The 144,179-nt window shown below is 40.8% G+C and overlaps 1 protein-coding gene across 1 annotated transcript; it reads right to left on the bottom strand.

Moving 5' to 3' along the window:
- Positions 1-38,440: 38,440 nt before the first annotated feature.
- On the bottom strand, positions 38,441-129,036 carry adgrb1a (adhesion G protein-coupled receptor B1a; the record flags this gene model as incomplete). The annotated part of the gene is made up of 32 exons (XM_083891155.1): positions 38,441-38,635; positions 40,855-41,013; positions 41,181-41,216; positions 43,280-43,941; positions 45,069-45,108; positions 45,233-45,328; positions 46,289-46,460; positions 49,927-50,025; positions 55,888-55,947; positions 57,408-57,493; positions 58,778-58,844; positions 59,111-59,180; positions 59,271-59,421; positions 59,501-59,603; positions 62,985-63,088; positions 73,915-74,041; positions 83,774-83,817; positions 83,937-84,039; positions 87,715-87,790; positions 92,625-92,768; positions 96,160-96,268; positions 97,882-97,950; positions 98,456-98,650; positions 99,287-99,393; positions 99,485-99,586; positions 100,189-100,353; positions 100,487-100,651; positions 101,311-101,475; positions 101,908-102,075; positions 103,877-103,981; positions 104,717-104,875; positions 128,310-129,036. 32 exons carry the CDS (start codon positions 129,034-129,036, stop codon positions 38,441-38,443), a joined length of 4,830 nt encoding a protein of 1,609 aa, XP_083747281.1.
- Between the last annotated feature and the right edge of the window lie 15,143 nt (positions 129,037-144,179).

Raw genomic sequence — 144,179 nt, 5'->3', positions numbered from 1 at the left:
TGAAGGTGTTGCTTACCGATTGTAATTATATACAATCCACACATATCTATGTTTGTTTATCGCTATCAAAACCTCAGTCAACACATGGAATTGTGGTAAGAAGACTATGTGGAGTCTTTTAACCTTCCTTCTTTTGTTATTTTTTTCCTCCTACCATAAGCCATGGGGGAGCCTTCTGCCCTGTATTCTTTTGTACAATAATTTGAAAACTATAGAATAAAGTTTTAAAAAAAGACCACATCCTCAGCTCTTATGTTCTGATATCAACACTGACTGAAATTAGTCTACAATAGTAAAAATCTCATTGAACATTAGCTTTTCTAGACACCCAAAGCGCTTTACAAATTATCCATTTTTAATGAACACATTCTCACTGGTGGTGGTAAGCCCTCCGACCACCACCATCATTCATATATACATTCATCGCATGTTTTTTCGAACTGTGGGAAGAACCCGTAGAACCCGGAGAAAACCCACGCACACACGGGGAGAACATACAAACTCCTTGCAGAAAGGCTTGTTCCATCTGGGGCTCGAAGTTGTTCCAACCTGGGTTTGAACCCAGGAACTCGGGCCTTCTTGCTGCAAAGGAGTGAGGGCTAACCAACCGTGGTTTACTCAACTACTTCTTATCTATGAGTCATTGTTTCTCCATATGTGAAAGGGAACTCACTCACCATCTTAGGACACCACGGACTGTTAAAAGTGTTTAAAAAAAAGGACTAAAATGTTGATGTTTTGATCTTACTTGCATTTACTCCTTGTTTTTTTATTGTTACTGTGCGCACTTTAAGAACATTTTGTGACATTAAGAACCATATAAATAAAATGTATTACTATTAGTAGTACTATAATAAAAAAAGAAAGAACACACAAAAATACGGTTACTGAGTAGTCACCGCACCATCACAAGCCGTTCCTGCAGTAGGCAACGAGCAGATCATTCATCATCACACATCCAAAACATGACTTTCATTGCCTTTATGTTTCATACAGATGAGGAAATATGTGATGTTTGATCCAATAAGCAAGTTGACAATCTAAGAAAGGTCCAAGTGTTTTGTTTTTCTTGTTTTGAACATTGGGAGGTAAAAAAAAAGGAAAGAAAAGCAGCTATATTTAAGCTCATTATCATGCATTGTACATTTGTTTCCGTCCTTCCGTCTCTAACACCTATTATAAAGTGTATTTGTGGGAGTACAAAGTGCCTCGTGATCTAACTATAAAATAACAAAAATGTCAAGGAAATAAATATCCCTCCATTTGTTGTCCTTATTAAAATAGACACATGCAAAGTTTCTCTCAGTCACCAAACCAGGATAAATGAAGCCAACCTTTATCATAAAACACACACAGACACTCGCAGACACTAGAAAAGGGTTTAAGTAAACAAAGCCATATTTTATCCACAGTTACCAGTGTTGATTTCTGGCTGCTGTGAAATGTGACCAGGTTGTGTCTCTTCAGAACTTTGTTTCCATCTGCTATTTTGCCGATAGAGTATGCATTGTGTGTTACATGTTAGTATCTCAATCACTGCGTTATTTAGTATCTGCCTTGGAAGAGCACAACACAGCTAATTTTTATTGTTGTATGTGCTGTTATGAGGTTGGGAAGACGTGCAGTACGCTGAAAATGCAATCTGGAAGCCGTCATTCTGGCAGGACCAAAGAAGTTGAGTACACACACATATGAAATTAAACAGAATCCAAATAAAACCTACACTCTTAGAAATAAGGGTTCCAGAAGTGTTCTTTTACAAGGGCTGAGGTTCTAAAGGGTTCTTGGTAATACTAATGGTTCCAGTAAGAACCATTTTGATCCAGAGAACCCTTAAAAACACCTTTCCTGAATAAAGGGTTTTAAAAGGGTTCTTGGTAGCACTAAGGGTTCCAGTACTTTTATTTGTAAGAGTGTATAATAAAGGGACACTTGGATCTGATAGGAGAGACCCGAGGTGTTTCCTGTTTTCTGGAAAGCCTAGGATATGAAGACCAGGAGCTTCCGGAACTGGAGCGAGCAATGACCAATTTTGATCAGAGGGTTGGCTTTATATTTTACTGTAAAATAGGATAAATAACATGTATGAAATTGATGTCAAGCAGGCTTTAAAATGTGTGGTTATTGGAAAACAAGAGCAGAGTTGTTCTAGATTTGGCTGAAACTCTTTCGCTCTTTCTCAAGCCAACTGCAGAGCTTGAACCTGATGTTTGGCTTGTGATAAATAAAGTTCTCTTTGTTCTATACAAGACACCATCATCTCACCACTTGTCGTTATTTAAAGGACAGTTATTAAAAAAATTTTCTTAAGCTACAACTCTTTATTATCACTTAACATCATGTTTTAACGCAGTTTGGATTCGTTTAAAGGTGAAGTAAATAGTTTATAGTGCCATCTAGAGGAGAGGCTGAAATTTACAACATAGAACTGCTTCTCTGCTCACCCCCTCCCTTCCAAAGAAACAAAGATTATACAGCGACTAGACAATGCAGGAGCACATAATATGTATACAAAAGTGGATTTTGGGTAATATAAACCCATAAATACTACACAGTGTCCCTTTAAACTTAAAAAAATAGTTTAATGCATTTTTTTTTTTTTTTTTTTACCAAAAGCACATCTTCATTGTGCTGCTGAGTCATGTTAAGTCCTTATTGCAAAAAAAATGTAACCTTTGTAAAAAGGTAGAAAAGCCCCATGTTGAATATGACTTAACCTTTAAGAGCTATTTCACCATCAGCCTTCTTCCCCCTGCAAGTTTCCTCTACACTCCCTCTGTGACATTTTCAAAAAAAAATAACAATAGTGATAATATGCTCTTGTATCCGTTTCAGACTTGAACCTCTTACTCAACACATATCTCATTTTATTTTTCCAGGCCTCAGCTCCGGAGTCAACTGTTCCACAATTTATATTGTGTCGTCTTTGAATATATTCCATTAAAATGAGTCGCAACTGCCAGTGGGGAAAAAAAAGTTTCCTGTCCCTGTGAGATGCATATTGCATCCAGATTTCATTATTTCTCCTCGCTATAGTTTAGCTATTTTAGATGTTATGTACATGTGTGATACAAGGACGGTAATTTAAGGACTCGAGATAGATACAACACGGTGTATAATTGTATTCAGCTGTAGTAAAATACTTGGTGTTGGTCATGTGGCTCATGTATTGTGCGAGGTGTGAAAGGATACACATGCAGTCATTAGGCTGCAGAGAACACATATCATTTATTGAGGTCAAATTAAGTTCTGGTCTTAGAATTAAGGCTATAGGTTATAGACTGTGTATAAAACAATGGACCGGATAATGAAGTGTCAGAGTTGTCATGAGGAGGGAACTCGCGAGTTGGAAAAACAAGTCAGTTTGTGTGTGAGAAATAAGTAAAAGATAATTTTCATGAGAAGTTTATGGTCTTGATCACACTCTGCAGGTGTATAATATAGTGAGATGTCCATTTTGTAAATCAGGGTCCCAGTGTTTGACTAAAAACACACCCATCTTCTTCACACATGTTATGCATAACTTAATATAATAATCCCGGCTCTACTCGTCTACATGCTGATGTGTCCTTGGGCAAGACACTTAAGCCCACATTGCTCCTGATGTATACTGGCAAAACTGAGGTGTAAATGTGCTATACAAATACAGTCCATTTACCATTATTATGACAAGTAATAGGTTCAAACTGCAACAATCAGCCAAAAATCAGTTGCCATTGTCAGTTTTTGTAAACCACAGACACAGTCTTGACCGAGTTAAGTTACAACAAGAATGATTTAGGCATACACATCACTTGGTTCAGGCGGGGGAAAATATGTTTTTTCCCTCATCCTGTCACAACATTCTCTTAAAAAAAACCACATGATTTCCTGCAAAACTGGCCCCACAATCCTTGTGATCCATGTTAAGTTACACTGATAAGACAATAAAACAGGTGAAACTTTTTTCCTTTACCAATGTCATGTTTCCCATGGTTTTGTTAAAGCAACATTTCACTGGGAGACCGGCCTGAACCCTTTCAGCAGATCTCTTATCAAAGATGTTTTGTTTTTTTTGCCAGCTCTTTGACAATGGATGTGTTTCCATACTTCATTAGTTTCCATGAAAAGAGCTTAAGTGCCACTCTAACTCACCATATCTGGGAAGTTTCCATTTTTTTCCGTCTGTCATTTATGTACATGAATTACTCGGTGCTTCCAGTGGCTTCTTCTTCTATCACCCAATGATTATCAGGCCAACTCATCGAGAATGAATCTTAAGAAAGAGTGGCACATTCAAGAGTTTTAATGGACTTTCTTCTGTGAGATGGCCTGCAATCTTAAATATGACTGAATTAATTAAACTAACTATTCTTGTACATGAAAGATTTCAATAATTCCCAATGTCATAAGGGAAGTGCAACATATAGTCACATTGCATGAGCAGAAATATAATTAACACATTGTTATACTGGCTGCATCACTGAGCTTATAAAATCTTTGTCCTTATCACAGCTATAGTGCTGACTCACCCTTTCTTAAACACACATTTTTAAAAAAACTAAACAAAAATGTGCTTTATAGCAATACATGATCAGGTAAAAAAAAGAAAAGAAAGAAACTGCAATAATTTGAAGAGTAATGGCAGCAGAGTTCAAAGAGACTCTGTAAACTAAAGTTTATATTGCTTTGGAAACAGCTCACTTCCTCCAAATTCTATAAAGAAATTCAGCAAGTTTACATAATGGCACCAAGGAAATGTTTATTATTTTGTGACATCTTGTTTAAAATCCATCATTCAGATTCCCCTGTGACTCAAACTTTATTATGGCAGCATTAGGCCAATAGCTAAAAATGTGAATTTTCTCTATGGACACTCAATGGTGTGAGTGGATCACTGTCTAATTGCAAGGTAAACCTAGTAGCAGCCATGTTTTCAGTGCGAGTGAACCTCTGTTTCCAATTAAAAGGGGTATAATACCTTATAAAACCAAAACTATCTATTTGAACAAATACGAGTAATGAGGATTCATTATGGGCCACGCAATTGGTAGAAGACCCAGGTTCCCGACCCGGTCGAAACAGGGGCCTTTCTGCATGGAGTTTGCAGGTTCTTCAGTCTCCAGGTTGTTTTTCACTATGTGGCCCTGTGATGGAAGTGTGAATTGTCCAAGGTGTACCCCACCTTTTGCCGTATGCCAGCTGGGATTAGCACCAGTGACCCTCATGTGGAGAATAAAGCAGTAGAAGATGAGTGAGTTTACATATTTCCATAAATATCAATAGACATAAAGACACATTACGTGCTTTCACCACTGTTTCCAAGATTTTCCCTCTGTGATGGACATGGGCAGAGTCTAAAACTTCCAAACAAAACTGTGCAGGAATAAAGAATCCACAGTCAGTAAAAGCACGTCATCATGCCCCACTTGGTTCTAGGCTTTTAAACTGTCATTTTTCCAGGTGAAGAGAGTCTCTACAATTTTTACACACAACTTGGTTCAATCAGAGGAGAGGAAACCTTCAGGGACCATTCACACTAAACGGTATTGTTATTCTAGGTTGCAGTCGCTTCGACATCTTGCTCGGGATAAACTTTGGATGAACTGACGGACCGTCCAACAGGCCCAGCAGTGTGTGCGACACGAATCTCAGCCAGACTGTTCATTTCGCTGTTTTATAAAGAAACTAATATATGATAGCATTTAATTTTAAGTCAAGACTAGCTCAACTGTGAAGCCGCAGCAAATCTGTGAAATTAAATAAATGTCTTGTTCTCTATTGTCAGGAGAAATATGTTCCCCGCGTGCAGCAACATTTCTCAAAGCCACTGAGGGGGAATATGTGCGATATGGAGCCAGATTACAGCCTGTCGTGTTCAAACGGGAGCTGAAATTATTTTCAAATAGCTCTTCATTGCTGTTCTTAGGCAGTTAATTTGGCTTTGTCTGACTCTCCTTGACTCGTGCAGTTACTCTTCACAACCTTTGTGTGGTAATTAGTCAGGAGGAGGACCAGCAAAGTGCTCGCCGGGAACCTTGGAATGATTTCATTCTTCATTCATTGTTCAAGCAACATGAAAGAGAACCGGCAAACAGGGCATGGCTGATTCTCATTGAGAAAAGGAATGATTTCTGTAAATGTAATTTGATTTTCTTAATCTAATTTTACTTTAAAAGAAACTAAACCAGGTGTTACTGGATGATTATTAAATATTACCTCATGGGCAAATGGTGCACTCCAAACCACCAACTCTACAGTTTTGCTATCAGTCCATAGTTGTGCATCTACTTAACCCATTAAGGCCTGAAGCTCCTGGAAAAAAATGTCTCTAAAACCTGAGCTTCAATGCCGACTAAATGACTGATTTCTCAGCCTCTGTAGCAGATATAGGAACACAATTCAAAAAGTATTTGAGAGCTTACACCTGTGGCTTTCCTGTGAAATTTAGTTTATTTAGATACAAAAATGTAAAATTAAAGTGAATAACTATTTTCAATTAAAAAACAGTAAGTAAATAAAGTAATATCAACTTGTGTTAGTGCCTTGATTTAGTCCTGATGGAGTGTGAAGAACAAGAACAGCATGCAATGACTGTAATCCACTGTCACCCCTGGTGCGCGGTTGTAAACACGCCGTCGATTATGGTGGTATTTATCGTCGTTATTGCCGACCTCGTCGTCTTCAAACATAATTTTGTCTTAACCATAAATCCCGGTCGATTTGTTTAGCGTGTTCGAAGTTATCAGTGATGACGTGAAACTCCTCCAAATCACTGCCTTCAGAAATCTCTCCGCTGTCAAAGTCCTCCATGTTCGCGCGAAGTAATTTCAAAACAATGTCGTGAGGAACCCTTGTACCCCCCCAAAAATTTATGTATCCGCTTTACCGGCATCTATGGTAGAATAAAACGCGCAGCCGATCTCCCGTCTCTAATGGTAGAAATGCGGCAATGCTTTCCCAGCGTCAATGGGTTAACATGTAATGTCATTTACCATCACACATCATTCATGCCATTCACACAACGTTGGCACAGCTGTCAGGAGTCCTTTGAGAATCCGTGTCATGCCCAAGGACAAAAGTCAGGGTCCAAACATGCAACCATTACCTCCTGAGCCATAATATCATCCCCCTTCAGTGGCAGCTTAATCAATATTTTTAATACAGTGTAATGTACATAAGAGAAAGGTATCATGAATTACCATCTGTGGAGCATAACTGCACCTTTCAGCTCATTTCTTTGGTTTTATAGCCAGCACTGTCAGTCTCATAGCTCTCATTAAACCTTTCCCCAACAGCAGTGAAAAGGTTCTGCCAAAACCACTGTACCAAGTACCATCCCAGCACAGAATATAGACGAGACAAGTTTAGTATGATGGTAGGGATGTCACGGTTAATGGTGTAACGGTAAACCGCGATAAAATTTTTGACGATAATATTTACCGTCTTCATTCCAAAAAATAATATTATCTCGGTGAATAACCGCGCCCGCGGTGTAGGCACCGTGAGCCTTTCCAGCATCTCCGTCAAACTTTATCGAAGCTGGAATCATGGCCGAAGGAGGAGACGACAGCCCTCAGGACATATACGTATATGAAAACTCACCCATAACAGTATAGCGCAGTGCTGGCGTCACATCATCATCTCAGACAACTACCGTGTGTGTCCTGCTCTCTTTCAGTCGCTTAATAATCCATCTGTTTGTTGATTTTGTGACGATGTAGTCTGCTAACAAGTTAGCATAAAGATCGCTAGCTTAAAATGCTAACAGTCCACACACCAGCAGTCTCTGTGCTTTCTCTGTCCATGTGAAGATGTTCAGCCACAGACAATAAGTGTCATGTTCTCCTTGTCTTCCTTTGTCAAACAAAGCTTTTGTTGATGACTGCTTTGATGACAATCACGCTTTAATTTCGCACTGCACACACACACACACACACACTGCACACATAAGCACAGGAAAGTTCTAGGCACTATCTCTCTCCTCTCTCTCGCTCTATCTGCGTGCATATTAATTAGCCATGTGTATTCTCTGTGATCGTCAGCTGATTGGCTGAAAAAGCAACAAAAGCTCTGGAATGTGAGATAACCACACCCAAACTAGTGATTCACAGCGATAAAACAACCTTAATTCAAACACAAAGTTTATGGTTTTAAGACCCACAATACTGTGTCAATAATGTTAACATGATAGTACAGCTGCAGCGCCCACCGCCAGCATATTAAAAATGCATAGCTTTTAGGACTATCAATGCTTTCTGAACATATTCACACACTTTTTAAAAAATACCGCGATAATACCGAAAACTGCGATAATTTTGGTCACAATAACCGTGAGGTTCAATTTTCATACCGTGACACCCCTATATGATGGTGGTATTATGTCTGCTGGATGTGCAAACAGGCAATATGTTCAGAATTGTATACTCAAAAGTGTGTGAGGTTCAGCCTGCTCTGCCAACGTAAAGTCAACAACATCCCCTGTAACATTTTTGGTTAGAGAAGCGAGGATTAAAATGCAGGAGCAGGACACCGGTGAATTGCAGATACAATGATTCAAAGCATGTTTAGGACACAACAGGCAGAGTCATGCATGGACGCTTACTAAAGAACAATAGCGGAACTGAAATGGACACAACAAACTGGCACTCGCAATGGAGAGACAGGCGCTAAATACTGAAGAGAGGGTAGATAACGAGGCACAGGTGGAAACAGTCAGGAGCAGTTGTGGGAAATCAAGGAACACACAAGGGCAGGAAGTAAAACAAGACATGATGCACATGAGGCAGAGATCCTTCAAAGTAAAAGAGCAGGTAAAGCTACACAGTACTAGTACATTCAGTACCTGAATTCATTTGAAAGAAGTAAATCATTACGCACACCAATATGACGCATGATGATGTTAAGATGAAGCATATGTGTATATGCGTGTGTGTTATTATTATGCAAATATGCAGCTGCTGCTAGGAGATGTGAGGAGATATCATTTTTGACAAATGTTTTCCCTAATTTCATGCAATTTGTATTTGTCCATTTTAATGAAATGCCTTCATGTTTTGTAGTTTTTGTCTTGCAGAGAAGACTAGAAGAAGAGCAGGGGGAAGACTGTTTTAGGTTGGCTATAAGATCCTGTATTATAATATAACTATATATTAACATAGTGAATTTTATTTCCATCAGTGACTGGCGTGAAAATAAAAAATAAAAGTCAGCCTCATTGCCGTTGTCGCGCATATTTTGTTAAGTTCACATAAATTTTCCCACCTTGTGTTTTAATTGGGAATTTTATGTCACATGCAGGTGACAGGAGGCTTATTATCCCCCCCCCCCCCCCCCCCCCAACACCTGTCGTCCATCCAAGGTCACCCTCAATAAGACCCTGCACGTGGGATAACAGGGCTACCTGATTTGCATGCAATATACGACATCTTTGTGTTAAATGCCTCGTCAAAAGAGAACACTGTGTCCAGGAAAAGAAAATGTGTTCAGTTTCACTGGAGCGGCTGTTTATGTTCTCCCTATATATATATATATATATATATACACATATATAAGTTTCGAAGTGGCTCACCTCCTGGCTTGTAATTTTACTGCGACACAAGCAGCGGCAGCCTTTTCCTTGGCAGTAAGGGATGGCTAGAAGCTCAAGTTTGAATATTAATAAAGGGCTAAACTTTGAACAATATTACTTGAAATATTAAAAGACCACCGTTCCAAGAATTAAATTGAAAGTGTTGTTTGCTCCAGGCAGCATATGGGAAATGAAGCCTGGTCACTGTGGTGGAGTAGTGCAGGGAATGAAATGCCATTTTACCCGGTTGAACGTGACACTTTCTTCCATCTGACTCCCTGTACTTCTCAGAGAGGAAGTCGGAAGCGTGACCTTTTCTACTTTCCTCGAGGCTTTGCTGGAGCAAAAATGCCCTTCGATATTTTGCGGCGTATCTGAGCTAATTGAATCTAAAAGATTGGGTGTGAACCCAGGGCTGTGGTAATGAGAGCAGAGCTGCCTGCTCACAAAAGGTCTGTAAATTGATAGAAAAGGTGGGCGATCTTTCTGACAGAACACCTCAAACAGAGCCTCCAAAGGGCAGTCTCCCACTCTGCTTGGTCCTCAGCCTGAGCCAAAAGGGCACAGTGGGATGAGTGTCAAGTTATAGCCTATAACCTGCCGATCCACCCATCTATACAGCACTTTATCAGTCTCTCTCCTTTAAGCCTGACTGTCACTGGAGGGTTTTCAAAGTCTGACTTGATGATGGGAGACCACAGACGCAGCAAACTTTGAAACCAATTTTCAATGTTTTAATCCTGAGAAAGCACGGACTCAGCGATCCAGTCAGGACGAAGGACCACACACTTGGCGTTTAATCCAAAGATTTCAAAGTAGAGATGGCAGGGATATGGGATCTCACAATTTGCGTGATTTAACATGACTTCGCCATACAATATAAACAGCCATGGAGGCAGACTGTCTGTGTCACGGTTCTACATAAAAGTACTCAACATCCCGGTCAACTTGCATATGTTCAACACTTGATGCGTCTGACGATGTTAAAATGGCATCTGTTAACTCCTCAAATCAGGAAGACATCCACGATTGTCAGAAGGCCAATAGCGGGACCAAAATCTGGCCAATTATCCTCTAGTGTGGGGCAGGCTTTACTTACTATAGACTGACTGTGATGGAAACCAAATGGCAACTCGACCTATCCAAGTTCCTGTTTTAACTCTTCAAGATTCGTGATTTCACCAGCGCCATGTTGAGGTTTTGCAAAAGGGATATTGACACCTGCATTCTCATGACTCATATGTGCAAAGATGCATTTTCAGCCATTGTTCCTCTCCATGTGAAAATAATTTACAAAACTGACATCATGTGCTGTTGCGGAAGACCTGAAACTTGTGATTGAAACAGTTAACTCCTCTGGAATATTTAATATTTACTTACTTTGCACTGATGAAGTAAGTGGGAAGTATCGGCTAATTTTCCTAAAGACTTCCATTTAAGCAGAATTAGAGCCACTCTCCCTGTTGACTATTTAATACTTTAACTTGCATTTTGACATCCTCAGGCAAACCAGAAGACTACATCCATTTTTAATATACGTCTGTGGTAGAAATAGGAACTGTTGGGGGCGTTTTGGACGATTGCGTCCAGCAAATAATCCTGTTGGTAATGAATCAGGAAGACGTATATGGCACAAGGTACTGATTTAAATCAAATTTCAAAACTTAACAATAAGGTCCATTTATTTCAGCAGCATATAAACCATTTGTGTGAATTTATATACTTTAAAAAAAATCAAAATAGCGTTGTTGGCCATATTGTAAAGCACATAATCTTTCTATATTTCTTTTTGAAGGAGATCATAAATAGCATCATATAATTTGTATTTTGTTTGTTGCCCGAAACACGATAAATGGCCACATTACATGCTGTCAGCTTTTATCTCTGCAGGATGTCACTTGAAGAAATGCAGTACAACCAATGACCTACTCTTTAGCGTGTGCTAAATTTACATGCACCATATTAACTACAGCTTTGTAGAGAGCAGAGTTTCCTCTTAAACATGATGCACCGAGGCCTAATCATGTGTGATTATGTAGGTAAGTAGGCAGTCCATTTATAAGTATAATGTATGCTTCCTCTCTCTGTCTCTTTCTCTGGACTGAGCATTTTCATCAGCACACAACAGTAACCTGTAACACTGACCTCAATAACACGGACTGACCATAAACCAGCGCTGCTGACCGTGTCCCTCAGTTATTAGACTGTTTTTCCAGTGACAGTGACATGACAAACAGTTTAAACAGAACCTACAGCCACTTGCTCCAAAGTGTTTTAACGGCACAAAAGGACAAGGTTATGATACACTGTGGAAGAACATATGTCCCTTGGGTGTAGTAGGTAAGTAATGAAGTGACTTTGGAGAAGCTGGGCCTGTTCCCGACTGAACGCATAAAAAAGTGCCATTAACGGCCGACTGTTCTTACATACAATAAGGTCTGTAATCAGGTGGAACATCAGTGACGGTCAGCAGACCTGACCTGAGAGCGGGAAAACACACTGAAATCATTCTAAAGGTTTTCTACATGATGGTCAGATTCTGCTAAATGATGCTGTTTCTCAGATTCTCCATTATAATCACTCCGCCTACTGTATGTTCCTTTAATTTAACATTTTATGTTACAGTACAGTAATAGTGACAGTAGGATCATCATATAATGATATGGAAAACATTGTGGTAATTCTATGTTATATAGCACAATATAAGGTGATCTAATTATAATGCAATTTAACCTTGTAATAATGTGATGATAACTTGACGGTGACAGGTTATTTCCAAAATATCCATGTTTCGCATGAATGTTACCATAATATTATGAAGTTGAAATTCATCCTCCCCTCACCTGCTCTGCTGTTGACCAATCTAATAGTGACGACTCCAGATATGAAGGTATTACCAATTGTTGTTCAAAACAATAATAATTTCAGGTTCCACCCATCCACAATATCCCAAGAACATCTTAAGAGAAGGTCACAAAGCATAGTTTTGGCCTCTTGAAACAGTGGTGCAATACAACTACTGGGTGTAAATCCTGTTTTTTTTATTATTATTATTTTACCTTTCTGCTCAATATTAATTTGGAACCACATTTAATCCCTAATCGTGTACATTTTATTTTTAAAAAGTGACATATTTCCACCTGAAACGTTGATACAAGCCACAGGTAATTTTCATATTAGAATAAATACATGAATTAACCAGTGGTTGCCAGGTAAATAAGCTAAAACATGCAAAATACCCTATAATCTTCCTCCCTCTGAGTGTATACCTGCTTCTGGTGATTCAACAAGAAGAGAAGCTCCTCACCGCACCCACACACACACACAGGGACAATAAAAGCTAACTGCAGCGACCCTGCTGCTGTCTGGACCAGCCCAGAGAAAGACATTTGAGAGCTGCTCAGAGCTTGTAACCGGCAGCTATGTGAGCAGGCAGCAGTGATTAAAATGACATCAGCACCATGGAAACTGAGCATCGTGCCATTCCCTCAAGGAAAATCACAGGCCTGTTCCCAGCTTTATTTCTCTCCAGATAATTTAGTGTGAATTTTAGTGCCACAATTAAGAGCTGAAATGTGTTCTACTGAAGAGCAAAGGAGAGCTTTTATAGGGAAAAATATTGCAAAACAGAACAAGAAGGCCACAGGTGGGACTTCTGGGCAGGTTTTTCTGCTGCAGTCATTGCATTAAGCGCCAACCTTCACCAACTGACCAGACAACGGAGCCGAAAAAGAACCATTTGTATCGTCAACTAGACAAGAACTTTAGAGTCATTATACGAACGCTCATGCAACAGGATCTCCTTTTAGAAGAAACAAATAAATGCAAGGTGCAATATCAATGAAAGTGATGTGATGAGGATAGGAACCAATAAAACAGGCAAAGAAAATACAACAATTATGGAATAGACATGAAAAAGCTGGCTTTGGTGAGTAAAAAACTGTCTGGATCTGATTCAGTTTCAAATGTGAGTGCTTACGTTTGCATGAATCACAACTGTTATGTTATCTATGAGTGTTTATTTGTCCAGGGAGAAATAAACACATAGATGGAAACAGATAGGTCTAGTACACAACTATGATTTTGTTCTCTCTTTTTTTTATGCAAGTCTCTGACAACACAAAAAGTAGTCAATTAAACAAAGAACACTACTTGCATCCACTGTGGTCCAGGTGTTACAGTTACAAGCAAAACGGTGGCTTCAGTAAACACATATTTATAGGTAGCACACTCAATTCATGTCAGTGGACATTCTCCTAAATGTGACACACTCCCTGCAGGACAATACTTTCCAAATACTTTATGATTTGGTGAAAAAGAGACACAAAAAAAGACGCTTACCATGGAAACTTGCTTGTGTGGCATTCACTGGGAGACAGATGACTCAGATGTCCAATTTAAAATTCAAATGCTTGTATCCAGAGGGCAGGCAAGGTCATACACAGTAAATCCAAGTCAGGTATAAGGGCAAAGTAAAAAATCCCCCCAAAAACAGCAGAAATAACCAAGTCGAAGATTAACAGGCAAACACGACAAAAATCACGAGAGGGCTACGCACACGAATGAAACCAACATATTATGGTGAATGAGGGACTATATATACACAGGTTGACCAGGTGAAAATTACAGGGACAGGAAGTGGGTGTGGTCAGGTAAATAGCAGGGAAAATAATACAAAAACCAGGAACAGGAATTACCAAAATAAAACAGGAACTGAGAAAACACACACACACATGATTAAGGCAAGAGTCCTGACAGCTTGTTTTGTGAGGACGTCCACTGGTGCCACCACATTTTACATTTACATTTAAGCATTTAGCAGACGCTAATGCAAGGACATACAATGAGGGTGAACTCAACTAAAATGGAATATGAGCTTGAGTACCCAGGTGTGGAATGCTAGACTGACATTCCCTCTTTTAAGTTTGAATGGACCCACAGGCTGGTGTATGTACATGTATGTGTGTATGTACATGCGAGTGTGAAACACTAAAGTATGACTCAGCCCTAACTCATATAGACGATATGTATCTATTGTACATATGTATCTTCTGCTACTAAATTCTGAGCTGTCACTTTTTGGGGAAGCTCCAGCTGACAGGCAGTGATGCTTTTAAAGAACCATATTTTAACTACTGTGTTTAGATCTTAGCACAGACACAGCATGGGGACTGACGTTTTTTACATCTCGGTAGACTGCGTCTGACACCGCTCCACATCTTCATCCTGACTTTGCATTGACTCATAATCAGATTCAGGCTGCTTCTACTCTACCTGGATCCACCTGTCTCCACGGGGGAGGGTATCGTGTTTGATTCAGTTCAGTTATGTCATGTGTAACATCCGCATCACACCAGCTGACCTGTCATTGTGTTTCCCATCACTGTCAGCTGCAGCATCGCTCCTCTTCACATCGTCACGAAAGCATCTTGTCCCTGCTGTCAGGTCCACCACACTGAAGCTTATAGAACACTTTGGTCATCCCTGGTTGTTTTTAAATGTGCTTTTGAAATAATGTTAACTGAATGTGTTAAGCATTGTTGTAGGTGTCCACTGGTTTGGATATCGATATAGTGTCACGCATTGATCTCTTTGTCTATGTTCTGTGACTTTATCTTTCCTCAGAGAACCACAGGGATACAGTGACCAGGAGGCAGGAAGACTCATTATTTCACTTTACAGCTTGTCACAACACTAAGTGCCTCAGGGATCATACCTGACAGTTGTGCAGGAAGGGAATCATGTAAGTAGTTTGACAAAAACTAGATTATATCTCACAGGTTTGGTTTTGGATGGCAGTTCGGGGTGATAAAGCAACAGCTAGTGTATCCACAGTTCGGCACATTCTCACAGAGCAATTACAGAAGCTTTACTAAAGCTACTTTAGAAAAAAAAAAAAACACAGTCTGGCAAATAAAGAGCTAGTTGTGAGAGTGGTTGGATGGCTTTCTGATGTCCTTCGCCTGTGAGGAAAGCAGAGTGATTATCCTGGTGGAGAGAAGCATGAAAGTCAGTGAAATACCAATCTGAAGGTCACAACCTTTGCTGATCTGAGCAGATGGACTGGTTTATGATGTGAACCTTTCAAATGGAGGGTCGATGAGCCTGAGTGATGCTGCGCTGCGTAGCCAGACAAGGGGAATTCAAAGACGGGAAATGTTCCTTGTGTAGAAAACAACAGAGTAACAAATAGGCCTCATTATCTCATTACACAACTCAACCTTTGAGATACCGCGTTGACCGATGCTGACCAACACAGACGCCCGTGAAACCTTTAAAACTGGCATGTTTGTTCCAAATAGCACAAAGAAAGAGATGTATAACTTTAAAACAACTCCTAATGAGATATTTGACTTATATTGTTGTCTTGGTAGAGTTTGACCTATTTGTACATTTCAGTATAGTTTTACTTTTTAAAGCATATATTTAGGAAAAAAGGCAAACCAATGCTCAGTTTCATGCATTGTCTTAGAGTAAGTGGTTCCCAACATTTTTCCTTGTGTCCAAGACAAACCAGGCCGCCCAACCCAAACCCCTGTCCACTCACACACACCAAAACAATAAAGTGAATAATTATAAATGTTTATATGCAAATATAAACAGTAGTCGTAGTTTTTTTGTTCCTATTCTTCAGTGTATATGGATAAAAACTGTCCTGTGCTTCCATAAAATCCAAACCGAGGTAATTCTTGAGATATTGCCTTGTTTTATTTTTTGACCATGTTCTGATGATCCAAACCCAGCAGACAAAGCTCTGTCATCTCTAGCGCCCCCCTGAGGGAGGCTTGGACCCCATGACTGATGATTTGGCAGTATTTTTGATTTGATGTCCAGGTGGACAAATCAACCAGTAAGATGTATCTAACAGAGAAGCAGACACTATCGAACACTAGAGAAAGACATGCTGACAAGTTACTTTGCCTTTGGATTTTTACAACAGTTAGCATCGTTTAATTTGCATTAGTGACTCCGTCTGCCTTCAATAGTCCATGAGTTCCATCCTACTACAGTTTTGTAATTAATTTGCTCTCTTCCATAAACTTAAGTGTCCACTTTTTAACGTCCGTGTTCCTGCAAACAAACATTCCTCCCAGTCTTTGTAACCTTCTGTGGTCCTTCTTTCCTCTACATTATTTCTATACAAATCAGGAAATGTAGAGGATCAATAAAGGGGATTAATAAAGTAACCTTAACCAGTTTATTATTACTTTCTCTTTCCAGCTGTTTACATAAGTTCTTACTACTTTAGTTTGACATTTAATGTGTGAAATAACTAGACTTTAAAGTCTCTCTTCTGACTTTGTCACCACTTTACCAAATGTGAGTGTAGTGTGTGTTTACTACAAGAGAGGCATTTTCAGTTTTAACTCCATAATAATTTACTCTCCAAAATCCACATGTTTTCAGCCATTCTTTTCTAACATATATAACGTGTGAAGTCAAAAGAAATGCTGAATTTGCTTCACAGGATCTTTAAAGGCGCTGGTAAAGTCAGACCAAGGTTGCAGTAAATAGCGGTGATGTGTTGTGTTGCATTACAGTAAACAGGGCAACAAACTGAAGCCAATAAAATGTCTGAGCTACCCCTTCCCACTGATGGAGTCAGCTCAATGGATCTCATTTCTGCCCATACCATTACATGGTGTCGCAGCTCTGACAAAACTTTTAATTGCATTCCTCGGAGCTTTTTCAGATGCCTGTGACAAATTGACTTTGGGGTAGAAGTCAGATGGTATCAGAGATTTTTTAGTGCAGTCTCCAGCAAATAATCCTTTGTAAATTTGATCAGCACCCCCACAAATAGCAAGTATAGCACATACAGATGAGCAGATTTACCCTTTCCTTCACCTGCAGCCCTTTATTTATACCTTTTTTTTATATTGTATGTAGTGAGAGACCTCGAGGAGGAACTGCAACTATGTTTGTGGTTACTTTGAGCCACATAAGGAAATACGTTAACCAACCTTAATAGACATAAATGGCAAACAAAACAGCGGCGCTCAAACAGCAAAAACAATGCAAGGGAACGTTCAAGGGCGCCGCGGCAGTAAAAGGGATGAGATTTATAGTTCAAAATGCTGCACTCAATAAAGACAATAAAGACGACAACTTTTTTTATAATAAACCTATTTTTGTTTGAGTTGTTTTTCTATACTCCTTCCTAGTTTTTTATTGGAAGAAAGAACACAGTGAATCACTATATTGCTATATCATTTTTAAATGCCATAATTGTAAATAAATCACATGTTGTAGCAGGGGTTATATATAATAGTCCTAATTCAACTTAGAGATACTTGCAGGTCTTTGTTGGTGCAGTTGAATTCAACTTTAAGTAGCTAGTTGAAATTGCTGTAACTTCGATGACAATGATGTATTGTTTGTTAAGAGAATACATGAATTTTAATCCAAATCCATGACATTTAAATACCTTAAGAAATCTGGGTTTGTGCCTGTAACGACCCCAATATTCACAAACAGGCTGCATTATTAATACTGAGTCAGGTTAAGGACAAAAGAAGCTGGGTTTTTTTCCAAAAGTAAAAACATGTAATTTTAATCAACTTTAACTAATAAAAGTATCTAAGGCCAAGGGACCAGAAATAATGAACAAAAACAAAAAGCCAAATGGACCATTGCATAAAAAGCCACTGGATCTGCTGTCTTCCCTCTATACCTACATCCCCAAAGTAAACCTAACACAAACAAAGGCATGGATATAGAACTACTGGACCCATTAACAGAAATCCCAACCTGTAACAAAACATAATTATAACATTTTTCACAACTCCTGGTGCTGCTTCTGCTGCTGGGACGTGAGATGAGATAGAGTTCCTGTCCTCTCTTTATCAGTTTCTGCTCCATTAGGCAGAACAGAATTCACCCAAGGAAAAACTTAAAATCATCAGATCGGTTTGCATTACCAGCAGGGGGCAGAATGTAGCAGTTGTAAGGTTCAAACAAACATTAACTCCACCTTTGTAAAAGTAATATTTCTGTGAAGGACACTGACAGACGCTGTTCTGCCAGGAATGCTTGTATGTGTGGTTCTGGAGCCTAGTTCTGACATCAAGTTCAGTCATCCAATTTGTATTTGCCATCCTTGTGAGTTTTGTGATGGACTGGTGCCCACTGAGGACCCTGAACTATAGTCTGTATAAAGGTATTGATTTGACAAGAGAAAACAAACATGTCCTGGATCGGGAATTGCTTATTGACATAGAGTTTGATTTGATTGAGCAGCTGAAATAATTACCTCTTGTACCAAGCTCACACCACATGCTGTACTGTGCTGTTGGTCCAGAACAAGTTTGCCAAAATCTTGGGGCTACCAACATCAAGCCAAAGTTCTTCTATGGCACATATCTGGCAAACTACCAGTCAGCTCCCAATCCCTCTCCAAGTAGCTCTCCAAAGGTTTCACTAATCAAACATAAACCTGCTTATATTTTTATACAATCAAACTCATTATCCTCCTTCTAACACATTTTTATTTACCAATCAGTTGTCAGTCAGACAGTTCTGCTGCTGTCAGTGAACGGTGTTGTGAGATGGGCTCATACCAGTTTTAGTTGTGGACACCATCATTTCCTAAATGTGCAGGTTAATCAAGCTTAGTTTCAGTTTGGGTTGAAATAAACTATGAGAAGAAATGTTAAAAAACACAAAGTAGTTCTCAGAATGCAAATGCAAATGAATATGTTTCCTTGAAACTCTTTAATGGCTCAATCCAGAGATGTCTAGACTCTGGTTCCCTCTTTTTTTTCATTTTTATTCAAAGAAAGTCTGGTCACTAATTGCAAATCCAGTGAAACTGCTGTGAACCCTTAAGTGCAATTGTCGGGGAACGTATACGTCACAGAACTCACAGTTTGAGGAACTCTGGACATCACATGACTCAGATTTCTCACACTGCCATATTGGCAGGAAAAGCTCCTGAAAAATGAGTGTGGTACCAGTGCCAGTTTAAATGTTTAAGTGTGTCTCTGTGCACTTTAAATCCATGGAGATTGAGTAAGAACCTGACAGACTGAACCTTACAATTCACCCAGGCACTTTTCACAAATATGGAAACAGCTGGAGGAAAGAAACATGATCCCAGACCTGCAGGATTACAACTTTCTGATTAAAGTTTCCTCATTCTACTCCGGAGGATGCTTGAACATTGCAATACAAGCAGCTAAAAAAAAGTAAGATATAAGCAGTTTGTTGCTGAGTAGTTGTAGCAAAATAACCTATCGGCATGCTCTGTCTCTCTGAACTGTCCTGTGATTGGTCAGAGTCTCATGTGATGAGACCAAAGGTTCTCTCAGATCACTTGATTTACACTATGCTGAATGACTTTACCACACAGAGTGATGTAAGTTTGTCTCCTCTCTATATCGTCTCTCTCCAATTCCGTCCCACCTGCAGCAGCATTAATCAGCTCATTCAGACAAGACAGATTTTAGTTTTGTATTATATATGTGTTCTCTTGGGTTCCGAGTAAGGCACATTATATAAGATGTACCAGCTGGGAATGGGCACTTTAAAACTTTAATTCTCCAATTTGAGTCTAAAAATGTCCATATCATAAAGTATAACTCAGTGGCAGGAGTTCCATTAGATCCAAGATATTATTCGAGGCTGACATTCTAAGAGGGTTTTCCACATTGCTGGACGTAGCAGCAGAGTGGATGCTGTGGGTGTTTTCAACGCTAAAAGTTAACGTAATGGTGTAAGTGACTCTTTGTAGTCATCCAGCAGGGACAGCATTTAATTGCAGTGACATAATTCATCTTGTCGTATTGGGCTTACCACGTTTGCCACTGTGACATTCAGATTTAAGTATCACATCCTCGGGGACGTGTAAAATAAAAAAAAAAAAGGTATTTTTCACACACCACTAAGAATGCACACATACGGGGCATAACATAACATCACATGAAAAGTTTCCCATCTTTGAAGCAATCTGAAAGTTTGAAGTCATGATCTTAAATTACAAAAAAGAAAAAAAAAACTGGGAAGCATTGAGATGAATGATAGCACAGTGAATAGAATTATAGTAATTCAATTAAAGTCAATGGTTCATATTGTTCCAGGAAACGTCCTCCTACTCCCCGGTTAAAAATAGAGTGATGCTCTCGTTTACTAGTGTTTGACAACCTGTTGTGACAGTTTATGTCAAATTATATTCTCAAATGACTGTGTAGCATTATAAAAAAAAAAAGCTGTTCAATGAATCACAGGGCTGACTGACTATCATTAAACTGCCCTCTGAATAAAAAGAATATGCTGGGGATTGTTGCGGGATCCAGGCTGTATTCAACAGCTAAAGACAATGAAACGTCATCTGTTGATATTTCTTCTGTACACTTAAAATGAAATACTTAAATCTTGGCAGGTAGAATTGTACAATTATTCGCATATTGTCATATGTCAAACCAGGAAGACTGCAACATTTGCTGCCAGATACAAAATGGTTGTACAAGCTTTGTTTTGCCTGATTTTACCCACAATTCACAGGTGGGCAGGTGAGTCTGCACCAGTCAGCACTAGTTGGGGACAGTCGGCATGGCCAGTTGGCACCTTAGTTGTAGTTAATTTAACATGTTAGAATTTTTTGAGCCGACTCCTGACGCAATCAAGAGGTGCTTATAGTGATTAGAGACCCAACCACAAACAAACTTTGCCAACAGCCAATGAAAAAGAGTCGGTGGGTCACATGGTCGTAGATATGGTCGCTCTTGCAAGAGTTCGATGTAGCCTGTGATCCCTCATCAGACAGAGTCGTTACATGTGTGATCCCTAGTCTTTCGACTTTTCAAAATTGATAACAACTGGGAAAGTTGTCTAGTGTGTCCCCAGCTTTAGGAGGGAACCATCTAATCCTTTACTTCCTTTCTTTCCTCAGGGAAATGCACAAACATTTGGTCACGAGTTGTCACAAGTCTGACGTTCTCTTATGGGTTTTCAACACCTGAGAGAAGCATATTTGGCTCTTGATGCTACATGCCCCAGAATCACCAGCTAATATCTTGGCATCTCTTGGTTTTAAATACCCGGCAACACCAAGTAACTTGACAAATTAACTCAGTCGCGAGGTAAACATGGAGTTGTTGCTTGGTGTAAAATGTGGTATTTGAGCTGCGTGGGTCTCCAGGCTATAAATCACTCAATGTTGACAAAGCTGGGCTCAAAAGGCTTGACTGACAAACTCCGGCTTAAGGTGGTTTGTAAAAGGAGGCAGGTTTAAGTACACAAGATGGCAGTCCAACAGTCAAAGGCACATAAGGTAAATCTCTAGACAACGAAGAAGCGTCTAAAGCAAATGAAACACAAAGAGACACAAGGAGAAGAGAAGGCTGGGATGTACGACAAAGAGGTTTGACACAAACTGAAGAAGTGAGACAAACAAGGATGGAGAGAAAATACACAACAGGGGCAATTATACACAGAGGAATCAAATCAGGGGGCGAAGGAGGCTGAAATATACAAGAGCAGGAAGTAAAGATGTCTGAAATGAAAGAAAACACAAATAAAATGGAACATGAAAAGAGCAAGATGACCAGGCTGAAAGCTCACCTGGAAATGGCACTCGCATGTTACACAAAAATACAGCACTTTCACAAATTTTTCAGTGACTTGCAGTTCCAGGTGAAGGTTATTTTGGGGGAGGAGTCATGGCCAGTGCGAGCAGACAGGCTGAGGGATTTGACTTTTAGAGATGCAACAAGCTGCCAAGCATGTGTGATTCATTGTAGTCGCTCTCCCAAGTAGAGATGCTCCACTTTGTACTCCACATACTGTCAATGTATAATTCAGCACTTCATGGTGAGTGCTTGCTCTCTGAATGGCACTGGGAGGTCAACGGCTCATGGAGCAGCATTAGCATCTCAACCCAGTGCTGGCTGTGTGTGCATATTATGTCTGAAAAAGAGAAGGGGGGGGGGAGAAACACACAAACATGGAGAGAGAGAGAGAGACCTTTGCCACAGTCAAATGTAAACATTTTTCAGTCTTTCCAGTGGGAGATTTATTCCATCTCTTCAGTTTCACCTTTATCTCCAGTGTAACTCCCTGGAGGACCGCTCTCTTTCCCATGAGTGAAAACAAACACACAAGGTGAAAGAGGCACTCTGTGTTGCTCACAAACACAAATGTAAACAAAACCAAAGGTCTCAAAAACCACAGCTGCAGCATCGATAGTCTGCATTTTCACTGCATCAAAGTGTTGAAGCAGTTGTGTACGCTCTTAGAAATAAGGGTTCCAAAGGGTCGTTCTGCAAGGGCTGAGGCTCTACATGGAACCATTTGCTTCCCGAAGAAAAGGTTTTCAAGGGTTCTTGGTAACACTTGGTTCCAGTAAGAACCATTTTGATCAAGAGAACCCTTTGAAACCCCTTTCCTGAATAGGGTTTTAAAAGGGTTCTTCACCTGGAACCCTTTTGGAGGGTTCTAGGTGGAACATTATAAAAAGGTTCTACCAGGAGTCAAAAAGTGTTCTCCTATGAGGACAAGCCGAAGAACCTTACCACGAAGTTAAAGTCCCAATATTAACTGTTCTTGAGAATGAAAGTATGATGTTCTGAAATGAAAATAAAAATAGGAACTATTTGATCATTTACAGAAGTGAAGCATACATTTTAAACATAAACAAGGTCTTAGAGCACCATATCAAAACCAAATCTGTATTTTCCTTCCCTTGTCCATCCTTTTCCTCCTTCCTTCCCTTGCACCCACATTTTCTTCCTCCTCCCCTCACGTGTGCTAATTTATAATTCTCAAACGTCGCTTGTTATCAGTACATGCTGCACACCTCATGCTCAAACCTGAGAAATTATCCTAATCGCCACTTGTACAGTGGATCAAATGGAAGTTCATTGTCTCATCTCCAGCAAACACCCACAAGCTAAAGTGTCACAGCTACTGTATACAGAGGAATAACAACAGAGAAGAATATCATATTACAGCTTTACTGACTGAATCCAATCAGGCATTTACTGCAGCACACGGACACTCTTTCCTCCAAGGGACGTTACATCGACTTATAGTCATTTCTCTTGTTTTAATCACACTTACCTAAACCTTAACCTGAAATGCTCTGCATTGTGGTGTCCCCATTAGGATGTAATATTACAGATTTGTCCCCACAAGTCGAGTAATAACCAAACCATGCACACACACAAACACCCTGCAGCGGGAAACTGAGAGATTATCTCCTTTACCAACCACCCACATCAGTACTGACCTCTACAGAGTCCCCGAGGGAGGATTCTGCCATGCCTGTCATTGATCTCCCAACACACACACACACACACACACACGCCATGGGTGTGATTGCAGGTTAGGGAGGGGACATCCAATCAATACGCCACAGTTATCTGCAGCACACTGATATCACAGCTAATCGTGTGTTGGGAATCGTCAATGTTGAGGTTTCATTATTTGTAGAAAGTTGCTGTAAAAATCACACATGTTTTTTTTCCCCTTCTATAATAAACTGTTCAAGGTATGAACGATATGTAAATCATGTACAACAGGGTTTTATAGTAGTATTGTATTTTCGTCTTCAGCATAAGCACTCTTCTTAAGGCGAGGAGCCAAGAGCAGGGTGAGGATTTATTGATGAATGGGTTTTACAGATGAGTTGGACTAATGCAGGAGGCAAGAGGTGAATCCTGATCCAGACGGCGGGCGAAGGAAAGCGCCAGTGGCAGGATGAAGTTCTGAGAGCAGAGGGGTAAACGAAGCAGAAGACAAACAAATAACTAAGCACTAGAGAACTAGATATCATCAGGAGAGCCATGATGTACAGAGGGTCTGGATCAATCTGGCGACGAGTGAGTGGAGAACCAGGAAGTAAGTAGTGGTGCTTGATGAACGGATTGGGAGCAGGCAGAGGTGGAAAGTAACGAAATACATTTACTCAAGTTACTGTATTGAATACTTTTTTTTGTGCATTTTGTATTTTTTAAGTACAATTTAAAATCAGGATTTTGTATTTTACTTGAGTATGTATTTACTCAAGTATTGTACTTAGTTACTTTATAAATCCTATCCGTTACTGAGTAAAAATAAAAATTCAGCACAATGAAGACCTACAGGGGGAAAATAAACATCAGAACAAATGATGATGTGATTTGCACCAGCACTGGTGCGTGAACATAGAGGACTCGGGCGCGTGAGCTCCAAAATAGTTTTGGATTTCTGAGCCCTTGTCACATTTCTACTACCCTCACACCCCATGCAAAGTAACTAAGTAACTTTTACTTAAAGTACATTTCAAATGAACTGCTTTTTACTTCTACTTGAGTACATTTTCAGATGACTACTTTTACTTCTACTTGAGTAATATTTCATCAAAGTATTGGTACTTTTACTTGAGTACAATATTTAAGTACCTTTTCCACTTCTGGGAGCAGGTGTGCTCCTGCCGCAGGTGAACTGATTGCAGGGATACTTACAAGAGGAACTAAAAGGGGATTTTATGATTTGTATTCTTAAAAATAGCAGCAAAAAAAGGTCCCACAATCACCACCGTACCATATTGGGATGATATGCCAACGGATGTGCTGATACTGAACAATCAGTCCTACTACTACTACAACTACTACTACTATTCCATGCATGCATGCACGCACAAAACATACATACAGCACATAATAAAGGCAGTAAGAGACATTTTCCTTGCAAAGTCATAATCAGCAAATAAACAGCCGTAGCTTACTCAAACACTGTAAAACAAAAAAGTTTTTCATCATGCAGCTGTGCGTAACACACACACACACACACACACACACACACACAAATGCCTTTAGTGTCTCTATTAAGACTAATGACGGTCCAAGCTGCTATCATTTGTAACTTCTGAAGTCGCTTGACTGCGATTAAAAATTATGGCATGCTGCAGGAGTTAATAGACATTAAAATATCTAATACTTGTGACTTTAATGTATTATGGCTCAGTTTAGGCCATATTGCTCAGTGAGACCTCAGTTTTTCTCAGAATCTATTACCTGTCGTATTTGTTATAGCAGGTAACCATAAGCAATTAATAACGACGGCACGCCGCGTGGTGATTAATTCGTGTCGGTGATGGGGAATTGTATTTTGTAGGGGAAAACAATATTTCACAACCAACCAAGACATGTTCGTCCCTACAGGACCACGAGGCGAAAAACTGGAAAAGAGCGAGCTAACCATGGCAGAACCCTTTTCATTATTTCTTTTCTTTTTTCTGTTATTAAAAGACAGACTCTTTCTTTTTTTTAACTCTTACATTAATATCTCCTGTCAGACTTTCCAATTGCGAAATGCACAGCACTTACATCATTCTAAACATCCACTGTAGAAATAGATGGACTACAGAGAGATTTGTGTACAATATACACAATTTTAGCTCATTGTTGTTTATGTTGCATTATGTTTGGCTGCTGTCCCCCTAGTGGGCCATGAAGGTATGGCAGTTGCAAGATAAAGTTTGCACCTAAACTCAAATAACCATGGAATATTTCTGATGAACATCAAAAATCAGCAGTTATCGGATATAAAGTAAGTGTCTTTCTTTTATCTTACACAATAGTGAGCTCTCGAAGTAACACCATTATACCAACGTTAAAATACAGTGGTGTAAATAATCCGAGCAAAGTCAGCTACGGACATTAGATCAGATTAGATTAAGAATAAGATAAGGTGATTCTAATTATTATTATTTCATTTATATCCTTTTTTCTACAGACTCCTTCAAGTACCGCCTGAGGAAGCACGCGTACCACTGGTGGTACACACACCACAGTTTGAGAACCGTGGAGCTAACCTATTTATATGTAGTTTGTCGACTGTAACGGGCGTCCCCAGATTTGTGGATCCCTCAGATTCAGATTGAGACGTTCGCAATGGAACATACAGTAACTATTGTTATCTCGGGTGAGGTAATAGTGAGTGATGGTACGCTTCATTATTTGCTCATGGAGCAGCTGCTTTCAGGTGGGAAAAAAAGGGATCGTGTTGGCGTTAAATAGAGTTGTGATTAAATTGTGGTTTTCACGCCACAGCTTTCTGAAGTTTGTTGGGTCCTTTAGGGATAAGAAGATATAAGTAAACTTGTGGTGATTTCAAACCCAGATCAAAAGCATGTGCTCTCCTTCAACCCTGAAATTGCATGGTCTTCTCCCACTGTGCATTTGTTTGAAGCAAGGAGTTGCCCTCAAGCAAAAACTGCATGGACTCAAATCACAGAAACCTATAGTAGATTAGATACAACCACGGGTGCCACCTTCAGGGGGGCATTGGGAAGCCGAATTTCTACTTAGCAGTTGTTTTTTCAAAGTTACAGGTAACAGTGAATTACTGTATATTTGGCAACGTCTTTGAAAGTTTCTGCCTGGTCGACACTAAAGTGGCGCCCAAGAGTTTTCAAACTAAAACGGAGCTTTCAAACTTTCTCTGTTTTGGAGGCTTAAGAAGAGAACATCAGTATAGTTTACCTTCATCAGAAATGTCCACAGTAAGGTCAATTTGTCGCGGTCTCAGCTGTGGTCCTGCATATTCCCCCCACCAACTCTAGCATGTGCCTTTTCCAGTTTCCTCCTTTAACCCATTTCATTACTCCATAAATATTGTAGCTAGGGGACAAGAAATGACATCAGCTACAGAGGCTACTGGGAGCTAACAGCAGTTAGCATTCGGAAAAGTGATCATTTGCAGTCTCTAGCAGGCACATTGCAGTCATATATAACATGTATCCACTGGACAGGATAATCCTCTGAGGCTGGAAGTTTGTGTAGGACTCTGTGCTGCACTATGGAGCCAAGATTAGAACTTTTCGCGGACTTCCAGTTTTCGGACATCGCTGCCCTCGCCAGCACTCTCGCGTGATTAACAGACAAAGCGGAGCTCCACGAGACAACAATTCCAGGAATTTAGTGCGTTTTGGGACGTCCCAGTGAGCGCGGAAGTCAACATTGTGTGTTTTATCTCCTGTACTTAGACTGAGGAGGACCACAACAACATGAGTGAGTCATCTTTTACACTTTGCCGAATGATAGGACCTCCAGAGTCGCAAATATAAGGATTTAAATTATTAAAAGGCATAATAGCATTTACCATTTAGCATACTATGGGACCTTTAAGTACACTTTGTTCTGAACGTAAAGTTTTAGTTTAATCTTAAAGTTTTTATTAAAAAATAAAAAATAAAAAATTCTCTGCAGCCATCATATCTCAAACGAACAAGCAGTTGATGGCTGAGCAGTTATGACTCAGTAGAGCTGAGCGCTATTGTTGATTTATTTTTAATGAATTTTCCAATTAGGCATGCAATAATACTCCATTAGAAGTTTGACAAAAGGACGCTGGCGTGGAGCCGACCTGCTCTGTACAATATTTCTCCGTTCAGCTGCAGCACAGCGGGAATTTAATGTTGGATGGAGAGTCTTGACTGAATGAATAAATACAACAGGATCCAGGTGTATCGTAAAAAACACACAATTCTCTTTGTGTTTAGTGGAAAAACAAAAAAGAGTCCGTCTCACTTCCAGGAATGCAACCGAAGCAAAGCTGCATGTGTGTTTGTGTCAGTTGATTCTTGACGGACACATTAATCATTGACTGTGAGCAGACTCAGATCGATGCAGAAAGGGTTTGCGTCCACAGTCCCTGCTGGAGACGATCTTCAGTCAGTCAGAGTGTCGGAGTGACAGGCGCTAAATCAGAGTTTGTTTGTCGGATCAGTGGCAGGTTTTAGCAGCGGTTGGCGACGTAAATGTGAAGGAACAAATACAGAAAATGTACACGTTTTTTTTCTCATTTTACTCATCACTGAGTATACGGGGAATGGCAATATTTTAGAATTAGTATTTTTTGCACATACACCAATTAGTGATAGTGAATTCAACCTCTGTATTTAACCTATCCTTATTGCACACCAAGAGAGAACACACACACACTCACACAAACCGAGTGCAGGAGCAGTGGGCGCTCCACGGAAAAATGAGCCTGGCCATGGACTGCAATTTAGGCAAAATACAACGATCACTGACAGCATTCTTATTTTCAATAATTGAATTTTATATTCTTCTTTATATCTCACTGAAAAATATACACACACACTATTGTATATATAAAAAGTCAGCGATCTGTGTCATTGTGAACATACGTTACACAATATTATTAACCTTTAATTTGGGGAGCCACAATAAACTTTATATATCACAATGCTTCTAAAACCACTGTTATAAGTTATACAAAGACTGTAGTACTATTATAGTAGTAGAAGATGAGGCCTTTAGACATTTTATATATGTATATATTCATACCTTATTATTATTATTACTATCTCTTTTTATACGTCAGTACCAGAGAACTAGAAGACCCAGAATGTACAAATAAGTGTATGACTTGCACAGTACTACTACTGTCTGACCAATTCAAGATACAAGTGATGCTTTTTTTTAATAAAAGGAAGCTACATCATAGAGCACTGTAATCTCTGTGATGTCTTGACCCGAGGATACGCTCTCAGCCTGCCTCTAATCCTCTACAACAAATATTTGTTGATTTCCTATTTTTCATTATTTTTCTGTGTTTGAATACAGAGTCCGGCAGAGGAGAGGAATGAGCAGGATCGGCAAAGACAGACGCTGCTATTTTTCAATGAGATCTTATTGATTCCGTTTGTTGAGCACGTATGCGAGTAGCGCTGCGCGCCTGGGGGAAAAGAAATGCACATGCAGAGATGTATGGGGAGAAACAACGAGAGCTTAGATCGTCCAATCATATACAATCAGACTAATAGCACAGCAGAAACACATGGAGCTCTTATTACTATGTAATTGGATATGGGCCTCTCCTGCAGATTAGAGTTACAGTAATTAGTTTGGTTGTGTGGAGTGAAAACAGCCAGTGTCTCTATGTGTTGCACACTCCCCCTTATTAACACAGGGTAAACCACAACAAACACACAACGACATTCACTTCTCACCAGCAATTCTTTCTCGGAAGCAGTGGAATCACAGGCTTCAGGTGTTGGTTGCACAATGGAAGAGCTGGTGTTGAGGAAATGAAAGGCGGACTTATGTAGTAGCAGGGTTTGCTTTACAGGTCTGAACTGTTCTCTGTCAGTGGTGGTGTTGTACAGATAAGCCAGTGGCTACTATAGCACAGGCCACCTTCCCCCTGTCTGAAGGCCTTATCTTCTACTACTATAATAACCCAACCACGCCACCAGAGCCTGGTCATTGATAAGGGTGTCAATTTGTGTGTGTGTATCGCTGTGTGTGTGAACTACAAAACACTTAAAGATCTATCTTTGTGGGGACATTAAATGTAAAAATCCCTTTAAAGTTCTGGGGCCCATTTTTTTCAGGCTTAAGCCTTGGCTTTAGGGTTAGGGTTTGAATTGGGTTAAGGTTAGGCACTTGTGACTGACAGTTGACATTGACAGTTGTGATGGTTAAAGTTAAGGTAAGGGGTGTGTGTATTACACCATTTTCCTGTATAAATACTAACTTTTTCAGGACCAGTATGGCGACTAAAGCCTGGTCTTAATGAGGAAGAGCCTCATTTCTGAGGAACTGGTTATGTTACAGACTAAAATTTTACCTGTGGTTAGGTGAATGCATTATGGTTACGGTTGGGTATAAGGCTTTTGTACAAATTAATGGAAGTCAAAGGGTTGGGTTAGGGTTAGGGTTAGGGTGCCTTCTACTAGGGTCAGGGTTTCATGTGTCTTTTTGTGAAAAGTTGCTTTGATGTTTTTTTCAGTGGACAAATCCAGATGGTAGGAAGCCGTCATTATTGTGGTGGAGCTCCACGAAGTTTGAATGCCTTTACTTGATTTAATGTCGAGCGTTAATTTTTACTAAGCAATCAGTAAGAACCTGCATTGTAAGTAAGTCATAAAATTCAACTTTCTAAAGACATTACCTTACTTCATGAAGTTTCTGTTTATATGGCCATACACTTTCCTCATGGTTTTCCTATATAGTTCTCTCTCTCTCATCTCATGTTATTCCTTCGTTGCAAACCAAGAATTTGATTTAACCCATTGTTCTGACTTTTTATGGACCAAACATCCATCCATCCATTATCTACCTCTTTATCCTTGCGGGGGTGCAGTGAGTGACTATCTTCGCTGACATAGGGCGATAGGTGAGGTACACCATGGACAGTTCGCCAATCCATCGCAGGGCCACATATTACAACCTTTCACTCACACTCTCACACCTACAGTCAATTTAGAGAGTGACCAATTCACCTAATCCCCAAAACAGCATGTTTTTGGACTGTGGGAGGAAGCCGGAGAACCCGGAGAAAACCCACGCACACACAGGGAGAACATGCTAACTCAAACATTCAGAAAGACCGGGGCTCAAACCCGGGTCTTCTTGCTGCAAAGGCAAGAGCGCTAACCACTACGCCAACTGTGTGGTAAAATCAGTCAGGAAAACCATCATCCGTATGTATTCAGTGATTGTGTGACCTTTCTTGTAGCACTACTGTAATGACACGTTGCTGGTAAACCTCTGACCAACATATTCTTTATTGTGCACTTTATGAGGCTGTTGGAGGCTACAGGTGGAGAACTAGCCAGCCTTAAACTTTAGATTTTGCACTTAACAGTGACACACGAACATATGCCAGCATGCGTCTTTGCTGCGTTTGTGTTTCCTCATGCCGAGTTTCAGAAGTCCCATCTAATCAGTTTGCAGCAGAAGTTGCTCATAACTGCGGAACACGGGACTCGTAAAATGGAAGCTGCAAAAACAGATGTCCTCATGAATTAGTGAGGCACCCATGAAAAATTAACTGATGACCTAGGACATAAAGCTAGGGGGCATATGCTCATTTAATTCTTCTTTCAACACGCAACAATGATGATGCCTCCAGCCATTGTTTTCACTCTCTGTCCCTGTCCAGCTGCAGCACGCCTGGTTTTAGATGTGCCAAATTAATAGTGACGGAAATGATCTCCGTCAAATATAAAATATCACAACAAAGGCTCTGGGATAACTGGCTTCATTAGATGTATTACTAAAAAAGAGAATGTAGAATGTTTTGACACACAATTCAAAATAACATATCAGGTTAAAAAAAGAAAAAGCCTCATTGAGAAAGGCAGCACAGCATGGTCACATACAACAAATTCATTAAACACAGCTTCCTACCAGTGTAATACAGGATCAAGGTCAAAACCAGTTATGATAGAGGAGCAGTTTCTAAGATGATCTTGCAAAGAATTTAGAAACAGTCAAAAACTCCTCCACAGATGAATCTGAGTGAGCTTCAGAAACATCAAGGCTAAAGTGGTGGCAGATTTTGGCATGATGTAACACACAGTTGGGCTCCTGTTGCCTTCAGACATTGAGTAGTTCTGGGTGTCTTAATATTCTATCTATCAATGTCAAAACAGGACAAATCAACATTATAAGTAAGTGCATTCAAAAAATGTATCATGTTAACCTGGTTCTATGCATAAAAGAGGTTTTTGTGCAATGTCATAGGAGAAAATTAACTTAATTAATTAAGGACATTTATTTACAGAATAAAAAGCCATTCTTAAAGTGCATGATTACTTCAAGGCTCCGAAGTGTTAGAAATCTAAGCTACCTGTGAAGTGTTCAACAAGAGAAAAGAGACAAGGTCTGAAGAAAAATAAATAAATAAATAAATAAATACAACGAACTTCCACTAGTGAAAAGAAAAGCGTGCACAGACTAAAACACAAATCAAACAAAGTCGCAACACCCAACACAAGGTCTCAACCTTGGACAGATAAAATAACATTGAGAACTGCACAGCAATTACCAGAGCATTTGATTTCCAAATAACAACTATTTTGATTTAGAAATTGAGTTAAGTAAAATGGAAGATGTCGCTGCACATGGCTGTCGTGATGAACGCACCCGCTCCTGAACTCTTGACTCATGGTGAAATAACCGTGAACTGACCGACTTCACTCGATTTTTCATACCTCAGAGGCTCATACTGGGCCGCAGTGCCGTCAGTGGTGCAGCGATGCAGCGTGAGGAGGTACTGGACTGCAGCATCATCATTATCCATCCAAACACATTAACCTCATGTCGTTAATTAGACAATTAACAGGCATTAGCCTCGCTAGTACCAGGTCCCACAAAGGCCTGACAATGGCCATTAATGGACTGGCACACTGGCTACACACCCTGACACTTGTCTCTGATCTTTACAGCTGTCATCGAGTCTGGTTGTGCTTCTGCAGCTGCAGGCCGACGAGGAGGCAGAGAAGCTCTGGCTGCTGATGACCAGCAGCTGCTGCACAGTCCTCCAACCTGAACCTTCACACATGCTGCCACCATCCAAATGCCAAATGAGCTCTCTGAAGAGGCATTTAAGTGCTTGTAACTTCAGCTGGGTGGGAGCGCGACTTTCTATTTGATGACTGGCAGATTAAAAATGGAACAGTATTTGCGAGGTATATAAACGTGTAGACTCGCTCCGTTAATTAGGTCAAGTACAGTGAGTCGAAGAGCTCAGTTTGAGGTCCTTTTATAATACTTGGCATTCTATTTAATGGCACGGCTTTGATTTAGTCACTATTCCTGATGTACTACTTTACTATTTATTTAAAAAGCTGCTCCAGAAATAGTTTCTCCGCTAGGAAATCATTCTGCCTCTACATTTGTGACATGAAAGTGAAGGAAGATTTAAATACAACTCAATAATGTCATGTGGCAGCAGGTTTCTTAAGTTTCCAAGTACTTTGTTTTCTGCCTTCACCAAATACAACACAGATATGCACGTCATCACATTACATCTGCTTCCTGACAAGACCAAGGGCCAATTCCAATTCCTATCTTAACCCTCAAGCTCAACCCTTAATCTTAACTGGCCCTCAAAACCAAGTGGCGAGGGTTATTTTGTCACTTAGAAATGGGACACCCCTTAAATGCAGATACGTCTTCAGACTGTGGGGGGCAGAATAACGCGAAAGCTGCGTCCAGTCTGTCAACTCCAAAAAAGAAGAAGAAGAACACATTTACGTCACGATTATTTATTACGATCCGTTTGTCAGTCAAGTTATTAGGTTGTCAGTGAGTTATAAGATGATACTCATACAAATACCACAACCACGGACACATTCAGCTGACAGTTACCACACACCACGGCTTATTGAAAAGTAAACCATAGCAAATGACCGCTTGTCCGCACCGGCCGGCTATTGACAAAAGATCGTAAAATAAAAATAAATGTTACGCAAAACAATGATGTCAGTAATAACATCATACTAAACTAAGATAATACAATGGTTTTCATAATTTTTATATCTCTATTAACAAAGAAAATACTTAATTTGTAGCGTACTTGTTTCGCTGCTTTCGGCGCCATCTTTGTTCTGTCAAAACACGCAATGCATTCTGGGTAGCCCTTGCTCCCAAGGGTGGTCTCGGAAAATCTCAATATTGAGGGCGATACAGCCCTTAAACTTGCCCCTCAACTTAAATTTTCTGACAATCAGGACAGCACTTGCACTAGAGGGAGCGCACATTTTTGAGATTGAGGGTTAAGCAAGGAATTGGAATTCACCCCAAGACTGACCGATATTTCAGCAGATTTGACACAATTTGCATCTGGTACTAAAAGACTCTCACCATTGTGTTGTCTAGATTGGGATCCAGTTGAGAAATGCAAGTAATTATATAACATCTTTTATAATTCCTATGTCTACACAAGAGAGGAAAAAAGAAGGGGGAAGTAAAAACTCATCAACAACTATCTGGAGAAGATAAGAAACACGGTGACAAATCAAGAGGGACTTTTCTAGAAAACCCAGCATCCTGTTTTAATCACATGTGCAAGAAAAACCCAAAAGAACAAAAAAACTAATTTAGCAGATTAGACTGGGAGCACATGGGGGGTGCAGGGCAGGTTTAACGACACACAGGTGAAACACATCAGGGCGGGGCTGATAATTACAGGGATGGGGCGGGAGATGACAGGAAGTAAATCAAGACAAGACACAGGAAGAACAACACAATAAAACAAGGAACGAACAAGAGACAAGGTAAACAGAAACCCAGGGACAAAAATAGACCAACAGGAAGTTTAACAAAGCACCTGGAAGTGCTAAGGCCCAGTCTTGATAGTCTTAAGCTTAAATGAATAATATCAAGTTGATTAATCATCCTGTTGATCGACTCTTTCCATCACTGGCTTTGTGCACACATTTTCTCTTTTCTTTGTGTGAATTTTTGAAGTGTGAGAAAGTATTTCACTCATTTGTATTTCGAATGAAGTCTGAAGCAGTAGAGATAATTTCGCACAGAACCACTTGTGCTCCTCTTCCCCCTGGAGCCTATTATATTAAGACTTGGTATGGAGGATTTGGATTCCCTGTTGACCTTCACTTGTTATGCGTATATGACATAACAAAATACTAAATATCAGGAATACAGAATGTAGAAAATTCATTCATTCATTCACTCACTGAACTCACCATTTGTCTAGTCCATAGCTCAGGTTTGAACTCAGCTGAGGAAACTGATAAACTGCCTGCTATTGTTATTCTCAGCATCAACCCCCCCCCACCACCACCACCACACACACACTCCCTGATTTGTGTGTCCAGATGGTGTGCGTCGACATTCATGGAATTTCGTTCCAATCATTTGGACAAATAATGAATAATTAACGCCCAGCTTCCAGTAATAAAGAAGATTAATAAAAGCATAATCCCATTGTATTAGTAAATTATAAAGTTCTACAGCAGAGCTGTGGAGGACCCACATTAAGAGCAGGAGAATAAGCAGGGTTTTCACCCAGTGCAGACGACCTCCAGGAACACATTTAGACCACACTCTTAAAGCTTAAAAATCAATGCTGCTGAACAGACTTTGACTCGATACGAGCCGTTTATATCAATGGCTACAACATTTCATCGATTAGGGATTGAGCAGCTAATTGTTCTGTCGAATATTTTGATCAATTAATTTGATGAAAAAGGGCTATTTTCATTTGAATGAGCACCAAAAAATGACAAATTGTGTTTTAAAGGAACATATTGTGCTGCCGTCGCTGAACACAGGCTGCTCAGCTATTCAGTTATGCTAAACAGCAAACAGGTGCATTACTATACAAGCTGAGTAAGTTAGCTAATAAGTTAACACCATGACTACACTCTTGGAAATAAGGGTTCCAAAAAGGTCCTTCTACAAGTGCTGAGGTTCTACCTGGAACCATTTGCTTCTGAAAAACCCTTTCCCGATGAAAGGGTTTTTCAACCTTATATGGTTCTACTTCACACTTTTATTTCTAAGAGTGTAGCATACTGACACATTGGGCACATTGTGGCTAACATGTGGATAACATAATTAAGTTGCTATATCTAGTATGCTGGCAAGCGAACAAATAATTACTATTTTTAACATGCTGCGGTAATAATAAATACTTAATACATAAAACAAAGTACTGCAACAAACGACTTACAGGCAGTGTCGAGCTTTGACAGAGACAAGGATGGAATGGTATGGTCTGAACTGAACTGCAGAGGTAAAGGAGAATTAAAAAAAAGGATGGCCCACCAAAACCTTTAAGAGTCTTAACTAGATGGTCAACATAAAGGTTTCACAGAAAACCACTAGGTGGCCAACTAAAGTCCAGGAGGTCCGTGACATAATATGCAATATCAGTTTTTTTGCAAATGTGTGACTTTTTAGGTGAAATATGTTCCCACTGTAATTGAGAGTGTAATTAAAATGTGAAAGAACCCAGCATTGGTCATGTTTCTATCTTGGTTTGTTACTAAATGTGAGAAATCAAGAAGACTAAGGTTTTATTATATAGATATGTTTTTATTAGAAATAAAACACATTCATTTTGTGCTCAGAAAACTGTACATTAACAAAGAGTCAACCCCAATAAGAAAAAAAAAAAAAGATCTTAGTGAGGAAGAGGAGAAGGTGGGGTGTGTGTCACACGTGGGGGGGCGGGGGGATTTCTGAGGTTGGAGGTCGGAGGGGCCAGAGTGGGCGGGGTTTTGACTAATACAGATCTGAGGGACTGGTGGTCATATCAACACACAGTTACATTGCGATACAGAACACTCTTATAGTCCAGTAACCTGAAGGGATGGGGGGGGGGGGGGGGGGGGGTGGTGAGTGTGGGCAGGGCGAGTATCAGAATATTTATGTTCATATTTATAATCATGATAACAACTATCCCCAAGCACAGTAAGAAAGATATTTATAGGCTAAAATCCATTCTGTAGAACTCTGAAATAATTACAATGCTGTACATCAGGACTCCAAATGAGCCTTGTGCTTTCTCCGTGTGCAACCACCATCCCTCCCATGAACTCAGCCGTGTATATAACATCTTCTTTAATCATCATATTCCATATTTATATATTCATAAAATCTAGTCATTTGTGGACAGGTGGACAAATTTAAGGAAAAACCTGAAAAAAAATGACAATGCCTCTGTCCTTGGGGCGTGAGGTGTCACTGAATTCTTTGATTATTAAAATGATGTGACTCATATATTACGGACTTACTAATCACTAGATCTCAGCCTCAGTGATTTATTAAGGCCAATTCCTTATTATTGGGTCAGCAAGTCCACCTATAATATACATATTATTATCCATCTATGTCTGCAACTGCAGGCAAGGACAGTAAGTGGATGTCCACATGGAACCAGGTGCTCATGCATGGCGCAGACAACCTAAGGAAGTAAGGGGAAGCCAAACATCAATCATCAAATTGTGCAACAACAGCACATTTGTACACTTTTTTTCTACAACAAGTTTTTGTTGGTGTTTTTAACCCTTTAATTTGCCACCTGCATGTATTCTTATTACTCAGCATACACACACACACAGACACACAAGTATCGTTTCCCTTTACGTCTTCGAAACACCATCATGGTTTGCCTTTCCTGTTCGAATCCTGCTTATACATCAAAAAACTCACCCAAACAGCATGTTTTTTGTTGAATGTGGCTCCTTCAGGTTGCACTGATGTCCATGTTGTCCTTCCGTGGTTGACAGAGGTCGAGGTCCAAGGCCAATTAGAGCACACAACGCAGTGGCCTGCTCTCTGGTGTCTCTGAGGTGTCTGTTGATGGATAGGCAACCTGCCATTTTGGCTCAAGTTGATGCCTTTGATTTTTCTTTTTTTTAACCCTGTTGCTCCAGGGCCGACCTGGCCTTGCAGGGATCGAGGCGATAAAGTTTTCGAGCCAAAAGCATTGGGATGAGTTGTCGGAGAAGGGGGACAAAAGCATTGAGGGGGCACGTAGATGTTTGTTTGGCAGTCTGCCTCCTCAATCCCTTGTTAATTTTTCCCTTTTTAGATTGATGGCGACAAAGAAATACATCCAGATGCAACTCGAGCCAAGTACGACGAAAGCATTCATCAGGAGAGCAGAAGCAACAATACTCGTAACAGTGGAAAAAATGAGACATAATCATGATTATTACATTGTAACCATTTAGTACAGGGGGGTAAACAATACATGATTACCTTTGCTGTGCTGTTTCTTACATGATGCAGATATAGCAGCTCAATCAGCTACTTTGGCAATCTGTCTCCCACGTAAGCCAGCATGGTATCTGAGACCTTACACAAGAAGATGACGGGTATTTTTTGGACAAAAACACAGTCCAAACATCAAATGAAACAACAGAGAAAAACACTGTGTTTCTGTTCTCTCTCTCTGATTGATTCAATTGTTATTTTTTTTTGATATTGTGATGCTTCTCTTTCCTGCGCACTCTCCTCTCCTCCCCTCGTGTTCTCTCAGTGGACTTAATCGAGCCGTGGTGTATAAGTACAGAGCAGGGCAGTGTATATGATGTGTCTGCTTGTTTGTCTGAGAAGACTGGAGAAAAAAAACAACCCAAATAAAAGAGGTGTACGAATGAGGTCAGTATCTGGGTCACACCTCTGTCTGCAGGTCCATGATCTCCTGGCCCACCAGAGGAATGGTGGCGCTGGTCTTCTCCCATTCCACTGTCTGCAGCTCCAGAGGAGAGGCTGCCACTGTCTCCAGGTCCTTCCTCACCCAGGATGGAGGGGAGTGGGTCTTCCGAATACCCTCCCATGCCCTCTTACTTGGGGTCTGCTGCTTGTCCTGATGGAAAACAGAGTCAGAATACATGTTTGAATATGATTAAAAATCTGTGCTTTTTAGTTATTTTAGTGGAGCTGTACAATGTCATGCTGGCTTCCTTAGAAAATAAAATGCAGTGCATATTCAGTTTCTTGCCAAGAGTAAACAATAATATCACTCCCACTGTGTGTCTTAACAAGGCTGCAGATCTGGACCTTGCTTTAGTATGAGGAATGAAAACATTATTGGGAAGTAGCCGAACTCTGTTTGAAACACAAAAAGAGACATCTGCAAGTTCTTCTAAAGTGCATTAATTAACACAATAGATCTCATTTAGTTTAATATAAAATCAATTGCAAGCTAAAACACTCATTTATTACAGGAATGTATAACCTGGGATCTGAAAACACAGAGACTATGGCTTTAGATGCTGTATTTAAAGCTGCTGTCAGTTTGAGTGTTTGCTCTGTGACCACGATCTAGGCCTTGTTTAGAGTGCAGCCCAAATCTGATTTTTACACATATCCAGATTGTACTGATATGTATTGATTGGATTTTGTGGACAGCTAAAAAAAACATGATTCTTCCAAATCTGACTCAAACCACATATGGAAGTGTTTTTTTTAAGATCCACTTAATTTGGAACGTCCTAGTCCCTCAGATAGGATTTGAAAGTGTCTTCAAAAAAACAGAAAAAGTTTGTCTTGTTTAGACTAATTTGGCACTTTTACACTATACAGCTCTAGCACTACTCGGCTCTCTACTCTACTCAGTTTGGTATCAGCCACAAACTTCTTTTTGGTGTAACTGAATCATTACAATCAGTTAATGTAAGGAGATTAGTTCAGTACTTCCTGCATGGACGGCGCACAGCAGACTCCACCAGACACAGTCGCTGAGCTGAAATACGGTGGAATGTGTCAGCAGTGCTGTCGCTAAATACACCAGACTCCTCTGATAATTGAGATTTTAGAAATTGCCATGCTAAATGTTGGAGATCAATGGCTCATGACTCAGCTCTAGAGTCAAACCGAGCCGTGCTAGAACTGTATAATGTATAAAGCGCCACTTGTCTTTCCAGGTCGTGGAATACTAGATTGGACAATGTCAATATGGACACACCCAGATCGGATCTGATCACTTGGAATATATTTAATATAAACAGTTGGTCAGGAAGATCTGATTCTGATAAGATATGCTTACAAATCCGATTTGGCCTGCAGTCTAAACACGGCCATAGTCTTGAGGATCAAATGGCAAATCTGTGAGATATTTACAAAGAGGCAGCCCTTCCAGAATTGTTCCTGAATTGATGAAGGGAGGAGAATATGAGCATAGACAGCTGAGAGACAAAAGCAGCTTTAAATGAACCACCTCTCAAGTGATGTGTCATCTTACACTCGGCAAGAAAGTGAATACACAGTCTGTAACAGACAACATCTTTGAAGGCCTTAGGCAAACCTATACAATATACACATGGACTTGTTAATTCATGTCTATAGGCGAGTATAGCATATGCACAACAAGGTAGCATGCAAATAATGATTGGGATACAAATATGATATTGGCTGATGAGCACACCTTCAAAACACATCTCGTACTGAGTGTGGAGAAGTCAATCTCTCTGCCTCTTGTATGATTTTTATGTCACATGTTTCTGGCAAGAACTTAATGATGAGTGATTAAAAAAAGAACCAAAAAAAAATATACCATCACAAATATGTGACTGTCTTTTGAAATGTGATGCCAAACAGCTGTAGGCTTGATATGTAGGAGGTGAAGTTGGACTTAAGCCAGAGTAAAGTGAAACAAACGGAGCTCAGGGGGGGATTCACAGCAGAAGGAAATAGAAACTGCTGCAATGGGATGACTGCAACTACTAGCCAATATGTGCCACCTTGCAGTTGGTAACTATCGCCCAAAAAAATTATAATCCAATCCCAGCCTAGTTGTGGGGAAAATAAGCACAAATCATTATTGTGTAGGCTAAAAGCCATGCCAAGCCAGAAAAATGCTCATATCCACACGGTTTTAAATTAATATTTGGAGAGGCTCTGAAGTAAACAAACAACAAAAAACCCTAATTAAAATGTGGCCATAGGACAACCAGTTACTACCTGGGTCATTTGATTGGGACAACCTACTCCACTCGTGGTGGTTTTTGCTAATACTCAGAGAAAAGGAGAACAATATTAAGGGGAGTGGGGGGGGGCAGGACAGAATAAAGTTAAACTCGTTACACTCATGTTGGTCTTGTCACTGCTGGCAGAGGACACACTCCATCTTTTGGCAGCTTTGGCATCAACAGGTGGAGATTCTCTATCCTTGTCTGCATTGTGAATCTTCCTGTTCAGGTCCTGAAACATGTCCTGGTGGCGTTTCCGGGTGTGCATTATTTTCTACACAGGAACATTGGACGTTACGTACAAGGCAAACAGCACAGGCTACCATTAATCCTGTTATGCTATTATGTCTTTTATCTCAACACTACAGTCACACCCAAAATTTAGAGTGACAAAAGTATCGGTCTTAAATGCTCTAGAGGAATCAAAAAAACTAAAATTACCTCAAAGTCAAGCTCTGCATAGCGTGATTTTCGTCTCTGGGGGGGAGATGAGACAGAGAGATTAAAGATTTGTCTTGAGTTCCTTATTTCTTATGTATTTTAGTGTGCGTCTCCACATCAGCCAGTCAAGGAATTGTGTTTGTGAGACTATCTGGGAGGAGAGGAACAAGTCATGTGGGTGGACACACGCACGGTTTGCTGCTGGTCATTCGGACTCTGTTGGCACGAGTTTGCAGTTAACAGATTGCGACCAAATGACCTTTAAGTGCTCTGTCACAGAGTGATGAAGGAAAACCTGACCTTCAAGCTGCTTGGGAGCTGTGTCAGCTGCTGCCTCACATGGCATTATGGGACTTTGTTTTGCCCCGAAGTGAAAAGACACCAGCAGGCAGATGTCCACACCACTGTGTGTGTCATCCCAACTTGCCACTGCTGTCGGGGCTTGGTGCTGAGTGAAAACTATATCCTTTTTAAAAGGAAAGTTGCTGTCTTTGAATGGGGCCAGACAATGCTAGGGGTGCTACACGGGATGGAGTCATTCTCAGGACAGAGATAAGCTGGGCTGTTGTTATAACTGATAACTATTCAGTTTATCAATATCTCAGCTGATCTATCCGCTTGTGGCACAATACAGATACTAGTTGACACGTTTGTACGTAGTTAATAGGGGTGTAACGGTACATGAAACAAGAATTTTAGGTATAGGCTGGATACAGACATGACCCAAATGACATTGGAACAACTTTGGAAATATGACTGTCACATTCAAAAGTTTTTAGTTTTTTTTACTCCTTCTGTCCTCCCTCACTAATATTTCTTCCTCGAGTTCTTCCATAAGTGTATAACTGCCTGTAAAGCTTTGATAACTTTCACAATTGTGTTTGAGTTTTTTGACACCTGACAAAGGGACAGCGGTTGCCAGTAGCTTAAGCTAAATGCTTGGCTAGGATTATCACCTGTGTGTTAGCAAACAACGCAACACCAGTAAAACAGGAAGTTACACAATATATTTCTGTAGCACGTCAATTCATCTTTCACTTATGCCAAAGCACCCATTTAACCATGAGTAAAGTTACCATTGTTAATCTAAACTGGTTTGAATACAAGACAATGTCAAACATTTCAAGGGACAAGTTTAGCTAAAGGACCAGGTGCTGATGGTTCAGTTAGTGCAGATTGAGTCCAGCAAGCTAGTGCTAATGGTGACCGAAGACATGGAAGACCTTTTCTCTTCGCTATTCTGTTGTAGAACACTTTTGTTTCACAGTCTAAACTACAGAAAAACTGATCATACAAAAGCTAATATATGACGACACCATGAAACTACAAACAGATATGTAGCGCGTAGCCCATTTCACACTCAAAATGGCTTCTGCTGAACCAACATCGGACCAAACTATGACCTGAATAACGAGGTACGTACCAAATCAATAATTTTTGTGTCACGTTACACCCCTTGTTTCTATAGTTTACTGTATGAATGGCTGTAGTCCATGCAAACTCATAGATGAGAAAAATAAAACTTTTATGTCTCCGTTTTGAGAAGGTGACAATAATGAGACATAATGAGACCGTGTTGTCCATGATGCTGCTGTAAATTATCAACAAAAGCAAGTTAAAAAGGACATAAAATATCTAATTACCTCCAGTATATATTACCTTTGTGTAATGTATCACATTTTATTTTCTAGTTGTTGTTTTTTTACTAATTTATTCCAATTAGTTTTGTATTTTCTTTGAAGCCTCAAGTTTATTTTGGCCAGCACCAACTAACAAAATTTGAAAGGAAAGACTTGGGCCTGTTGTTGTACTGATGTGACTGGTGCTGTATAAATATTATATATATATATATATATATATATTATATTAAAGTTAACAAAAAAATTAGTTTGTCATTAACAGCAAAATGCATCAATAGCCAGTTCTAACAGGAGCAGATCAGAAAACATGGTGATTGCTCAGTTTTTGAGAATGTATGGCAAGTAGTAGCAGTAAAAAACAAAATGTTACATATGCAAATCATATTTTAAATGTGAAGTATGAAGCTGACAATGCATTGTTGTGACAAACGTATGCTAACTACTTTAGTGGTGACGTACCTCCAATGAGCTCATGGACAGTGTGGAGACGGTCTCACTCTTGGACATCACACCAAAATTTGCAGAGTCTCCTCCATCACACATGCTGTTGACCACCTTTGAGTCTCTGGGCATGTTCTGAAGATTGTGTGCAGGTGAGTCTCTGTCAGAGCATGACACACTGACCTGGTCAGCAGGCAGGGTCTTCAGCCCAAAGCCAGGCACCGGCTCTCCACTGACAGGGTTGGCCAGGTGGATGAGCCTGGTTTGTGGCAGTTGATCGATGCTGATGTTGTATTTGGCTGCCTGCTCGTCTTTCCCCTTGGCTGGCCTCAGAGTGGCAGTGTTGTTGGTTGGTAGAATCATGTATCCTGGACCTTTGCCAGTGCCCTCTGAGCTGCTGCCCTCACCATTCCCTCTCGACACGTCTCCATCCAGCTGCTTGAAGAGATCGCCGTCGCAGATGTAGATGGATTTGGCACCCGGCAGCTCCGTGCTGATTCCCTTTGCAGCGCCTTTCTCCCTGCGCAGCGTCAGAGTGTGACAGTTGTAGTCGGCAACATTCTGGAGATGCACCTTAGCCATGCTGGCTGGCATGGTGTTAAAGTTAGAACCCTTCTGAAGGGTGAGGGTCCCTGCAGAGGCCTTCTCCTCCCCCTGAAGTGATGAGCGTTTCATGGTGCCTGGTGAGAACAGAGGGACAGAAAACCCAGTAGACATCAATAGCTTGCATTTTCTCAAATGTTCAGATTAGTAAATCAACTGATACACTGAGAACTCAAGGTTTCAGTTGTCATATTGGTCTGTGGGGTCCTTGGACTACTTTCCAGCTCTGCCATGGCCTGGTTTACATGTGCAAGCCACAGGTTTTCCCTATTTTGGGATCTGTTGTGTTGACCAATATGTGAACTTGACAAGAAGCCATAGCATTTTACTAACTCTGAGATCTTCAGAAGCATGCTGTGCATCATCCACAGGTAGTCCTCTCGTAATCTAAAGTTATAGTTTACGTCATGCAGAGTATAATGTATGTGCACAAGCACCAGAGGACCCCCAACTCCCAAGTTCCCTGACACACACATCATGTTTAGGCCTAAATGAGCAGCATGAGCTATGAAATAGCCGGTTAAAAACTTATTTACGAATGAAAAATAATGCATGGCACAGCACTGACTGTGCCTACTTCCCATGGTATGCATATCCGATACCATGTAGATATACCGGGACTCCTCCTTCTATTGACATAAATGGAAAAAGAACATCAACAAAACAATCATGGTTCTTTGTTCTTTTCTCAATCGGGCCTGTTTGCGTCTCAATAGCTTTTCTGCTCCAGATGCTTTCCTTGATATCCTGTCTCAAGAGATAATCAGATTTTCACTCCCAGCAGATATCAGAGCAGAGCCAGTATCTGATGTGGCACTGTCGGGAGGGACTTAATTATACAGCTGCAGTGTAGTAGAGACTCTGACAGCCCTATTTATCTGCATATAACTGTTCAGCACACGTTCATCCCACTCCCATCAGCCCAGACTAAACTGTGTTATGTAGCAGTAATGTGCTGTATCTCTTGTCAAAACAACTCCTTGGTGAAAGGAGACTGCGGTGATGCTGATTGTAAGACACAAGTGCAGAACTGAGGGGGAATACGGCTCGCATCTGTTACGGCAATGCTGAGGAATCTGAAGCCGTGGAAGTACAGAGACGAGGCACAAAATAGGCATCTGTAACGGTTTTAGCTGCCGTCCCAAAAGTCACATCAACAGCATGCACGGGCAACAAAATTTAACTCACTCAACCTGGAGCTTACCTGATTTGCAAGCCATGTCGACGTCCTTTTCAAAGTCAGTCTGAGGACAGAAAATGGGAAATATAATATCACCTGTGCAGACCCTTCCAAAATCCGTCTATTACTCTTTTACTAATAATGCCATTACTACTACCCTAAACAACAACAAACATGCATTTCCACACCATTAACTGAGCATGGCCATTCTGGAACGATCCTCCTGAATCTCCATTTGTGTCCTCCTGGCGATCGACAACACGACACTTCACTGCTTCTTGAACCTGCAACAAACCATACAAACTTAAAAACTTCAAAACATGTTAGAGAATCAAAAACTTACACATCAGCTCCACTCCAAGATCTGTACGATGCAGACTATGCATTTTTGGCTCATCTGTATACAGTAAGTTGTTTGTGTAAGCAACATACAGTATAATAGAGGCCTACAGGTCATTGGGCTGTGGATAGTTCTGTGGAAATACAATGGTTTTGGTCAGGTCATTAAAATAAAAAACGCTTCAACCCATTTGGAGTCCTGATGGTTCAAGAAGCACCATGGCCAGATCTCAGACCACATACCGTCATAACTTATGAGAGAGTTAGAGTAACAATACCAGGCAGGTAGGGTTTTGATGTAGAACATCTTCAGCATGTGTAGGAGTTTTGTTCAAAGTAAGGACAAAGTACTGTAATACATGAGCACATACCTCAAACAACTGGAATTATTAAACAAACAAAAAGTTCATAACATTGGGAAAATTAATGTGCTCAAGTAACACCACAGCCTTGGGAGGTGGTGATAGAGCAGAACTTTCCAAAACACAACAATCATTGTCTCGGAAGGATGAATGTCCTCACTAATAAACATTATGTGCTTTTGATCTTGTGATCGAGGGACTCTATTGGCTAATTAGACTTCTGGCAACAAGATAGATAAGGTTTTCCCAAAAAAACAATAGGGTGCTTTTTCTAAGGACATCCTGGGAAATAGCACATCATGACGGCAATTATTACCAGATTATTTGAGCTGTTATTGAAATGTCTAGTGTACACTATAATCCTTAATATCTTCCTATAAGGATTCTACACTATCATGTGGACACAGAGAACTGTGTCAACTGGTCCATATGGACATGGATTTGAAGTAAACCCAAACAAAATTCCAAGATGAAACTGCGTTCACAATGTCAAACAAAACCAGGAAGAACAGACAGTAAATGGCTGGTGGTGCCATGTGGTACCTCTCTTCGTAGGATGCAGTGCACCATTACAATGACGAAGCCTTCCAGCGAATCAAAGACGGCAAAGAGGATCTGGAAAAGGGCGGAACGCCGATCGGTAATTGCCAGGACAGCTGACATCCACGTGAGGGCCAGGAGGGGCAAAACCACACAGGAGCTCCACAGTGACGCCCTGTTGGATGGGAGGGGAATAGCGGTCAAGAAGAGCAGAAGCAAAACGGTGTGAACATGACAGAGAGGAAAAAAAACTATGCTTATTTTTAACAATTATGCTGTAAAACTTTACATATTTTCTGACATTTTCTAACTATGAACAAACAGAAATAAAAACAGATTTTTTTTTCTTTCATTAAAAAGTGAACCAATCTCCTACATGCCCTTCACTATTGGCATAGTGTTACTAGACTTCAACTAGCATGAATTATTGTGTTACTATCACATACAAAAACATACATACATTATCTGCAGATATATATATATATATGCTCATAAATCACATATATTACATGCATGTATGTTTAAGATGGTTCAGTCAAACAATAAAGAGAGGAGGGTGAACAGTGGGGGAAAAACAAGTGTAATGAGGCTGAAAAAGAATACACAGACAAACGGAAGAGGCAGAGCGGGGAGGGACAGAGACAGAGAGAGAGAGAGAGATAATCTGGAGAAATGTCATTCCCCTTGCCCATGTTGTCCTTTTTTTAGCCTTTTTTCTCTGATTTATTATATTTTTTCATTTACAACGTGGGAATAAGCTGATAAAAGTGATGAATTTATGTTTGGATTCTCCGAGAAAACCTATTGAAAGGGTGTTACATTTTATTTCCAGAGGTGGAAAATGTACAGAAGGCAAAGTGACATTGGAAAAAATACTTTATTTTCTATAGGTTATTGCTATTTGCCTTTTCCATTACATCAGCATAGTGCTAGGCTGCTGTTTTGGAAGGAGGGTTTATGGATCTTGAGCTACTGCAATGGTTTTATTGTCAAAGATCAGCGTGTCTTTGTGATTCTTACGGCTTTACACAAAACAAAATGTAACAGAAAACCGCTAGAAATGAACTGGAATGAAAATATGCATCGATGTGATGTTTATGTATTAAACAAACACACCTGAAGCGACCAAACAAATACCCACTTTGAATATTTTAGCGAACAACAGATTTGTAAATCTGTTTTTCACCCAGAAGCAAATAAACATCTTTAATTATCTCATATTCAATGTCATAATTATCAATATCAACTTATGTGGTTACCGTTTAGGCCATTTCACCCAGCCTTATAGGCTCACTAATTCAGTAATAAAGAATGTAGTTTACCCTGAATCCTGCATTAATTATTAAGATATTCACCTGGGAAACCTGTCTCTAATACGTCTCCCTCAATAAAGGATTTATTAATCCTGTAATAACTTCTCGTGAGCATTTATTGTCTCAGTGTTTCATAACGCTTTAATAACAAGTGCTGTTCTCGTGCACAGAGACACACGAATGGTGCACTCACTGACCCTGGCTGACGTATGAGGCACAAGTTGTCATCGGGACAAATGATTCACTAATGACGAGTTAATGGTGTGAAATAATTTAAAATCACATCACAAATAACAATTACTGTTATCGAGATAGTATCGTTGCCGGACAGACGAGGTGTCTTTTGCAAACATAGATCATAACGTTCCAGAGAGTCTGTCTCGTTTGAACTGAATGCATTACTCAATAAAGTAAAAATGCAAAACACGAGATAAATGCAATGAGGTACAGACGTATTATGTTCCCACTAAATGTAGTTGATGTCCACAAACCAGCAGCTGCATTAGAGTACTTGGTTACTCTCCACCTCTGGTAATAAATTGGACAAAAGGCAATTCTACAGTTAATGGGCTTGCTTATGCTGGCTGAATATGTGCCTTGACCTCATTTGAAATTTGATATATTGATACGAATGCTTTGTTTATAGGCTAATGGCCCTGCCTACTCTACAGTGGATAAAAGATCCTAGTTTCAGTGTGTACCTGGTCACGGATGAAGATTCTGATAATCAGCACAGCAAACAACAACCAGAAATGTCAGTTATTTTCAATCTGGGCTTCTTTTTTTTTTTCAAATCATTTATAACCAAGTATTTGACTGTATGCCCACAATTGCAGGAAGTACTGCTCTCTAAAAATAATCCACTGGTGACAGGAAACAACCTAAATCCACAAGCAATCACACGGTAATGAACATGCTAGTGTGAAGCACTAACTAACTATCTAACTGTCATGGCTAACTGCTTTCCCTTGCCACCACAAACTTGAAATATAAATCGACAAAACATAACACAAGAGGCTAACACGGGGCAGGTAACCCACTGATATTGACGTGGCTGCATATGACAGATCATTTCAGAATTAAAGGAACACTGTACAGGATTTTGTGGTATTGTGTGTAGGGCTAACTATGTTGGTTGTCGGGCAACATAAAAGGAAAAAAAGCCCTCCATATAGCCACTGTCTGATTTGTCCATTTTGGGCTACTGTACTGGTCAGACTCCAGAAATGGACCTAACATTTTATATGAAAGTGTTTCCTATTGTATTTACTAGGGATGGGCACCACTTCATTTCATCCAATTCCAGTGTTTTATGCGTCTCCCCTATGCCTTAAGAACAGCCTCTCAGAGAGGAGAGTGTGCACACCTTTGTCTGCACAGCACTTTTAAAGGTAACGCTCAGGTGTTTGTGCCTCAGATTCAGGAAGAACGCAACGCACGCAACTTCATGTGCACTGTCCACAGTGGCAGGTGCAAGACGCTGCTCCAGCTCCAGCGTTTTGAGCTGAAGTGAATGTTACTCTGGGGAAAAAGATGAATGGAATAGGTTTGTGCTGTATATAAGGCTTATTTAAATTATGGTTGCATTAACTGATATGCTTTTCTTTGACCAATCAAATTGGATAATCAAAAAATGTTGCCCATTCCTTTTAGATGTATCCACTTCATTTAGAAACAGAAAATACATGTACATGCATGATGCATATGACCAGTATTATAATAACCACACAACCAAAGTCTGAAATGTCTGTCGAACCCCACGTTGCACATTAGGGAAGTCTCTTTGCACAATATGAGGATTAATTAATAATTATTGTCAATATAAATATGCATGTGGTGTCGTGATGGTGTGCAGAGGACAACTCCACAATTAACCTCGGAACAGATTACTTTAGTACAAAAGCTAGACATAGAAAGTAAAGTCCTGGGCTGAACCTAGAATTCATAGATCACGGCAACGCACACACACACACACACACACACACACACACACACACACACACACACACACACACACACACACACACACACACACACACTGAAAGTGCCACCAACCCCCAGCACACACAGACATACGGTGCACTCTTCATTCGATTCAACGATCGGTCACATTTGCATTATTAAATATATACATTCAGTAATCACATTTTGTTTTAGCTTAAGTAAGTCTCATATTAAGCAAGGGCATGAGAGAAAGAGAGGAAAGAGTGACAGGGAAATAAATAAAGGGACAGAGAACCAATCAAGAAACAGAGAAGGAGGGCGGAGTGTAGTAAAGGAGAGAACAGAGGTAAGAAGAGTTAAGGAAAAATAATTAGCGTGACTAACATGGCGTTACTGGTAGCTGTGGTGGAAACGTCAGCCGAAGAGATAACTCCGCACTTGGCACATTTGAGCGTCATATTGTACAGTGGCACTGTCATCTGACTGCAAAGTCAAATTAACACGCTGTAACATACACAAACAGATACAAATGCACCTATACACAGACTCGCAGAGATGCGCGTGCGCGCGCGTGTGCACGCACAAAACAGTCACACAAACACTGAGTCACAGTGGTCTCGCACAATCTCTCTCTCAGGGCTACAGTTCAGCTCCAAGTTTGATGGAATATATTTTTTTTGGGTTTGCCTGTGTGAGTGATTCAGGGAACAGGACATAATATAAGGTTAAGATATGGCCATTGGTGGATGTTTCACGACAAATGACGTCTGATTCCCTTCACAGATGACTGCTGTGTTGGCCTAACCAAGTGTTTTTTTTTTATCCAAATGCCTTATTATAGGAGACTACCTCTTGTAAGCAAAAGCTAAGACAACATTCAATGATTTACACACATACACACAGATTTTCGCCCCACATTTTTGAAAGGTAAGCTGCTGTAAATGATGTTATCTTTTGGCTAACTTCCATTCAATTGCTTCATATAAATTTGAGGCAAGCTTTCACATCAGCGAAGACATTTCACAACATGAGCTGCTTATGAACTTCCTCAAATCTTCAAAATCTCCAAAAGACATCCTTCAATATGTCGAAATTGTGAAATTGTAGTTTACTCTGCGCTCTTCTTCAGAAGTGGGGATATCCAGATATTGAAATCAAACTCCAGCTTACCTTAACCCCTAATATTAACCAGTTGTAAACAGATCATTTAAGTTAACATTAACACGTCATCACGAAAGAAAGAAGTTTTAATCTACTGATGAAATGACAATTACTCTGTGTTTCTGCTGCTACAAATGAAACCCTTAGCATTGACTTATTTATTCAATGTAATGCAATTTCATCCACCACTGACTCATTTTAATCTGTATCTCCGAGCCAGATTATCTGAAATGTTGCATCGCTTTTGGCAACAAACGAGTAGTGGGGGGGGCATTCCAACCATGGTGTTTGTTGTCTCCTGTGCATAAATGATGAGTGAATTTAACATAATCAGGAAAATCCCCTCCTTTCCCTAACACCGATGTGACAACCCTGCCAAACAACAATGGCGTGGAACCAAAATTTGCCGTCACAAAGATTGCAAAAAAGTGGATACACAAACACAGACACACACACACAAACACACACACACACACACACTCATAAGTTCCAGGAAGAAACAGTCAGTGTCCACAAAGGAAAAAATATTCCCAAGTAGTGTAGTTAAAGTGTTACATAACACTATAGCACTTTATAACACTCTAACAGCCATTTTCTCTCCCGTAGAGCTAGGGAAATCTTTTTAGATTAAAACACTTAATCACCCAGTTTATATTCAGCTGCGAGCACTACTTACAATGAGTGCAAGTTTGGTTCACCATTACACGCTCATTACCTTACAATAACCCTTTGGACTCGGTGGCTATGGTGTTGAGGTTGATTTCAAACTATAATTTGACACTTTTCTCCAATCATTTTCAAGTTTGACTACAGCATTTGTGTTTTAATTCAATTGGGACTTGGGCCATAGAACAAAAAAACAAAAAAATCCCCTGAAACAAGCACTTCTCTAACTTTGTAACCAAAGTGTGTCCATTTGGGAAGATCAGTGTGGTTGCGGTCAGTGTAGTGACACCAACATCTGATGTTTGGTATTGATTTTCCTGGAACACTACAGCAAAATTCCATTATAGCTTCAGCACCTGCAATATCTCAGTGTGATACCTACAATAGTAGCCGCTGGCCAGTTCTTTTCAAAAATGACACTCAACTACAAAACTATCACCCTGTGGTGATAGCTGTTGGGTAAAGTAGTCGTTTAAGGATTTCATTGGTTGATATTGACTCTCTACTTCGTTTTTTATTGGTATATATGGAAGATTATTCAAGGTTTGTCCCCGATCCAACACCCAGTTCTCCTAAAATGTAATTCCTCCATTCTTTGCTGAATCAACAGGGTTCCATTTCTAATTCTACAGACTCTCAACAGTTTTCGCTCCTCGCAGAAGACTGACTAGAAGGTGTGAGATAGTGACAAGTAATGAACTAATCTGTTACCGTATGGCCTTGTGCTCGACAACAAATGCAGCCAAAGAGCTGAAGGAATCAATTTTTTTAGCCTCTGGATGCCAGGATTAAAAGAAAAATACACCACATAATAGAAGGAATTCAATTTGAAGTAAAAGGCCAATGCAGCTGCTAAATGTGCACTGTAGGCAATGATATTAAAAAGCAATCAACACTTCTGATGTACAACACTATTTTCTCAAACGTAAAGATCAGGAGGAAAAGGTGGTTAGATTCTTGGCAGAGAAGGAATATCTATGTATATTAGTGCTGGGCGCGTTAACAAGATAGCGGCGGTTAACATGTTTACGCGACTCCCGATTGTTAAAATGAGACTCTAAAGTCACGCTAAACTTTAAAAACAGAGACACACATACGCAGTACACAGGTACGCTGGTTATTTGTAGCGCTGCTCTTTTCGTTTAATAAACAGACCACACCAGATCGACTGTAGGCGCGCTAACGGCGCTAAAGGAGCTAATGCAGCTAACTGGTAAACGGTGCCTGGACTCGGTGTCGCGGCACATAAACATGACGTCATGCACTTCTTTTTTCGGTCAGTCATCATGGAAACATGTCGTGTGTTAGCGTGCATTAACCTAGTGCCCACCACTAATATATATATATATATATAGCAGAATGAATAAATACATAAACCAACAATTACATTGATAAGGTGGAATCTAGCTCAAAACAAGCCTTGTTTTGCACAATTTACTATAACGCGTTGCAGCAATTGGAATGAAAACGTCTAATTAACCTCCTGTTACAAGCAGTTAATACACGACTCAACGAATGTTTACAAGTTTTTTATGAGGGAAACAAACTTGCTTTACTTCTCTCTCTCTCTCGACTGTTAAGAGACTAATCTTGAGAGGGGGGCTAAGGAGCAGGGAGCCTCGTCTCAGGGATGCGAGCCGAACTGGCTGCTGCAGATGTGGCCGCATTTTAAAGGAGATGTTGAATAAATTGATTAGCGTCATTAGGCGCGTTTTGCATTTGAAACACGAGCAAACAGAGGTGAACGGGCCGAGTTTGAGCGGACGTCACCAAAACAGACACAATTCATTCTTCTTCTTTTCTTCAGCGACACCAGCACAAGGTCAACACAAGAACAAAACCTAATTTCAAACCAGCGAAATCCCATTAGATAATCAACAACCACCGAGCCAGAGCCAACTGCAACATATTGCTTCCTCCAATTTGGATTTGCATTCTTAACATGCCATGACCCATATGGAAATGCTTGAGAGAGATTGTGGCTCAGTGCAATATTACGTAGATTGAAATATTAGAAGATCCAAGGTCACATAGAAGTGGATCTCTAAAAGGTTATACCACACGCTAGGTGAGGAAAGCACAAATTAATTCATAATGCGGTTACAGTTTTAACCTGTTTTGATCTTGATTTTTTTTGTCTTCAAGGAGACCTTTTTCTTTAAAATTGTCTTCATATTTTACATACAGCCGTGTTTCCACCCAGTGGAACAGTTAGGTTTGGTACGTGAATATAGAAATCGTACCGATTTTGGCACCCTTCTCCTGGTGTAGAGTAAAATGGTACGGTATGGTCCAGCAACCGTCTTTTTGACAATACGTGAGAAAAAAACCAAGCTGCTCACATCCTCCATTGTTGTCTGCTGTGTTGCGTTTATTGGTGTCACACCGACATCACACTACGCATCTTGGCGATGTGGCCATCGGGAACAGCCTAACCCCCTGCCTACACTCTTAGAAATAAAAGTGCGAAGTAGAACCATATAAGGTTCTTTGGCTTGTCCTCATAGGAGAACCATTTTTGGCTCCAGGTAGAACCTTTTTATAAACCCTTTTGGAGGGTTCCACCAAGAAACCTTTTAAAATCCTTTATTACCCTTTAAGACCCTTTCTTCGGGAAGGGTTTTTCAGAAGCAAATGGTTGAAGGTAGAACCTCAGCCGTTGTAGAAGGACACTTTTGGAACCCTTATTTCTAAGAGTGTACCAAGTACTATTCTTAGTTGAATCGCATCCCTGGCCCAGGGTTTTACCATTCCAGAACGTTCTTTACCATAATTGGAACATGGCACAGTAAGATTTGAAGGAAATTAAATAATTTCCACACACCAGTTATTGGGGAGTCCTACCATGCTTGAAAACTGTGGCATTTGAAAGCCTTTCTGGTTCCAAAGAAAGCTTTGCACTAATAGTTGTGCAAAGCTATTAGTGCAACTAGTAACTAGTTTTCCAGGCAGAGCAAGTAAGTAATTGTGCGGTAAAGACATAAATGAGTTTGAGAGACCCGTCTGAAGACAATTTCCTAGTTTTTTCTTCCAAAGAAAGCTTGATGAATGACTTAACACGCCATGAAAGAAAGTGTTCCACCATGACTCTAGCTGGTCTTTTGACTACAACTTCTAGCGGCACTCAAGCTTTACATGTAGGACCTTCAGGCAAACATCATATTTCAGAGTCAAGTCGCTGTTCAGGCAGCTTGTCAGATTTTACAGTGCACCGCTCTCCTTGAACATGTCAAATCTAAACCTTGACTGAAAGATAAGTAAATCATTATCATGTTATAAAACTATTTTTGTCTAAAAAAAACAAACAAACAAAAAAACTACCATCACACCCACACATTGACTGATCTGGTCCCATAGAGGAGTTTCAGTTGACTCAACCCAAGCATGTAGTTCATAAATGTTTACAACTGACGTTGTTTATCAAACACAATAAACCGTTGTATTCCCTCTCACTTATGGACGTTACAGCACAGAGCCATTAAGTGGCCCGGCAAAGACATCAAGGTTAGCAAGACACACAGACTAGAGACGGACGGACAGACATCCACTTCACATTACTGTTATTTAGCTGACGTCACGATCTGGAGGACAATTAGTTCTGCTTCATCCTCTCATTGAAAGTGTACACATAACATGGAGTAGTAATATTTGGAGACCAGCACAAGCAATGCAGTATGCCTCATGGCCGCTTTTTGTCAGAAAAGACATTGACTGTTCCATCTTCCATCTGCTTTTTTTGTTGCTGTTGTTGTTGTATAGTTTCACCAGACAGACACCAAATCATTCTTGTTTTAATCTACAAACTGACAGAAATCTGTCTCTATGAAGCCTGAATTTGAGATTTCAGCATACCATGACCAAATTAAACTGTCCTGTTAATATCCACCATTCATACAAATGTAAGTACACAAGGCAACAGTCGCACCAGATTCCCCAAATTTACCATCAGACAATCTGACATAAGTACAGACTACGCCATCAGAAACACAGATACTACCTACCATGCACACACACAACATTCCCACACAATTCATCCATCTTCAACCACTTTATCCTCCACATGAGGATCACGTGGGGTCGCTGTGCCAATCTCAGCTAACATAGGGCGATAGGCGGGGTCACACCCTGGACAGGTCGCCAGTCCATCTCAGGGCCACACATAGAGACAAACAACATCATCTCATTCCCACACAATTAAAAATAATAATAACAAATATACTATTACAGCAACTACCATTTGTTAGTGTTAAAAAAGGTGGGTTTTCTTTCTAAAAGCATACTAGAAATGGAGGCAGTAATGTGTTATTGTCTATCCATTTTAGGAAGTAGTAAAGATCGCAAGGTCAATAGTGAGATAGTGAGGTAAAGGCAGGAAATAAGAGAAAGCCAATCAGAGGTGATTGCTGAAGCGTCGGCAGCTTTGGTGATGGGCAGGGCTGGGTAGCCATACATTAAGAAGAGGGTGGGATGGGCAGGTATTATCATTTTTATTTAATTTTTGTTGTTTATTTTTTTTACCCAATCACTGATGACATGGGAGGGGGCTTCTGAGACTGATGTTTTCCTGATTGGAGAGCCCTGAGTGAGAGAGAGGGGATTCTGTGCAAACTCAAACGTGACATTTCAGACAGCAAAAACAAGTACAGTTGAACAGAGAAATCATTGGAGAAAGCAAACATTTTTTTTTTCACAGGGAGGGAGAGAGAGAGAGAGAAAGAAAATAACATTTGAATGTACCAACTATGCCAATGGAGACAAAACAGCCCAAGGGTAAAGGGGAGCAGGGTGCACGAGTGTAACTATTTTCTGAAAGCTGACAATGATGACATTTTTGGGGCTCAAGTCACTATTTAGCAGTCATGAGGCCAAAAATGTCTTTGGGATAGGGTTTCATATAATGTGCAAAATAAAACTTTCCGCAGCATTGCAGCGATATGCTGGGAAAATGTGCTTGATATTACATCACGTAGGAGTGATGTATTAAGTGCAACCAGCCTTCCTCTGTGGGAGTTGTCCCATAAATGAGCACATAGCTTTTATCCATACTGTAATCAGGCATGAGCTCATAACCTGTTTCAATATATACCACAGTGTTACAAACGTCAAGGTATCACATTTTAGAGCTGGATTCACTTTTCTGCTTAAGGTTATCATACCATCAGGATCTCATATTTAGTTTATAGTTACAAGGTGTCTTTGAATGTCCACACTTTGGCTTGTGTTTGATTTGCCCTGGTAGAGCGCATTAACCACACAACACGACATCACCGACTACCACAAGTGTATCATTTACACTGCATTTAACAATGTTTCTACTTATACACTGTCCGGTTTGGATAACCTACAACTTTTACCTCAATCTCCATTTCCTGACTCCAATCTCTAAATAAGACAGCAATTTCCATATTGTTGGGTCAAATGGTTGTATCGGTTATGACAGCACCGCGCCGGTTTCCTTTGGATCAGGTTTTAGACAAGTCTCCTACCCTGCTTCCCTTTACTAGAAACAACCAAACAGGATTCAAAAAAAAGAAAAGAAACAAAAAGAGACAGATGGATTCACAGAGCTCTACATCGATAGCAACACCTGCAAACAAAGAACAGCAGGAGGAAAATGCAACACATTGGAAACTTAAAAGAAAGCAATGAGATGAGTCATCTTGCTCAGTCTGTGAAGGACCAATAACCAGACACCCTTCCTCACATATTCTTGCCACCCTTCATTTACCCCTAATTCAGAGGCATCGATCATAGTCTCGGCTATATGAAAAAACACATTGTCTTATGGTCTTTTATCTTATTCTTGATTAATTCAGTCACATTCCTCTTTCTTATCTTTTCCCTTTTTTCCCTTTGCTCCTCATTATTCTCCTGGAGTTAGAAATTAAATGTCATCTTTAGCCAATTTGCCAAAGTCTAGAATAATGCCCGAGGGTAGTTTCAAGTAATGAGCCAATAACGGCACTTGTTCCTCCCCCCTAAGACGTCAGCCTGGTTATAGGTCACTGTGTAAAATGGATGTGCGGTATAAGGCATACCCCGCCCTCTCCTTTAGTTTCATATCAGTAATGCCGTCTTTGGACACCAGTTTGTTAAAAACGAGAATCCCAATAACCATGTTAACCTGCGAAAAAGAGAAGAGGCACAGGATTAAAGCAGAGCAAACAACAGTTTCATTACTTCAGAACATGCGAGCGCTACTCTTGAGGATGATGGATGATGACGTGCATCGAGATGATGGACACATGCGTGTTTATCATCTAAAATGTTTGCTATCAGACACCCGATGAAGCATGAGAAGTATAAATTGGATGAAAAGATGTGTTTCTAGCATACATGCTGCAAAAAACTAAATCATTCATAAAATATGAGCAGTGTGAAATCAAAGGCACCGGGGGGGTTGTGGGATACCCTGAACTGCAGCAATCTCACACAATTTTAGTTCTTTGAGGGTTCTGATGCTCGGGCTTCCAACATGGCTGACAACTGAAGAAGTAGCTGTTTATGTGAGAGGCAGCTTGTGGAAAAAAAACATCCACACCAAGCTGGTGGGTTGGAGGTGGGAACAGAGCACTGGGACATGAATCATCAAGTTCTGTGGACAGATTTGATTGGGAAACAAGGGCACGCTGTGATTACGGTGAGGCTCCTGTAGGCATTATATGCCACTGCTTTACCGTTAGATGCAGGTTGAATGCGAGGGGAGCTGAAGTGACGATTATACAGTAGTAAGCGAAGGTTTGTTACATAATTTTTTTTGAATTTGTTTGAAGAGAGGGGACGCGGAAATTCAAAAGCGAGCTTCAAAATGCTGATGCGCCGCCGCATTTTATTTTAAGAACATAAAAAGTGGAAGAGAAAATCAACTATGAGGAGTAGATGGAAAGGAAAATGCGGGCAAAGCAAATCGAAGGTATATCCAATAGGAAAAGAAGGCAAGAGACAAAGGAACTTAAATAAAGGGAATGGATAAGGAAAGCAAAAGAGGGCTTAAAATAAAAGTAGCAGGGAACCAACAGAAGAAGTGAATGAGGAAAGGGGAAGAAGATAGAGAGGTATATGGAAGAAAGAGAAGAGGGATAAAACAACTTATAGAACAGCCAGGGAAGGAAGAAATACACCTATTTGTTCAGAGTCTACATGCCATTTAAAATAACTGTGTCTCTTTTTCACACTATTTTTTCTCGCATTAAATACTTTTATTATCGCCTTTATGAATATAAAGTTGGTAACCTGAAATTTTACTTATAAAAGTCTGTAAATACATGCACATGCAGATTAGACGTGTTTTTAAGTGGCAAACTTAAGTGCAAACACTTTTACATGCGGCGCCGGTAATTGGTCTCATTGGGTTTAGTGCAGAGGTGTTAACATGACGGACTAAAGATGACAAAAAAGGGGGAAATACCAAGACAACAGCTGCAGCAGGTCCAACAAATGCATAAAGAAGACCTCCTTCCAGAGAGAGCCAGCAGCTACAAGAGAGGAGCAAGGGAAATACAGACAAGAGTGATATGGTTAGAGGAGAAGATGTTGATGGGAGTTGCAAAGAGGAGGCAGAGAATGAGGTGAAAGGTACAGGACCATAATGTTTGACAAGAGTGGGGATTTAAAAGATAGATGAGACAATGAAAGAAAGAGGTTAATTATTCTGCAAACATAAACCCCCATCCATGCATAATAACCCTGCATTAATACTTAAAGAAGCAGATGTATAGAACCTATAGTAAAGCATGCTTACTAGCTTGGTGTTCCATATCCCTTTGCCTTGGTGAAGCCGACCGAGATCGCCACGACAAGTGCAGGCAGACCTAAAATATGAATATAAAGGACATTAATGCAGGATAAATAAGACAAAGACCATGTGGAGGACACAGAAGACGAGCAGACAGGACACCCACCCCAACCAAGACACAGGAAACGCTTCCGTATGATGCGATTCCTGAGGCGGCCAGTCACTGCCATGTACGACTGCCACGCCTCCGTCAGAACCCAGCAGAATGAGGACAAGAAGAAGAAATGGAGGAACGCTGCAATCAGGGTGCACAAGACCTGGAACAACAACAACAAATAATAAGTCAATGACCATTAAGTCAATACTGATTGTACCGTGACTCTGATCGGCGCGTACCTTATTCCGCGTCTGTGTCTGTCCGATGAGAATAAGGGCGTTGGATGATATGATGGAGAGGCAGAAATTGATGAGGATGACTGAACGCTCGGACCGAATGTACCTGCACAGAAACACAAGAGACAAGAGAAGACCGGCGTGTTACCTGTGGCCAAGATCAGGCTTTCAGCGATGCACTTTTCACCGTATGCTACCACCGCTTCATTTCGTTTGTTGTTTTTCATTTATCGCACATCTATTTTAATTATTTACTTTATATTTTTAGAATTTACACCAACGCTAACATCATTCAGCTGGAGCATGAAAACTCGCCTGACAAATGTGCACGTTTCTCCTCCAGGGTATCTGCACACTTTGTGAAAAGGGCTCAAAATAGTGTGTGTATATATATATATATATATATATATATATATATATATATATATATATATATATATGATGTAGTATTTTACAACATGGTAATTCTTTTAATGCCAATGTTTTTTTTCAGTTAAAGCTAAATTGTCTCATCTCCAGAGAACAAAAAAACAAAACAAAAACAAACATCTGTTGTGGTTCCAATAGTGGCATTTGCAAAAAAAGAACAAACTTTCACATCAACGATAACAGCTGTCTGTAGATTATAAGCACAAACGAGTTAGTGGGCATAGTTTATTTATTTTATATTTGTACTCTGGATACTCTGCATTTAGTTAAACAGTAACATCTGCTAGTGCGAGTCACTTCAGGGCTGGATAACCTTTCTCAATTCCAATTTTCATAAAATCCATTCAACTGGTCATACTTAAATGTATATATATATATATATATATATATATATACACATATATATATATATATATAACTATATATATACACACATATACATATATATACATTCTATCACACCTTTTTAATGTGATGGCCAGAAGTGTGAGGCATCTGCTTTCAGATGGTTGTGATGCTGCAGTGCACACATCGCTTTCAGCCAAATCAATCTGCTGTAAGTTTCCCCTTACTTTGGTAGAGAAATCACAATGAATTCTGAATGAATGAATGAAAAGTATAGAAGGTGATACTCGCATGGACGTATGTGCCTGCTTCATACAGAAATATCTCTAAAATATGACTATTTTATCCCCTCAAAAATCTAGATACCAATGAATTTGTCAACTCCAGGTTACACCACTGCTCAGAGACAACATTCTAAAGGGAGGGGAGATAACAAGACACAGATGAAACCCACAAAATAACTTTAAAGTCCAGAAATACTAAAAGAAGCCCATCTTCAAAGTCTGCAGCAGATCCTAAGACACCTAATTACAGATAACTACACTCACAACACACATCAATGAATGATTAGGAGACTTGTAGAAACGTTCCAAACCGTCAAAGACGGATTTGAATGTTCCCTGAAAGCACCTAAAGCCAGTGAAATCATTAATACAGCGCTCATTTCATGAAAGCTGCATCTTGGGTGTCAACTTTATCCAAGATCACATGTCCTTGCAACACACTCCGTTTTTATCTGCACGTCTCCAGCCGTAATGATGCTAGTGATCACTTTGAACACATCCCTACAAACTACACACACTCTGGCCTGTCATTTACTCAAAAAAAAAAAAATCATTTGTCACGAGGGGAATGTGCGACACTGCTGTGATGCTTGTCAGCAGTGATACATAACGGCTACGAGCATTTCATTTCCCCTGACTTTGACCTGACAGGCATACAGGGAGAAGGACAGCGAAGTGTATTTAATGTAATTTTCCTATATTTAAATGTACAAGTATATTTATTTCTTTATATTCTTAAATATGAATGTCCTTGCTGGTGGAATACAGCTCTGAGGCTGGTGGTTTCCCCACTCCTGCTTTATGGGACAGCAGACATAATAGTGATGTCCTTGCAAGTGGTGCACTTTTTTATTTTTTATTTTATTGTTCGCTTAAATGTTCTGCACATACAGTATATACCCAAGAAATATAGATGTGTGAATGTGTTCTTTTGTACTTGCCAAGGACAATAAATCCTTTGTCTACAGTTTTATAACCAGACTATGTGCCTAAAATGGCACCTGCAAAAAAGAGCATCAAAAATCCTTTATTGATATTGGAAATTGGGTAAAGGCACTTATTAAACTGAAAAGTACGTGGACGTGCATTTCCACTTCCAGCTTCTTATCAGTGGAACAGCTTGCCACTTAATGTGAGTTCAGCTTACTCCATTGTAGCTTTTTAATGACTTCTAGAAAACTTTATTTTTCCTATTGCATTTGTTGAGTATCATTTGCTATCCTCTGATACACAGAACACAGGGGATGTGTTGTTTTTCAGTCTTATTTTCACTGTGCACTTCAGTACGAGGAGTGAACAGCTCACAAAGTGATGCAAACTTTAGTTAAAAGCCATTGAATGGTGACATAAAGTTTCATAGAGAATATATTCTCCATAAGATATCTTATATTTAACTAGGCACAGATTTTAATGTGAACAAATTTTCAGTGAGAGGGTGGTTCTTGTGTGTACAACCCAACCTAAAAAAAACAATAAACTATCACTTTTCCTTGTCATTTTTTGCATATTTAGATGGTATCTCATGTGGTCATTTTGCATCAATTTAAAGGCCCCATATAATGCAAAATCAAGTTTTTAATGATTTAAATCCTTATATTTGGGACTCTGGAGGTCCTATCAGTCGGCAAAGTGTGAAAAAAGATGACGTCACTCATGTTTTTGTGGTTCTCCTCAGTCTAAGGAGATACAGGAGATAAAACACGCAATGTTGACTTCCGCACTCATTGGGATGTCACAATGCGCTAAATTCCTGGAATTGTTGTCTCGCGGAGCTCCGCTTTGTCCGTAAATCAAAAAAAAAGTCCGCGAAAAGTTCTATTCTTGGCTCCACAGTGCAGCACAGAGTTCTACACAAACTTCCAGCCTCACAGGATTTATCTGTCCAGTGGATACATGTTATATATGATGGCAATGTGCCTGCTAGAGCCTGCAAATGATCACTTTTCCAAATGCTAACTGCTGTTAGCTTCAGTAGCCTCTGTGGCTGATGTCATTTACTGTCCCTTAAGTTTTTTTTTTTGTTTTTTTTAAGAGATACTACTAAAATCAATCGTAAATCATTTGTCATTGTTTCAAACAGAATGCTTCAATGAAAATGTAGATTCTTCACTGTTACAAAGGTGCACTCAGTTGTAAAAGTCCATGCTTCTTGGCTCGCTGCTCTATTCACAATCTCCATGAACTTTCTTAAGATTTTTGTTGTTCACAATTGGTGGTGACAAGCACATGTAAACAAAAATCTTACACCGTATATCATAAGAGAAGGGTCGATGGATTCAAGTGCGCTCACAACAAGAGGCAAACGTTTTGTCAAGAGTCTGCTATCGAGATAATGTTTCCCTTTTTTGTTCTTGTTAAATGCCGAAGCGTCCGCGTTTGTATTGCACACTCGCAACACTGTTTTTGATGAATTTCATTGTGTCTCTCACCTCCAGACAGACATATAGATGATGATGAGCAGCAACAATGTCAGTGAGGACACTCCACAGCCCACAATCAGCGTCACGGACGGGAGTTGTGTCTTATCCATGTTCTAGAAAACAAAAAGAAGACAGAGGAAGAATGTTAAAAAAAAAAACTTTATCATGGTCACATTTCCAAAACATCATGACACAGGCAAGGTTCCATCATGTATACAACAATCTTTTGAAGGTTGCAGGGGGAGTTGGAGCCAAAACCCAGTTATGATTGACCACTGAACCACGCTCAATTTAGAGTATCCAATGAACATAAGCCAAATTCCCTGGATTATAGGAGGGAGCAGGAGAACCCAGAGAGAACATGTGGAGAACATAATAATGACACACAGATATAACTTGCTATATAAAAAAAACATCACTAACCATAATAGGAAACACAGCAGCTACTTTACCTGAGCTTCAACTAAGAGCATACAGATGTCAGAATCACCATATTAGCAATATGTTGAGCTCAATGCAGATTTATAACCATCATAACCAGAGTATGTGCTCTAGGTGTGGTCTCTTCACACTGAAATGTGTCCTGGATGTGTCTCATGTGATCATATATGACTGGAACTGAAGAGCCTGACCTTCCTTCATCATAAAAGCAAGAACAAAATTAAATTTCTAACAAATACAGATGTGGTCCACTGTCAACATGTCTGTGTGTCTGTCTGTGAGTGACAGGTAGAGTGCTAGAGAAGAGCTCGGGTGAATTAAAGTTCTCCTTGTGCCGAAAACACGTTTCAATGATTAGAAAAGGGAAATTATACGGTGATCAGTATTAATATTGCAGTGGTGGTGGTGCAAATAAATAACATGCGAGTACTGATTAGTGGGAAACTTCCGCTGACCAGATGAGGAGGCGGTCTCTAATCTATTCTGAGGATGGATTGTGTTCACGTAGCTTGTCAATGTGGACAAAATGTGTCCTCAAACCACCTCCCAATGTGGTTTCTGCGATTAGTTCACATTAGGACACATTTAGGAAGCCTTGGGAGGAATCAGAAAAATGACAATGTCAGGTCTACGTAGCTGCAAACAGTCTCACGTATAGATCTATGTGTGCAGACAATGTCAGGAGCTGTCAGCCAGTGAATGCAAAACAGTGAAACTCCCTGTTGGCCTGATTTGCTGAGGGCTCACCTCATAACTGGGTCATCTGCGGTTCACATGCAGCGGACTTCATTTTCTTTAACATTGTCTCAGTCTCTCTGAAGCTATTCAGTGGACAAATATTAAAAAAAAGCATCCAATCCTACAGGTTACAGCTATAGCCTGATAACACACGTGATTCTAGGTGGAGAAAAGTCATCGAGGCATGATTCTACCTCAAAAGATTTACAAGTGTCTTCACACCGCAGTGAAAAACCTGTGCTCCTCTGCTCTGCTTCATACGTGTTCAACATCTGACCACAGCCAGCACTGATGAGTGTGAACGGATTTATTTAGAGGTGTGATCAGCCGCACCTGAAATCACACCCAGCACCCATGTCATGGTGATCTGTTACTCCTCAGAGTTCACATGTTTGTCCCTGCAACCCAAGTGAGAAGCTACTGAGGGTGAGTCAACAGCTCAGCTGGTACACACTGGACTTCTTGCTCATTATGTGTCATCACTTCATGCTTTTATCATGTGTCCTTCCACCAAAGCCCATATCAAGTGGATGTATTCTTCCGGTTTGCTAGATGAAGCCAAACAGGAAGTCGTGGTATAATCTACCCCTAAAGTTTTCATTACAGTAGCCACTTGTAGCTGTTTGCAAAATGGACTCTGTTTGAACGGGAGTTTATGGGAAAATCTACCCATGTCTTACTTGATTTACAATGTTTATATGATCCCAATCATGAGTTTTCAGTCTTCTCGTTCCCGTTAAGAGGAAGGTGATAAAGCATGGCATTTAAGAGAGGACGTCAGAGTGACTGACGGCTGGTATTGTCCGATATGAGCCGGGTTGCAGATGACTGAACATTTTGTAAAACCTCAACATGACAATAGCCATAACATCACAAATCTCAAACCGTTTTCGTTGGGTGACATCACTACCAGTGGCCAGGTGACTTAGTGGGACTCTGGAGGTCCCACGAAGTAAGAAACGTTGAGTGTTGAGTTATAGCCCCAGGTCGTAAAATGCTAATGCTTTGAAATCAAAGCATTAGCATGTACTACACTGACGCGAAAGAACTGGCTGAGGATGCTGAGATGCATCTCATGAGGGCAAAATGTATGTAAACTGGTAATTTCACCATTCATTATGGTGGATTGATGGTTGGATGGATGGATGTCTACATGAGTTAAAAAAATGGTAGCTGTGACTGGGATGTGCTTGAGATCGATTGCAATCGTTAACAAAATGACTCCATTTACGCACACGCACGCACACACACACACACACACAGACACACAGCATCAATTTTTAAAGTTAGCATTTAGGTAGCTGGAATGTCGACATCGAAATGGCAAGACAGCTTTTTGGACGTCAGCTGCAGAGCAAGGTGACTTCAAGGTGATTTATGAATAAACCGGAATAACTCAAATAAATAGAATCTCACACATGAACACACACACGCGCACACACACCAAACATGCTGAGGTAGTGATGTGTGCCAAGTCAAGGTCAGGAAGAGAGCACACACACGATAGGAGACAGACTTGCTTTCCTGTCCTGACAAGCGATAGCTTAGCACCATCCCAAAGCATCGAGCAGCAGACATTGTCTCGGTTGCCGTGGTAACACGTTATTATGGCCTCAGCAGCTGCAGCAGGGTGCTCGGTGTGTTGTGTAAAGGCTTTGTGGCTCATGTGTGTGCGGCTTGTGATTCTCAGGTCTGCCAATATTAATGTTCGAATAAAAGGCATTCAAGAATTCAAGAGTATGATAATTACTATGATTAGAAGTTGTAGTAGTAGGTTTGCCTTATAATGAACGTAGAGTTTGCGAGAAAACACGAATAACTTTCTCCAGATCTAATGAGAATAGTGTCACTGAAGATGCGATGTAATGTAGAATCAAACCACAATTGGTCACAATAACACGCAAGAGAAGTGAAACAAAAATAATGCACACAACTATCCCCTGTGCAAAAATGTATTGCCTACCTCTCTGATTGGCTGGAGCTGTCGCTGACTCAGCTTTATTGAATTGTGACATTTGAGCAAACCCTGCTATTTGCATCTCTATAGAGTTTTATTGGAGACTGATGATTAAACATAGATTGAGATAGCCGAACTTGTGAGAAACTACTTTTTCAGAATAAGGATGACTATGTGTGCACGTTGCAACGATTCATACGAGCCAGCACAGCACTGTGTCTCTTTCTCTGTCTGTCTTGCTCAAAAAAACACATATTTAGTCCTCGAGTCAAGGATCAGCAAGATTCTAGATTAATGCAAAATGTACGTCGCTGTACAGAGAAATTCTGATTCCACAGAAATACACCTTCACATTTACAAGTTTCTTTTCCAACAAAGACACAGCAACACCTAAATGTCAATCATCTCCTCCATCTTTCCATGAGTTGCTTTTGCAACAGTCAATAAAGAACAGTATATGCCATGTTATCCGACCCTTCTGTTGATCTTCTACACAGCAGAATGAACCTTGACCAGCATCCCTTTCAGTTCACAGACTTCCTGCTTCAGTCTACAGCCCCAAAAAACCCAACATTACCATACACAACCATCCATTCTTAATGTGTTTGGTGTCATATGAAGAGAGTTAGGGTGTGGTGAAGGGATGGGGGAAAAAATAAGCTACACAGTTGGTTTGGGTGAAAGGTTAGTGGACCTAAGGGGGTCCCCCTCCCCCCTCTCCATAGGAGATAATTGGCTGAGTTTATAGCCTTGTCTTGTCTCCAGGTTTGATGTGTGCCAGGGCCAAGTTAATTAAATCTCTCTGATTAATCTGCACTGCAGCAAGTTCCTTCTCTTAAAAGCAAAGGAGGAGAGGGTGGGGGAGAGAAAAAGATTAGGTGGGTAGTGGAATGGAAAGACGTCTGCTGAGATGGACAAATTTTTACTTCCTTCTCAGCCAATGACTGGAAGTCTCATGCAGTGTCCAAACAAGAACACCGCTATCTCGAACGGAGTCACCAGACTGCATTATTACACGTGAGTAGAGGCAACAAACGCTCCGTCTACCACCACAGAGGAGCTGCACAGGATGTCATTTCCTGCAGAAATCTATCACACGAAGCCGCTGCCAATATTAGCAGTAAACAAATATGACAACAATCTACAGTGGAATCAGCTATAAACCAGATGAATAGGCGGTAAAAAGAACTCATCCAAATAGCAATCAAACACAGTGTCATGTATATACAGCATTTATGTCCACAGTTGCAACTCGTTAGCTAATCAGTCAAATAAAGCAATAATAAATGATAGTAAAAAAAATATGAAATATGTGATTGTGCTTTGGGTGTAACTGCTTATTGATAAATTCACTGTGGAAGACGATCTGATATTACAGTGGAAATGAACAGATGAATCATTGACATTAATCACTTTCTTGCTGATTTTTCGATTAAAATATGCCACTTATTAATCAGTAATAACAACAAACAAACATAAATGACTTGGCTAACAAGCGACACCTGCAGATTTGAGATAAACCCATATATGAAGGAGTTATTACAGAAATTCCACATACTTTTATTCATACTTTCTGTAAGTGGGTCAGACTCAAATTGAGAAACAAGGGGCCTGGCTCTGTTAGAAGGTCATAAACACATGTACATTTAGTAGTACATTTCTGTACACTACACCCTAGATAGTTAACGACAACTAGACCCATGTTTATTTAAGACTTCATGCATATTAAGAACTAGGGAAACAGAACATGCGGACTGAGTATATTTCACCCTAATCGACTTCCAGAGATGTAGTGGTACCATGACGTGTGATGATGTGTGGTATAAAAAGGGAGTGCAATTGTTTTGAGTTTGCATTAAACATATGACTTGGAATGGGAGGCAAACTGTGAAGAGTAATGGCTTTGGTGCTGGTAGGAGATTCTCTGGCTTCAGTCCATCAGACTGCCCCCTTTCCAGTCTTTTTCCTAAGCCAGGAGTGTCCACATTTTTTTTCAAAGAGGGGCCAGATTTGACAGTGAAGTGAAGATTCCCAGGGGCCCAATGGTCCCTTCAGACCGTTTTGTGTCACAGTAAAACTGGACCCTGGAACCCAGGACTCTGGTTTCAAATCACAACTCCTTACCAGCTGAGCAAGTGGGGAGGACTTTATGTCCCTTGAGCCAGTCCGTCAGTCCGTCCCTGGCCATAAGTAATACAAAGCTGTGGGCCGTACAAAATCGGACTGTGGACTGACTTATGGACATGCCTGTCCTAAGCTACTACGACATGTACATTTCAAATGACTGTCCCCTGAAGATGACAGTATTGAATTTCCAAACTCCCCCGCTTTATCCTACAACGGAGGGTCGCTGGGTTGCTGTGCCTATCTCAGCTGACATTGGGCGATAGGCGGGGTACACCCTGGACAGTTCGCCAGTCCATCACAAGGTCACACATAGAGACCATTCACTCACACTTTCACACCTACGGTCAATTTAGAGTCACCAATTCACCTAATCCCCATATCGCATGTTTTGGGACTGTGGGAGGAAGCCGGAGAACCCGGAGAAAAACCAAGCACATACGGGGGGGAACAATGCAAACTCCTTGCAGAAAGGCCCTTGTTCTGAAGTTGTTCCAAACAGGGCTTGAACCCAGGAACCTGTGTCTTCTTGCTGCAAAGGCAAGAGTGCTAACCACTACACCAACCGTGAGCAAATGAAACAAACAAAAAGTTTCATAAAATAAATAATGATCACTATAATACAGGTGAAATGACGTGAAATGACATGAAATGACACAGCAGGTCTTTGAATTTGAAGATCAGACAAAACTAGCACTATTGCACTTCACATATCTCCATAAGGGACACTTACTAATGCTATCTTTAAACATATGTGCAACTGTGAAATCCTCACACAACATTAAAAGCGGTACGGTAAGAAGAAGCATTCTCTGTTATCTGCTCTGCCTTCAGCAGACACAGGTGTAGCAGTGACAGCAAACTGAGCTAAGGTTTTTGTGCATGTGTGTGCATGTGCATGTGTGTGTGTGTGTGTGTGTGTGTGTGGGGGGGGGGGGGTCGTTTTGCCTGCTGTGTGTTTTTCTCCTTTTTCCCGTGAAAGCCTGCAGCAAAAGTTGGACTGAGCAAAATGGAGGTGGCAGCAAGGGAGTAAATGTAGTAAGAACGAAAGGACAGAGGGAGAGCTCAAATATAATGCAGTCTCGGAGCATGAAAAATGGCGTGATGAAATGACTGGGGAATGGGGAATAGAGAGATGGGAGGAGGAGAGGAGGGATCGCGGAAGATAGAGGAAAAAGGAGGCTGGGGGTGTTTGTCATGCTGGGGCTGTATGAGGCAGGATGCAGACAGAGCGGTCGAGCTATTTAGAGGCTTCTGTTTGTTGCGGTAGGTGTAATTAGCATGGTAGCCATGGCTGTCTCACAAAATAATGGAATGTGGGGGATGGGATGGCAGCATGAGGAGGAGTGAATTGCCTTTTCATCCATTTCTGGCAAAAGAAGCCATCACAATTTAGCTTCCCTCAGGATGCGTGGATCTGCCAGGCTGCAACAGTGCTGTGAACAGGTGGAGGACGGCGAACTGAGGGGAGCACCGGTGTCGCTTCAGCAGCTATGTTAGCAGCTAAAAAAGTCTGTAGCCTTGGATACGTGCACGACAGTGTTTTGAGCTAAATGCCAATGCTAGCAGCATGCTCACAACCAGTAGACTTACATGACATTAGACACAAAATTGTGCTAGTCTCACTAAAACCGCAGCACTCTCGAACGGCATGTTCTCTCCGGGTTCTCTGGTTTCCTCCCACAGTCCAAAAACATGGGGATTAGACAAATTGGACATTCACCATTGACCATAAATGTGAGTTTGAGAGTCAAGTACCCCACCTTTTGCCCCATGACAGCTGGGATTGCCACCACCCTCATGTGGAAGATAAAAGTGGATGGATGGATGGGCCTAACACACCTAAATAATTTGATTGGGAATTGAACTACTCCTGCAGACAGTCAGACCAGAGTTGGACTCAAGCTGGCCTGGGCACTTTGCACATACATCACAGTTCCCATACTGGGCTAATACTTAGGAAGATAAATAGAGGTAGAAGCTGGAAAACACAAGACTAAGGCAACAGGGACAAAAACATGGTGAAAGTCAATAAAATCAACATTTTCAACCTGCAGATGGACAACCAAAGTCACCAAGAGTCATCCTTACAGTTAGCCGAGCCGAGATTTATGACAATTCATCCAAGAGCAGTCCAGTCATGTCTCTAAAAAGAGAAATGTCACTTAACATTAAGAGAAGAAAAGTAGGATTCATCCCATGAGGACCATGGATGTCAAAATGACCAACACTGCCATCCCTTGAGCCATGCCTCTAAAAATGTAGCTGCTAGGACAAAAGGTAGAGTATATGAAGGACAGTGAAACATGCCCTTAATGTATGGAGTGTTTTGCTTCACGTTTGCAGGGTTGTTGCAATAAGCAAGGCAACACATCCCCGTGCATCGATGTGTTAGTTTCAATATTCATTTCCCATATTTTCTCAAATAATGTGATGATTATGTGAAATGTCAACAATCCAAAACATATGCTATGCTAAATGTGCTCTACACTGACAATATTTGCTGTGTTCTGTCGCTGATGTTGGTGAAGCTGCTGTGACACACTGGCCAGGCCCTGCTGAGGTAACTGGGCTGAGCATCACGTCTGGAATGGAGCAGAGCTATCATGTTTCCATTTTTGATTCATCTGTCCGATTAATAAATAATTCAACACTATGCTACAGCCACAGTAACAGTCGTAGTTTAAAAACACCAGACACCACTTTAGGGAGATCTTAAAGCAGCAACCTGACTGAGCAAACTACTGTCCTGGTTTTTGAGTTCCCCAATAATTTGTGAATTGACTGTTAAATGAAAACCCCCGTTATTGTGTCTGTGCATGATGCATGAAGCTGAAGAGAAATAACATGGTGAACCATGAAACACCAGCCAATTGCCACGACATCTGAACCAGAACCAGACCAAAGGTAAAGACCTAGACCTCAAACAGAGACGTGAAAACAGTTATTTGTGGTTTCTATAATAATACAGGGGTGTGATTGGCAAAGGACAAAAAAAAGGAAAATATACGGTGCACCTATCATGAGGCGGCGGCATTGTATTTTTTTCAAAAATTAAAATAGTGCAGTAGCCTACATGGAAAAGAGTTAAACCACGTTTAAAATAAATGTAAATGCTCTTTCACTACTCACAGAGACTATCATCTTGGTAGAGATGGCCTCAGTGCCACAATTTCCATCTTGAAGTGAAAGTGTTGTCAAAGCAACAATGCTAGAGATATACTGTTTAGTTTTAGAATCAATCTGTCAATTATTTTCTAGATTAATAAAATATTTTTTTGTCCCATAAATATAGTAAAAATGTTGATTAGTGTTTATCAAACCTGGAACCTAGTTTTAATTATTTTTTTCATCAAATCGAGCAAAGAAACATGACAATATTCACATTTAAGAAAAATCACAAAGCTTGTATTACTTGCTGAAAAAAAACAAAAAAAAAAAACTCTCAAAAATCTATTAATTCATCGTTGCAGCCCTACTGGTTACCTAAATGTTTCACCGATATTACATGATAACAAAAAAATCATACAAAAATATATTTCGAATATATACTGCTGGGCGGCGTTAACGTTAACGCATGACACGTTTCCATGACGACTGACCGGAAAAAGACGCATGTGACGTCATGTTTACGTGACTCCCGATTGTTAAAATGAGTGTCTAAAGTAACGCTAAACTTTAAAAACAGAGGCACACACGCGCAGTACACGGGTACGCTGGTTATTTGTGGCGCTGCTCTTTTCGTTTAATAAACACACTGCTGCAGTTCCACTGTAGGCGCGCTGAACGACACAAGGAGCTAATGCAGCTAACGGAGCTAACTGGGAAACGTTGCCTGGACTCAAGTGCCGCCACTAAAAACTCATTTTAATAATCAAGAGTCACGGTTTCCGGTCAGTCGTCATGGAAACGCATCATGTGTTATAATGCCGTTAACGTACCCAGCATTAATAATATACATTTTAAATCATATGACAGCCCCGGACCGGCACAAAAACACGCAGTTTACCCCCCCCCCCAAAAAAAAGAAAAACTCTGTGGATCTGCATGATTCACATGAGGCTCATTTTCAGGCCGAAAAAAAACGGAAAAATCACACCCCTGATAAAATAATATATGATAATTCCAGCAGAGAAACTCACGCCAATTCCTTACACTGATATTTTTACAAACCTTAGCTTTTGTGCTTCGTCGTGCTAAGCATTATTTACACAAATCCAAAATGAATTTGCTCAAAAGAGAAAGGGAAGGTTCAGTACACCAGTGGATTAGTGATTGCAGGAAACTGTGAGACGTGTGCATGCAGAGTGTGAATGTGCAGAGACACAGACACAGACTTGCTAGCTCGACTGTATACACTTGGGCCAATCGGCTGAGTGCGACCATGTGGCTGAGGCCCTTCCAGCTCCTGCCATGGATGACCTGCACAGACACTCAGGAAGGTCATCACAGTCACAGACCGACGCTCTGTCAGACATCTAATTAACCAATGAACTCCTATTTCGGCGCCGAGAGCACAAAGCACGAATGCAACACAACATGGCAGCCGTTCGACACGACGACTGCTGGTGCTGAAGCCATTAAAAACGGCACGATTACGGAAAAAGCACAGCTCATCGTGAGCAAACAGAATCACGAGGCTCTACTCACAGTTAAGGCATTTCATCAACAGCATCCCCTGGCACAGCCTTCCTTCTAGGCCACGCAGGCAGCAGGAAGAACAGCCCACTGCTTCCTATGTCTTTAAGAAAACCTCGGTGCCCATGCTGTTACCAGGGCAACTGGTGAACAAATTGCTTCCAAGGCAATTTCCAGTCTAATAACTAATCGCTCTGAATGAAAATTCCCCACAAAGACACTGCCCTTTTCCTGGAGAAACTGGGGCAACCTTGAGTCACTGGGGTTCTTCTGTGATTAATGTATATAGAAAGAAATTATCATGCACCCACAGACACACACACACATGCACTGTTGGCTTGCTGTGTCCACTTGCGGCCACAACGCATAAAGGAAGTGTGTCCTGTACTCGGATGTGGCACCGAGCCGCCATCAAAACGTGGCGTTCTTTCCCTCTTTCTGTACTGAATCGCCATTCACCATGTTCTCTGTGGGGGCCTGGTTGCCATGGAGACGCGGGTGACAGTCTAATATGTTAAAATATGCTAATGTGAGCATTAATTGTTGGGTGTTCACAGTGAAATTACGAGAAAGGGGGGAGCTTGGGGATGGGGGGGGGGTTGCATGCAGGTGACCATGATCTTGATTTTTTTTTACAGCATCATCTTTAAATCCCACTCACAATGGCTTGTGTGAGGCTTCACGCACAGGTTAGCAGAGCAGCGATGTGCTGTCCTCCCCTGAGTGCATTGCTGAACATAGATGTATATATATAGATAGAGAATATACAGTATGGAACGTGTAATAAGTCTTTAAATCCCATAATAGCCTTTGTCATCATGGTTTTGGCATGTGGAGACAGAAAGAGGAAGAGGGGGAGGAGGAGAGGGGGAGGATCTGTTGATATGTAATGACAATGACGCCCTATGGTGGAAAAAAAGAAACAGCTGATGCATTCACGGAGAAAAAAAGAGCCTAACCAAAAAAAAAAAGAAAAAAGAAACACCCACAGCGTCTCGGATACCTTTAACACCAAGTGAAGGGAGGTTTAGTCGCACTTACCATTTCGAGATTTAGCCGTGCTAAAATGGCGAAGGTGGACAGTCTGTCACACACGCATTTGGTTCTGAATGAGTCGACCAGCACGGTTTTGCAGCCCCTGGCAGACCAGGATCCCAGCAGAGAGGAGCTGCACAGGAGGAGACACACACACACACACACGCGCACGCACACACACACACACACACACGGAGAGAGAGAGACAGACAGACACACGCACGCACGCACGCACACCCAGAGAGAGAAAAGAAGCAATGCGGTGAATAAAGAGACAGTTCCCGGCAACAGAAATGAGAAAGCGGGTTCAAATCCCACCGCGTGACACCGGCTATTTCATCCACTTCACATCTCCGCCGGGTGCAGGCGAAAGCGCACGGAGCGAAGTGAACGCGCGGTGCCGAGGAGGACGAGGCGGCGGCGAGCAGCTACTACCACTGCTGCTGCTGCTGCTGCTGCCGCTGCTGCAGGTCCCTGCCTGGACACACTATATACCAACATTATAGATCACCCCCACTGTATACTATGTATTATTATAATAATATTAATGGTAATAATTATAATAATAATAAGTGTTATTATTATTGTTATTATTATAATAATACCGAACACCTTAATGTTTACCATTAATTTAACGTAAATAGTTGTGCCATTGTGCAGTTTTCTTTGAACATACTTAAAAAAACGCCTTAATTATAATTATTATTTTTATTTTATTTAAATAAATTTTTATAATATATTAAATCACCCGTCTTAATAATGACGATACAGTACACATTATAGGACTTACTTCCAAACAACACCAGACAGAATTAAAAAAAAAAAAAAGAAGAAGAAGAAAAGGGGCAGACTAGTTTCACTTTCCATATCAGAAAGAGCTGTAGAGTTATGAAGAGCAGCAACCACAACATCTACTACTCAGATGAACTGTGAAACCTCTACGTTTATTTACCCATAAAGGACAGAACATGGTAAACTGGACCAAAGCCAATCAGTGTTTCTGCTTTCCTTTAACTGCTATGATGTTTCAAAATGTCTGCTGGAAGAAAAAGAAGCTCTTTCAAAGACGATGATGGGAGAACCTCCTCAAGCTGTTGGAGAAAATCTGTCTGCTCAACACGTTTATGTGATATGTGTTCTAATACTGTGGAGACTCATTACTGGCCAAAGTCTACACGTACAGTACATACAAAGTCATAACTACAAGGCTGTATGATTATTGTTTTATCATTGTTTAAATAGGACATGTCAAAGGCAATGAAACTTTTAACACCATATAAATATTTAAGAAGCAAAATGTTGCACATTAGAAGATGAAATCGAGGTCTTTAACTCAACTATGGTGAAAGCTAAAGAGAAGAAGTGAGTGTTTCTGTGGTGTGGATGGTTCAGCTATGCACAGACACTGTTCCATAAAGACAGGGGTGTTTCAAGGCATTTTGGGGGCTCATGGCAGGGGGGAACTCGTGGGTCATGCCATGACCACGGAGCCTTGTAAGGTTGTTTCTGAGCATAGTGCAGTCTCCTGTAGTTGATAATAGAACATAACCATTCCATGTACCTCCTCTCGACTTGGGAGCACCGGGGGAATTGCCCACTTTCCCTGCTCAGTAGCAACACTCTTTCCCCATAGACGTGCCACCTCCATGTACGAGTGCGTGTAAATATTGTCCGACAAGGCTCTAATTTCCTGCTAAAGCCCTCTCACACAGAGCTGTTGTATCAAACGCCTGGCTCTTTCCCGCATATCGCGCACTAACACTCACAGACACAGCCCCAAAAATCCTTGGAACGCATGTATCTGGCATGTAACATATGATCATGTGTTTTGACCCTTCTGCTTTACTGTGTACATAGAAAACCCTGCAGTCCATTCAGGATGTAAAGATGGTGCATCTAAGCCGCATAGGACATTGTTCCTGTCGTGTTTGCTAATTTTACATCGCTGGCAGACTGCGAAACTCCATTTGACTCAGCAACTGACACAAGCTGGACCATACATTAGTCTGACTCGGTGCACAGAGAAATTAAGCAAATAAGTCAAAGTGATGAAAAAGCAGAATCACGGGTGGTTATGAATTAAACGACAGGCAGCAGCAGAGCGCTCCTTGCACAAGTTTTCATCAACTTGACTTGACCTGAATTTACATGGACTTGATTGAGCAGTGTGCAGTTGTTTGACTCAAAATTGCCATCTGGCCATGGAATCCACATTAATTTGTCAGGCACTGACAATAGCAGGCACTTGAGACGTCAATCACGCTGCTTTTTGAAAGACGCTCTGGGAAATCTATAGACTTGAACACAGGCCTCACATAAATAAAGGGAAGAGCAAGGAGCCAATTATTTATGTAAATGTTGATGTATGGGTCCGAGTTACAGAATGTTTTCTCGTTTTAACTTCAGCAATATACAAATCGGGGGAACTCGTTTCAGACAAACTGTGAACAGATTCCGCATTGATAAGATCGCAATCTTTTTGCGATGATAATAGTTTCTTGCTGCTGTTTGTTTATCATTTCCTCATTCTGTCTCATTCAGACTTTCTATTTGTTCTATTCAGGAATTCAGGAATGAGACTGTCATTATGTTGCTATGGAAACGGGGGGGAAATTAGTGTTGTCGTACGTGCACTCACTGATGAAGTGCTCACACAGATCAACAACAGATAAGGCAAGAAAGTAAGTGTGGGAGTTGTGTGTGTTACTGGAGTCAATCTGTTGCTTGCACTTTACTATAAATATAGTTTGATGTAATTAAACACGCAATTAAACACATGCATAAACCACAGTTGATTTGTTTACCTGAGACAGTACGTATACCTAATTGTGTCATCGACACCAGGGATTGGGAATCCTTGTCTACGTTGGAACTGGAGGACTCATTACTAGGCCACGTTTGAGGATCCTCTGAAATGGGACAAACTAATCATGTTGCTGTGACACTTCAATCTAAGCCTGCAAAGGATTCCAGGTTTCATGAACCTGCATAGGGACACCGCAGTTACAGTTCTGTTCTTTTGGCATCAAATTATATTGTACATCACCATCACAAATCCAGTTAGCCCCCAAGGTCCAGTAGACACAGGTGTGTCTCTTCTTCTTCCCAGTACCACTGTAGTCACTCTATTGCACTGATAATCAATGTCAACCATAACACCAAGAAGAGTATCTTACAGCAGGGGGTTAAAGCATTTCTCTGCAATATTTATGTTCACAGTCTTTGTTTCTAATGGTATCAAAAGGCTAAAAATAGCAATTATTACGGCATCATTACTGCAACATTATTAAGACACTTTTAGAAATGACTGTAGATTAATGAGTCCGTGCCACTCCGCCATAGGTGGCTCCTTAGAATGAGAAAGCCACATTAAAGGAGACAAAACTGAAAGTGTTAGCCCCAGGAGGTGCCTTGGTGTTGACACTTTAGCACATCACCTTTAGCACAAATCCAATATATTAAAAGCTGCTGCGGTTTCTCTGTGCGGCTGACGTGATTAGGCCTCTCCGTGAGCCACACACTGGCCTGCAGACAGACTAACTGGATAATTTAGGTGCTGGTGTAGCAGCGCCGCATGGAAGAATGTCCCTTGCCAACAAACAGGCCACATGGATGAAAAGGGAGTGTGTCAGCACAGATGAAACATACAACAGGGTCTCGTAAAAATGACGATACAAATGCTTTAACTTAACAACTTAATTTTTTGATAAAAAAAAAAAAGAAATTACATTCTCCCATCCTTCTTTTTTTTTTGTTTAAATAATGAGTCTGTCAAGTCTTGATTAAAATCTGATTGCTTTTCTCTTCTCAGATCACGTCATGGGAAGTTACTTTTCTAACTTCTCAATGATTACGAGTCTGCTCTTCCTCCTCTCGTCTCGTCTGCACCTCGCTCACTGCCTCAGTTTATTTTTTTAAAACGCTCGTTGGAAATCACTGATTTGACAAGGCTGAGTGGAATCGTGCCATGATTTACTACACACGCCACGACTAGAGAAACTACGCCGGTTTAAATCCAAACAGGCTGTCACCACGTGGCAACCATCAATTATTTATTGATTATAGATTCGGGTCCAGATAGGACAGTGTCTGGAACCTGATCCAGACCATGAACCACCTATTAGTGGCCTCTGCTATAGAGCATTTTAGCATCATTCAGCTCATTGGTTTGGTTTTCTCATTTGCAGCCTCACTGATTTCACCCACTACACAAATACACCTCCAAATGAAAGATAAAGGTGGTTATGATTAAGGCTTTACTTTTTTCCCCATGACTTTCTGAACATTCTATTGTAGAGTTAACACTTTCAGGGGTATTCATTCACAAAGAGCGGTTTAATTCACTGGCATATGAGCAAGAATGGATTAGCATGCTCTGAATATAATCACCGGGGATTTGAGTGCAGCCTGTTCCCTGCAATGCAGCCTCTGTCTGCTCATATGCACTTGTAAACAAACATGACCTCTGCTCAGTGACCTTCACCCTCTCTCCTATAACTACATTGCAATAAATGACGACAAGACCACAGCGGCTCGCTCCAACACTTTCTGATTAACCCCTGAAGGTCAAATTGAAGATCCAAAGCGAGACAGGTAAGTAGCCGGAGTCTGATAAAAATAACTTTTTTACCTCGTAGTGACCTAGAGAAGATTCCTGCAAGGTCTCCTCTCCTGCACCTGCACAAGTCAACGCTGCTTTAATTTATGTAAACATGGAATATCTAAATCCGTGATCAGGTGTGTTAACGTGAAGAGGCACTGACCAGGAACATCTGTAGCCCACGTATGGCAAGGGACCTACATTTGCATGTTGTTCGCCATCTGTCTCCCCCCATTTCCTGTCAAGTCTCTAATAACAGTATCTAATCCCTCTAAAATGATTATGAAAAGTCCGGATAATGAACTACCACATAGACTAATTGCATTTCTTGTAGTGTGTTTTTGACTTATCAGATTCTCTGAGCGAGACAAAAGCGCATGCACGCCAAATCACATCGAGTGCATGTATTTATAGTACATCAGTTAAGAGAGACTGCAAACAAAAACTAAGCAATAACGTCAGAGTGAGCGAGAGTGAAGTGGCTGATGGTCATGTTATTGATTTCGGGAGATTGAAGCATAGGCCAATGAACGCTCAGACTGCTTCACAGCTCTTATCTGCACGACAAGGACGCCTCCTCTGATAACAATTTCTCTCTCAAATATTAACTCATTAATCACAGCTGCTGTCCAAGATGGATTTTAATTTTGCATAGAGCATGTCTCCCCCGCAGCCCCAACCCCCCCCCCGGACTTTAACATGCCAAATTAGATTCTTTGTCCTTGTTTTGCCTCGGTCATCGTCTCTCCCACAGTGTCACATGTCAGTGGACAGTGGTGATGTCTGAGAGGTGACCGAGGTCAGCATACACACCAGACTGCATTTCTGCAAAACCACAGAAACATGTAAGACGTGTTACTTTTATGTGAGAACAAAAGCTAGTCGCCTTTATCCGAACTCGTGAAGATGCAATGACTCTGCATGACTGAGAACCTTCACGGATGTTTTCGAGGAATTAGATATAAGTGAGAATTCGCTAATGGTTTAATCCGTGTCGTGTCATAATATCATTATCAATCTCATGTCTCAATAAGATGTCTGCCACCCTGAGTCTGCTGGTAAATGGAATATTGAATTTAATGTGGGTTGTGATGAGATAACAATGTTGAGACAATTATGTTGATGTAGTTTGTCTCATGGAGAGGATTTAGCAGCCCTAGCCCTAACCAGGTTTATATGCCTAAACAAAGGGTTACTCATTGTACCTAAACCCAACCACAACAATTCACATGTAATTCAAAGTGTCTACCACTTTATCCTCACATGAGGGTCGCGAGGCTGCTAAGGCCAATCCCAGCTGACATAAGACAAAAGTCAGTCTACACCCTGGACAGGTCGCCAGTCCAAAATCGTCATCATCACCCTCATCATAAACATGAGCTCACATGTCTGGTTTACAGAAACATGCCACTGGTTTTAACATGTGTTTTATTAACACGTTAAACCAGGGTTCTTCAATCCTGGTCCTGGAGACCCACTGCCCTCCATGTTTTAGAGGTTTCCTTTCTTAAACACAGCTGATTATTCAAATTATCAGGCTTCTGCAGAGCTTGTTGATGAGCTGAACATCAACAAGCATGTGTGTTGGAGGAAGGAAACTTCTAAAACATGCAGGGCAATGGGTCCCCAGGACCAGGATTGAAGAACCATACGTTAAACCTTTCATTCAAGGTCCAGTATGTAAAACTTCGCACTTCACACAGATACTGTAGATAAATTGCTAGATTCAAATCCAATGATACCAGAACTTCGGTAGCATTGCACAAACACATCTAAGCTGTTGGAGTGTGAAACCGCAATGAGTGAGTGCGAACTACAACAAAGTCCATCAGTGCATCATGAGCCGTGTCCTACTCATCACTTGCCGGCTGCCCAGAATTTGTTTTCATTATTGTTCTCAGCCACTCATGATTCATAATCTCTTTGCCGACTATTACGGCTCTTTTGTTTTCTTGTTTTCATTAGTGTTGACCTTCAGTGGATGAAACCCAATACTTTTCGAGGCTGAACATAGAAATGAGAGATTAATTACAGGGGCTCATTTAAGCTGCCTTTATCAAAAGCAATACGTCCGTTCCAAACAATGCAACTGTCACTGCCCACATACTCCTATCAGACCTTTACATAGATATTTTAGCTAAGCATAGGATGCATAGTTTATGACAACAACAAACATGATAATGGCAGAGAAGGACGCAATAATGTCCCTTTTCAGAATGACGTAAAAGCCGCTGTACTGTCATTATTTTCTTAGGCTCTCAAAAAGTTGTTATTAATCATAATCATCTGATCATCTGAACTTTCAGCTGCACTGCCCCCCTTTGATCTCCAGTGGTACTGCTCTGTTTCATCTGTATATCTTTAAAGGGGACATATTATGCAAAATCAACTTTTTAATCATTTAAATCCTTACATTTGGGACTCTGGAGGACCTATCAGTCGGCAAAGTGTTACAAAAGATGACGCACTCATGTTTTTGTGGTCCTTCTCAGTCTAAGTACAGGGGATAAAACGTGATGTTGACTTCCACGCTCATTGGGACATCACAATGCGCTAAATTCCTGGAATTGTTGTCTCCCAGAGCTCGGCTTTGCCCGTAAAAAGCGTGAGAGTGTTGACGAGGGCAACGGAATCCAAAAAACGGACTCCGCGAAAAGTTCTATTTTTGGCTCCACAGTGCAGCACAGAGTCCTACACAAACTTTTAGATTTATCTGTCCAGCGGATACATGTTATATATGACGGCAATGTGCCTGCTAGAGCCTGCAAATGATCACTTTTCCAAATGCTAACTGCTGTTAGCTTCCAGCACCCTCTGTGGCTGATGTCATTTCCTGTCCCTTGAGTTTATTTTTTTTAAAGAGATAGGCTTGACTAAACAGAGCGTTCTGAACAAGGCTGTTTTGGCAGGGTGATTGAACTGCCGTGGTGCTTCAGCCTTAAGGTATTTTGACCAAAGCATGTCACAGACATGTTCATTAGGACACCAGGGAACTAGGTTAACTTGGAGACATAGGGTATAATATGACTCCTTAAGCTTTCTGAAGACATACAAGTGTAAATAAATGCACGGCACAAGTTAAAGCCTTTGTGCGTTTGCATTGATGAGTCTCAAGGGTGTGTCTGATGAATGAAGGCCTGATTGTCTCTGACGTGGATTAAATAAAACCTCTATTCAAGAGTTTATGGTAGTTTTGGATGACACAGTACAGCCCAAGCGGCAATTGCGATTGTCTCAGCTATAATGTTAAAGCCGTTTGTAATGTTTTATTGTTAGAGAACGCTGCCGTCTTAACATCTGCTGAATTATTCTATATTTACTCCAGTTTTTTTATTTATTTCCAATTTATTTCTCCATGTTTCACTTGTTGTTGTTGCGACAGGTCAATATGTGCCATAACCAACTTCAGTTCGTCTGAGTCTACGAATGTTCCTCTCTCTGTCTCAGTAACACAAGTGTATGCATCCATCTAAATGCAAATCCGTGTCTGCATTGCAATAAGGCAGCAAAATGCGCTCCTCTTTCTCTTTCCCCCTCACTTCCTGGTCATGCTCTAACTGCTCACACTATTTTCTTGTGTTAAACAAATGGGGGCACTTAAGAACAATGAGCATACAAGAAGTGCTTTGTATGAGGCAGCAGAAGATGTTTATATACTTCAGTCTTTCTTTAGCCCGCCCGCTCACTGCTCTCTCTTTCTCTACTTCAAACTACTCCCCGTACACATTGATGCGCGTGCGTGCGCCGTGGAAGGAGGAAAAGCTGTGAGCGACACTTTTAATTTTCCACACGCTGCATCAGTGTCGTATCAATGATAGCGCGGGGTTAGCATCGTCCCAGACAAGAGCTGCCAAGCTGTCCAACATACTCCACAGTGCATTGACTGTGTCAAGATTAAAAACACTGCAGCGAGGCAGGGAACTTTCAGTGGGAACATGGCGTCTCTAAAACACCCACTTGTGAGTTGTAGGGAATTCCCACAAGTGTAGACTACAAATGGCCTTCCCAGTGTTCATGATGTTGATACTGGAGTAAACAATAATTAGGACCACGCGATGTCAGCCAAGCTTGTTGCATTGGTGTATAGTTTGACAGGTCTGTCATGGCTGTGGGTGGAATTGATTTAATGCGATAAAAAGAAGCCCTTAAAATGTTCATAAAACATCTGAATATTCATAATAAACACATGACAAAAGAAAATGTGTGAGTTCCATCCACCATTGTCATTTACATCAAGATAAACACTCATTGGTACTAATTCTCCTGCTGGATGCTCAGAAATTCTCTCAAAATTTTTTTTAAACAGTAGTCATTTTTCCCAAATACATTTAGGTGGAAATTAATCTATTTCTTCGAGCTTTGGCAGTAGATAGTGGACTCTCCCAGCTACTATCCCTGGGATAGTGGAACTGTTAGTTACTGTTAATACTTCAGGAGCCTGAAAAAGGTGCAGTTGGAAAGATTTTGTCCTCCATGTCATCTCAGGAGCAGGACTGTTCCCAGCAAATCTCATCTGGCAATCTGCCCAGTTAAAAGTGATATTACATGTGTACAAGTGGATCCTTTGGTTGGATATAGTAATGTGAATAGAAAAATGGGATTGGTCTTAAAAATCCGAACAGTGGTTTCTCACAATACCTCAGTTCCGACCAAAGTTTTTAACTAACGCATTGATGGCTGGATTAGTAATATAGCTTAATATGAGCGTCTGACAGCAGCTAAGTATGTAATAAAGTTTAATTTACACTGATATAGATCTGTGGTTGTCAAAGTTTTTATACCACCTGAGAAAATATTGAGCTCTGCAGAGTAACACCATTATCACCAAAGTTAACAAACCCTGGTACAAACTGTACAACAGCATTTCAGCTTTTCCTCCAAGTACCACCAGAGCGTACTTGGCGGTACACGTACCACAGTTTGAGACAGACACCACACTTCTGTGTATATTGTACAAGCTCCAAAAAATGCAGTATTTCATATTTTCCTAAATATAATCAATCACATTGTCATCCACGCTGATATTTAACAACACTCTTACCGGTGGATCGTGTAAACATCATCTCACTCGCATGAAAACACTCACTTTTATTCTGAAATCCACCCAATCCATGTATCAATAATGTGCTCACAGTTTTAACTGCAACCCTTAGCATTTCTAGCAGCTTTCAAAGCGTCATATCAGTCCAGTTTTACACATAAAAATGTAAGGCATGCACATAATCAGATGTCACATTGATCACACAATAAAATGAGCCTGATTACCTTTCGCTCTCATCCCAAGATATACATGTCTGGTTGTTGGTTTGCTGTAGAGAACAGAGAAAACCACACAGTCACCATCACAGAGTCCAGCGGTAAAGCATGTCCAAATAGACTGGAATTTTGGTTTAAAAATAAATAATAAAATAAACGTAAAGTCACTTACGTTATACCGGTGAGAGAATTCCACGACAACCGGAGCAGAGAGAGATGCGGGCGTAGGTTTGATTGTCACTGACAGAACCTTGGAGTTCAGAACTGTGCTGTTCCTGGAGTGGAAAATTAGAAACATCAGTGTCATGTGCGATTTTCCAGAACATGGTGTTAAGGGCTCGAAAGACGTCCGGATCATTATGATTTCTGTGAATAATATGCATCCATCAATCCGTCATCCATTATCTGTACTGCTTATCCTTTGGGTGCAGAAACAGGAGCTGGAGCTAATCCCAGCTGACACTGGCTGAGAGGAATCAGGAGGACGAGCCAACGCTGGGAACCATGGTCTCAAGTTATCATTTTAACACATTATATTTTGTGGTTGGTTAAGATCAATGACCAACTGTTAAATAGAATTAAAAATAGACTATATGTCTTGTTTTTCCAGTTTATTTTGTCTAAATTCACCTGTTAGAATACATTTATTGGTCTCATTCACTTGGTTTTATGGGAAAGTCCCTTTACTTAGTGCTTTTATTCCAAAAACCCTCAAAATCCAACCCTGGTTTAAATACACAGTTCATTTATATTTTACCTTTGCTCGTTGGCTTTGATTTAAGTCTTGAGTTTGGGTGATTGTAACATTTTTGGCCCCTGGTTCCTCTTTGTTTTAGATTTTATAGACATTGTGAAAACGAGACACACTCTTTTCTCATCCTCTGGTTTTACTATTAATAGTGTAGTTGTCTCTGAGGATGTCTGAGGCCATTTTTAACTGGCGCTCCTATAATTCCCACTTATTATTTCACAAATGCATGTACAAAAAAGCAATAAGCAAAATAACAGATATACAAAATCTCTACAGGAAAGCAATTACCTGTAAAGTCATGATAACTTACACCACACCCAGACTAAGTACGGAGAGCAGGATCTCAAACTTTGCACTGACACAACTGCCAAACCCATAACATTCTTCAAGTGTTCTCGATCCAGTGTAAACATTATCTCTATCTCTATCTCTGTACTCGCTTGGCCCAGTCATGCCCCCACCTCTAAAAATGTATAAATAAATCTAATAACCTTGTGCCCTGACTTGAATAAATCATCATACGATAAAAGTGGATCTGCAACCATAAAGTTACTGCCTGATGCATAACTGTGTGCTGACGCTTCTAAATCTCAGCTCAGTTCTTGACACATGATTTTTCATTAGGTCCGCGAGAAAAGTCGTCTGGAATCAAGGATATTGCTGAAGTACACCTCTCTTCAACGACTACCAGTCACTTTAAATAGGATGATAAGATTTTCCTAATTACCTTTCAAGAACGTAATGGTTAAGCTCACTTATATATGGCTGTTGAGGAGACGTTTCTCCTCTATAAGCCAGAGAGGAGCCCCAGACTGATGGGCAGGGATTTCTCTTTGACTCAACAGGTGACTAGACTTTGGGCTGTGTGATTTGCATGCAACTTCAATCAATCAATCAATCTGTCAAACTGATTTTGGGATAAAGACTGCGTTGACAGAAGGACACACGTCCATTGTGACAAAGAAGTCGGATTTTCCTATAGACTGAAATGGTTCACATTGTTTCTCAACAGCTTATCTTCTATCATTTTTGGGCTTTCTTTACTTTGCATTCATGCCTGCTTAGTATGCATTGCAATTTCCGCTTTTCATAGGTGCTATCAATCATGTGCAATGAGACAATCAGAAGAAAGTGAATTGCTGATAGAAGTACTGGCAACATGTTCAACAGCCCATGCTCTGTTTTTTGCCATTCCTCACATCATCATCGCGACATCCTCCATGCACAATAGCACTCTCGCCATTCTAAAACACAATCAGTCAACTTAAACTTTTGTGTCATCCAGTCTCTTGCCTCAAACTCGTCTCATTTTTCCTGAGAGCGGAATCAAATTCGGTGAAAGACAATAGAGGAGTATGCAAAGGAAAAAAAACACAAGAGTGAAACAGTAGCAGTTCTGAGTGGGAGGACTGGAGAGAGTGAGGCTCTGCTTCATTTCCCTGCCTCCATATGCTGCGGTTCATTATGTGCTTTAACAACATTATCATATCGGAGAGCTCCTCACCACTGTAACCACAGCTGTGAATAATAGACTGTTTCTCACAGAAGGCTCTGTGCCTTCCTGTGTACATAACACACAGAGCTACACAGTGCTGTGTTCTCATGTATGTCGGTCATCGCGGAAGCAGCTACTTGCTCCAGATTCCCTTTATTCACAAAGATACGAGGCCAAACGCTGTATGAGAGTGTCTTATTCCTGCATTTAAATCCTTGTTTTCATTTAGCTGGGAGCATTCAGCCCAGCATGTATGTAAAATGCCCTGACTGTGCTGTGACGATCCATAAAGAAGGGCAAAATATTGCAGAGGCTCCTGGAGCTTGGTCCAACTGTTTCTGCAACATTAATTCCTACAGTGCAAAGCTGGTTTAATAAAGGGCGCCATCGGTGTTGCAATATTGTATATTCATTGCTGTTAACTCAGGTGATATGACACTGACTAGAACACTGTGCAAGTTTTATTATTAAAGAGAAAGTTCAGCTTTTTTTTTTTTTCAATTGTATGAAGTGATGACACATTATCAAGGGTGTATGCAGTCATTTCCGTGGACCTGCCTTGAGGCTGTTTCGTCGCTGTGATAACACGGCTGTCAGCACAGACAGCAGGAAGAACAGATTTTAGGCTCAACTAATAACATCTATGATATCTTAATCATATAACTGCTACTTTCTCTTAAGACAGAGTTTTCCAGACAGAAACCGATCGAGTAAAACAATCAAATTTTACATCACAGATGTGTAATCCTGTAACTTTATTATGTGGTTCAGTTTTACCTTAATGGCATTTAGCAAATTTAGCAAACAAGACCGGCAGCTATTGTGATGATTCTCTGATGTTCCCTGTAGACACTGCAGGAGAGCGAGCCAATTTAGAAGTGACACATAACACTACTGAACCATTTCATGGTCATTTCTTGCAGCAGCAAGTCAGTGGAGAGTCCATCATCGGTGCTCTGTCAAAGCGTCACCTTATACAGACACACAAGTTATCTGAAAGAGACACACAACAGTCTTTCAATCGACTCCACTGTAAACCTACGCATTTAGACACTAAAACGGGGTCAAATAAAAGTCAGAGTTTGAGGTAAGGATTATTGGCCAGGATAGGACTTAAGGTTAAGGTGAGGGAGATATCCGAGTTAGACTAAGTGGATATCCACTGTTGGCTCACACGCTGATCTGAGCGTCTAAATGCCCCACATGAGGCAGAATACCTTGTGTGCCTGTAAGGCGACGTTGAGGGACAGTGAAAGAGCGGCATTATGTTATCTCGGAATGAGAACTGGTTGTTGAACCAGTCAAATACTGTATAGCTCTATATCGACCCTTCAAAAAAACATTTGATCCTAATTTAAAAATGATATATGTTGACAAATGCTACTGTTACAGAGAGGCTGCTGAGTCACCTGATGTGTTGATCAGTTGATTCAATATTCAAGGTATGCCATAATGCATGGCAATATGAAAAAAATAATACATGGGTGAAGACCTGAGAGCTCCATAAATCTGAGTTTTTAAGCTTTTCGATTCAATGCATTCGGCAAATTTGATTTTCAACTTATCCAACTCGTAGTTCTTGTAAAAAACCTAATATTTTGGTCATATTTATTATGTAAGCTTAATTTATAACATGAGCCGGCTTCCTTGTCTGAAACTCACACCCATTCAGTCGTTGGTTGTAAAAGCAGCGAGGAGTCTTACCTCTGCAGATTTAGGATGTTGCCCAGGTTTCTGAACAGAGCGACGCCGGTCACAAACGTCGACGTGTCATCTGCATCTACAGGAGGAAACAGAGGTACACACACACACACACGCACAGTGAACAAGGAGGTCAGAGTCAAATAAGACAGGAGTGTGTGTAGAGACCAAGTGGCTCAGCGTGTGTTCGCGCAGCGGCCTGCTACAGGAAAATGCAGGTCAGCCATGCTGTCTGCACTTCCACCGCTCCCAGAGCTCTTTACACTGGAGCTGGCCTACATGACTAGTCAGCTATAAACGCCGTTTCTCACACTGCTTCGTCGTCACACACGTGCACAAGTGTGCACACACTCACAGCTTAATGCAGCCTCGCGCTGACAGTAACAGACAGATAAAAACATGCTTTTTATACACACAAACAACACACACACACACATGCTACCCATCCACACGTACACACAGTATTGTGTATAATTTTTATCGGTTTTGACACGGCTAATTTCCATAATAATGTCAGATAGTGGCAGCCGAGCCTGACACCGTCCTCACGCATGGGGAAAAAACAGCAATGTTAACAAAATTTCACGTCGGCGTTGGTGGAGTACAAAAACACTGGCGCAGCTGAAAATACACGGGCAGCGTCTATACACGGGAAGTACTTCTCAAAGTTTCGTACAAGTGCATTAAAGGAGTACAGAAAATATATCATTTTAAATTTTCATAATAATTATTTTCTTGATTTTATTTTAATATAGATGTGCACTTTTATGTGTGCAGCAATTTCCACAGACCGCAGATAAGGGTATCATCCAAATACTCCAAATGTGTGATATTGGCTAATATGCCAATCAGAAAACAGAGTGTGAACAGTGGGACATCTGTTGGCTGATATCAATCTATCCATGAGGCTGCAGCTCACCCTGCTGCAGTTAGCGGGAGAACAAAGTAAAGTCAGTATGGAAAGGAATTAGTAAAAACTTGACCGCTGGACTACATAGAGGCACAGACAGGCCCGGGGGGGTCGAGGAGAAGCCTTCTCTTTTCGACTGCCGTGTCAAAGGCAAAATAAAAAAATAAAGAAAAAACACACAAGCCCATCTGCCGGGGCCATCTGAAAACATCCAGCTCTTCTGCTCCAGCGCACCACATGGCTGGCTGAGAGTATGCCAGGCAGCAGGCAGAGGCTGGAGCTCCCGGGCAACAGCTGAGCACCCATGAGCATCGGGGGGTAACCAAGGAAGCAATGTACATGTTTGTGTGTGTGTGTGCGTGTGTGCATGTGTGAGGGCAATGAAGTATTATATATCCTGATCATCCACTTTTTGGCTGGACCCTCAAATGTTCTTGCCCAACCTCATTGGCCTGGAGGGACTTTAACCAGTGAGTCAATAACTTACATATGCACATGTCCATGGATGTGTATGTGGTGAAACATAATGGCACATAATCTGGACTGACTAACAAAACAGGCATGCAGATTAGTTTTTTGTTTTTTACTCAGATAACCTCTAATAGAAACTAGGAAGATGCAGCGAAGTGGACTTTAACATGAGCGTCCTCCTGTGTTTACAGAATTCATAATCGACATTCAATTATAATCTACTTTGTCAAGTTTTATTTTGTAAATGCACGTGAATCTGTCTGATGTGTCCATGTAACACAACCTTTTAACCCTTTACTGCAATTGGGTGACGGTTTGTGCTATTGGAAAAATTCCATTGGTGATTTTTCCTTAATTTTAAATTGTTAATACACCATTTTAACATGCAGTAAATTGTAAATAACTGCCAGATGTTGGAAGTTACTCTGGAAAAATAGCCCTCACTCACAGGGCATTTTATGGCCCGATTTTGAGGCTTAGGTGTTAAATGGTTGAACAGGCTTTGTGAGGTGACGTTAAAACTGGATGTATAGGGAAAATACCACTGTGTCTCTTAATGAATGTGACTTGTATCATTACATCTTCAATCTTAAAGAACAGTCTTTGAACTATAGCACACATTGCAATAAATCTGTAAACCAGATGTTTGTCATTCACAAGACACAAGATTCACCTATTTAGAAACACTTCAGGTTCAGCTGGTGTTGTGTTTGGGAAACGTGAAAGAGTTAGAAGCGAGGATCATTTTGTCAAAGTGCATGAGAAAAAAGGTGAGAGCTCACTTGTGTGATATGTGATATTGTGGCTGCTCCTACATGAGAACATGGTGCTTAAATGAAAACCAAACCAATGCAGATATGCTGGTTGTCCCTGGCCTTACACCGGATATTTACATGGTTTATAATTATGTTATTGCACTGGTTGTCAAAGGTAATTCAGGATTCCATAATAATCTTCCAGTATGGTGTAAATCAAAAGATCTTCCAATGAGTTGGAATTAAAAGAAATGGGTCAATCTCCACAGGAGATGGCCCCTGAATGGAGACACAGCTTGCACACACATGTGTACAGATGATGGCTGAATGAACACAAATCGCAAATATGAAAATTGATTAAATGCGTGACTGATCACAGCTTTACGCAACATTTTAGCTGACGTCAAGTCGTTGTTAAACATCTGACGTGAGCATGCCACCAGAAAATGTGTGTGTTGTTCCCTGGCCTGTGGTCATATATTGCGCTCTCACTCAGGTCGTTTAACGACGACTTCTCCACACCGCACGTCGAAAAAACGGTTGATTTGTGGCTCATGCTCGGAGAGACGTTTGAGATTGTTAACGTCTTGGAAATTGATTAGCACGTATCAAATGCAATTGTGCGTTAAATGTGTTGTCGTTTTTCGCGTGTGTGCAGATTGAGGAGGTAAATCAAATTCTGCCTGTCGCCACATAAATACAGATATAAACACCTGGACTAAAAAAAATAAAAAAAAATCTCTGTTCTCAGAAAACACCATTTCTTGTAAAAGAAAAAAACCAATGACTCATTCCCACAGATGTGAGAGCTCACCAATCAATCAGAGAAAACAAGACATCAGAGAGCCGTTTTAATTCAACGAAGCAGGTCCAAGCTGGATGCATAAAGAAGGCAGGCTGCTGGTGTGACATTACCTCCGTGGAGACAGATCTCCCAGCTGGGCTAGAAATTGTTTCTAATTGCTCCTGATTGGCTCCTGTTGTCTCCCGATCAGGAGTGACAGCCTCATTAGCATGCTAGCAGTACACGGATCTTAAATGGCCAAAAAAAAATTACCCCTGTGGTCCTCGCAGCTGCCTGCAGCGAGCGCAATGTGCATCAAGTGACCATGAGAGAGGACTTCACTTTTGCACTACACATTATTTTCCAGTCTGAGGAAAGTCTGACTCATGCTGGGACACAGTTTCAACAACCAAAATAAAGAAAAAAGAATGTGCTGTAATAAAACACATCAAGGTGGAGCCTTTCACATATAAAGAGCTTTCTTTGGGTCATCTGTCAAGTATGAAACACCTGAGTCTGTCCTTGCTCATTTGGAGTGAAAGACTTGATACTTTAACAACCTGGAGATATGACTCATCAATCATCTGATTTTTTTTTTATATCGATGTTGGATGACGCTGAGAAGTTGCTGACTGGATTTTATGACAATATTTAGTATAAAGAGCCATTTGAATTCCAATACGATGCTGAAAATGGGAGTCAGAGCACTACATTTCTAAAGTTAAGCCACAGGATATGAACCCTTTTACCTGCATGAAAGATAAAATTATTATTATAATGTCCTGATCCACCCGCACCTCCTCAGTCAAGGCTCCACTCACAGCACACTGCTGAGTCACTAGAACAGTGTCGAGCTCCAGCTTTATCTGTTTTCCTTAATAAATAACCAAATCACAAATCTATTTTGTAAGCTCTGGTAATATTTAGTACGGTTCTGAGATACATCATTAGTCCAATGCAATTGAATAGTAATGGAATCTGATTGCATTGCTCAGAGCACTGAGGATGAATGTCCAAGCCCCTTCTCCCTCTAGACTTGCAAGTAACTCGATGCATACAGAATGTTGCATGGCTGATTTAATGGTCTGTTTTCCTGTTATTTTGGCACCTTTAGTACTCATTTTTTTAAAGCTATATCTGGGGCATTTTGCCTTTAATTGACAGGACAGGTTAAGCATGAAAGAGGTAAACACACGGCAAAGAGCCGCGAGCCAGAACTGATCTTGGATTGCTACACAAGGCCACAGCCTCAGGGGTGCCAGCTTTTCCAGGTAAGCTATCCAGCAACCAAAACAATTCAAATTAATAACAAATGCCACTCAGACAGGACTAGAGGCAACAAAGTAAAGATGTTATTTTGTCTCACTTGGCAATGAATAGCCTGGCTGTGGGGACGGTCACACACACTCTCCATCTGTTTTACCAAATTGTACGGCCACATTCCAAAACTCAGCGAGTTCTTTAAAAAGATATTCCATTTTAATGTTATTAGGTTCCATATCATTTGTTTTAGATACAGTGCTGCATGTTATAGCTTACACGTCTAAAAAGTAGCATCTGCCATTTAGTGGACATCGCCTCATAATGCCCCAAATCAAAACAATCTACAAAGCTTGAGTTGAAATGTTGGAAAGCAGAGATTGACATTTGCATCACGGTCTCGTCCCAGCTTTAAGACCCACAGAGTTGCACTGTTTATATCTGATAGACAGCAAATACTGCACCGTGTCAATGTGTGTGCGACGCACAGCCATCAAGTTGTGGGAAACAGATGGGCGTCATATTAACATTTTATGAAACATTCTGGTCTTATTGAAGACAACATGCCGTCTTTGTTGTACAGCTGCTGAACAGCGGGTGACGTCAAATTATTTTGTTATTCAACACGTTTTATTTGCAACATTAAATACAGTAATTTCTGTGTGAGCTTGCCCAAGTGCAACGGCAGTAAACACAGTTTTATGCTTGTAACAAGTTGTGTCGCTGCTCTCACCTGGTTTCCCCATAGACAGGATGTTCTTAGGGATGGTGACTCTGTCCTCAGAGCTGCGGGCCCAGTCCACCATGCCCCTCCAGCCCTTCATTGGGAAATTGATGTCTGCATGACCGGTCACTGGACGTTTGTGGATGCTCAAAACTATAACAGAAAATGACATACTCTTTAACACAAACATGTCACCACAGCCTTAAATTACAGCTCTCATGAATATGCACGACTATGGTATCACGCTTTTTCCCCACAAAACTGATTAATTACTTCATTTTAATTCAGAAAATAACATAACACTATAAATAAGGCATTTAATCGTGAATATTTTCCATAAATATATTTATTTTAATGGCTCCTAAGTCCCATTGTTTCAGTACACTTAACATAATCATATACTAAGTATATTATAAGGAACACATAATTATTCATATCTGTTAATCAGACAGACGTGCAGTCACACAAGCAAAGTCCTTGAGTTAATGGTCACATCTGACACCAGAATGATCTCTTTGGCTTTCATCATGGCAGACTGTCAGAGCCAGATGGGCTGGTATGGAAAAAACAGGGCACTACAGAGAGTGTAAGCGCCCCCAAAAACTGGACTTCTGTTCAGGCTGCAGATGGTCAGGTCAGAGTTCATGGATCTATCGTCCCAACCAGTCCAGACTTGTGGTGGTGGTGGTGGTGGTGGTGGTGGTGGTGGTATAATGGAGTTTGTGTGGTCACATGGCACATGGTCACCATCTTCTGATCGCTACTAGGGTTAGGGGTGAATTGTGGTGTTACAGTAGAAATCTTCCTCCCTTTCAGCACTGAGCAAGCATTCCAACAGCTGTTAGTTAGCCAGCAAGTGTACACTTTACTGTCAATTGCACCAAATTATTAAATTCCTAAATTAATCCAGTGACTGTGCTAATGGCTTCCGTATTTAAGGTCAATAAAACAATTAAAAAATGGCTGATGGGACCATCCTCTCAGGCTGTTGATCTAATTCCAGTAAAATGGCTTTGGGATGTTGTAGAATGTGAAATTGGCAGCATGAACGATGGTGCCAGTAGATGTAAAAGGCCCGAAATGTGTAGTTTTGACATCTTTAAATTAGTGCTGGGCACTAGGTTAACGCACGTTAATGCATGACGCGTTTCCATGACGACTGACTGGAAAAAGACGCACGTGACGTCATGTTTACTTGCCGCGACACTGGAGTCCAGGCACCGTTTACCAGTGAGCTCCTTTAGCTGTAGTAGCTCGTTTAGCACCGTTAGTGCGCCTACAGTCGAACTGGAGCGGTCTGTTTATTAAACGAAAAGCCCTGCCTCTGTTTAGTAAGTTTAGCGTTACTTTAGAGACTAATTTTAACAATCCGGAGTGACGTAAACATGACGTCACGCACGTCCTTTTGAGGTCCAGTCATGGAAGCGCGTCGTGCATTAACGCCGTTAACGTGCGTTAACGTTGACACCGTTAACATGTTAACGCGCCCAGCACTACTTGAAATTCAGTTGATCCTGACAAGATCTGCAGTACACACACAAATAAAAGCAGTGTAATATATATTAATAGAAGATGTCAACCAGTTACAACAACAACATGGCTGAATTAACCGAGAGCAGCGTCCCATTAAATTCTTATTTTCGTCACTTTCCCTGTATAGCTTTGCTCACTTTCCTCCTTCTTTAAGGTGCAAATTACATATAACCACCCAGCAGCTGAAGTTCATCTTAGGTGAATCCCCAGCCCGCCCCATTCTATAGCTAACTTGACTACATGGATGAGCTCAGAGGAACAAAGAGAAGCGAGAGAAGTGTTCCTCCTGTGCTTATGTTGGAGGTGGAGGAATGAGGAGGTCAGCCACACCAGCGGAGGTATGTGCTGCTGGTGTGGGCGGCTATTTGGCACCAGACAGCGAGGTGGCATGGCTATAAACAGGCCCTCTCTTCTGGCCTCGATTCCCACATATTCTTTCATCACTCAACTCAAACCACGAAGTGTTTTTTATCTGCAGGTCACAGACGGCAGCAGAGACTCTGCGATGACTACATTATATCCCCCTCTTAATACAAAGACCATTTACAGTTACCAGGCGATGGAAGGATGCAGAGAGTGTTTAACATATGGATTTAGAAGCTCAAGAGACACATCTTAAGACCTGTGGCTCTGCAGAGCATTAGTGTTTACCATGGGATTTTCCATTGATGTAAAAACAGGGGAATAGGAATAGAGTGCAACACACATTATGCCATGCAACAATTCAATATTATTCACAAATATATGAGACAGAGGGAGAGCTGAAAATTCCCAAAATGAGTAAATCCAGGTCATGGATGCAGACTTTTCCAACACAGCATTCACTGACTCCTGGTCAGCTCAAAGTTTCAAACAAATGAACAGAATTGTAAAGGGCTGCAAGTAATGACTTTCTATAATTATGGATTTGCCAATTATTTACTTGATTAATTGATGTTTTTGGTCCATAAAATGTAAGAATATTGTCACAGAAAACCATTAATTTCCCAACTTATAATTATGACATCCTTTTAAGGAACAGAAATCGAGGAAGTTGTTTTCATTATAAAGAAAGAAAGAAAAAACTCAAACTGATTAAATTGATGATCTATGTAGGTGTTGATTAATTAAGTAGTATTTTAGAATTCATTGTTAATAAGCAGCCCTGAATCTTGATTTGATTTATTTATCACCATTCGCCACATAAATGGTAACTTTGGCATACACTGGGTTTCTATCCAACATTTTAGGTGCTACCTATTTAGTTTTCACACTCTGCCTATGATTTACAATCCAGTGTCGGACTCTATTGTCATATCATCTAATGAAAACATTTGCCTTTGAGGCAAGGGCCAATATTTTGGGGGTTTTCTGGTGTACACGGCAGATAAGCTGGGTTATCTGTTTGATGCCACAAATGTAAATGCCAATGTGTTGTGAGATGAAATGGTTGCTATAGCAACCCAATCCTGACCACCTAATACCTGGCAGTGCAGGGAATGTAAGCAGTAATTCATGTGCATTTGGGTTCAGCATTTTTAATTGTCCAGAGCCACTTTTGAAGAGTTATGTGCCGTGATCGGGCCACGCGCCATTGAGTTATTGACCTGCTTTGTCAACTCTTCAGTGCATTGCCACTAAACCTGATACTTGAAATGTGGAGTTAATGTGATTATCGTGTGCTTCTATCCAGGATTTATGCTGTGCATATTCAAAAGTCACATAAATCCAGTCAGGGAAAAACCAATGGTATACAACAATATTAATAAATAAAATCACAAACAAGCCTTGAAATGGATACGTAGCTGATGATACTGGATGTAAAAGGGCTTGTTTGAATTTAAATCTGAGACTGTAGGGCACATTAAATATCTGCTTAACCATCAGGTCACCATTCCCATCCCCATCAGGATAATATGTGGCTATTGAAGTTATAAAGGATCAATCTTGAGAGACTGGAACGCTTTGATTACAGAGTTTTGTTGATAAGCAGAATAGCTGTGCAGATGCCAGGGATAGAGATAAGACTGACCTAGGTTATCGGTGACTTCATACATGTCTTGGAAGTCTTTCATTCTCAGACCGATGACGTCCACAAAGTCCTCCACCAGACGGAACAGCTCTTTGACGTTTGGCCCCAGCTGAGAAAACAGCGACGCGTGTCGAGGTAGAATGAAAAGAGAATGATTATGGGAACTTTCTGAACAGCTGTGAAAACAAAAAAGGCATTTTCATACAAAAGCTGTGTTTGTGGCAAATATCGTCACACTGTTCTTTGACAATGCAATTCCTTTGTGCTGGAAATCCAGAAAAAAAACTACACAAAGGAAGTCCTGAGCCAAACTGGGATTCAAACCAAAAACATACTTTTTTTTAAATCAGTGAAGGCACGAGTACTAAACACGGTGTAGTGGTTAGAATTAGTGCTGCCCTTTGTCGTTGCTGAATTACCCAGCTGTCTTCATGATTGATGCATTTAGCCGTTTCATATTTCTATTCCAATTGTAAGCATGATATAAAACACAAAAAGCCTTAATCTATGTTTGAAATCTGGGCTCATCTACAAGTTGGAGCCTAAAATTAAATATGATCTCCCTGCAGTGCCTTATCGTTTCAGTTAATAATGAGCTGTAGTGGCGTACAGAGTATTAACAAACAAATACGAGATTAATTAAATCACCACAGGCTGCCGTAATTTCCACATACTTAAGCGAGACTTGGTAGTGCCCAGGTGGCAGCTTGACTTGGTTTCGACTGAATCTTTGGCTCAGTTCTGAAGACTGAAGATAGTGTGGCGTCTAAAATAACTTTCCCTTTTCTTTTCTTCCAATTTTACCTTTAAAAGAAGACACTGTGTCCATTGTGATAAATTCCTTGACCCAACTTTCAAGTGCCTGCAAGTTACTATCGATTTTACCATCAAGTAAATAAAAGGACACCTCTGGCTGCTCAGAAAGCTGTGACATAAACATTCAATAACATCAAATGTTACAGCCATGCTGGAAACAGTGGACGGTAGTGTATTTTTTTAGCAAATTATGGTCATTTTATCCATGGATAATCAAAAAAAAATGCATCCACTGATACTTTTAAAGATGTATACAACTTGTTGACTTAACATACACATGGAAATGTAATGTTTAAGAGACCACAGTGACCACCCAGATCTAATCAGTTCAACAAGGATTCCCTTTGGACATTTCTTGAGATATCAAAATACCCAACAATGGGACGTACAGACGAAATGGAAAACCTGTAAACATAATTCCTCCAATTACGGCTGTCGCTGGCACAGAGGCGTAGAAGATAACAGAAATTGTAATCATTATAAGTGATCCTGTCATGGCGGAGTCACACACATCCACCTTCTTCAATTAAGTTATTTTTCGTCTTGCTCGTTTAAGCTGTTTTATTATGACGCCTGCACGGTTACAATCCTGAGAACAGGAGGGACGGCTGGATGGAAGCGCAGCAGATGGATGAGTAGGTGTTTGCGTTCACTTGGTTACTCATTAGCTATAGCTATTTCTGTAATGCAGCACCTGCAGCTCCTCTCCGTCTGCCTCTGTCAGTCTGAAAAGACCCAGGTGGGCTTGTCTGTCCACCTGTGTCTCTGTCACAGCGTCTTACTTGTCTACTCCCACAGCCTCAGGGTTTTTTTTTTTTTTTTTTATTACTGCACTCTGACAAAAAAGATGTCATTACAGTTGTGACAATGCCGCTGGATTGATTTAAGAAAGATGGCATGACTAACCAGTTGTGCTTCCTCCCATCGCTCCCTGTTCTCTTCCATCAACAGATTGCTCAGTGACTGCACAAAGTTCTGAAAAATAGAAAATGTCACAACATTTTAAAGTCTGGTTCCATACATATGCTATTAAATGATATAGATTTGCTTCATGTTACACAGAGACATGTCACGTCCAATTCAAAAACACATGTGTTTTTGAATTGGACACATGTGTCCAATTCACACCAATTCCAATTCCTGTAAACAACAGGAACAACATAGATTCAAGCAGATACTGAACTATGCCCATTATTTTTTTTGAAAAGCAGAAGTTGGGGGTTGTGACTCTGCACCTGCGTGACACAAAAACCCTATCATAAAAAGAAAAGTCACATGTTTGTCTGTCTGGCCTCTAAAGATACCACACGGACAAATTGCGTGTCCAACGTGAGATGCATCGTATTATCTTTTTCATAAAGTTCCACTGCTACAAACTCATCTGTGAGTCACAGTGACACACAGGGCCAAGTGTGGGTGGAAAACAGAAAAACAGCAGTGCAAAACACTACAGGCATCTCCACACAGTGCATCAATTCACCCTCATATCTGCACTGCTGGGGCTGTAGTAAGCCCTCCTGAAGATTTCAGTCATGTTTTTCAACACGTCCACAATCGCCAACAGGTCACCGCTGTAGCTGGTCCCGTCACTGGACGTCACCCTCAGCTTCGTCATCACCTCCGAAACGCCATCTCCTACAAGGCCACGTTGTGCTTTGGACAAATGTTCCCGAGTCTAAGGGAGGAAGTGGCAACCAAAAAAAAAGTGAGACCAAAACATCACCTTTCTTTATGGGGACAGTTCGAGATATTTGTAGAGATTTTGTTTGTAGAATCAATTGTTTCTATTATTTCCTTGTCCGTCTCTGCCTGCATGCTGACTCAATATTATATTCTGTCGCAAAATATACAAGCCACAGATTTGGAGAAAGATCTAATCAGGTTGTTGGTTTCCACTTGGTTTTGCTGGAGAAGACCATGTGAATGTGAGTGGAGCCTGTGTTTATGCATTTTAAGTTGTGTCTCAATCACTGTACCTTGATTTGATCTATTCTTTGAACTCAAATCAGGCCGGAAGCTGGACGTGCTTTGGGGTAAATATATTGCCAATTTTGTGATCTGTGTCACCGCAATGCAGAGTGACATTTCCGGCGAGGTGCACACCAATTTTGTGGAGATTTGGATGGCTTTGCAGAGAGCACTTATTGAACTGACATGAACCATAAAGCAGAGTTAAAACTTAGCACAGATGAGACATAATGGCCAACAACAACACCCCACCCACCTCCTTGAGACTATTATTACATGTAATGCTTTCATCCACACAAAATATGGCCAGAAATGAAGCAGTAATAGCATTTTTTTTTCTCACCAGAGTTTGAATACTGCGATAATCATTGGAAATGCATTTCATATAGGTGGGATTCTCCCAGAAGGCAATGCCCTCTTCATCCAGTGTGCAGCGGCGCAGGATGAGCCCTGTAGGGGGCCATATAAAATAAGTTGTGATCTGATCCGATGATATTTATGGTAAACAGTGCATATGTATATATATAATGTGTGAGCTCACCCATGGCGTTGGGAGGACAGCGCACTGCTGCTGTATCCCCAGCTGGAGTCATCTTCCACATGACATTGGAAAAGTTGTCCTCACCACATATTTCATGAGGTTCTGTTTGCAGAGAAGTACACAGTAAATTACTGTAGCATGTACACAGTAGGGATGCAACGGTAGTTTTCCCACGGTCCGGTATGTATCGCAGTTTTTGGGCCACAGTATCGGTACGGTTTCGATATGTTAATATAAAACTACTCAGACTAGCAAAGGCAATATTACATTGTGAAAATAATTAAAAGCACATAAATAATCACACCACAAACTTTATTTTAACAATAGTGCACTATAAGATCAAATGAAGCAAACAAACATAAAACCACACAAATTAAAAATAAATAAACTTTAATGCTATCCAATAAAAATAAACAACATTTTAACCCACTCACAGAAACTACAACTACAAATACACCATGCTGCTCTAAGTGAAAGAGACGGTGATGATGCTTGCGCTGGGTGGCGCTGTAGAGCGAGTGTCTGTCCAATATCCAACTGCAAAGTGCTGCATAACAGATGCTTGCAAACCGTGGTTTGTTTGTTATTGAACCGATCAGGGTGTACCGAACGGTTCGGTAAAATAACAAATAATGTTGCATCCCTAGTACACAGTGGTATATGTACACAGGGGGTGTCACGATGTCACGCTGCCATTAACTGACCTGGACATTTCTTCTCATTACATGTCCGGTCCTCCTCTCGATCTCCAGGACAAGGCTGCCCCCCAAAGAAGGGCCCAAAACAAACCCTGTTTCTCTGCTGGCTGCCCCCTCCACAGGTTTTCGAACATCCCGTCCACAAAGACCACGGCTGCCACTTGCCTTCCACTGACATGATGAAACACAAATAAGACACATTGTTTTTGGTAGTTCATGGCCTTTTTAGTATGTGCTGTAAGCAATTGATTCAGGGACCACAGTAAATCATTTTCATAAGGCTATGGCCCTTTCTTTTTCATACCCGGGCACTCCCCAAGGAAGCAGTCAACAGTCTCGAGCCACTCTCCTCTGCATTCAGAGCCTCCATACGAAGGACCATTACACTCCCGGGTTCTCTGCATGGTCCCATTAGAGCAGGAAGTAGAGCAGGAGCTCCAGCCCGACCACTCATTCCATACTCCATCCACTGAGGATGGTCAGGATCACCCAAAGCAAACGGGAAAACAGTGACTATTATTCCACTTGGACACATCAAATCGTCTCATGCTTTTGTAGCACCGAGTGACAAATTAATGAAATAATTATGCCCTTGATACAAGTGATGATGTACGTTAGACACGAGTGATGTGTGAGTTGTGCTGGACACACACAGCAGATCTGCAAATATGTCTCAATTAAAGCCTTAAAACAAATACATGGAGAGTGATTTTTACTAAGTTCTAAGTACAAAAAGGCTTTTATGCATGTTTGTTACTTAATACAGATGTATAGACACGGGAACCAGGTGAACACTTTTTTTTATTGCCTACTTTGTGAACCAGTGGGCAGAATGCTGAGACAATTGGTATGAGCAGTGCAGGAAATTGGCATTATTAGCTCACTCATATGAGAAACAGTCATGCATCCTGCTCACACATCCAGTTTGACACCTATACACAAGGTATTATAGATGGCCAATAATGGAACTGATCTTAAAACCATTCCTGCTTACTCACATCGTTCAAGTGTAAAATGTTACATTGAAGATTGCTGGATTGTGGCTCAAGAGATACTGCTTTATGCTTTGTTTTATGGGGAAATAAAGTGAGCCACTTCATGGACACTGTGTGTAATTATCTTACTCACCTGGACAAACAGCTATGTTGCAGAATTTAGTCTGTGACCCTGGCCCATCACAGGCATCTCCCCCAAACTGAGGGGGGGCACACGTTCGTGTTCGGGACCTGAAACCTCGGCCGCACGTTGAAGAACACAAACTCCACGGTGACCATTCGTCCCAAGCACCGTGCACTGCAATCAGAGCAGCTAGGGTATGATTTATAGAAAGACAAACACAGGCCCTTTTATCAAACCAGAACAACACATTAAAACTTTACTGAGGCTGAACTGCATGAAGAATTATTAGTCACACTGCTGTTTGGTTTTTATGCCCTCATGAGTACTTTTCCATTCTCCTGTGCAAACATTGTTTTCTAAAATGAGGAGTCTCCCTTCCTGTCTGGATAGCCTGACATCACCATGAAACCTCTCCCATAACAGTCTAAATCAATTTGAAGCTGCAGGCAAAGTCCTTCCTGTAAGGTGAGGGAAGAAATTATCCCTGGAGCCAAAGGAAGTGCCTGAGGAAGGTAGGTGTTTAAAATGGGTGGGGCAGGGGTCCAGGAGAGGGCTGGGTAAGTGCAGGATGGTGGCACTAGAGGGGGTCGAGAGGGGCGGGCTTACCTGGACACACAGCAGAGTTGTTGCAAGGTCTCTGCTCTCGCAGTGGCCCACTACATTGGGTGCTGTAAGAGGAGGACACGCAGAAACGAGTGCGACTCTGCCAACCCTCCCCACACGTGGCAGAACACACACTCCACGCTGACCATTCCTCACCTGAGGTTGAATCTACTGAGGAGGAAGGGGTTGGGGAAAGGATAGGTGGAGAAAGAGGAGGAAAAGGGAAGGAAAGGGCCACAACTAATTACCATGCAGGATGCAGCCACTGTGGCCAAAATGAGGAAGGGTTGCGGTGTGATTTAAGGGGCGGCCTCCTCTATAGACCTTATATTTTCTAACTGGTAGACTCAGTCTTTTGCCACAGGATCTTTCAAATGTGGCTAATTAGTGAACCAAATCTATTGGTCCTTCATGGTCCTCAACATTCCAATCCACTGCACTCTGTTACTTGAATACAATGAATGGAACTTCATTAGAAGAAGAAGACCTTAATCCTTGGCCAATTTTGTAAAGGAGACTCGGCCCAGCCCTGTGATGCTTAACACAGCATGTCCATCAGAGAAGGTGGCCCCTAAAATGGACCTCGGCCTCTGTTCTATCTGTTGGGCTATGATGTCATATCCTCTGCATTGACTTCCAGGAAGTGAATGCCACTGGCTTAGGATATGTCAGTCATCGTGTCAGTGGTCATGACTGCTGAGTCTGTTGACCACTGAGGGAACAAAGGTTGTCAGAAGAAGACAGGAGGAGGGGGGAGGGAACTAAAATAGGAAGTGAGGAATTGAAATTAGCAACTCAAATGTAATACTTCACCCAAACTCTAGTTGTCGTACCAAACTTCCATCCCTCTTAGCTTGAAAAATGTATACTTTCTTATAGGGACATTGGCTGTAGTCACTTTAGATTCATGGCAATGTACATCACCATCATCATGTACTGCGACATGATCTACTTGTCTTTAACTGTAACTGTAACTTCTCAGTGTGCCGTTAGTGGCACATTTGCCTTACATGAAGACATGCAAGTAAAAGCAACTAGTTAACATCCTATCTAAGTTTGGTCTCAAACTGGTCTTTGTCTGAATATCTCCCACTCCCACACAACTTCCAATTGACTAAAACGTTTCACTTAGACAAAATAAAAATGTAAAAATGGCTTCAAATATTGCTGTCAGCTATCTCACATCTAATATCACAAATGATTCAAGTAAAACAGACATGAATCTAGGGTGATCACAGCCGTATATCTCTGTCAAGAGGCGATTCAAAGGTCACACAGCCACCCTATGAAGTAATAAATCAACATTTTGGGGAATGCACTTGTTCACCTTTTTTCCCAAGATGGAAACTTTTACTTTTCTGTTCATTTAGCATGGAGCTGGAGCCAAGCGACGAGTTAAAAATAAAATAAAAATGACCTTCCGCATGGTACCATGCTTTTTGGTAGGTGTATTTTTGGACTTTAGGAACCAGGATTGTTGCTATGTTTAAGCTTTTTCTTAAGCAAGGCAGAGGTCATCTTGTCAACAGCTCCATACTTGCCATACAGATATGAAACTTTGTTTTTCCAGAGACTTTTGTCAAGTCTGGAAAAATAAAGAAGCAAACAATCATTGTCCCAATTTGTCGAAAAAAACCAAACATTTTCTTTCAGCTTCCAAAGGGTTGAGTGCTTGCTACCACTGGTTCTGGGTGGAGTATCAGTACAACAGAGAGGGAGGACTCCATTAGATATAATGTTTCCAGACAGGGCACAGTATCCTGTTATGACCTCACATAAAATATGACTTTACTATGTTCAGTCAGCGTCCATGTTGGAATTAGTCCATTGCAGACAAGGTACTACACATTGGGAGAGTTTGATAGATGTGTGTGTTGTATAAGTCATTTTGTTTATACTGCACAAGTGTTGTGGTCACCCAAGCTATTTCTGTGACTGATGCATGGGATCCCGCTGCGTCCTGTTGTCTTACCTGTCTGAGGGCTCTGCTGTCCGGCCCGGGGCTTGTCTACATCATCGCGCTTGCGGCTGTCCACTGACCGAAGCGACTGGCTGCGAGAGAGATGGCGACCTTTGCCTAAATGGGGTAAGGCAAGGCCAGGAGGTGAAGGGGTGGGGGGGTTAGGGGTTGGGGATGGGGGGTTGGGTTAGCAACCAGAGCTCCTTAATCATTGGCTTATAGTTGGGACACAACCGTGACGTGATTGGTCACCCAAAACAGCATCAGCCAAACTTGGGACTTCTGATGTGCCATTGGTGTTGATGTGCTACAAGTGTTGTGTTACTACTGTGAATGTTGACCAGCTTTAAGTTTGTACTTAAAAAACTAGTGACAATCTGTAGTTTGAGCTATTTAACACACCGAGTTCTACAAAAATAGAAAGAGTTATCCTGTGAAATATTTTAATGGAACCATTGCGTCAACATTATAGTGTTCAAATGTTGATTGTCTGTGTCCCTTGAGCCATTTGTGGGTGTTTGGATTTGGACATACTGTTCATGCATGGTCTTAAAAATGGCTGACCATGCCATTGTTATTTTCCATCAATCAAAGTCCCTTTTCCAACATGCACTTTTTAAGTCAGAACACTGACTTACAGAGAGGATGGATACACAAGCAGATGACTCCGATGTCAGAAAGGAAAGATTAAAGAAACAAACATAGCCGCGTTAACTTGAAAACACACCACGCGCTCAAAGCACTCTCCGACAGAAATGGATGTATTGTAAGCACAAATGCACACAAACACCCACCCACGCACACACACACACACACACACACACACACACACACAGAGAACATGCAGCTCACCAGTGCAGGCCTGCGAGTTGCACGGTCGGCCCTCCTCCACCACACCCTCACATAAGTACGACTCCTCCGGAGGCGATTGGCAGGTCCTGGTCCTGGTTTGAATACCGCCTCCGCAATCGCTGCTACACTCTGCCCACAGACCCCACACACTCCAGCCACCTATGGACACACATAATGCACACAATATCAGAGCGGTTCAAACCACATGACATCAAGGGGGTTGAGGTGAACTGAAAAGAATCGCAGAGAAGTTTTTATATGCATCCAGAACAAACGGCTGGCTCCTACAATTTATTGGTCTCATGAACTCCACAAAAATATTGTAGTGTTAGCATTAGACTGTGGGCTGCCAACCAAACTTTCTCACTTTATAGCACATTCTAGCTCTCTGTTTGGTTGTATAGTATGTCCTTCTACCCGTATTAGGTAATACTAGGAGTTCTTCTTTTTTAGCAGGCAATAAAGCAGCATGGCTAAAAAACAGAGAGAAGTTGTTCTCTACAAAAATTGAGCATCCGATAAGCCTTTTTCTAAAAAACACCCTGAGACAGAAACAGTCAGAGCATAGGGAAACACTATTTGAATTTGGATGGACATGGAAATCCTTCTTATCCAACTCAGACTGAGAGGGATTCTCACACAAGTACAGCAGCTACAACTCAGTCAGAGAGTACAAAGCCAAACTAAACAACGCTCACAAAAGTATCTTAGAAAGGCACAATTGATTGATAACATAGTTATCAATTTATTTAGTGTGCAGTTAATATTAACTGTAATTAATCACTTAATTGCTGCAGTCCGAAAACTTCTGAACGACTGTTTTCCTTTGGTTTCTGTTGACTGATTAATACCTTTCAAATATAGTATTAAAAACTAAACTATAATAATCAAATGCAACACACCCCTCACCCCCACCACTGCTACTACACCATGAGCTGTTGAAAAGCATGCAAATACTGCTTTAATACAGGGAAAGTTCTTATGAAACAAAACAGTGCCATATACATAAGCACATTACAGGCTCGAGGAAGCCAGGAAATGTGTAATTGCATGGCTGTGCACCAAGTCTGCACGAACGACAAAAGTCAGTCAAGGGAAACACGGATACACATGTGAATGCTTTGATTTGTCAAAGAAGACATAGACACAGGAAGTCCCTATTTGCAGATGCACAGTGTAACAGAGGTAAAAAAAAAAAAAAAAGACAACAACGAGTAAACACCAAAACGTACGCTGCCACACAACTCGCACAACAGGCTGTTTCAAAGAAAGAAAGAGGATCCGAGGGGAGATTTATCCTTTAAAACAGGTGTGATGAATGCCACTGTCACTGCCAAAATTCCCTGTTTGACCATTCTGATTTAATGCGCTCCATTAAGATGTGTGCTGATATGAAGAGCGAGTAAAGAGCCGCTCAATGGCTCTTTCTCCCTGCATCCTGCACACTCATGAATGTTTAATGGCACAGACAGCTGCCTTTCAGCCCCCACAGGCGACGACAAATATGTATTAATCTGCATGAATAGAACATGAAGTTGGCCAACATCCAGACACACACGTCGTTAATTACTCGCAAATCAATTTCCTTTGGGGTGATTGCTGAGATGAGGGAGGGCACTGTCAAGAGGAGTCCACTTAAACGTAGGTCGCCACAGCTTTTACATGGTCCCTATGGAGTGTTCACTGTTGACCTTTTGCACTTCACCCCTCTTGTTTACCCTTTGTTCATTTTCCAGTGTGGTCTCCACACATTTCTGCCCTAATGTAACAGTTTCAGAGTCACCGTGTTGGCTAAATGTCTTGGAGAGATTGGGAGCTGTCTTCACTCATGCTGCCAGCCTTGCAAATTTACAGCACTACACACACTCTCTAAGAACATACCGACTATAAGATCAAGACAACAATTGGTCCACACATGGAACCGGCATTTTCCGAATGGTGAGAATAGAAAAACACAGAAGCATGCAAACTGGATACTGACTGACTGGATTCTTGATGTTTGCTATTGTTGTAAAGGCGTTCGCTCGACCGTTTTTATGAACGATGTCCGTTAATGGTTGGTTTTCGGTGGGTGATTCGGCATGGACATGGCTCCATGGCGTTGTGAGTTTTTTATGACAGTGAGGATAAACACAAGGGGGAGCTCTGTCGAGAAAAAGGCAGAAAACAAGCCAGACGTGCACATCCATTATTTATCGATTTATCCTGCTGTGCTGTGCCTATCTCAGCTGACATAGGTTGATAGGCGGGGCACACCCTGGAAAGTTCCTGTGCACAGTTGAGTGCAACACATAATTCGGTGGAAACAGGCTAAACACCTACAATCAATGCTAGAATGATCAAATAAAATATTAATAAAGTCAATTAAAATGATTCAACCGCATGGTGGTGAAGTGACTAGCACCCATGTATATAAACTATAAGTCTGTAAGTTGTTCATTGCCGCTTGTCTCTTACAACGACACATGAAATGCTTCTATTCTTACAATATATATTGAAAATCGCTACATGGAAGCAACTTTGCATGTTCTCCAAATGTGGGCTTGGGTTTTCTTGGGTTCACACAGTTGTTTCTCTCCATGTGGCCCTGTGAATGACTGGCCGCCTGTCCAAGATGCACCCTGCCTTTAGCCCTATATCTGCTGTGATCGGCACAAGCGCCGGAGTATTAACCGGAAGTAGATGGACTACATGGAAGCAATAGACTAAATAGGTGGATCTTGAACATTCAAAAAACTACTTTTTTGTTTTGACCAAAGAGTCTGTGTGGCCTTCCTGGTTATTTTCTTATACACATGTAGGGCAGTGTCCTTGTCTTGCATAGTTTTAATTTAATTATGGATGACATTTGTGGGACAAAACAAATGGAGGTCATGTGTTCAGATTGCATCCATGGAGCCATTAAAACAACATGAATGAGCTTGGAAAGGTGTTTAATGATCATGATGAGGTGATCATGCAAACTTGGCTGTATATAAAAATCAAAATCGCTTTAGCAAAGAAAAAGAGAGTGAAAGAGGGGACGTACATTGATGTTTTCCCATTACTTAAGCTGAGTTACATGTGTAATAGAGACAACTGTGAATGAAAAAAACCTGTGTCAGAGAAATCAGGATGACTTCTCAGTGCCTCCAGTATCTACCTTGACCTTCAAGTCACACTCTTCTACACAGGAAGTCACTCAGAAAGCAAACCAAACGCATCTCTGTCTTCCACGTCTCTGTTTTGGGGTCTAAACTGAACCAGGTCCCACAGAATAACCTTCAGCCACTACTCTGAATCATGCAGGGTTTATTGTGAACAAATATGCTTTTTTCCAATACAGAGGTAGATTAACTGCAGTTTGGAGCAAAGGACAGAAGCTCCTGTCAAATGAATGCAGTGGCAAAGGGGGTAGGAAAGAGAGGGGGGAGGGTCCATTTACAGATAAGATTAATTCTTTTACAGGGGAAATAAAAGGACTACTTCTTTTTTTCCCCTTTCCTGCCCAATCATCAGACTTAGAGTGGAGGGGAGAAGTGGGAGGAGTGTGACACAGTGTTGTCTTCCTCCCTCTGCAAGGACATTTCATTATGTTCTCAATAATTCAGAGGGGGTCTTTTGTCAGAGCACCCTCTGTAGCAGGTTCTGCTGCAGACTTCAAGTCACCTCGGTAATCCTTAAACTCATCATCTCTCCACCTTCCAAAATCCCTGTTTCACACTGACCTTCACACACACACACAGTCACACTCTTCAATTACTTTGGGTACATGTGAATCTTTATTGTATTGTGTGTGTGTGTGATTCTGAGAAACTGGAGTTGTAATAGGAGACGCCCATCCACTCAACTCGCTGCTCCAAATGGGAGAAGAGGCAAAGGTGACTTTCAGGAAGTTTATTTTACACACACACACCATTATAGATAGAGTTACTGCAGAATGATTGAATAACATGAGCGTGTGTGTGTGTGTGTGTGCATGTGTACAGGATCAGTAGTCCTCATGGAGAACCTGGTCCTACTGAGGCAGAACCTCTCTTCTGAGATTTCTCTGGTTTTGGTTGAGGTCAGGGTTTAACTGGTTATGGTCAGTGTAAGTCCTCTCCCTCTCTATCTGTGAATGTGTGTTTGGGGGGGGAGCATAAAATGCAGACAGTAATGGGGCGACTGCCTCATACATGGCCGTGTATGGCTGAATGAAGGATAAGGCAAGTGCTGACACCCAGAGGACAGAAGCAGTCAACTGCAGAGTGGAGATAACAGGCAGTGAAAAGAGAGAGGAGAGTCGAGGGGGGGAGGAGGACAGAGGCAGATGAAGGGAGACGGAAACAGAAAGAGGGAGAAAAAAAATAATGTTGGGTCAGATAAGAGGAGAGTGGAAAATGAAAAGAGTGGTGACAAAACACAGGCTTATGGCAAAGCGTGCATATCGCTCATAAGAGACTATTGCATTTTCTTTTTCTTTTTTTTTTTCCTTTTTATTTCCACTTGTCGCAGAAAATAGTCACAGTGGCGTGTTTGGTTTGAATGTGCTGTTGAATACATCAAACAGGAAATAAATGTACTGCCAATTTAACATATTATGGGTTTGTGTTAACAGTACAAATGTAGCATATTCCTCACAGCGTGTATTCAGCTCATGGACGGATAAACAGATAAACAAACTGACAAACAGACAAGAAATAAGACGGCAATTCAAAGCGACTGCATCGCATTGATCATTTCTTTTTTGAAGTGGAATCGCAGAGCAGTTAACCAGCTCCCCTACATGTACCAGGTCATTTGCAATATTAAAAAAAAGCATTCAACAACACTAAGCTACCACCACTAAATAATTGTTGCATGGATCAGTTTAGCCAACTTTATATTTCCCATAGGTTTTGTTCAAACTTTTTTAATTTTATTATTTTCATTTTTCACATTCAAGAAGTTGCATGGTATACATTTACCTGAGCTAACGACCTAAATGTCAATCGAATAATTGATTAACTGTTTCAACAACTCTAAAGAACATGGAGTTCTGCTGCCTGGTTTTATACAGTCCATTACCATTACAGTCCTCTATTTGTTTGCATGCTCTATAGTTTGCACAATAATCTATAAGTCATTCAGGGAGTCCTCACTTCTCTGGGTCTGCTGCATCCACAGTAACAAGAGTGGTCAAGGACTGCTGTGAGGGCTATGGACGGATATCTTTGATCGTCAAAAGCTATGAAAATATAATAAATCATGTCAGAGTTTGCTTTGTACATATAGGTATCTGTGCTCAGTAAAGTATGCAAAGTAAAAAGGCAAGGGCTACACATGGTATATTCTGTTTTTCTGGTGCTGAAGAGGTTGATATTTTCCTCATTTTTTGTTGTACTTCATGATGATCGTGCAAACCCTGGACCATTGTGGCGACATCCATAGTTCAATGTTTTATCTTAAAAATTGTCTCCACTACAGTACTAATACGCCTAAAAAAACATACGTCACATGACCATTCAGGCGAACTGTGAATGCCTGTGTTGCCATAAACAGGAAGTATTACTCATGAAAACCCACAATAGTGAAAAGAACAAGAATTATTTTTACCAGGCTGAATGTACATGTTATCGCGGAGCTTTTTTGTGTTCACAGTTCAGTCACGGCTGATGAGAACCAATCAGGTAACTGAATGAGGCCATCTGCGTCATCTTTTCTGAACGTCTCCATATCTGCCCATGTCTACTTCAATACAGTTGTAAAACAAATGTGGAGCATCAGCATTTTTCAACTTCTCTGTTTTGAGGGCACCCAAAAAAAATCTGGGGGAGTGTGGTTGACGGGCATATTCTATAGGAGTAGGATTGATGCATTTTTAAACATAGCCTGTGCGGACACTTAACATCAAAGTAGCAACACGACCCTGCGTATGTATTCTTACATTTGCTGGATATATGAAGTGGTTTCATTTGAATGGTTTGCCAATGCCTCTGCATGTCCTTCTGTACATGCCATTTGATGGTTTACATGAGACAAACAATTACAGGAGAACAGTGACTCACAACATTAACAGCCAAACATCAAAACGCAACATAATCAATACATACAACCCCACAGACCTTCAGCAGTTCTATACTAGCAGGAACAAATGATCTATAGAGGCCTGCTTGCTTTGGAAGAATGGCAGCCTACTCACAAATGTCCATATGACACACAGTGATTCTGTGATATCAATACATTGCAAGACGATAATATAAAATCAGTATGTAGCGTTTGGCAGGGGAAATGTGGTGTTTAAATTAAGATATTTATATTGGGCACCGACGTATTAGCAGCCTCTTAAAAAAATTATGCTTTTCCCACACAACTGTGGGAAGTTTCTTTCTTAATTATGTTACATAAGATAACACATTCTCTGAAACAAAACCACATTATTATTTCTATACGTCTACAAAGGTGCATGTCGGTGCAGTCGTTTAACAGTTTTGCGATACCGAAATGAGGAAATGAGGGTGATGATAATAATTTATTTTTCCTGGTTATGAATGTAATTAAGATTCGGCACAAAAGGGCAAAGAAAAGATAATTGTTTTCCTCACATAGCATTAACAACTTCTCCATAAAAAAAAACCTAGTACCGAAATTTAAAACACAATGGACGTCCTTGTAGAAACAATTAAAGACACAATGTCAAATTGCAAGTGCATTGTATGACCATAAAGACACTTGGCGGATGTCTCATCTCACTCAGTACGCTTGCACAATATAACACAGTCCCCACATTTCAAAGGCTTATGATATGCACCACTATTACTAGTAGATTTTAGAATTAATTTTAAAATTTTAGTCTTTGTTTTTAAGTGCTTGAATGGCTTGGCCTCGATGGCACTGTCTACAGATCAGCTTCTCCTTGTCCAACAGGCCGTCATCCTGGAAACGTTTAAATCTCACTTTTAAAAACCCAAGTTTACTCCTTGGCTTTTAACCCAGCATGAGGATTGTGTGGTCTTTGTCTATCTATTTGCTTATTTGTCCGTCTATTTCCATGATCGCGTCATATTATAGTATTAATATGTTGTCCCACCCATAATTATATTTGTGCCAAGTATCAAGTAAAACTGTTTCATTTAAACATCTGCAACAACTTTCAGTCGAAATAATGTTGCAAAAAAAAATAAAAATCCAAAGCGAAATTTAACACACTAGCAGATTGTGAAAGTGGTGTAATTCTGTCTTTAACCTTATCAGGCATGGCACACAAACCATTACACCCTTCACCTTCCACAGCAGCACCATCTCTAAAAGTCTGCCTGAATCCATTGTCTATAAATACACATCATGTGGGCAGCTCCTTGGTTTCAGGTGTGGGTCAGCCAACGAGACATTTCAATTCCGAAGATGGATGCTCCATTTCAGAGGGAACGATAAGAGAAGACTCAAAAGGTCTTTTAGCTCAGGAATCAGATGTTTTTCTTACTTTTCTCTCCAGATTGACAGGCAGCTCACCGAAATAAGGATTTTTTTTTTTCTCTCTTTGCTTTGTCCTCCTTGACACTCATCCATCTTCAGTGGGGATGACTTGTTGATACAGCGCACGCTCAGACAGCAATCGCGTGTGTGGCCGCACAACTCCAAATGCTTGTTTGTATTGTTAAACAACTCAGTGAAGTTATATTTGAAAGTCTCCCCACACAGGCTGCGAGTTGAGCCTCAGTTTTTTGCTTTCCTCTGTTGATTTCCACTGCAGTTACAGAGCCTCAGAGAGCTGCTGAGAAGTACTTTAACTTCAGCTGGATGTTGTTTACAGGTTTACTTCCTCCTGGTGCCCCTGATGTGGGCATCGTGCTGGAATTGTTCCTATGGGAACTGCCGGAGCCTCCGCGTCTATTTCCTCCATGGACTTGAGTGGATTCCCCACCCCCTCACCCTTCTCCCACATGGCTATTAAGTCTGAAACTCGCCCCCGCTGTGCTCTGGTGTGTCCCTAGCTCTCTGCAGCTTCTTCATTCACTCGGTAGCTGCTGAATGCGTCATTGTTTTTCTTCCCGAGTTCCTCCAAGTTACTTTGGGAGTGCATTTAACGGCTCCATTTAAACCCATGCACCATGCTAATGTATATGAAATATATTCAGAGGTGTACAGGGATCACTAACCTCAGATCCGTTGGCTCGCATACAAAAAGCGGGCATGCAAACAGACACACACAAACACACACACACACACACACACACACACACACACACACACACACACACACACACACACACACACACACACACACACACACACACACACACACACACACACACACACAAACACACTGAGATCTCTAAGCAATGTGGTTTACTCTTCCTACGCTTTATAACACTCTCGTACATCAAAAGCCCTTATCTCCCCACACAGTGTGGGATGGTGACTACGTTGTGACTCACACGGAGACACGGAGTGAGAGAAAGAGAGAAAAAGAGAGGAGGATGTGGAGGGTTTCATCCTCGTCGGCCACGGAGGAAGAGCCTCGTAGGTCAGCGTGGATGAATTACATACGGCTGTACATACGGAGATCAGCGTTCTCTATTCCCACCTCCACCCTGGTGGGCACGTCTATAAATACGCTTGCAAAATTAATTTTGTGCATCGTCAGATATTATTTACACATGCCTGTATGCGCATGGCCACATGCGTCCGTGTCCCACAGATGTGGACGGATGACATTGATGTCGCAATGTTGGTACACACTTAGAAATAAGGGTTCCAAAAGGGTCCTTTCACAAAGGCTGATGTTCTACCTGGAACCATTTGCTTCTGAAAAACCCTTTCCCGAAGAAATGGTTTTTCAAGGGTTCTTGGTAACACTAATGGTTCCAGTTAGAACCATTTTGATCCACAAAACCCTTTGAAACCACTTTCCTGAATAAAGGGTTTTAAAAGGGTCCTGGTGGAACCTTTATAATAAGGTTCTACCTGGAGCCAAAAAGGGTTCTCCTATGAGGACAAGCTGAAGAACCTCATATGGTTCTACTTAACACTTTATATATTAAGAGTGTAGCTGCTGTATGTAAAGGAAACTTTCCACAGAGTGGGAACTCTTTTCTTGCCGCATTTCTGTGCATCTTTGATTTTCTTTTACTTTGCTTACTTCTCTTCCAGCCATTTAAATGCTAATGACATTGTGCAATTATTATAATGAACATTTTAAACTTTCATCCTGTTGCTTTGCAGCGTTTTTATTTGTTCCGAATCATTCTTCACTGACTTTTTTATGCTCTTAGACTCTTTAAATTTTAATTTTTATGTGCGATTCTTTGCGCTCCTTTATTTCTGTGCATCTCTGTTTAAAAATAATGAGCTCGACCGATGAATTTGCCTTTGCCTTTTCCTACACTTTCACACAAAGGTTGATTGACAAATGAAGCTTAAGTGAAGGCCCATAAATGCCTCCTAAGTAACAAGAACATGGTTGCTGCAAGTGAGCTCCACCAACTCATTCTTGGTCTCAGCTAATTAGAACCTGACACACTCACGTTGAGCTAATCATTCACGCAATGTCAGATTTGAAAATGCTTTCTCTTTGTAAGGAATCAGCCGTCAGTGCAGCACATTGTGAGCATTGTGTGACCCACTTCCACCTTCAACATCATTACCACAAATGGCCTTATTTTTTCTTTATTTAATATGACTGGTAAACTAAATGCTGGGAACATTGCATATATGAATATACAAAGAAGTTATAAATGTGGCGTTGTCACACATCAGAATCAACAAATAACTTGGACCACGTTCAAACTTCTCTTTAATTTATGAGGTGTTGAAATGTCTCTTCTCAGATTGTACTACAGCTAAAGCCACTGAATTCATTAGACTGTTTTAAAAATCAGCATCCAGAGCCAAATATGGTTCTACATATAAAAGCCTATGATGGAATATATGTGTCTGAGTAGACTAAAAATGGTGAGCTGAAAATGACTGACTGTGTTTGAGAAGAAAGGCCTTTGCCTGCATCACAGTATATAACTACATGTTGATTCTTATAAAAAGAACATTTGAACATTTTAATGGCACAAAGTGATCCGCCGACACTAAATGGAGACCACTTTATTAAATCCGAGAAAGGTGTTCAAGTTTTGATTTTGTTTGAGTGAAACAAATTAAGTGTTCCCTGTGACACACAATGGTCTTTTCAGTTTGTTTGTTTTTTTATTTGAGTTCAGCTTCCAATCGTTGAATAAACTGTTTTATTTTTCAATGGCTTGAATAAAATGTCCTTAAACTGAAAAATGGAAAAAAAAACAAGCACAGAGTATTCCCTTGTTTGTCTTGTGGAAGGAAATGGGCACATTTGATTTTGGCATCAGGCAGAGTGAGTCAACGTCGCTTCTGTTCGCTTTTGTCAAAAGGTCCTGCAGCTTTATTGAAAACTAATTATGCAGACAATTAAGGATCACTTCCTAGAAAATGTTCAGAACTATTTCAACCAAGAAGTAAACAGCACTGCTGTGGGGCAGCAATGTCTCAGGAGGATTGAATAGCTGAGGTTATCTGCAAGAAAAGTCTGTAAACCCGTCACTCTCCTGCACTAAATTCCATAGAGAAAACCAGTATGTTTAGCTTATGGAGACCAAAATCACAAAATAACCCATTTGAATAATATATATAATAAATCAACTAATGCTGTATGTGGCTGTTTTTCTCCGGACTTTGGTGCAGGAAGTGACAAATACTTCAGCTTTAAGCAGGGAGCATGCAAAGCGTAGTCAGTGCTGACTCCACCACACTTCAAAAAACCTGAACTTTCCCTTTAAGGCAATATTTGTATCAGTACTATACTTCAAGCTATTTTCAAATACATAATTCTCCAACCATGAGAAGTATGAATAAATAAACAGCCCACAACACGACTAAGCTAAAATGCTGATTTTACAGTCTGTGCACAGGTATATAGGGTTTTTGGATTGTGTCGGATTTTAATCTCTAATTGTAGACACAAAAAAAACATATAATTCTGAAAAAAAAGGCTCTTCTGAAAAAACTAAATCATATTTGTGGATAAATCTAGTACATACAACCAGACGGTACAGACTCAAGATAACAACCCACGCTAGCTTTCCTGCATAAGTGTCCCTTTTATCTAACTTTAATACTAAGAAGCTTTTCATCCTGCCTTTTCACTTTAAAGGTGTTTTTAAATAAGGCACCGGATAAATCAGGGAAAAGTAATTAGCTGTGCCCTTTTGTCTCTTGTTCTGCTGCCGCTTCACTTGCTTCACTGAAAGGAAACTTGATCTCAGTTGGTCCCTCTCAATTACAAAGAAACTCACTCACTCTGCTGGACTTTAACATCAATTTTTTTTTTTTTTTTTTTTTTTTAAACCATGGTGTTACAGACCTGAATGTGACTTGTGGCTGAATTAATGTCTCGGCAGGCGCAGGAAACTGCGCCATTGTCATGGTCACAATGACGAACCCATCTTCAAGGTTACGAAGCAGTCATGGTTAAAATTGTATCTTGTATAATGAGGTCACCCGAGTCCTTGTTTTGCCCCCTGCGTAATTACTATTGCAATTAAGGCTTTGTCATTTGAACATAAACATGTCTTTTTCAGACATCTGCACAATAATTTAAAAGATGTGCTCTCTCAATAAATAAATCATAATTTGCAGAAAAAACTTTTGCTCAATGCATTCAATATATTCAACGGCTTGACCTGTTCCTCTTATTGTATTTGTCAGTGTTAACAAAACATTGCTATAAATGAGTCTGGATTCTACACTGTAGTTTAGTTACGGTAAATTAATACATCGGAAATTGTAATTCTTTTTCTTCTGCTTCTCCTTTTAGAGGTCATCACGGCAGATAATCTGCCTCCCATCTTGTCCTATCCCTTATGTCCTCTTCAGTTACTCCAGCTGTCCTCATGTCCTCCTTCACAACCTTCTCTGCTGTCTTCCTCTTTTCCACCTGCCCGGCAACTCTATCTTCAACATTCTTTGACTATCCCTCCTCTGCACGTGACCAAACCATCTCAATCTTGCCTCTCCTAATTTATCTCCAAACCGTTCAACCTGAGCTGGTTTAACAGTATGCTCATTTATAATCCGGACCATCCTGGTCACTTCCAATGAAAATCTCAGCATCTTCATCATTGCCACCTCAGGCTCCACTGTGTCCAAGTCATACATCATAGCAGGTCTCACTTTACCATCTTGTAGACCTTCCCTTTCACTTCTGCTGCTGACACTCATCTCCACCCACTCCACCCTGCCTGCACTCGTGAATAAATACACAGAAAATGAAGGCTGGTGTTGGTGGATTCAGTGGAATTTTCTCACAGTTGAAATGTTGTTCTTTTCAGTCGAAAATTAGAAAGAAAAAATCAATAATAGCTCTTTAAGTGCTGTGTTCATCCATTTTGTAGGATACAAAATTTGTTGACAACTGAATTTGTTCGACTGCAGGGATTTATTTTTTTTGTCTCCATGCACTGCTTTTTCAAACCACAATGACAAAATGTAGACAAAAACCCATTAAATGAATGTTGGTATCCACTCTGCTGGATCTCGACTTTTCACCAGTTGTTGACTATGCATGGCTGCACAGAATTGCTACCAATCAGCGTGACGTCGCAAGCAGGAACGGCAAACAACTAAACAAAAAGGGATCAAAGAAAGGACTTGGTTTAAAGAAAGAAAGAAAGAAAAAAGGATGTCAAAAACAGACAAGAAAGGACGGGAAAATACATTTTATAAGATCATAAAATACGGACTAAATCAAGTCGCTACCACAATCTTTTGTCATTTTTTACATTATTCTAAGATTGGGTTGCAAGGGCAGCATACTAAGCAGGTTTCTCCAGACATCCCTGTCCCCTGCCTTGTTTACCAGCTCCTCCTGGGAGATTCCAAGGTGTTCCCAGGCAAGATAAGACATTTATTCTCTCCAGTCAGTTCTGGGTCTACTCCGACCCTGGAATTCAGGAAGAATCCAGACCAAATGCATACAGTATACTACCCCAACTGGCTTCTTTCAATGCAAATGTCTGACCTCACGACTCTATCTCCAAGGCTGACTGACCCCAGCAACCCTACAAGGGAAACTCATTTCAGCTAATGTATCAATCAAATCATTCCAATCAAAATGCCAAAGATCACCAAAGTTTTCACATAACTTTAGCCTGAGAAGAAAGAAAAGATGGACACACACACACACACACTGAGATCATCCTCATCCCCCAAAAGTAATTCGTTGTAATTTGTTGTTTGAGATTAGGTTGGGCAGTACAGTCCCAAGCAGATATGAAAGCAGTGAAAAACATAACGAACACTGAATAATAAACTGTGAAAGAGCACCTCCTTGTGAAGCTTTGATGAGAAATATATGAGAGTTAATAAATCCATCGAAACAGCAGAGAAAGAGGGAACCAGCTCCTTGAATTTTATTGAAATGCATTTTATGAAAAGGCATCATGTTCTTCTGCTGTTTGTACTTAAATGTGAAAGATGACAACCTGTCATTTGCCAATTATCTGGAACACAACACGCAACAATCGAGACTTCCGTCGGCAACTACACAACAGATACTACGAACAGTGTTAATGTGATTTAAAATGATCAGGAACCTTCAACAGATCACATGACTGCACATTTGCACAAGAGTCCATGGATCATATTTGCTCTAATGAGTTCTTTTCTAGGACCTAGCAGACTGTGGCTAAGATCTACTCAGTTTATTGTGGGTGTGTATCAGTACTGTATGTGTGTGTATGTGTGTTTGTGTGCGAGTGTCCTATATCTTGTGTGGGTGTTCTGACAAGGTGTCACCTCTGGGTGTCATTCCAGGTGATATCGCCAAGGAGAGCAGCCTTTACAGCCATCCCACAGAGCTACCTCCTGCTCTTAACAAGGACACCGAAGCATGGAAATGCAACGACACACACACACTCATAAACAGACACGCACACGCAAACACACACGCACTTGATCTTGCTTTGGCACACAGCGGCAGTAAACTCGTGCATTACAGTGTGACCTGAGATAATTCATCTTCATTGTACAAGTCATCGAATCTGAAAGACGACTGTGAGACAGTTGGACTTGCATTTAACAGCCAAGGAAACTGGTCACATGAACACATGCAGTAATTGTCTATCTTCTCTCCCATTTGTGCAATTTCACCCTTCAAAGATACAAAGCAGTGTCAATTCAATATTTGTATATGACTTAGCGTTGAAGTATGTGAGGCACAATTTTCCACCCAATGGTAAAGGGGTCAGTGGTGGCAAATGTCTTATCGCCATTATGGAGACATTCTGTTGTCTAACAACCAACCAACATACTTTATAATTACTCTTACTATCAGTCATGGGAGGTTGGACACTCATTCCTCTGCCCTTCTGACGCCTCCTCTTCTGAAGCTAGCAGCTAAGCTAACAGGTGAATCCACATATTTATGCGTTACTTTGCCCTCTCTGGTGTGGAACCGAAAATACTTTGACACAATGCCTTTTTCTGGATGTGTGATTTGTCATGGAGGACAGGTTGACTTGCTGGTGTCCTCCATTTTTGCAACAAAACAACATCACTGTCTTGTTTTTTGTGCTCAGAGTGAGTGCTCTGCAGGACTGTGTGGTAATTGCAGTTTGATAATGAACTTCACCCCCAAGGTCAAATGGATGTCCACATTTCAGATAACAAAGTGACAGCCCTATTGACCTTTGTGCATAAACCTGAGCCTAAATATAATAACATTCACAACTAGAAAATGGTTATCATCACTCTCATTTCCTAATCTTTGTCAAAAGCAACAGAAGCAGTCTAATCACATTAATTTGCACCCCTGTAGACATGGAAATAAGTAAGGTTACTTTACATTCTGTTCATAAATTGGAAACATAGGATCCTGGAGACTAGACTGTTGAGAATACATTTCTGAGAGGAGAGACAGGGTGTGAAAATGTCCCCTGAGCTATATCTCATTCCTCAAATGTAAAGAGAGAGAGGGGGAAAAGAGAAATGACAGAACAGGTAAGCAGTGACAAGCTGGCTGTCACCAAACAGAAGGATTCTTATCCCATCCTCCTGCAGTCACACGTGACTGATGAGGCGGTAGAACAAAAAAAAAAGTTTCACTTGTCTTTTCTCTAATCCTCACACTTTTCTTTATGTCAGGAAATTAATGGATTTTTCATGTAGGACACTTTTTTATACACACACACACACACACACACACATTCGTCTGCCTCGCTATGCTCATCCTGGAGCAGTGCTTTTATCATCACCTGGTAAGTAGCAGCGGTAAAATTGCTTAATTAAAGCATGAATGTTTAATAAACCCTGGGGCTGCGTGAGGAGGGACCTGAGATAGGCCTTCCATTTACAGACAGCCTCTGGGAAGGAGACAGACAATTCCTCAACTTGCTTCACGCTGACTTCAAGTTCAAGTGAGTCCTTGAGAGAACAGGTGGAGCCGATAAAGGCCAGAGAATTCACGAGTGCTGAGGTCACTGCCTTGAACTTTGTTAAAATGCTAAGTTGTTCATTTCTGGAGTAGCTGGGAGTGGCAGCGTCTGAACTAAACGGTGACCTTAACCCCAGGCAAGAGCCACTTGATTCTCATTTCCTTTTTCGAAGTCATTACATGTCTCAGTCAGACCAAGCACATGTTGTCATTTCCATAACAAGATGGCACAGCATATGAAAAGCCCATCAAATTGCATGTCACTCATTTACATGATAGTGTAAGAAGCTCTTAGCAGTAGCTCAGATTAGAGATGCTGCTCCCTTTGTTGTAACATCTGTGTTTTCATTTAAAAACCGAGTCACGATCTATGCTATGGTTATGTTAGCCATTCATACTATCCCAGAGGTGTGGAGCCCCCTAAATGAGATAACAGGCGTCTTGTCTGAGAGCTCCGTTTGGACAGCGTGTCATTATTGGCTGACATCTGTATTGTACTTGGTCGTGATTTGTCCGCCATATGAAATGCAGGAAAAACAGTGAATTCAACATTTGTGACATGGTTTCCAAGTATTTAAGAAAGATAAACTCAAGTAAGTGCAGTTGCCTACAGCTAACTACTGAAGATGACTATGATCTGGTTGGTGGACAGGTCTAACCACAGTGAACAAGATGGTATCTGCCACAGTTTGTGACAAGGTTGAGACCTAACCTGGTATATTTTAACCATGCAATACTTCATTTTTTTTATGGAAATGATGTTGACATAATGAGGAATAAATGTTCTATCACATTGTTTTGAATGAGAGGCGTTCCAGTTGATGCCGTTGACCATATGATTTGTCCTTAAGAGACACTTTGCTTCTACTATGATGCGTCGATCTAGGTGAACAGGGCGGGTTCACACACGTGTACACGCATCCTACAAGAAAAGGTTCTGTATGAAAAATGAAAACCCTCCCAAACAGGCTGCAAGGCTCCCTGCAGGCGGAGCGACCTCTACAACAGCATGAAGCATCTCACTGCTCTCCATCTCTCTCTCACACACACACTTGGTGTGTGTATTCCTGCTCACATGTCGCCCCCTGTAGTGAACACCACACAACCCACCTTCTCTATCTCTTTCTCACTACATACATACACACAGGTTCGTGCAGCTATTCTTCTAAGGACACTGCACCGACTCACATTTTATTTGGACGGCTTACACCAGAGGTGTCAAACTCATTTTAGTTCAGGGGCCACATATAGCGCAGTTTTAATCTAAAATTGGGCCCGGAGCAGTAAAATAATAGCATAATAACCTATAAATAACGAGATCTCCAAATGTTTCCCGATATATGATGAACCACTGGAAATTCCTCAAGAAAAATAAAAGCAATTTCAATAATATTAACAATATTATACCTAGGTTTACCATTAAACATGTGCATAACAACTTACAGAGTGTGGATCACAGTGGATCTACGAAGACCACAAAACATTTAGTCACAGGTATCTGGAACTGAAAAGTACATTATATCACATCATGTAAGACACAAATTCATCATTCATATGTTTGACACCGCTGGCTTAGACAAAGCATAAGCCCGAACCTTAACCATACCCAGTTCAGGCTCAATCCTGACCACAATCCAAATTTAAACTGTACAAGTTCCTCAGAAATGACATTCCTCCTTATGAGGACCAGGTGTTGGTCTCCATGAGGATGACTGGTCCTGACAAGGTCAGTGTTTATGCCAAAAAAACGGTCCCAAAGACGTCCACAAAAATGTACTTTACTATTTCTCTCAGTCAGCCACCCACACACCGTCATGAGGGACTGGTGTGTGGTTGCACTGGCGAACAGTACGTGTCACTTTGTGGTGTGATGTGCACTAGCGATACAGGTTATGTATATGCAGGAGCACCTGTCCACACAGACGAGCGTGACAAGTATCAAGCATGCATTAGTGTTCCTTTAGGACAGCTCAGTGGTGCCAGTCGAGTTATAAGTTGGAAATCCCTTAGTTTAGCAACAATGTGGTCCAGTTACGCAGACGCTTGCAGGGAGAGACGCTGCTCTCACATTCATCTTCCTCATCATGCTGCCAGCTGCCAGCAGCAAGGAAAAAACTGCAAGTCAGGCGGGTTTATGAGTATTTCTCCTTTTCACAGCCGGTCTTTTTTTTTTTGGACCAGGGGTCCATCTGCTCCTTTGTTTCTTTACCCTTCCATCATCATCAATATGTAAGACAGCTCTGATTAGACTGCGATCAAAGTAATGAAATGATGTATTACAACACTTTCCGGTCATTCTCCTGTGACCAGTAGAGGCAGGGCAGCTAAAAGTAAAAAGGAGAAGGTCAAAAGAAAAGTGTCTAACTTGGAACTCCTTCGTAGAAACATGTTATTAACAGTGAAACTTCCTGAAAAAATTAGATATTAATTAATTAGTTTTTTACCCCTTTGATTGGTTGTGGGAAAACTGGAGCTAATCCCAGGTGATATTTGGTGAGAGGCAAGCAAACACCCTGGAGAGGTCACAGTGTATCACAGGAGCCAAAATACACAATCGTTTAGACTCATTTGTCATGGGACAGTATGAGATTCTGAAAGTATGATTAACCTTTGGCAAAAAAAAAAAATCACAGAATCATGATATTATATTGCGATTATAGCACGAAAGAGGTTGTGTTGCTCATGCCACGTTCAACCTGAGTGATCACATGGGTTATACAGTTTCCCCACACAGTCCAGAAACATAAAGATTAGGGGATTAGGCAACATTAGACGCTCTAAATTGACCATGAGTATGAGAATGAATGGTTGTCTGTCTCTATGTGGCCCTGTGATGGACCGGCGAACTGTCCAAGGTAGAGGTGAAACGATTAATCGATGAATCGATTATTAATCGATTACTAAATTAATTGTCAACTGTTTTGATAATCGATAATCGGTTTGAAGCTTTTTTCATTAATAAAACAAGATTTCTGATTTATCTTCTTAAATGTGAATAGTTTCTTTGTTAGTTTGCTCCACGGAACAAAGAAATCATTAAAACTGAATAATGTTGGTTTGTGGACAAAACAAGACATTCAATAACATTGTCATTTCCAGGTTTGACGAACACTGATCAACGTTTTGTTACCTTTTCTGACATTTTAAGAACCAACCGATTCATCGATTAATCAAGAAAATAATCGACAGATTAATCGATTACAAAAATAATTGTTAGTTGCAGCTCTAGTCGAAGGTGTACCCCGCCTTTCGCCCTATGTCAGCTGGGACTGGCACCAGTGACCCTCATGTGGAGGATAAAGCGGTAGAAGATGGATAATCTTCAAACGTGAAACTGAGAAACCTTCATGGATCCCCTGGCAGTGTGCCACTGATCCCTTTATGAGAACAATCACTGTCTGGGTTCACAAGTTTCTTCAATGCAGCAATATAATACGTAAAGTAAATGAGCTGCCAGGCATAATAGCTGTTCTATGCATCCAGCTGATGGTGACCCTCCAGTTTTACTTCCACAGAAAGCCCTTCTACCTGATCTTGTACGTGATGCACATAAAATGTCATGGTCTATTTCCTTGTTGCGATGGCTGACATGCACACATGCTACATACAATCTCTTTTGTTTTGACTGCTCTGACTGCTCTCTGTTGTGATCCAGTGCAGTTCCTCTCCGTGCCATGGTGCTTTCAGTCTGTGACACTGTGACCTTGTTTGGTCATTTTCAAAGCTTTTCTGCTTTATCACATATTTCACACCTCAAAATGAGTGAAGACCTGAAAGGGAGAGCGTGTAATATGCAACCAAGGTCACGACTTAGATGATCCCGCAGCACTTTGAGCAACTAAATCTCTCCCTCCTTCTGTTTCCACACTTTGTTGGTCACCTCTGGTGCCTGCTCAAAGCGAACACAGTCGTGTCTCTTTTGCTCAGATTGAGTCATGAGCCTTTTCATCTCCTCACTTCCCTCTGATCCACCCTTTAATCACTCACTGCCTCCCCTGCTGTCCACCTACATCTCACAAATACAATACTGTCCTGCTCTGTCCCAACACATCATGACAAACTATGCACACACCCACATCAACACACAATAACATGTTCTACCAGAATAGATTTTCATGGCCAACATTTCAGAATAATTTGATCTGTTACCTTTTCAGTGTCGGTGCTTTCCAAACACTGCCTTGAAGTAACCAGCACTGTCAGCTTAGAGGTTAGAATAATACTAATAATGAGCTGCATTTATGTTGCACTGTTTCGAACAATGATACAAAGTGCCCTACTAGATGTAATAAAAACAGGCTGAAAGAATTGAGACTAAGGAAAGGAACATGGGCAGAGAAAAACGGAATAAAAAAACAAGATCTTAAAACAGACAGCATAAATATCGGCCAGTGTCAAATGTAAAAGCTTTCCCAAAACCAAAATCTTTAAATAGGGACTTTAGCTCAGCCTAAAGTATTACTCTGTCTAAATTCAATGGGAATAGAGTTTTATAATGTGAGGGCAAAAGCCTGAACACTCGTCATTACCTCCACCAAGGAGCTTTGTGTTTTCATTGTCATTTGTTTTACTGTCAGGCTGTCGGCACCATTACTCAAAAACTACTGAACCACATTTAATGAAATTTTCAGAAAAAGTTGAACGTGATGACCCCAGCAAGAACATATTAATTTGTGAAGCAGATCCAGGAATATTTCTCACTTTCTTTAACAGATTTTGTAATACTTTTGTGTTGGAGCAAACTTAAATATTAAAGCCAAGCATTTTTTTTTTTTAGACGTGCAAATATTACCATATTTGCACTTCTAGGTTTTTGTTTTGCCTGTTTACATGAAGTGGGGCAAAGATATTTAAATCAGGAGGTGAACTACTTTCACTGGACTTATAAAGAGAATGGTAAATGGTCTGTATTTCTAGTCTGGGTGACCACCCAAAATTGAAAGATGACTCACTCTACACTCTTAGAAATAAGGGTTCCAAAAGGGTCCTTTGACAAGGGCTGAGGTTCTACCTGGAACCATTTGCTTCTGAAAAACCCTTTCCCCGAAGAAAGGGTTTTTCGAGGGTTCTTGGTAACACTAATGGTTCCAGGTGGAACCTTTGTAAAAAGGTTCTACCTGGAGCCAAAAAGGGTTCTCCTATGAGGACAAGCCGAAGAACCTTATACAGTTCTACTTAGCACTTTTATTTCAAAGAGTGTACCACTGAGCTACCATTAAATGAGAAGCAGATAAGGCACCATGATTTGAGATTTAAACAGGTAGATAACACACTTGTACAAGAATGTGTGCATTTTTTGAACTGGGCTTTGGTTTCTATTGCTCTACTTTCAATCAGCAGAATAGGTTCGCACCTTTTCAGCTGTGATGTCTCACTAATCTTATTCATACGGCTCCCCTGTACCCGGGGAAACTCCTTTGGTTGTGTGTGAGCACGGTCTGTCACATGGGTCGTTGCAGAAATTACACACTGTAGAGGCCACACACGTTGCTGAAAACACATGTGTGAAAGGGGAGGGAGTGGGTGTGGCTGATGAAATAGATCTTTTGGTCCAAGGTGTTATTAGTAGCAACATCACGTGGCAGGGGATATGGTGAATATTAATGTAAGAGATTAGTTAAACAGCACAGAGGCTGTTGACGCAGTTAGCTGACTTTATGGACAGCAGACACCTGTGTGGTTTCACTGAGGCTGTTTGTGACTAGTTATTCCGGGGAGGGTTTTCTTGTTTAGGAGAGGCTGTTGGTGACTGGCAATGGCTGAGAAGCTATACACCCAGAGAGTCTGAGCTAACTAAGAGTGAGTGTTACCTAGCGACGAATTCTACAAGGGTAGCTTGTGGGTTAGCCACCCTGTTTTTTTCCCCCCTTAGCTGTTGTGACAGGGAATACATCTCAGCTCAGTTGAGTTATCGAATGCATTTCTGTTCCTCCTCGTTTTTCTCCGCGTTTACACCACGTTTTTTTTTAATATTATGTCACCTCACAATGTCTGCTTTTAAGGGCCACTGAGAACCCACAATGACACAGATACAAAAAGAAACATGTGATGCATCATCATGACAAGGTGAAAAAGGTCATGTCAAAGTCAATACAGGTTTAGCTGCTTCTCTGTATGAACCTATTGACATCGTCAATAGATTGCTGTGCTAGAAATAACCTGTTCAAATTATATTTTATTTTTTTATAAGAAAAAGGTTATCATTAAGCCCAATTATCAGTTTGTAGGTAAACGTATTCAACTCACGGTGCACAATTTACACACCTGCACTTACGGACGTGGAGCTAACTGATAAAGACGTGCAGAAATACTGCCAATCAATCTTTGTGCATTGTCAGTAATCTTATTGATTTATTTGTGATTTATATATTTTCAAAATAAACTGTTGGTCTGTTAATCAATCTTTGTTATGTCTAAATATGACCTGAAATTGTGGAGAACTCTGCCCACTGCTTTCTCCAGTGACAATAAATCATCATCAAGCTCCCACCACTCCTCACCGCAGCCCCATCAGCTGGACATGATGCTCCAGGTTTTGACAGTGATCTGATGCTGGGCCAGATCCTTCAGTCCCTCTGCTGAGGGAGAGCTGTAATGGCTGGTAGGCAGGTCCAGCAGTGTATTGCCTGATCCATCCAAACAACTATCAGTCCTCATCAAGAGGGTCCACATCCGACAACCCCCTCTCTCCTAGCTCTCATTAACATCTTCACCCGTCTGCCAATCTGTCTCTCTTGTCTCTGTATCTTCTGGATTTCTTTCATTCGTCACTCACAACCATCACCCCTCTGTTCCCCTCTACAAAGCACAGCAGGTCATAACCATCCAGCTCCCCAACCCATTGCCACAAAGAATCCATTACATCTCCCCAGCCTCAAATCAATTTATCCAGTAATCCATCCAGCCAAATATTCACAGACTGCCTGTCTCTTCTATTTGAGCTCATCATGGGGTTCCACAGCCACAAGCTCGCTTTCAACCTGGAATTATCATCAAGAAGACATTTCACCTGTATGTCGAGGGAGAGGGAGAAAGCCATAATGCATACTTCATTGGGTGGCATATTCCTTTTTATTTTTTACACCTTAGAGCACAATCAGCCCACACCTACCACTGAGTTACGCAAGTGCAATAACAAGGAGAGGAGGCTGGGTGAGGGAATAAAAGTCACTCTGGAGACTGGGGGAGGATAAGGCAGGAGGTACCCACTGCAACATGTCTACTTGGTTGGCTTCCCACGACTGGCTCAGTATCAGCCCACTATCAGCCTGGGAAGGGAGTGATTGGGATGCAGTGATAGTGGCTTGGAAGAAGAGGAGGACTGATAGAATATGACCGCAGGCCGATTAGGGGAAGCGACTGAGAGAAGCAGAGGAATGAGGAGGAGTTAGATGGAAGAAAGATTAGGATGAGAAAGGAGAGCCGAGAAATGTTTCATCCCTCTGGCCATAGTCCTGATAGAGTCAGGACAGAGATGTCAGGCCACATCCTGTCTGCCGAGGGAAGGGGTGGGGAGTCAAAATCAAGCAGCAGACAATTATACTTCAAGCTACAGCCCCCTATATAGCATCTTATTTCTGCCTTTCTCGTGCCGTCTTTCTCTATAGACTCCCCTTACCTCATCACCCGCACCTCTCAGAGAATTCCCAAAGCTATCCAATATCAGCACTTGATTCTCTTCTGTTTCCACAGGCTTCCCGAAAGCTGATTGAGTGTCTCTCCCAGGACCTTAGAGGGACAGAATGTGGTGCCATCCTCGCAAGGTCACAGATCTCACTTTCATCGGATGAAACTCTAAACCATCCATTCCCCCAAAACACACACACACAAACACATGCACATACAAATAACCATACACACACACAAAGCACTCCACTTGCTTTTGCAGCAATGTCACAATTATCTTTACTTCTTCACAAACATTTTCACCAGCTCCACTGCTGCTGCATTTCGCTTTCATTTTGCTGAGAGGGTACCAAACCTTGAGGTCAGACAAAACTAAATAAATCTGTTATACCCTTTCAAAGCATGACTTCACTTTCACTCCTGCTTCAGACAGAAGCAGACCTAATCAATAAACATAGCATTTCAGTGACTTTGAAACTGTGCAGCAGATGTATAAGGGAATGAAGTAAACCCTCTCACAAACAATATTTTACAAGTCAACAAGTCAAATGTAAAAGCTTTTCAACTCACCGTTTATCTCGGCGTCTCTTCCACTCTCCTTCAAGCTGGGTAAACAGTTTTCCAGGTAAACTCCATTGTGATAACAGCTGTCCCCCTCACTGAGCAGCGGCGGTGGTTCCCAGCACAAACATGGAGTCTGCATGATGCCACAGGGCCTGTTCGATGTGCTGGAGGCCAGGCAGTCCTCCAGCCACTGGCACAGCATCTGACAGGCAGCCATGCTGGGGTTGCGCTTCCCCACTACCAGGTATTCTGTTTTGAAATCCCCTTCACCATCTGTGATGGCAGTGCCCAGCCGAGGAGGTCCCTTCCTCATTTGGAGGAACTGCTTCCCGGCCTCTAGGAACGCCACGGGTGCAGAGGTATCACACAACCTCACAACCTCATCAAAGCTCTCCATGCCCAGGTAGGTGCGTGTGGTTTCCAGGAATGACTCGTACTGGAAGGTGCGCAGTTGGGACGGCACGCAGCTCTCTGTAGGTTTGGTCACCTTGATGAAAATGGTGTAGCGCCGTGGATCAGGGTTCTGCAAGGTCCAAGAGCAAGGCAGGGCGGGGAACACCGAAGACGACAAGAAGAAGCCAAAGAAGCGGCTCTGGACTAATGTGGAACAGGAGTCTGACTCTGGGCCTGAGGGCGCTGCATGACACCGACCCTCCATCAGCAGCAGAGGTGCAAAATAGAGAAGGATCACTGGAAAAGGCCCGATCACGTGGCCGTGAATATGAGAGGCCATTCTTGCCATGGTTTGAAGATAAAGGGAAGGGGAGAGTGCCGTAGGTTGATTACTATTGTCTGCAGGACTCAACTTAAAGTCGGGGGAGGGAGAAAAGGACGTGGTAGAGGAGGGAGACGAAGGCTTCTCTCAAAGATCCAGTGATCGTCCCATGGCTACATCAGTCGACCTCGAGAGTCACTGGAACCTGTAAAAGGGAAGAGACAAGATATGAATTACACTTTCTATCTGATCAGACGGCGGAATTGGATTAAACAAATTGGATTTATCTCTGCAAAGAGAAATCTCTATCAGCTGTTATTGTTTGTGCTGTAAACTGAGAGCGACTGCAGTGACAGGGGCCCTGGAGAAAAGCAGCAATTCTAATAGAAGCAGATGGAGGGAGGGAGCCAGTGATTTAGTCAAGTTTTTCTTCATTACACAAGTTCATATTGGTCTCTTCCTGAGAGACAACTGCTTTCCTCACACGTCTCCTCACATATTTCATTCGCCAGTTCATTAATTTGTCCAATTATAACACTATTAATCACAAAATGGCAACACCTGCAGTTATTCATTACTCCAGCTTATTAGGACGAGCCACGGTCAGTGACGCCACCACCGTCACAACACTCGTCTTTGCTTTTGCTAATTAAAACCAAAACAATTAGCTGATGTTTTCTTCTTCTTCAAATAAACTTTCGAAAGATGATAGCAGTATATTTCATGTAAGGCAAATTGCCTCTATTACACTTTACCTTCCTTGAGTAGCTCTGCTGTTTAAGGTTGTTAAAATCAATTTTGCTTTATTGAAAAGCTATGACATGGAAAATAGTTTCAGGTTGCCAAACAAGCTCATTCATATACACACTCCGGCTGCGGCTCTTTGAGTGTATAGTTTTGCACTTGGCCTGAAGTGATTGCTTTAAGTACAGGTTGCAATGAAACAGAGCGCATGGTTTAAAGAGAGGCAGACTGCTGTGTAATCTTCAGTTACACACAATATACAGGACATTAACTGGAACAGTGATTCAAATGTAGCCATTGTACATTTTTGTGGAATGGTTTTCTCCTCATATTGTCAACACCTACTCTATAGAAAAGAAAGTTCCTCATAAAAACACACTAGAATGTTCACATAACACCCAGACAACCTACAACAAAATCTTCTGACATTATGCTCTCGACCTGCATGTCGAATGTCAACAAAACTTTTTATATTTGCCAACCTGTCTCTGCTGTGTTCTGCTGCTTGGCAGACACCTCGCTACACATCACCAATATCCCCATATGCCAACCGCCGGGTGAGAATTTTGTCTAAACATTCAAACGTTCAAATGTTTGCAGAACACACTTTTTGTTTTCAGGGAGACCAGGTTAGACGGTGTTCCTCAGTAAGTTGCGCATTTCCATTAAAACTTGATTCAATCCAATTCCATTTCATTAATACCAAAATAGACTAACCAACACATGCATAGAGACAAGCACTGACAAAGAACCAGCACAACTATTTATGCTACATATCCTATAAGTTAGAACTTTGATTGTTCTTTAAAAATCAATTAATAATTTATATTGTAATAAGTTACAAGAAAATACATTGGTGTGTTTTGTTATCTAAAGGGAGAAGCTACGGTACGTTGGTGGATTGTAAGCTGTGAGATTTCTGTGACCATTACAGAATATACTTGTTATTGAACAGAGCTTTGTAAAGTTGTGAAGTGGGAGACGGGGTCACCCAAAGAGTGCTCAAAACACTCTCAGGGAAGGCTGAGTGAAACGGAAGTGAAAAACTCTAGTATTGAATTAGTCATCAAAGATAGATCACATCACAACAGCCGAAATGTGTTTGATTCACTTAAAAAAGCTTTTTAGTGTTTTTTTTATCACTTTCCACAGGGTCAGAAATAATGGTTTTTGTTTGGTTTTTCAAATACATTTCATGTGAACCGATTTAGTTAGTTTTTATCTTGAGCATCTTTAGGATAAAATAACATCACCGTGATCACAAAAGCACAAATATGCTAGGCGAGGCAATGATGGAAAAACAAGTTCTTCCCTAGCAACTGCTTTTTATATCAACAATAAATCAAATTAATGAGGGATGATAAAGGTGTCACTCGCAATGACTAAATTCTGCCTTACTGAGGCTCTGAAATCAGTATCAGAGAAGGAAAACTGGTGGAGCTCAGACAAATGTAACTATACGTAAAAAAGTAAAGATTTTGCCATTTATTTTGCTTTTATTATTATTTTGATTAGAAGGCTGAACAAGTAACTGTTTACATTTCCTGCAGACACATCTCATCTGTTTCCAAAGGTCGCAATGTCCGTGTTGTGGTCATTTGTAATTATGATTTTTATATTTCAAATACAAGACGCAGGGGTTTGCATAACAACTCAAACCAAAGATCGTAAAATATTTACCAGTCAATTTCCAGCACTTAACCCAAAAGCTGGAGCTTCACCAGACTGAAACACACCTGGCAACTAATTCAAATGACATCAAGGCAAATGTACCTTGTATTAACTGTGACAAAAGCGACTACTTGATCCATACCCAGCTGCACCATTATAGATTTCTAATGAAGACAACCGGATGGCCACAGGGAGCATGCGGTGTAACTAAGGACACCAGTCTAGTGTTGCCTCGCACTGATCAATCATAATGATCTGAAAGGGAGAGTAGAATAATACTGTGTGTGTGCGTGCCTGGGAGGACGCACAAAGAGGTGGGATGGAGCAAAATATAAATTGGCAGAAACCAATAAAGATAAGTCTTCAGACGCAATAAAACTGTGTAAATAGGCCTTCAGGGGGAGGTACACTGCGGCATGCTGTACCACAGAATTAAGTTTCCATCTTAAACTTGATTAAGCAAACTTTAATCAAACTGTTCATCTGGTCTTGTAAACAAAGGCATTTTTTATGACAACAAAAGGAATCCACTAGACACTATGGCACAAAACTGACTGAATTTAACGTTTTACTAATTAATTAAGTTATTTTTATATTAGAAAGTGTACGCACTTAAGGACACATTTAAATTCATGAACATTGTCCAAGCAAAAAATACAAAGACAGTGCCAATTATACATATTTGCAAATGAAAATATACAAATAATCTACTTTTATAGGATTGAAAATATATATATATATAAATATATATATTTGAAGTAAAAACCTTGAATACATTTAAGCAAACACAAGTTGAGGTGTCGTACAAAAAAGATTTTTCCACATTCAAAATCAGTGCAATTGTCTGATAGGACCAGAAAAGCATGAACGCCAAAGCTTCTAAAGCACACACCTAATAAAGCATAGGGGCTGCTGTCACCTGCATGGCTGCCTCAACAAACATAATGGACAATGGATGCCAGATTCTCTCAGTATAGTTATGCAGTTTTTTTGCTCATGCAGGCAGGCAGGCAATCCACTTCCCCCACATCCAACGTGGCAAAAATGATGAATATCATGTCACGGATTACTCAAGATGTGGTAGAAGAAAAATGTAGAAAGCACTTTTTCAAAGATTTCACAGTCAATTGTCATTTAAAATTCTAAATACTGGAATACATGTGGCACATCATGTCATATAGCTAAACGTCCTGTAGTGTCGAGTCAATGCAGCTGTCTTGACGTGAAGACACTGAAACGTCCCTTCTGCTTGGACAAAATGTAACCTCCGCTTGAATTCAGTGGTGTCAGTTCTCGGAAAACCCACTTCATATCACTTACCACCGAAAAAGCTTTTTTTCTTCTGGTGCCATGATTCATTGCGTCTCATTTTACTTCAGCGTGGATCACATCTCTTTTGGCCTCCTCCTCCCCGCCACGGCCTGGCAGCTCTCTAACCTGCACCTCGATCCAAACAGTATCCAGGGAAAACAACCCGGACCTCTTTCACTAACAGTAATGAAAGGAAAAAGGTTTCTTTAACAGAGCATAAAAGGCTGGTCTTTATTGACAGCTCTATGTCCCAAATACACACACACACGAAAACTAACCAACTCCACCCTCCTCTTTCTAACCTACCGGGAGGTCGTCTGATCAACTGAACCGTGGTGCTCTGCTGGAGCTTCCTGTTCATGGCAAGTCTCCCCTCATCATTAACACCAAGCACTGGTCCCTACCTCCCTATACCTCCAACCTTGGAACACACACACACACGCACGCACACACACATCCCCACAGTCTACTATCGATCTCTGCGTTTGAGAGCAGAGCAGCTATTAAGGACGCTTTCATCTACTTTGCAGCACAGGAGAATAGGATATGGCAGTGAAAGGAGAAATTTGAGCCACAGCAGCACAGCAGCGGTCTGCCAAGTAAAATCTGACCCCAAGATTAAACTTCATGTTCCCAGTCAATTAATCAATGCATCTCTTCTAAACGCGGCTAATATGCGTTGCATTATGGGATTTCAAAGAATATTAGAAGCTGAGGGCTACAGTCTCTTTATTTCTCACTTTAATTTTTCATGTTGAGGAAAAGAAGCACACATTTTAACATGTTTAACTTGTTTTTCTTGTTGCTGTTGACGGTATGTTGCTTCAGACTCGCTTGTTCAGGTGAGTTAAACTTTTTCTGATTCAAGGTATTCTATCTCGTCTCAAATATGTGCTCGAATTAAGAAAAAAAGGAAGAAGAAAAAAAACACTGGAAAACAAATTTCCCATGATGCCATGGATGTCACCCTGTGTGCCAAGTGAAATCTCAGGTATTTAAACCCCCATCAATCCAGTCCTTAATCCCAAATTCGATAAAACCCAAAGGACATCATTAGAGTCATTTTCTCACACTAGACAACACCCCTCCAGAGGAAAAAGTAGGCACACTGTCATTCCCATTGAGGATTAAACTGATCATCGTGTCTAAAATCGACAGAATGTCTTTTTTTATTATTCCACAGAGCCAATAAAAAAAAACACGGCCAATTTAATTCATTTTGATATGATAGATATGTCTGTAGTTGGGTATAAATACAAAGAGCACTATACAAAAATGTCCCTTCCTCATCTGGGGCACAGGTGGCAGAATCAATTGTCAACCCACCATGATGTCATCCATTGTTGTGCGAAATACAACTTTGAATCCTCATATTCAGTCATTTCTTGTGGCCCTGATCTGAGATGCTGTCCACTGCAACCATGCACCAAAACGAGCAGCCGATCACAGAACTATTGAAGGAGACAAGGGTCAGGTGTTCTGAGAAAGTAAACGGTCCACTCCACACAACTCACCAATTCCTCTTCTTCTTCTCCTAATAAATTTTGACAGCCCATACACAGAGAGGTTAAATGCTGCCCTCCACAGGTTGAAGCCGTGAATCACAGTTCTTCCCACCCCTTGAAACCTGACTGTTGTTCTTACAAATCATCCTAAAAACCGGATATATTTGAATATGTAATACTGGAGTAAATGGAGACGCATCATTACAGAAGCTGGCGTGTGATGTATCTCAGTCTGAGAGACAAACATGAATATTATTTCAAATGATTTCCCTTAAATCGCTTAATTCCAGAAGCAACGTTTCCTAACCTGGCATATGATTCACAAGCAATGGATTTGGATTTGGAACATGCCAAATTAACCTTCTTTAAAGCTTTTATTCTCACCAACTTCTAATCCACACATCTGATTATAGACTGTGTTATGTTCTCATTATTTTGGAGTTTATTCATTTGTACAAATTCACATAGCATTTGAATCCATACTTTGAGGATGCAGCCTTCGACTATTAAGGCACAGCTAGTGTGCATTTCCCAATGTGGTGCTTTATGGTCTGTAGGACTTGTTATAATTAATTCTTAAATAGAAGGAAGTGGTGTTCTTCTCTCTATCTTCTATTTCCAATTTCTATTCTCCCACCCTTTCCTGCCCACATCTCCTCTATCCTCTGATTCCTCCAGTCACCCCGACTGTCCCTGCCATCTTAAATCATGAAGCATTCCTCGGTTATCAAGTGCCTTGTAATAAAACCTGCTGAACACGAAGCCCACAGGATTACCACAGTCGTTCTGCCCTCCCACACATACATTGGAAACAACAAATAGATTCATTTAACCAGATGAGTGAGTTAATGATGAATTGGCGGAGAGGGTAAATTGCCTTTTAATAGCAGCCACTTTATTCAAAATGGAAGAGCAATGTGAAAGAATAGAACTATCTTCATATGCATCAGGAAACAGCTCTGCCTCTGAGTCACATGCAGCAGGAAACCATTTTCTGTTGTGACGCAAGAGCACCGATATGATCGGGAAAATATGTCACAAATTGAGTCGAAATTAAAAGCCAGGTGCAAAAAAAACCAGTCACTCACTGACTACATGAAAAAATACAACTTAATATATATAATTCTCAGATTCTTCTTCTTAAATTTGTTTTCTCCATACAACAACAAAATCATTAAAACTGATTCATTTTACAACACCGATCAACATTTTTCAAAATGTTCTGACGTTTTGTGGACTTTAAGTAGCTAATTGATTAATGAAGAAATAATTGACAGATGAATCAATTATTGATGACACGCTCTGCTTCAGTTGCACGACTGTGACTCTCTTGTATTACATATCGGACAACAGCCCCTTAATTGGGTACACCTGTTCAACAGCTTGATAATGCAAATATTTGATCGGTCAGTCAGTCACAAGTGTTCAATGCATTCAGACACGTGGACATGGCCAAGACGACTTATGGTTGTTTGTGTCAGGCAGGGTGGACTGAGTATTTCAGAAACAGCTGATCGACAAGATTTTAACGCATAACCATCTCAAGGGTATGGAGAGAACAGTCGGAAATGGAGGAAAATATCCACCGAGTCGTTTGCCATCTGCCATCAACAAGGCATTTTTGGCCCGAGGAGAAAGGTGAAACTGATTCAAGATGATAGAAAGGCAGCAGGAACTCAAATAACCATTGAATGACTTGGTATCGGGCCAGTGCTGGTCAAAATCACTGGATTGGACATTTGACAGATAAAAATGGAAAATCGGAAAACAATCCAAAAATCCTATGTATCATATGCTTCACTATGCACTGCAGACATGTAAATAACAGCATTTTAGCTGAGTCACACCACGGGCTGTTTATTTCTTCTGTACGAGAGTAGAATATGTATTACACAGTTGGAGAATGATACCTTCCAAATAGCTTGAAATGGTGACAGCACAAATGTGTTGTTAGCTTCATAGTTGAAAGTGTCTAAAATATGACTATCAGACTGATATCGGTATTGGATACGAACAAGTGGTATCGTATATTACCACTTTTTCAGATATTCTAACAAAGGTCAAGGAAGTGTTTATGGCTGTGGCACTACTACCTTCATGTGTTCCCATGACATGTGAATCATACACCAAAACTGCCCGGGTGTGTTTTTGAATTTCTACACTGGCTGGAAATTTTAGTATTCTGCCACTGTGAAATAATTCATTCCTTTTAGCCTGTGGCTGGAACAGCAAGCAATTAAAAGAACAAAGGTGTTGCATTAGCCAGCAGCCCAGAAGCATGAATCCATGTAAACATGCCCAACAGGCTGGCTCTGCGAGAGAGTCGGAACAATGGGCCAATCAAAAAGGAGCAACAGTCAGTCAGACAGCCATGCAGAGGAAGGCCGGAAAGATAAAAACAGAGCCAAAAAGAGCATTGATGAGAAAATGATAGAGTTGCGTGGAGCATCTCCCTCTCACATCAGCAGCACAAATTACAGGCTGATTAGGAGAAAAACAACGAGGAGCCGCTGAAAATTATGAGGCAAAAAGCCAAGAGACTGCAAGTCACCAGTGGATTCCCCTCCTCCCTGAACTACAGATTGTGTAAAAAAAAAAAAAAGAATGCTCCTCTACATCATAGAATTCTTTCAAATGAGAAATGGTTTGGTGGGGACATCAGTTACAGCAGTTTGTGCCAGTGCCATTGATCATGGTGACTACGTACACTCCACCCTGCATACGAGAGTCATGTGAGCGAGTAACATGGGAGGAAGGTGGAGGTCGAAATACATTCATTCTTTAGGTTTGAGGCTATTTCAGAAAAAAACAAATCATATTAAATTATAAATGCTCTCTAATGAGGTCTGCTCTCTAATGAACTCAACTGTGGTACACTCTTACAAATAAGTAGAACCATATATATTTATATATATAACCTTTTTTATAAAGGTTCTACCTAAAGCCCTTTTGGAAAAAAAACCTTTATTCAGCAAAGGGATTTTAAAGGGTTCTATGGATCAAAATGGTTCTTACTGGAACCATTAGTGTTACCAAGAACCCTTGAAAAACCCTTTATTCAGGAAAGGGTTTTTCAGAAGCAAATGGTTCCAGGTAGAACCTCAGCCCTTGTAGAAGAACCCTTTTGGAACCCTTATTTCTAAGAGTGTAGATAATGTACGTTGATGTGAAACTGTGGTTTACTTACAAGAGTAATTTGGCAATTTGAGTGATTGCCAAGCCTGCAAAACTGGTCCATCATTTAAATTAACAGGTGAAAATCCAATCCAAAGGACATGTGGGTTCTATTTCAAGTCACGTAACGATTTACATACAATGTTATTTACATCATTTGAATCAATACTTGTACTGAATCCTTCTATACAGGAGGCCTTAGGTGTTATTGCATTATTTGAAGGTTATACTAACTAATACTCCGCCAACATTTCGTTTTTTTACGCCTGAGTTTGCCGCTTTTACTCTTTACATTGTTGTAGAGAAAATAAGGAGCATACTGTATATAAGGAGCAGATATAGCTTTCAGTCGATTTCACACTAATGTGCTGCCAGTCACATGTAACAAAACCCCCCAGCCAGTTTGACACCATAACGCACTATCCCCCCTCTGTTGATCGTTGCTTGTTACACAGAGAATATAACACCGCACATAAGTGCGTTTGTAGTCGTGCTCCTGTTTGACATTGGAAACGTATAGATCTCCTGTCAAGTGCTCATACGCACCTTTTAAAGCGCTTAGGAATTGCATCAAAGTCAGCTCTTTATGCTGAATGCATCTATGAAACTGACATTCACTCTGTGTTACCTTGTTACAAAAATGTGAATGGATTCATGGGCTGTCCTAAAGGAATATTAATGGAGACACAAAGTTGAAGAAAATGCAGCAAATAGATTTTTTTTTTCTTTCCCTTGACAAATTGCTGCAGTTTGGGTAAACGTCTAGCCTGACGACAGCGACTGCGAACGCCGTGATGTCTTGCCAGGCTGTAAAATTAAACAGATAATCATCCGTCTGTGCTGATGAATGTGTTTACTGTGGCAAGTGTCAAACCTTTCTAATAAGCAGAGGGGAAGGCATTTCTCTCTTACTCCTTTGCTCTCACATGGAACTGAACAAACGCAACACATTATTGTGCCGTATTGCAGCTGAAGTGAGGATTTGTTAAGATATGTGTGTAACGTGTGACTAGAAATAAATGTCTGTACCTTCAAGCCACTGTCAAATGAGTTTAAACCTCTCTTTCGGTTAAACCTCTCTGCTCCACATGACTGTGTTTCTCAGTAAAGTGATGCTGAGATCGTGTGTCTCATGCTCCTTTGTCAACACGTCTGCAAATCATTGAGTTATGATAGATATGTTTATAAATGAATCAGCAGATTCATTCATGGCTATATAATCGTGCCAAAATGTTGTCTACCTCAACAAAATACATGACTCATGATAATCTAGGGCTGCAACTAATGATTCTTTTCATAATCGATTCAACTTTCTTGAATAATCCGGTACTTATTTGATCAAATTATTTGTATATTCCGGTACTTATTTGGTCTAACCAAAAGTATTCACTTTGAATGATTTCTTTATTCGGAGTAAAGAAACCAGAAATATCAGCAGAAAATTCAGAAAGCTTGTATTAATTATTGAAGAAAAAGAAGTAAACCACTTAATCGATGGTCAAAATAGTTGACAATTTATTGAGTAATCAATTAATAATTGATGAATCAAATAATCGCAGCACAAATCATGTCAATAACAAGCAACAGCTTCTAATGCCTAAGAAAAATGGCACTACAAATGTTTTGTAAAGAAATGCAATGAATAGTATTATAGACAAAGGTATAGGCACTTATACATTTCATAAATTTTCTTTAACCTTTATGCACTTTGTTCTTTGTGTCAAGAAATGGCAAATTACCTACTAGATTTATGTTATTCTTGCGTGAAAGGCGCAGCACAAAGGATCACCAAAGGCCTTTGAAGACCCGCAGTAAATTCCCTGACTGCCTGTTCATTAGTGACTTATCAACAGATCTCGCTCGAGACTGAAGCGTTAAACAGACAGTGAGCGACACGTTTCATCCTCACGCTGTGCCGCTAGTGGAAGAGGAAAACTGCTGCTGTCAGACTGCATCAGTCAAAACCCACAGTGCGGGGCTGTGGACAGCAAACAGACGTCAGCATTGTTTACAACACTGGTACACTTGAGCCACTAAAGCACCATGAGTATAATTGAACATGTCTATTGTTAGGTTTACTGTGCCTGACTGTGTATATACTGTGGGAGCTGAGCGACTCCAGCTGCACACGGCTCCGTCCTTGTGTAGAATGAAAAAAAGAAAAGAAAAAGAAAATGCAGACATGGAGAGCAATAATTTCATACACAACAGGCAACAGCTGTGTTGAAGTGGATCCAGAGTTAAACACCGCCTTAATTGGATTTCACCGAGTGGAGACTTTATGACATGTATAACCCCAGATTACAGTCTCGCCACACGCGCCGCAAAAACAGTGCAAGTGGTTTTACAAACACATTAATGAGCTGATAATGATAAACAGATCCTCAGCTTTGTTTTCGGATTCTCACTTCAAACACCCACGTGGCGGAGGCTATAGCTGAATCGCTGCTAATTCACTAAGCTTTACCGGTACTGTGTCGCTGCTGTGCTTTGGTCTTTCCTCAGTCGTGGCTTGAATCGCGCAGTGTGGAAACGGGAGTTCAGCACTGTGCCGACATAAGGAAAAGGAACATGAATAGAACATACATATGCTTTTCATTTTAAAATGGAAACACTGCAGCTTCAAGTTAATACTGTAGTCTTTAAGTGATAACAATGACATGTCATCGGTTCTGTAATTTTGGTGACTTTGGTGATTTTTGACTTTGGTGACTTTAATAACTCACATTTTGGGTATGTTAATGATCCCAGGGTGCCACCAATGGTTTAAATACCTGGGAACTCATAACTGGAGAAGCCTTGTGGGTGAGAGGCGAGAAGTCCAGTTGCGTTAGTTGTTAGCGCTTAAAGAGTGTAAACACAGAGCTTTAGGACCGTCAGAAACAGAATCATTAAAGGTCACATAGAGTGGTCCTGTTGCACATAAATGTTAGTTATGGAGGTCTACTTACATTTATTAACTTGCTTTTATGGTCAAAAACCTCCTAGTTGCTGTAAACGAGCCGATTGAAATCCTCTTTTCTGACGATGTTATTTAAATATTTCAGATATTTAAATAACATCGTCGATATTTCAGAGTGAACTTTCACTCCCCAAAGACAGAGGCTTGTGATTGGCCAGTACTATTCAGCGCACCAGCTCTCAGAAGCACAGCTCCCCCTTCTGGAACGGTGGACGCACTGCTCCTCATTATCAAAACATTGTTTTAACAGTGTTTAAAAATAGCTTCTTCACGACTCCCCACCACAGTCCCTTTTATGACTTTGACCCAGAGTCAGAAGACACTGTCGCTCGTGAAACACCTCCACAACGGACATTATTCTTCTTGTGCGGTTCAATGTACGCAACCGGATGAAAATTGCTCACACATGCAAGAACGTGCAAACACACACGTTTGGTATGCAAATTGAGAATAAAAAATGAGCTTCAAAATAAAAACATGCATGATTTTAACTTCTACACATTGATTTTTTTTTATTTCCAATTACCCTTCCTAGTCATGAATATAGCCCTGGGGCCGTATCATGCAAGAGTCTGCCTTGGTCAGTCACCTGCCAACGTTGAAGCCTGTCAGGTGGCCTGTTAGATATTTAGGTGATTGACATTCATGATACGCAAGTAAAAAAAACAGCTCAACTCAATAAAAAAGCACAATTAGTATAAAAGTGATGAATATTCAACGTGTATTCAGGTATCTTACAAACAGACACAATATTGCTGGTCTCCGTGTGTGTTTGACGTGTCATGTCTACTGTCTGTTTGAGTGGTGAGAGGTGAATTGGAGGCCACTGCTCTTGGATAAATGCTGTTCCTCAAAAAAAGCTGTTTTATCTTGTTTTTGTCAGACAGAGTGCACCTAAGAATAGCGACCGCCATCACCGTCACTTTAGCAGCAATAGCAACTGTTGCTTCCGAGTCATAGCTGCAGAAGAAAAAAGCTTAAAAAGCTAACGGGTTAGAGCCATGGTTCTCCAACTGTGGTACGTGTACCACCAGTGGTACGCAAGCTTACGCTGATGGTATCAGAAATATTGTTCCAGGTTATGTGATCGGAGCAGAGCTGAGGAATTTGGACTGGAGAACGTAAACTAAACAATTACTAATAAAAAACAGTAATTAGGGTCACCTTAATATTCATATAATTTCATTAAACCAGTCTGAAGTTTATAAGATCAAATTATCTTATCTGGACTACTGTATATTAACAATGGTGATAATGGTGTTTGAAAGCTCCATTTTATCAGGTTACTTCATAAAAAAGTTTAAGAACCACTGGGTTTGAGCATGTGCTCAGTTCGTGTGTGTGTTAGTGTGCGTGCGTGCGTGTGTGCATTGCATCTCTTCTTCCTAAAACACATTCCTCTCAGTCGGGCTGTTACTAATAGCAATGCGATAGCCTTTTTCTTTCCACTATGACCATAAGTCTCCATATAATGGCGGCTTTGTTGTGTGATGTAATCGCATTGATATAAAAGGCAATTTTCTCTGGGTAGCAAATCAAATCAAGCCCGATCACATTTCGATGAAAACGACACTGGGAATCTTTAACGTGTCATTGCTGCTCTGTTCCATCCAGCTGGAAAAATACAATTTGTACACAAAAGTGTGCACATGTCAACTGGAATAAAGACACCTTCTTCATTTTTTCCTGCATTAACTTAAAAATATGCATCCACGGGGGATACGGATATCAAATTTGAAGAATTTGATTAGGACTGATTTTTTTTTAGAAGAGCCCGCAGATCTGTTTTTCTAAGCAGCCTTCTTCCACAGTCCATTACATTAAACACACCGCGGCCTGCAATCTACTGTCAGATCACATCACAGTTCACCAAAAAACCTATTAGTTTTGATTATGAATCTTAATGTGCAAGATGCTCCTATTATTGATACATCTGCATTTCTAGTACAGGGATGACATACTGAATTTATTGTAGACACGCATGGGATTTTTAATGAATGCAGGTAGGTGAATACAGTAGCTCTCCAAAGGTGGAAATGTGTACTTATCAGTGCCCAATTAAAGCAAAACAAGAAATTTATGAGATTAAGAAGAGCATGCAGTGTGAAAGAGGTAAAGAGATTAAAAAGGTAAACAAAAAGATCAAAGAGTAAAATAATACAGATAGTATGAATATAGATATGTGAAATGATAAAAACTATAAGACACAATTCTGGTATGTTGTGTTGAAAGAACACAAAGATTTAATGAGTCCAACTGCTTTTTTTTAGCAGTAGAATTCGCTTCTGGCACGATTTTGTGGGCACTTCTTTGGGTTTTTGGTCATACACCAATCGGTCAGCTGTCTCGCTTTACTCGCACAATGTCGATGTTGTCTCTGACTGCGTGGGAACCAACTGGCCAATGTTTTGAATCTAACGGACATTTGTTTGAATTTAAGAGTTACACACTACTTCACATACATTGCGGTTTGACTTGCAACAATGTCACAATTCAATTTAATTATAAAGCTAATTCGTTTGTTTGCTAATTTCCAGCAAATTGCACAACAATGAAATCATTTATATGCACAAGGACGTAAATTCTGGACCTGAAAACCTGTGTCGCAACACACCACAGACCACAGTTGTTGCCATTGTAATGATCACACCTCTGGGTGACATGCATACACAGACAAAGAGCTATGGGGAAACAAGGTGCCACAGATCATAAACCTCTGGATTTATGATTGTATATCAGTACAGTGTGAAGACGCTTATGGGGTTAATGGCCTGGGCAGAATGTGCACCTGCAAAAAACCACTGGTCACTGCTGACGCCTTGTCAAGCAGACCTGCACGACAGTGACAGCGACAACAACACTGAAGCAGATGTTGCCCGTCCCGTAAATGCTGTCATTCACAGTTGGCCAATACCAGAACACAAGCTGCACACGATACTGTCAGCTACACCGAGGGATGAGCAGCTACCAAGCGTGAGAACGCTGATCAAAGATGGATCGTCTGAATGAGTGAATATTGTCTCAACTCCAAAAAAAGACTACCGTACGGTGAGTTATTCAATGTCAGCATCATTACCCTAGGCTGTAATGAGAGACTAAAGCCCATACATGATGGACATTATTGTCTTTCAATGTGCACATATCGCACAAGGGAAACATTTTGCATGGGACACCTGCTGGTATGAAATATCTGGCATCATATTTGTACATTTTGTACCAAAATAAACAAAAAAAATAACGTAATATTCTGGCAAATTTTTAAATAGCTTGGGTTTGCAAATATTCTAGGCGAAACTGGCACCAGAAGGAGGACAGGTTGGTGGTGGTCCACTTAAGACTGTCTAAACAAGAAATCTTCAATGCCAAAAGAAAAAGCCTGCTGGAAAAGACTGCTTGTCGAACTTCAGTCACCAGGCAGCGAACAATGCTGAACAATTTTCTGGGAAAATCCATGCAGATTCGGCATAAACCTACAACTCAACAATATTGCCTGACTACAGTTTACATCACCAATAATTTATATCTTGCTTGTGACTGGTTTCACATGAGGATAAGATTACTGAGAATTTCAATGATCACAGATAATTCAAACACTTAATGAAAGGTAATTTGTTCTTCTGTATAACTTTGATGAGTCATCGGTCATTGTATTAATATTTTTAAAGGATTTTAGTACAAGTCTACTCATGAGTTGCTCATGAGTAGATATTTTGTTGCTCATGATATTTTGAGAGGCTTGACTAGAGTATGCAGCAAGTATAACAGTGAGGACATTGCTGCTATGATAAAACACT

This window comes from Microchirus variegatus (genome assembly GCF_963457635.1).
Source record: "Microchirus variegatus genome assembly, chromosome: 1".
NCBI classification, from domain to species: Eukaryota; Metazoa; Chordata; class Actinopteri; order Pleuronectiformes; family Soleidae; genus Microchirus; species Microchirus variegatus.
This window is presented reverse-complemented; position numbering and strand designations above follow the sequence as displayed.